This window comes from Arvicanthis niloticus, chromosome 9 (genome assembly GCF_011762505.2).
Source record: "Arvicanthis niloticus isolate mArvNil1 chromosome 9, mArvNil1.pat.X, whole genome shotgun sequence".
NCBI lineage: Eukaryota > Metazoa > Chordata > Mammalia > Rodentia > Muridae > Arvicanthis > Arvicanthis niloticus.
The window spans coordinates 60,707,013-60,823,846 of NC_047666.1; the positions used below are offsets into that span (position 1 = coordinate 60,707,013).

At 44.4% G+C, this 116,834-nt stretch overlaps 4 protein-coding genes across 8 annotated transcripts in view; 2 read left to right on the forward strand and 2 right to left on the reverse strand.

Annotated features, from left to right (window-relative positions):
* Positions 1–9,712, reverse strand: part of LOC117715326 (solute carrier family 2, facilitated glucose transporter member 3) — a 67,516-nt gene extending 57,804 nt beyond the window's left edge. Inside the window, exons 1-2 of one of the 2 annotated variants that reach the window (XM_034512090.2) lie at positions 9,306–9,449; positions 6,119–6,196 (exon numbers count right to left, since the gene is read on the reverse strand). In XM_034512090.2, coding sequence (XP_034367981.1) covers positions 6,119–6,139 — 21 coding nt within the window. In that variant the 5' untranslated portion in view covers positions 6,140–6,196; positions 9,306–9,449. Of the gene's footprint in view, positions 1–6,118; positions 6,197–9,305; positions 9,450–9,588 lie in introns of those variants that run through there. The other variant, XM_076940528.1, reaches the window with a different exon arrangement.
* Positions 9,713–25,172: 15,460 nt separating this feature from the next.
* On the forward strand, positions 25,173–48,587 carry Foxj2 (forkhead box J2). Of its 3 annotated transcripts, none has more exons than XM_034511829.2 (11): positions 25,174–26,218; positions 33,145–33,491; positions 36,410–36,484; positions 37,888–37,956; positions 38,107–38,247; positions 38,595–38,790; positions 42,974–43,369; positions 43,802–43,903; positions 44,750–44,959; positions 45,513–45,611; positions 48,266–48,587. In XM_034511829.2, exons 2-11 carry the CDS (start codon positions 33,159–33,161, stop codon positions 48,352–48,354), a joined length of 1,710 nt encoding a protein of 569 aa, XP_034367720.1. In that variant the 5' UTR covers positions 25,174–26,218; positions 33,145–33,158; the 3' UTR covers positions 48,355–48,587. The 3 variants fall into 3 exon arrangements, with proteins under 3 accessions (XP_034367722.1, XP_034367720.1, XP_034367721.1); XM_034511830.2 differs by lacking the exon at positions 25,174–26,218 and adding an exon at positions 26,284–27,887; XM_034511831.2 differs by lacking the exon at positions 36,410–36,484 and having other exon boundaries at positions 25,173–26,218.
* A 3,931-nt stretch (positions 48,588–52,518) lies between these two features.
* On the reverse strand, positions 52,519–61,883 carry C3ar1 (complement C3a receptor 1). 2 transcript variants are annotated; one of them, XM_034512105.2, is made up of 2 exons: positions 61,727–61,883; positions 52,519–56,686 (listed from the first exon to the last, which is right to left on the reverse strand). In XM_034512105.2, the coding sequence occupies exon 2, from the start codon at positions 56,676–56,678 to the stop codon at positions 55,242–55,244; it is 1,437 nt and encodes a 478-aa protein (XP_034367996.1). In that variant the 5' UTR covers positions 56,679–56,686; positions 61,727–61,883; the 3' UTR covers positions 52,519–55,241. The 2 variants fall into 2 exon arrangements, with proteins under 2 accessions (XP_034367996.1, XP_034367998.1); XM_034512107.2 differs by having other exon boundaries at positions 52,519–56,689; positions 61,727–61,882.
* A 15,808-nt stretch (positions 61,884–77,691) lies between these two features.
* On the forward strand, positions 77,692–90,621 carry Necap1 (NECAP endocytosis associated 1). The gene is made up of 8 exons (XM_034512358.2): positions 77,692–77,848; positions 83,999–84,099; positions 84,235–84,339; positions 85,077–85,158; positions 85,867–85,975; positions 86,429–86,612; positions 88,386–88,488; positions 89,004–90,621. The coding sequence occupies exons 1-8, from the start codon at positions 77,754–77,756 to the stop codon at positions 89,050–89,052; spliced, it is 828 nt and encodes a 275-aa protein (XP_034368249.1). The 5' UTR covers positions 77,692–77,753; the 3' UTR covers positions 89,053–90,621.
* Positions 90,622–116,834: the final 26,213 nt, after the last annotated feature.

Sequence of the window (116,834 nt, forward strand, 5' to 3'; positions counted from 1 at the left end):
GAGTCTGACAAATATTTATACCCCAGGACCTTTACATACTGTTTCTTTTGTATGAGTAATTTCAGATTGCCTCATGGCTGGCTCCTGGACATTCTGTTTCTGCTCAACTCCTTCCTGAAGAAGCTTTCCCCAACCGGACCACAGTATCAGAATGAGCAAACGCCCCTCCCTCCTTCCATCTTATTTGCTATATCGTGATCTTGACTTATTTTCCTTCTTAGACATTCTCATACCTTGCACTGGGATGTAAATCTGTGAAGGCAGTTCCAGGCATCAGTAGTGTCTGTCACACAAATGAATGAAAAAAAAAATGGAAAGAAAGAAAACCAAACCAAAACATAAAAACAAACAAAAAGGCACATGAAAACAGTTCAGTGAATAACAAATGAGCCCTTGAAAGAAATGAGTCTAGAGAAAAAATTATTTAGTATCCTCTCACTGGTTTTATTAGAGAAAACCATGCCTGAATAAAAGAAAAGTATGGTCCAGGGTATGGCGGCGCACACCTTTAGTACCAGAACTTGTACCGGGAAGGTAGAGGCAGGCAGATCTCTGAGTTCAAGGCCAGTCTGGTCTACAGAGCAGTTTCAGGACAGCCAGGGCTACATAGAAAAACCCTGCCTCAAAAAAAAGAAAGAGAGAGAGAGAGAGAGAGAGAGAGAGAGAGAGAGAGAAGGAAGAAGAAGAAGAAGAAGAAGAAGAAGAAGAAGAGGAAGAGGAAGAGGAAGAGGAAGGAGGAGGAGGAGGAGGAGGAGGAGGAGGAGGAGGAGGAGGAGGAGGAGGAGGAGGAAAAAGAGGAGTAGTAGGAAAATGGCTTGGGTTATAGATTGCCTGCTCTGCAAGAAAGCTGCCTGTGGTTCAGTCCCCACCACCACATAAACCAGATGTCAGGGCTCACATCTGTGATTCCTGCACTGGGGAGAGGTAGAGGCAGAAGGATCAGAAGTTCAAAGTCATCCTCAGCTACATATATACATAGTTTGAGGCCAGTATGAGACGTATGAAACCATGTCTTAAAACAAAAATAAACAAAGAACAGGCCCACGAGATGGCTTGTTAGTTTAAACCACGTGCTTGCTGTGGTGTCTGACAGCTGAGCTCTGACCCTGAGACCCAGTGGTGGAAGGAGAGAACAGATGTCCACAGCTGTCCTCAGACCTCCACTAGTGTGCCAAGGCACATGCTCCTACACACACAATTAAATACACAAAATATGGTAGAGAATTAATACACATCCAAACAGTGGGTCTAATTCGTACCATGATTTATGCAAGTAACGTTTCTGAGTGACTTCACCTCCATGTTGTTAACCGACATAAGGAGGTATAGAGGACTGAAGAGCAAGAATGTTTGAATCTTTTCATTTTTAATTTTTCTTTCTTTCTTTCTTTCTTTCTTTCTTTCTTTTTCTTTTTCTTTCTTTCTTTTTCTTTTTCTTTTCTTTTCTTTTTTTTTTTGGTTTTTCGAGACAGGGTTTCTCTGTGTAACCCTGGCTGTCCTGGAACTCACTCTGTAGACCAGGCTGGCCTCAAACTCAGAAATCCGCCTGCCTCTGCCTCCCAAGTGCTGGGATTAAAGGTGTGCGCCACCACCGCCCGGCTAATTTTTCTAAATTAGTATTTCTTTATAAACTGAAAATCCAATCAGTGGATTTCAGGTTTTTTTTCCCTCACTATGTATTTAACACTTTTCTCTTGATATATCTTGCCCTTTATGCTAGTAAGATATTGGACAAGATTTTAGCTACTATTGGGCATAGTCAAAATGGCCTTGTCAAAAGTAAAACCGTGGCAAGTGAGACGCTCACTGTAGCCAGTGCTTGCTACTCTGTGGGTCCTTATTTCTTCCACCCTCCTCCTAACATTAGATAGGAGAGAAGAAGGATAGAAAGGAAAGGGGTGACTTTATCATTAGACTACTTCCTGCTGATTAGAGGGTTGAGTATCTTGCGGCAAATTTGATCTTCGCTGTCAGGATATCTAATTTCTTCTTGTTTCCTCTTTGTGCACGACTACTTAACAAACCTCAACCACCACCAATAACAGTAACCAACTACCAATCAACAACCCACCCCAACAACCAACAAACATCTCAACAAACCAACAAACAAGTCAACAACCAACTCCCCATTGTCTTTGGATCCTAGCATCTATGTACCCTCTGAAAAGTCCCCAGAATTCCAAATGTCACATAATTGAAGAAACTATTTGTTTCTGGCCAAATCATGTCCCTGCTAGAGGATAGGACAAAACACAGTCAGCTGCTGTCGACAATCTGAAGCAGCCCCACACCCCACACCTGGCATCAAAATGAAAACATACTTTTATAATATTTCTTTTTGGAAAGAATTATTTTATTTATATGGAAACACTGTCGCTTTCTTCAGACACACCAGAAGAGGGCATCAGATCCCATTACAGATGGTTGTGAGCTACCACGTGGTTGCTGGGAATTGAACTCAGGACCTCTGGGAGAGCAGTCAGTGCTCTAAACCACTAAGCCATCTCTCCAGCACTCTTATAATATTTCTGTGTCTTTCTTTCGTTTTAAAGATTTATTTACAGTGTTCTGCCTACATGTATGCTGGTGTACTAGAAGAGGGCACTAGGTCTCATGATAGATGGTTGTGAGTCACCATGTGGTTGCTGGGAATTGAACTCAGGACCTTTGGAAGAGCAACCAGTGCTCTTAACCTCTGAGTCATCTCTTTAGCCCCTATTTATTTCTGTGTTTTTCAAAGACACCGAAATTCCTAAATTGTCACTACAGCTCATCTGATAAAGGTTCCTGTTAGTAAACCTGTTTTTAATTACTAGTAATACCGCCAATAAACATTTTAACCTTTATTTAACCTTAATTCCTACCAAATTTCAGAGGACATTTTCTGTTAACATCTATATTACTAAAAGCTTAATAGATGTGTATTTCTTTTCAAATAAAACAAGAATTGGGAGGGCATGGTGGCACATACTAGTCATCTCAACACTGTGGACTGGGGCAGGAGGATAGTGATTTTTTGAGGCCAGCCTGAGCTATATAATGAGATCCTGTCACAAACACAAATGATGTATGCTACCCATATACAATAAGGTTGGTGTAATCAGGAAACCTAGAAATAACAAAGGGTAGCCTCTAGTTTCTTTTTCTTTTTGAGACTAGGTAGCATAAGCTAGCCTTGGACTTGCTTTTGACCCATGGTAACCTACAACTTTTGAAATGGAAAACAGAGTAGTAACCCCTTACCTCACATAGTAAAGCTCAATTATTCAATAAACAGGGCAAGGGTGAACCACGCCCAGGATCTGCAGTAGGGAGAGCTCTGTGGCCAGTTAGGGTGGGCAGAGTACAGAGCAACCATGCTTTTGGTTGGTGAAGAAAACAAACATGTTAAAAAGGAGATCTCATACTGAAAGTCAACCTCATGGAGCTGCCTTCCTGGCCTGTCTGACCTGGCACAAGCAGCTAATGGTCACTGAACACCCATTCATCTCTGTGGCACTGCCTGACCAGTCCACAAAGCACTCCTCCAGCTGGCACCAACTCCAGCTTGCTGTAGAACCCAGACTTACTCATCACCACATGCCCTGCCAGCTCTTCTGGATCTCACTGACACAGACAAACCTGGTTTCTCTCGCCAGGGGAACTGATATACTGTTTGTATCATAAATTCCAGGCACTGAGTTTTCCTTCAGCCCTTGGCTTCTCAGTTTCTGTGGCTAGATTTAGTTTTTGCTTCTCACATCCTGTACATGAGCACTGTCTGGTCATCAGGGAGCACTGGTTATAGGGTAAATTCACTTGTACAGCTGTTTCCTCCAGCTTGAGGCATTCCTTTCTGGGAGGAGAGAGAAGGCGGCAAGCTTGCCAGTAAGAGGCTGAGGAAGCCCATGAAACTTAAACTCAGAAGAGCCTCCCTGAGGAGGGTCAAGCAATTGCTGGCATGGGTGGGGGTGAGGGTGGAGGGTGGGGGGGGGTTGGGGGCTGGGGAGCTGAGTGAGGGAGCTGCTGGTAAGTTGAGGAGGGAAATCCAATCTCACCCATCCCCCATGAGCTTCTTTTGATGACGAAGCTTCTGCCTTTGAGTCATCCCTGGGAGGAGAAGTCATTCCCTATCCATACTCCGGTTAAGTTACAGTTAGATCAGACTGGAATCAATTCTTTGGTCTATCATCAGTACCCTATCTGGGGTGAATAAATAGATGCTCATGTCTTCCTAAGAAAAGTCATACAATATATTTAATAAAGGCATGACAGGAAAAAAAAAAAGGATCACTTATTTCACTTCTGTACTTTATCTACTTATTTGACTGAGATTACCCCCTATGTCCTTAGGGATTGCATGTCCCCCTAAAGACAACATGCAAATCTCTGAAGAACCGAATATAAACAAACAAACAAACAAACAAACAAAAATATAAAAATAAAGGGGAGTCTTGGAGGGACAGAGAAGGGCAAGGGATAATAGAAGGAGTGAATATTATCAAAAGATTTAATGGAAACATTATATATTTATATATATCAAATAATATATATTAGCAATGATATAAGAACGGCTGACTGATTTCCTCAGTCTGAAAAGCATACCAAAGGAGACAACTGTCTCTCTAAGGATAACCATTCACATGTTCAGGAAAAAAAATGAGGCTCTTGGATGTGGGTTAAAACAAGATACCAGAAAAAATGCAGCTTGGAGCCAGGAGGCTTCAATCCCAGCACTCAGGAGGCAGAGGCAGAGGCAGGTGGATCTCTGTGAGTTTGAGGCCAGCCTGGTCTACAGAATGAGTTCCAGGACAGCCAGGGCTAAGGAGAAAGACCCTGTCTACAAACAAACATACCAGCAAATTCCCAGAGAACAGCTTTCTGCAAAGTTCTTTGCAGAAATAATCTCGTGTTCCCTGACTTTAGGTAACCTGCACCAACCATCAGAGGGTGTTGGACCTGCCCTAAGCCATCCCAAAAGACGGAGCCTTATGTATTACCTTTTGTGGACATTTTATCACGGTGCTTTGCAAGTAACATGCCTAAGTTGCACCCCACCCCAGAGATGCTCCTGAAAGAATGGTTGTGAGTGTACACATTCATAAGGTTCTCCACTGCTTTTCATGCCTATGGTACCACGGCTTTGTTTAAGATTTCCTCAAAAAACCACATCGTGTAACCCTTAACGAGAGTTACAGATGCTGTTACAGTGCTGAACTTGAGTATTTTATCACCCTTGTTACTCTGAATAACACATACTGAAACTACAAGGTGGGCCAGCAAGGTGGCTCAGAAGGTAAAGGGACCTGCCACTATGCCAGAAGACTCCTCCTCCAGACTCCACACGGGCACCTCGGTATCCACACATGAGTGTGTGTATACACACAAACACACACAGTAATGCAATTTTTAAAAGTAAAAACCACCATGAATGGCAAATGTAATGGTGGATTGCCCAGTAGCAAGAGGCCTTGGGTTCAGTTGCCAGCACCTTCTTCCTAAAAGTCGGCATGGTGGCCTAGGACTGGATGTGGAGGCCAGAGGACCAGACAAAGTTCGAGGTCAATCTTGACTGCATAGCAACTTTGGGGCATACCTTGGATACACAAGACTCTGCCATAGATAGATAGATAGATAGATAGATAGATAGATAGATAGATAGATGATAGATAGATAGATAGATAGATGATAGATAGATAGATAGATGATAGATAGATAGATAGATAGATAGATAGATGATAGATAGATAGATAGATAATCTATAGATAGGAAGAAAGAAGGAAAGAAAGAAAGAAACAAAGAAACAAAGAAAGGCTGGATATGGTGGTGCACACCTTTAATCCCAGCATTTGGGAGGCAGAGGCAGTTGTGAGTTTAAGGCCAGCCTGGTCTACATAGGGAAGTTCTAGGATAGTCATGGCTACATAGGGAGACCTTGATCCCCAAAACCTCAAAAAGAAAAAATGTTGGAACATGTTAAGTCTCTGGCTCTATTAGCAATATTCTCACCTGTAGGCCAAACCGGTAATAGTCTTCAATTATCAAGACAAAAACCAGTTCAGGAAGGTAGTAAACACTGAGATTTCAACAGTAGCGCGGTCCGGTTTGGTGCCAATCTGACGTCAGTCTTAATACTCACCGTTTGTTTGCTGCTCTCCATGTCTCTATCGCAGCAAGACTTGGCCCTCCTTCAGATGTCTCCTCAAGGCACAGCTTCCTGCGAATTGCAGTTGGTCATTAGTTATTTCGTTATTCCTTCTATCTTTTTTTTTTTGTTTGTTTGTTTTTGTTTTTTTTTTTTTTTTTTTGTTTTTTTTTTTTTTTTTTTTTTTGGTTTTTCGAGACAGGGTTTCTCTGTATAGCCTTGGCTGTCCTGGAACTCACTCTGTAGACCAGGCTGGCCTCGAACTCAGAAATCCGCCTGCCTCTGCCTCCCAAGTGCTGGGATTAAAGGCGTGCGCCACCACCGCCCGGCTATTCCTTCTATCTAATTTAAGTTTCCTGAAAGAAGAGCCTGCGAGTTACCCCCTGGACAAATGGGCACTATGATACCAGAGATAAGTTTTCATACATTCTAATGATGTGTTAGAATAACTCAATTCTGGGATCCTTGTTCAACTGCTCGATGGAGGTGGGGGAGGCTAACAAGTGAAGGGTCTTGGGTGGAGGAAAGAAAAAAACCCTCTAGATTTTGAGTCATTACATGTCACCAACTAGCAGTTTCTTCATCTGCAAAATGGATAGGAAGTGAGTTAGGTGATCTTGCTGGCACCAATTCTGCGATTTTCTTTTTTAAAGATTAATGCTACTTTTTATGTATATGAGAGTCTGGCCTGCATGTATGTATGTATGTATGTATGTATGTATGTATGTATGTTTGCTGTATGCATATTCAGTGCCCAGGGAGGTCACAAGAAAGTGCAAAGGTGTCAGGTTTAGAACTGGAGTTATGACGGATGGTCATGAGCCACCATGTGGTGCTGGGAACTGAACCCAGGTCCTCTGCAAGAGCAGCAAGTGCTCTTAACCACTGAACCATCTCTCTACCTTCACAGATTCTGTAATCTAATACAGCTTATTTCGTCATGTAAGAGTTACAGCATTTGAAGAGCTTCGATTGAAGCCCTCAGCATACTTAGAGATGTGGCTGTGCTGTGGTTCGACCGATAGTCTATGGTGAGCATCTCTCCCTGGAGAAGCCCATACTCACTCTTAGGTGCATCTTTTTTGTTTTTTTTTCCTCTTAACCCCACTGCTTAAAAGTTATACTGAAATCTTTTAAAAACCAAGCAAACCCAGCTCTGCTTCAATAGCCTCTTGTCTTGTCTAGATGCTTCTGTAATATAGAATACTCCCATAGCATTCTGTCATGTGGCTGTTACGTTATTTATCCATTCACGTTTTGTTGGTGAACATTTGCGTTGCTGCCAGTTTTCAATGATTGCAAATACATTTAACTGTGAACAACAACAGGTTTAAAGTATTTAAAATGGCCAGAGTCCTGCTACTTCAGTCCTGCCACTGAGGATGAGTTCAAGGTCAGCCTGGTCTACATAGAGTTTCAGGCCGGCCAGGACTACACAGTGAGACTCTACTCAAAATGATGACAAAACAGAACACTGGAAAGCACGTGCCTCTTTTTACCCTCACCTTTGTTCAGAACATTTTAGTTGAGAGGCAACAGTCAGAAATCATGACTCTGCTTAGCCAGGGGTCTGCTTTCTCCACCCTCCTCCTCCTGACAGGGACAGGTGGCCTTGAAGGCCAGCTGAGACGAAGTAAGTGAAAATACTAGCTTGGCTGGAGACTTTGGCACACTGTCTCACCCTCTCCATACCCACCCCCTCCTTTGCTGAGCTGGTGTGTATGGCTGGTTATACAACCTGTCTGGCGTCAGCTTCCCAGGTGCTGTGACTGAGGGCATATGCTGCCACAGTCCGAGAGGAAGATCTCTTTGCCTTTTCTCATCTTTTGATCTCTTCCTCATCTTTCTCCTGAGAACTCCCTCTTATCTTCTGTGTCACTCTCATTTTGGAAAAGAAAAACAAGCACAGAAGAGCCCCACAGTGCCTTTTCACTTCAAATAAATATGTTTTTCTTTAAAATCGAGCTTCTGGGACTGGCAAGATGGTTCAGTGGGTACTGTAGTTCTAGGTACTCTGAAGGCTAATAATGCAAGAGGATCTACAGTTCTCATCCAGCTTGGGTTACAAGAGGGGGAGGGGTTTCAAGGTCACAGAGAGCCCCTGCCTCAAAAAAGAAACAAAGGGGGGGTGGGGTGGGGAATGTAGCTCAGGAGTGTAGCTCCTAAATGCTCGCTGCTAAGCCTGACAACCTGAATTCGATCCCTTAAACCCATAGTGAAGGAACCAAATCCTGCAAATTAAAGGGAGAAAATACACACACACACACACACACACACACACACACACACACACACACACACACACACGTGTATGTGTGTTCGGGGGTAGAGATATAGTTGAGCAGAGGAACACTAACCTAGCATGTGGTCAATCCCCAGTACTTCATGAAAAAAAATGTTAAAGCGACTAACTCACAGAATAGCTCGTCATGCTTATGTATTAAACTGGGAGAAACGGCGACCATTTTACCCAGGGCAGTTAGCCTTTCATTTTTCTCAAACACTTAGGGAGTAAGTCACTTACTTACTGAATTACCCACAAATTTGCTAAGAAAAAGCCAATTTCCCTCTGGCTTAAGACCCTAGCAGACGTCTGTCTTTCATGGCTAACACAGTTCCTTCCTCTCTGCGGTCCAGTTCCCTCTGTCTAGAGTTACTTGAGGCTCACGCTCTGTGAAGTTACTCTCAGAAAGGTCTTCTCAGACCTCTCCCTACCCCGCACTTGGCGGCAAACACACAGTTCTGTCCTGATTCCTTCATCCGTTTACATTTCCCTTGAGAAGATTTACACACCCGATAGCACAGGCCTGTAGTTCTAGGTACTCTGGAGGCCAGTGCAAGAGAATCTACAGTTCCAGTCCTGGTTTACAAGAAGGAGTTCACGGCCACAGAGAGCCCCTGTATTAAAAAGTAACAAGGAAGGGGATGTAGTTCAGTGGTGTAGCTCGACTAAGTCGGTAGTTTCCATCTTCACTTACAAAGACTTCTCCGGCTATGGGCTATGATCTATGCTCTACTCATTTGTCTAGGATATGAGGTCCAGGAGGGCGGGGCTTTTGGCCATGTGCTCGGCCGCGGGCCCTGGGACCCAGTAGGTGCTCAGTGAACACCAACAGGGGCGACTCCGAACACCCTCCACCCTCTACCCTCCACCCACCTCGACTTCCCTCCTCTCACCCACCATCCCCGCAGCTGCCCGGTGCCGAGCTCCGCCCAACCGCCCGCTTCGCAGCCCCGCTCTGCTCCGGGCGCCGCGCCAGAGTGACAGCACCGCCACCGCCACCGCCGCCTCCGCCGCCACCGTCGCAACCGTTAGCCCCGCGCCGTCGCCAGCTCGCTTTCCGTTCCGAAGGGTCCGTTGACGGAGGAAAACGTGCTTGGCGCCCGCTTGCTCGCTGCGCCCACCCTGCACGCTCCACTTACTGCGGAGGCAAGGGTCCCCTCCAGGGCGGCCTGCTCCTTACCTGGCCACCAACGGATCAGCCGCACTCTGGGGTCCCCGAACGTGTCAGCGCCCCGAGGCTTCACGTCCTGGGCCCCGCCATCCTCCGCGCCTCCCTTAAGAGGGTATTGACATTGCTGCATTAAGAGATACGGATGCCCCTCGCGCCTCTACGCCCCTAGGACGGGGCACAGAGGGCTCCGTGGAAGGAGCTGGGGAGCCCCTTCACAGCCCATGTGCTCCCCTTCCTCTCTGAAAGGACTCCGGTGCGGGTTTGGCGCTTCGGTATCATAAAGGTCTGCTACCCCGTTGCTGTGTGGGGCTGGTACTCAAGCAGACAACACCGCTAGGTTTGGGAGGCGGAAGACCAGGCTTGCAAGGACTGCCGGCCAAGTCGGCTGGCGAGATAACGTGGCTTTTGAGCAGCGTGAGGAGGAGCTGGGCTTGACAGGGTTTTTATGCAGATCAGAATTGCACCTCTCAAAGAGGGTACTGCAGTGAACAAACATGAGTGTGCAAAGGTGTGCAACTGAGTAAATCGCTAGGGAACTTCAAATTAAAGCTTTCTATGTCAGTAGGCACTCACCGGAAGGCCGAGACAAGGGACAAGGGAGAAGGGAGGGGAAAGAAAGGAATGCCAAGCCAAGCAGCAGAGAAGAATAGGACTGTCATACATTTATTGGTTTTTCAAGACAGTTTTTCTGTATAGCCCTGGCTGTCCTGGAACTCACTCTGTAGACCAGGCTGGCCTTGAACTCAGAAATCCGCCTGCCTCTGCCTCCCAAGTGCTGGGATTAAAGGCGTGCACCACCACTACCCGGCGATTTTTTTTTTTTTTTTAAAGATGGGGTCTTTATATAGCCCAGAGTGGCCCCAAACTCGCTGTGTAGTGAGCCTGCCTTTAAATTCCTGATCATCCTATAGGGTAAAAGGACCAAAGAAAAAACCACCCTGACCCTGAATTGAACCCAGGCCCAAGCAAGGGCCAAGGAAAAGAAACCCATCAATCTCCGAACAGGAAAACTCACCAATTCCAAGCTCAGGAATTGAAATCTCACCAGTCTCCACCCTAGAAAGCTCCGCCCCCACCCCACCCCCCACTCCCATAATCCCTATATAAACCTTGCTTTCTGCTCATTTCCCTGTAGCTTCACTCTGGAGCAGAGGTGTAAATCTCTTGTGTGAAGTTTGTTGTGCAGTGTAACTTTGTGGTATTCCTTGGCTTCCAATTGCCAGGGTACCTTTCAGAGCAAAATATAACACTTTTTGCTGGGGAAAACTTCCCCCTGCCAGAGCAGAGGTATAACACTTCTTTTGGGGAAACGTTTCCCCCAGCACAGGAGCAGATCTGTGACACTTCTGTAGGAGAAGCTGCAACCCTTCCTGAATAGCAGGGTTCAAGTATGGTCCACCACACTTAATTTTGGTTTTGCCTTTAAAAAAAAAAATTATTCTCTCTCCCCCCGCCCCTCTGTCTGTCTGTCTCTGTCTCCCCTCCTTCCCCCCTGCTCCTCCTCCCCATTCTCTGGAAGAGCATCGAGAGCTTTGAACAGCTGAGCCATTTCTCCAGCCCCGGTTTTGGCTTTTTTTTTTTTTTTTTTTTTTTTTTTTTTTTTTTGGACTGGGTCTCACTCTGTACCACAGACTAGCTTTGAACTAATGCTGGCCTCAGACTCAGAACCACCACATGTAGTTCGTACATTGTTAATGGCTATGTAGATGGATAAATGGGACTCCCCACAACCCCCTCCCTGGAAATGTTTGGAAAACTGGCAATATTTATCAAAACAACATAGGTCTACATTTTATCACTCAGTGATTCTGTCTCATGTATATTCAACAGAGATAAATTCAAGAAATAGGTGTTATAAGGTCCTTGGCTTTTTTGTTTTGTTTTTGGAAGTAGGGTTTCTCTGTGTATCCTTAGACCAGGCTGGCCTCAAACTCAGAGATCCGCCTGCCTCTACCTCCCTTGTGCTGGGATTAAAGTCGTGTGCCACCACTGCCTGGCTCTTGACTCTTCTCTATTACCACATTTATGAGGAGGTATGTGTGAAGGCCGGAAGACATCTTGTGGGAGTTGGTTTCCTCCTCTCACCATGTGGGTTGAGGGTACTGAACTGGGTCAGGCAGGGCAGAAGGTGCCTTTTCCTGCTGAGCCATCTCACAGCCTTGGTTCTTGAAAGAACTGAGTTAAGAGACACAGTTCAAGGAGAAGTTAACCTAGCAAAGCAAGCAGGCGCGCCAATGAGAGATGAGGGGGGCTGCCACTAAGAACCGATGAAGAGACTGGAGAACTGGTGGCATCATGGTGGATACTGCATCATGGCTTCTTTTATGGAGGAAGGCCTGGAAGGAGAAGAGAGGGGAAACTGTGGTAGGGACGTAGAGTAAATGAGTTTTAAAAATTTCTATGAATATGACATAAGTGGCATGTTCACCAGGCTAAGGTATCAATCACCCTTTGGGGTACTTCCCTCACAGTCCCCTAAGAAAGGCCACAAAGCAGGGGGAGTCAAAACTTCAGTATAAACAGCAGTATGAGGCTGAGGTCTGGGAGGATAGTACACACGTGTTTGAACGCGCTCTGGGATCTTAGTCTTTGGTATGGCAGGAACAGCCCATCTGCAGCCTGAGAATTAACCACAGAGGGCATTGTGATCATCAGGAACCCGGCTTCCAAGGTACTGCCGTGGCTTTCTTGCTTACCTTATATCTAACCTCTTTTTGAGACTTCAAGGTCCACCCATGACTGATCCTACGGTGCTTTGTCAGTTGAGACATTCTGTTGTCATCATTATTAATAGTTTTTCAAGATGGGGTTTCTCTGTAACAAGCCCTGGCTGTCCTAGAATTCACTTTGTAGACCAGGCTGGCCTCTAATAGAGATCCACCTGCCTCTGCCTCCCAAGTGCTGGGATCAAAGGCATGTGCCACCATGCCTTTTGTTTTTTTTCCCCTTCCCTTCTCCCTCTTGCTCCAGCCTGTTTGCTCTGGCCTGCTCCCTCTGGCCTGCTCCCTCCGGCCCAGCCCCCTCGCTCCAGCCCAAAGGTTTTTATTATATGTAAGTACACTGTAGCTGTCTTCACACACCCCATAAGAAGGCATCAGATCTCATTACGAATAGTTGTGAGCCACCATGTGGTTGCTGGAATTTGAACTCATGACCTCTGGAAGAACAATCAGTGCTCTTAAACCGCTGAGCCATCTCACCAGCCCTGCCTTTGTTATTTTTTAAAAATTGAACCTTTATCATGAAAACTGGGGCTAGCTAGCATTTTGAAGTTTATGCTTTAAGGTTATTTTTAATTATGTGTATGAGTGTCTAAGTGGGTATGGTTATCTTCAATGGAGAGAGGTGTCATCAGATCATCCTGGAGCTGGACCCAAAGTCAGTGGTGAGCTGACATTCCTGGGTGTTGGAGCTACATTCCAATCCCCTGGAAGAGCAGGATGTACTCTGTTGAGGGTACTGTGCACTGTGTGTTCAGATTCTGATTTCCATGCCCAGTCAGATGGGCGATGGTGTGGTCAAGCATCTCCAATCTCAATGTTATGTAAAAATTGTTTTCCACTCCCCCCATTGGTTAATAAACAGATGATCAGCCAATTAGCTGGGCAGAGTAGAATAAGGTGTGATTTCCGATTCCAGTTGGGTGGGTGGGTGGGCATCCCAGGGAGACTAGAGAGAGTAGAATAGAGGAGGAGAGACCATGTGAGTGGACCAGAAAGACTCACCATGAAGTCTCAGTGAGAGAGCAGCCATAAAGACACACATAGACTAGATCGAGTCAAGGCAAGACCAGAAGGTAAGTAATAGTATTTGGCTGGGTAGTGGCAGCCTACTTGGGTTAGAATAGCTCAGATTCTGCCCAGGTTAAGGCTTGCAGCTTGTTAATAAAAACACCAGGTTTCTGTGTCTTTATTTGGGAGCTAACACAGGCTAGAGTGGGCATAGAAATATGCACTGCAATTATTTGGGAGCAAAGAGGGCATAAGCCAGCTTCCTCCCCTAAGAACTACACTTACAGTCTTCTTAAATGCTGAGCCATCTCTCCAGCCCTTCTGTTTCTAGACAGAGTTTCTCTGTGTAGCCCTGGCTGTCCCAAAACTCACTCTGTAGACCAGGCTGGCCTCAAACTCAGAGATCCAACTGCTTTTGCCTTCCAAGTGCTAGGATTAAAAGCATGCACCATCATTGCCCGGCCCTAATTTTTTTTAAAAAAAGATTTATATGTGTTTACTTCCCTGCATGTACATGTACCATATATATGTCTAGTGTCCAAGAAGGCCAGAAGAGAGTGTCAAGACCTTGTACTAGACTCATAGCTAGTTGCCGCCACGAACCAGTCCTCTGCAAGAGCAGCAAGTGCTCTCGACCTCCGAGTCATCTCTGCAGCCCCCTAATTATTTTTGAGGTAAGATCTCTCATATAGAAAGATGTGGCTGGCCAGGAACTCTATGTAGATCAGGCTATCCTCAAACTCAGAGATCCGCCTGCCTCTGCCTCCTAAGTGCTGAGATTAAAAGCGTGTGCCACTACATCTGGTTCCCCTAATTTTTCTTTTTTCCCTTTTTCTTTTTAAAATTACATTTATATGTGTGTGAATGCATGAGTGCACAGGTCTCATCATATGGGTATGGCAGTGGGAGACCAATTTGCAAGAGTCACTTCTTCCCCATCACATGGGTCCTGGGGATGAAACTCAGGCTGTCAGGTTCAGTGGCAAGCACCTTCACATAAGGAGTCCTCTTATTGTTTATTTTTTAATTAGTAGACAAAAGTATGAGTTTCTTTAGGATTTTTCCATTGATTTATTCACTTTACATCCCAATCCTAGCTCCCCCCCCTTCCCAGTCGTCCCTCACACAATCCCTCCCCTAAATCCCCTTCCCCTTTCCCTCTGAGAAGGGGGAGGTCCCCCTGGGTACCAACCCACCCTGGCACTTCAAGTCAGTACAGGACTTGGTACATCCTCTCCCACTGAGCAGATAAGATAACCCAGTTAAGGGAACCACAGGCAAGTAAGATCAGGGTAAGTCTCAGTTGTGAGACGCACATAAATGTCAAGCTGTACATCTGCCACCTATGTGCAGGGGACCTAGGTCCAACCCTTGTATGCTCTTTGGTTGGTGTTCAGTCTCTAGGAGCCCCGAGGCTCCAGCTTAGTTAGCTCTCTTAGTCTTCTTGTAGAGTCCCTATTCTCTCCAAACCCTTCCCCCAACTCTTCCACAAGACTTCCTAAGCTCCGTCTAATGTTTGGCTTTGGGTCCCTGCATCTGTTTTGGTCAGCCTCTGGGTGGAGTCTTTCAGAGGATGGTTATGCTAGGCTTCTGTCTGCAAGCATAACAGAGTATCATTATTAGTGTCAGGGATTGTTCCTTGCCCATGGGATGGATCTCAAGTTGGGCCAGTCATTGGTTGGTGAACCTTAGGATATTTTCAAACACACATACTGTGTTTTGCTTATGGTCTCACTCCTCATTTATCCTTCCCTGGGCCACCTTCCACTCTCTTTGGTCTCCTTCCTGCCGGTCCCTTGTGCTTCAAAAGTGTTTTAGGGGAATTGGAGAGATGGTTCAGGTCTGATTCTCAAACACCCACATTGTGTGACTCTAACCTGTGTTTAACTCTAGCTCCAGAAGGTTTTGATAGCTTTAATATACTCTGGCCGCCATAGGCGTCTGTACTCGTGTATACTTTGGTAAAGACAGGCAGATCTCTACGAGTTCAAGGCCAGCCTGGTCTATATAGCAAGTCCTAGGTCAGCCAGGGCTGCATAGTGAGACCCTGCTTCAAAATAAATAATAAAAAGTTTTTTATTTATTTATTTATTTATTTATTTATTTATCAAGGTGAGAAAAGGCTGAATCATTAGTCAGGTTTCTCTTAATTTTAGTTCAATGAACACTCATTTTAGAATCACTACTGTAAGACACTAGTAAATGCTAAGGATACATTGAGAGATATCTCTCTGACTTTGTGGAATGCACAGATTAGGAGGTGATCTAAACATAAGGGTCATTGCTTGGGAGCAGTCTGATACGGCTAATTAAAAGAAATATTTTTATGTGTACATGTGGGTTCCTGAGTGTACTTTTGCATGAGAAACCCGAGGACATCAGAAGAGCCCCCTGGAACCGGTGTTACAGGAGACTGTGAATGGCTTCATGGGTGCTGAGAACCAAATCAGGGTCTCCTTCAAGAGCAGCGAGTGCTCTTCCCCTTCAAACCAGCTCTCCAGCACACAGTAGGGCAAACGGTTAAGGAAGTTCAGAATACTTTATCTGAAAGGAAGTTGGGGAAACACAGATGACGACTGTTGTGGCATTTCTGAGACAGAAGAAACCTACAGGCCAGCTGTGGTGGCCACGCCTATGATTCTAGCCCTTTTGAGGAAGAGGCAGGAAGTCAGGAGTTCTAGGTCATTCTTGCCTCTACGTCCCAAGAACTAGCTGTGTGACATCATTCTGCTCTCTCTTATGGTTCTTGTAGGCAGGAAGTAGGGTGATGTACTATCTCAATTTTTATAGAACTAAGGAGTGGCTCTTCATTGCCAAGTACACATGAGAGGTCAAATCTTTTAAATTCAGACTCCATTTTAGAGAACCTCATCTAAGTTTGAACTCAGGTAAACTAACAGGCCAGCTTTTTCATAACATTGTGCCTTCCATTTTTCAGGAAAGTAGCTTGAGGGGCAATCTTGCTTCAAATTGTAATGGCCTCTGGCTAGTAAGGAAAACCAAAACCCAAACCAGTAGAGACTAGATCGGTACAGTGCTTGCCTAACATGCTCGAAATCTTGTGTTTCATCCCCAGCACTTTATAAAGGAGAGGCACTGTGGTACAGGCCTGTAATTGAAGGGGGGGTGGGGGGAAGGTGGCACCTTGAAACACAGCCTCCCTTATACAAGGAAATCAGAGCCATGGGCTATGATGATACTGTTTCCACGAAAACAAATATTTTGTTTTTCCCCGGAAGACTTGGGAAGAGACCCATTTCTGAAGTTATGGCTGAATTAACCCAAGTAGTTAAGTGAGAATTTAAAAAGAGGGAGAGGGAGGGTTCATAAGATATGTAAAGCCACCTTTAAAAATAATACCCCCCCCCACACACACTTTGTCTTCTCACTTCAGCAGGGGGTCACCCCCTGTGTATTCACTGCCTGTCCCTGGACACAAGTGAGTCAAGTGCTAGCTGAGAAGTAGTAGGGAGGCAGAGGCAGGCGGATTTCTGAGTTTGAGGCCAGCCTGGTCTACAGGGTGAGTTCCAGGACAGCCAGAGATACACAGAGAAACCCTGTCTCGAGAAAAAAAAAAAAAGCAAAACAAACAAACAAACAAACAAAACCAAAGAGAGTCAAGTGCCTTCCTATGCAGAAAAGTTTCAGTGTAACGCTTTTTTCAGACTTTTTTTTTTTTTTTTGTCTAACTGCGCTGTCCTGGATCTCGCTGTGTTAGAGCTGGCTAGTCTCAAATTCAGAGACTAACCTGCCGGTGTCCCAAACTCCAGGGTTAAAGGAGTGAGTCCCCAAGCTAGGATATTTTCAGTTCTTTTCACTTTCATCCACCCCACCCCCCAAGCGTCAAATTTAATCCAGGCTTGCTTCTAACTCTCTACGTAGTTTAGGATGACTTTGAACTTCTGAACATCCTGCTTTCACTTCTTTAAATGCTGGGGCCACAGGGGGGCGCTACCACATCTAGTTTTGTCTTCATGAAGACAATCTCCAGCTCCACTCCATTTCCGTTCTCTACATGGAGATAAACCCTATGCTTTTCTTTTTTTCCATCTCATTCATCCTCGTTGGTACCGTAACTAAAAGGGAAGCCTGGGTTCATAAGTTAAGTGGTGACTATTGGGTATATTCCAGGAAGCCAGTGTACGCGCTCCCGCCTCAGGAGTAAGTAAACAGGAAACTATCGATCCCAGGCAGGAAATGACCTTTGTGAGGGCAAAGTAGATGAGCCGGTTTCCCTCGCTTTCCCTGAGTTCCCTTCCTAACTCATTTCCGGGTGTCAACCCATTTGGTCCTCCTCTACAAAAACAGCGTCGGCTGGCTCTTCACGGTCCACCCTAGAATTCCTCCCTGAGAGACCGACCAATAGGCCCCGTACCTTTACGGACATTTTTATGCCGTTTTACATCACGGCAAACCTCCACCAATCAGTAACTGGGGGAGGAGGTACCAAAATAACCTTCACTTCCTCCCCAAATGGCCACCCTTCACCGCGTCATACTTTGATGGACTACCCAGGTGGCCAATCCTCGAGCACCCCAGGGCCCAGCCCATCCTGAACTCCACCAATCAGGAAAAAGGAAAGGCAAGGTGTACCCCCGCCCACGTCCCCCCTTTTTTGGAAATGCCTTGACGTTGGGCGTCCGGTCACCAGGGAAGTTACAACTTTGTACGGTCCCTGTTGCCAGCCTCAGGGTCTATCTCCGATCCGCTTTAGTCCCCCGGCACCCACCCGATGGCCCTGCGGTCCCCGTCCTAGCCTCCTCTGCAGTGGCACGCGGGCCTATCTCCGCGCTGGACCTGCGCTCTCAGCCCGGGACGCTCGCCGACAGCCGGGGGCGCGGATCTTTCCACTCGTCGCAACTCTCCTCCGCGTTCCGGGCCGGGCTGACACCGGGGTGGGCGGAGCCAAGAGCTTGCTCCGAGCGGGGAGAGGCTGGCGCCTCTTAAGGTGGAACAGACCCAGGCTGGGCCTCCCTGGCTGTGCGATTCCCGCCTCCAACCTCGCTGCATACGCTCGCTCCCGTCTCGGTTCTCCACATAGTTTAGAAAGTAACCAGGATGTAAAACGAATGCATAAACCGAAAAAGAAAAAAAAAAGTCATGTCAAGAAGATGTAAACTACTCAGAGGACTTTTATGATTGAATGACTCATTTTTGCCTGATGAACATATACATGAATCATTTGTATGTTGGTTTAGTGACAACCCCCCAGCCTCCGTGGACGACAAATTATACTAAGGGAAGCAGAAACCTGGAGTCTGGTGGCTGTAGGCTACCCCTTGTAGTTTGCCAAGGGTTCCTAGAGGGAGCTAAAGAACAGAAGTGCTGCTATCTCAGGGCCTTTGTAAAATGGATGAAAATCTGTTGCTTTCTGGACTTGGTTGACCCAGAATTGTTCCTGTCTAAAGGAAATGCAGGGACAAAAAAACGGAGCAGAGACTGAAGAAAGGCTATCCAATGACCGGCCCAACTTGGGATCCATCCCATGCGCAGGCACCAAAAACGGGATACTATTACTGATGCCATGTTGTGCTTGCAGACAGGAGCCTAGCATGGCTATCTTCTGAAAGGTTCTACCAGCAGCTGACTGAGACAGATGCAGATACTTACAGCCAACCATTGGACTGAGGTTGGGACCCCCTATGGAAGAGTAAGAGAAAATATTGAAGGAGCTGAAGGGGATGGCAACTCCATAGGAAGACCAATAGTATTAACTACCGGGGACTCCTGGGAGCTCCTAGACTAAGTCACCAACCAAAGATCATATATGGGCTGGTCCATGGCCTGGCACATATGTAACACAGGACTGACTGCCTTGTCTGGGCACAGTGGGAGAGGATGCACCTAATCCTGTAGAGACTTGATGTCTCCAGGAAGGGGGATGCTGGGGTGTGTGTGTGAGAGGCAAAGGGGAGGGAGATGAGGTGAAGAACTCTGGGAAGAGCGACCAGGAAGGGGTGCACCATATGGAATGTGAATAAAATAATTTAATAACAATAATAAAAAAGGATGTCGTGTAAATGAAAGGTGCAGATGCTAAACAATATATACACAAAACATGATCACAAACACCTTATCTTTTTATTTTTTAAAGCTCAAAACACAAAAGTAGAGAGAATCATAATGACATCTTGCTTTTTTTTTTTTTTTTTTTGGTTTTTTTCGAGACAGGGTTTCTCTGTGTAGCCCTGGCTGTCCTGAAACTCACTCTGTAGACCAGGCTGGCCTTGAACTGACATTTGTGTGCTTCTGCCTCCTGAGTGATGGAATTAAAGGCATACACCACAACCTGACTCACTGTTTCTTTTTTCTTTTCCTTTTTCCATCCCATTCCTCCTCTCCCCTCCCCCCCCCCCCCCCCCCGTCTCCAAGGGGGCGTTCCCACCCCACCCCCATTGTTTATTTTTGCCTATTTTAAATTACGTGTATGTGTATGGATTTGTGCATGTGAGTGTAGGTGTCAGATTCTCTGGTTGTCCAGGCTAGTCTCCAATTTACTACCTACATCGTTGAGAATAATCTTGCCTCTTGCCTGTACCTCCTGAGTACTGGGGTTACTGGGGTTACAAGTATGTGTTACTATGCTCGGCTCCCTTACATATCTAAAACTGTAAGCAGTCTTGATAAGAAGCAGCATTCGATGGTGCACATGTGTCTACTGACTGCATTTGGGAGGCTGAGACAGGCAGATACCTGTGGGTTTAAGGCTAGCCTCGGCTACATAGTGAGACTCAAAAGAGATTTGAATTCTTGGTATTACCAAGTCAATATTGAAACTTTACCATTTGCCACACAGTATTTTTTCCAATTGCTCTACTTCAATCAGGATTCCCCTAAAGGCTCGCTCCTGTAGTTTACGGACATATCTCTTGATCCATGGTATTTCAGTTGGCAGTTGAGTCTTTTAAACTCCTATACTCTCTAGCCAACTCCTCTACTCTAAGGACATTACACAGATGAAGTCATGCAAGCCTTCTGAAAACTATGAAATATGCATTGCTATTCCTCTCTTCCTGATGAGGAAACTGCATAGGAAAGCAGTTACAAAAGCAGTGATAAATTTAGTTATTACGTTTCAAAGCTGATGTTTGAGTATACAAACATTATTTATCATGTTCCACGGGATATATATATATATATATATATATATATATATATATATATATATAGTCTTTAGAAGTGAACATTTGATCAGGAGTTCAAAGTCATCCTCTGCTATATAATTAAGTTCAAGGCCAGTTTAGGCTACAGGAAATTTTTTTTTTTTCAAAAGGAAGAAAAAGAAAAGGCTTGTAAAAAATGTGTCTGTGTTATGTTAATTACATATGAAGACTTGCAGGGCTTAGGGAGATGGCTCTGTGGTTAGGAGGAAGTACTGCTCTTCCAGGGGACCTGGGTTTACTAACAGCATCCAAGGAGGCTCCCAACTCTCTGTAACTCCAGCTCCAGGGAGTCCATTGCTCTCTTCTGCACTCCGAGAGCACCTGTAGGCACGAGTACCAACATATAGACACATAATAAAAAACTAAAAATAAATCTTAAGAAACAATGATACATGCCTTATCATAGAGGATGAATTCTCACATTTTAATTTTTAAAAATTTATTTATTTTTATTTTATGTGCATTGGTGTTTTCCCTGCATGTATGTCTGCATGAGGTTGTTAGACCTTGGAGTTACAGATAGTTGTAAGCTTTTATGTAGGTGCTGGGAATTGAACCCTGGGCCTCTGGAAGAGCAGCCAGTGCTCTTAACCACTGAGCCATCTTTCCAGCCTCTAATTAAAACAAAACAAAACAAAACAAAACAAAAAACAAACAAACAAAAAAAAAAACAAAGAAAAGAAAAAGATTATTGTGTGTAGAGGGGCATAGGCGCCACATATGTGGAATTAGGGGATAACTTTATGGCGTCCGTTCTCTTTCCAGGGATCAAAATTCAGGTCACCAGTCTTCCATGGCAAATGCCTTTATTCTCTGAGCCATCTCAAAGGCTCCTCATTTTCTGTTTTAACCAACATCGTCTTTACCAGAAAGTAAAGGAAGGATGAATGTGAATACCTCCTCCTGTGTTAGGTCAAACCAAACCAAACCAAACCAAGCAAACAGAAAACCAAAACTAAGCCAGACTTAGTGTTATTTTTCTCTTCCTCGTCTTCATTCTTATATTCCTTTATTAAGTGGGTAAGTGTGTTGATACGCAGGCCTCAGTGTGTGTGTGGAGGTCAGAGGACAATCTGTGGGAGTTGGTCCTCTTCTTCTACCTTATAGGTTCCAGGAATCAACTCGGGTCAACAGAACTATGGGCAAGGGCCTTTACTTGTTGAGCTGTCTCACTGGCCCCCAAACTGTAAATAATTACATAAGCAAACCCCACATAAACATGAACTATAGACAACAGCAAAAACTGAAGAAAGCAAGAATGATCTCTAAATTATTTAGTGCATTTCTATTCACACACACATACACACTCATATATACACACAAATAAATATCACATATTAAAAAATTTTTAAGCTTATATAATTATACCATTTTTTCTCTTCCCTTACCACCCTTCTGAGGCTCCCATGTGCACCCCTTCCCTCATCTCTTTCAAATTTATGGCCCATATATATTATATAATCTATATATTATATAATCTATAACACATGCACACGCGCGCGCGCGCGCGCGCGCACACACACACACACACACACACACACACACACACACAAATACAACCTGCTTCAGTCTTGGGAGGCAGAGTCTGGTAAACCACCAGTGGCTGAATGATGATATATAAAAATAAAAACAACTTAGTCATTTTATCTCCAGGATTAAATATAATTACACTTTAGTTTTTAGAGAGGTTTATTTGAGCTCACATAGAAGTAAACAAAATTATTCTTTTAAATACCAAAAAATATTCTCTTATGCAGATTACTATAACTTCTTATATATTTGCCTCATTTTGAATACTAGTTTGCTTCTATAAAATGCTAGTCTGAAATGTAAATAAAGAAAATATCCATTGAAAAATGCTACAGCCAATGTCTTGTATAGATGAAACAATATTTGAGCTTTTTATTTTTGTCATATTTTTAGAAAAAGAGATTCTAATTTTTAGTTTTCCACTTTAAAAAAGGATTTTTATTTAAAATTTTAACTACATACATGTATGTGTATGGGTCTTGCACATGAGTGCCTGCTGCCCTCAGGGGTGCAGGGTCCTTCTGGAGTTATGAGCAGGTGTAAGCACTGTACATGGGTATTGGAAACCCAGCTCTGGTCCTCTGGCAGAGTGATGTGTCTCCAGACCCTAGCCTGTCCATTTTATGTTATTTCGACCTCTGGCACCTGCCCTGCAAATATCAAATATCAGAAACACCAGCAAGGGTTGAAAAGGTAAAGAAACCCTCGACACAGACCCAGAGAACTTTACCAGGGCATTCTGACTCTGAAGCCCAGACTGTGCCTAGAATTCACTGTGTAGCTTGGGCTAGCCTCAAACTTGTGGCAATCCTTCTAGCTCAGCCTCAGGTGTGCTGGGGATTCTGGGTGTGGGCATCTCTATGGCCAGCTCCTTGGATCTGACTCAGAAAGCTTCTCACTAGCTCAGTTGGTAGACAGTTTGCCTCGGTGCTGGATGTGTAGGGCTGGGGTGATGCTCTGTAGCCAGGAACACTTGCTGTTCTTGCCAAGGAGCCCAGTTCGATTCCCAGCACCCACACAATCAGGCATTTCACAACCACCTGCAACTCCAGCTCCAGGGGATCCCACACTCTCTTCTGCCCCACAAGGACATCTGTACCTCTCATAGAGATACATAATTAAAAAAAAAAAAGCTATCTTGAAAGAAAACAAAGTCACTAACAGTAGAGTTCCTGTGCACAGGCCTGTAACCCCAGCACTTGGGCAGGTGGAGACAGAAGGTCAGAAATTTAAACTTATCTATTTATTTATTTTTATTATGTTTGAGTGTTTACCGCAAATATATATATGCACCACCTGTGTGCCTATGGAGGTCACTAGAGGGTATTTCTTCCCCTGAGACTGCTACAGATGGTTATGAGCTTGCATGTTGGTGTTGGGAATCAAACTTGGGTCTTCTGGAAGAACAGGTGTTCTGAAGTTTGAGCCAATGCTTCACCCCAGGATCAGAAATTTAAAGTCATTCTTTGCTACATAGTGAGTTTGAGTCTATCCTAGGCTATAAGACCTATTTTATAACAACGACCCCCCCCCCCCTTCCCCAACTCAATACATAGTGTAGGCTGGCCTTGAACTCCTGATCTTCCTGGTTCCTCTTCCCCAGTGTTGGGGTCATAAATACTTGCCATTGTATAGGGTTTGTGCTTTTTTGGTCCTAGGGATGGAGGCCAGGGCTTCATGCTTGCAAGGCAAGCACTCTACCAATGGAACTATAACCCTAGTCTCATATTTTCCATTTTAAAAACAGGGTCTCATGATGTAGTCTAGCTGGCCTTGAACTCAAGATCCTCCTCTATAATCACAAGTGGGTGCCACCAGGCTGGAGGAAATGAATCCTTCCACATGGACACTGGAAGTGTGGGGAGGGAAGTGGCTTTGTTGGGGGGCTCACTGCCTAGCAATTTGAGAATGACTTGTTTTCCCAGTTCAAGCCAGTGATGTGCTAGAGGTTTAGAACCACTTGGGTTCAACTCCTGATGCAAAGTAACACTGCTAATTACGCAATGGTGTGAATTACATGAACTCAGACACAAACAATATCTTCAAGCTGTAGTCACACTCTAAAAGGCGTGATAGTGCTGCGTGGAATTGCCAGAAGAATCAAATGTGATAACACACGAAAAGTGTGAAGTCTTAATGCCTGGCACGTTGTATGTGTGATGTAGTGATATGTACATAGAACTTAGTAAATGGCAGCAGGATATATTTAGCCAGAAGACAAATGACATTGTTATCTAAAGGGAGTCATCAAACTGTAATCTTTTTGAGCAATTCAAATATCAAGTGAACAATTTCTTTTGCCTCATCATTTTATAATAGAACACAGTTGGAGAAAAGTAAGCCGGAGGGTGATATACCTAAGAGTTTGTACCGGCATAACATGCCTGGAGAGGTAAGAGATAGGCTACGCTGGTTATATTTCCTGTCCCGGGACGGAGATTATTCTGTAAGAAGTAGAGGGATGTGTTGAAAGACCCGTCTATCTCCCTGTGGCACTCAGGATAACATACTCTAAAGAAATGTCACTTGATTTTAGCACAAAGGTAAAAAAGAAAAAAAAATGACATTTTATAAGCATGTCAAGGGGAATGAATAATCATGCTTTGCACCCTTTGTATACTGTACCGTTTTAAAAAGCATCTCACAAATCATTTCCTTTGGTGACTGCGACATCCATATTAGTAGGCAGGCCAGAGTACCTTCTTTAGAGACTATGCTTCCAGAAACTAGGGCCTTGCACAAGTTTGCAAGCCGAAACTAACACATCTCCCGACGTTCATTTCTCTATAGCAGACTCATTTATCTTTTTATACATCCACGATCCAATCTTTCACTGACCTCCAGGATAAGAGAAAACTTTAACTTCACGCCCGGCTCCATAACCCTTTCTAAGCTGTCTGGAAGAGAAAGAGAGGAGCCATCAAATGCGTTTCTGAGAAAACTGGAATACTTGTCTTAGGCGTAGACCACAGCACAAGGAGAGGTGTGCGTGGCGGTTAGCGTGGACGCTGGCACCGCTAGTGCCCGGGACCGAGGGCCAGCGACCCGCGGGCTGCGGGGCTCCGCGCTCCTCCTTAACCCGCGCCGGGAGGCGGCGGCCGCGGCGGCGGGAGGGGGAGGGGCGCGGAGCGCGGCGCCGAGGCCGGGGAGGAGCCGGGGCCTGCAGCGGAGCGGAGCCGAGCCCGAGCCGAGCCCCGACGCACTCCGTCCGCCTGCCGGCTCCCGGGAGCCCCGACCGACCGGAGCCTCAGAGGTGGCAGCGCGGGGAGCCCCACGCGCGAGGAAGCGCGGCGGACCGGGGACGTGACCGGGGAGGCGCTGCCGCCTGGCAGCGGGTGACGGGAGCCGGGACCGCGGCCTCCGGGACCCTGCTGCCCAGGCCGGCGGGCCGGGCGGGAGCGGGGAGTGCGAGGACCCCACCCTCGGGGCACCCAGTGCCGGGACTTGCTCCCTCTCCCTTGGGAGGGAGGACCCTCCCCACTCCCGGGACAGCCAGAAGAGATCGCCGCAGGGCACGCGCGGCTGTCCCTACCACGGTGGCTCTAGAGGAGACCCCCCGAAGTCGGGAAGGGTAGTGGGACCTGAAGGACTCGGAGTGAGACCTCCCTCACGCCTCAACGCACTGCAGACAGTTCGGGACTTTTGAGGTAGAAAGGGAGCCATGCCTGTGGAGTAGGCACCCCGCATCCCACCCGGGACTCACCGCGGAGAGGCGTCCTGACACGCACAAGCCAGGACCCTCCAGGGAACCGCCAGGAATTGGTTTAGTTTGCTGGAGAGTAGAAGACCTCGCCCCTCAACTTGCGTGCACCTAGACAGTGGACCCAGGCAGAGCCCCTCCGCTCAGATCTCCAACTGACAGAAAGAGTCCTCAGCCCCTGAAAGATCCAGTTTGGGGGGGAGGGGGATTCCCCCAAAGGGGAGGAGACAACTCCTGGCTGGGAGAGGCTCCTCCCCTCCTCCCTAGGGTAGCAGGCAGGGTGTGGGGGGTGTGCCATCTTCCCCAGGTAGGTCCTCCCTCTCCCCCTCCTCCTCCTCCGGCTCCTCTTCCTCAGGGGACTCAGTTCCCTGCTCCAGCCTGGGAGGCTCTGCCAGGCGCTGGAGGAGTCACTGAGGATGCCACCTGTCACCTGCCTCTGAAGAGGGGAATCCCTGCAACCTCAAACTTCTGTACCAGGGGGTTTCCTCCAGCGGCTGGGGGAACCTTGGAAACAGGTTAGTGCTTTCTCTTCTGGACACCAGTAGGTGTGGGGAGCTGAAATGGTGGATCTTACGGTTCATTGGAAGGGAAGAGAGAGTAATAAAGACAAACCCCTGGGGAATGTCTTCTGATGGAGCTTCTGCACTGGAACCTACATGTTGCTTCAGAGACTCTGAGAAATGGCCTTTTTAGATTTTGGAGTCCAAAGGGATGGGTCATTTGTAGTCCCTAGAGAAGTTAATGCTCTGTACTGAGAACAGATAACAGGTGTGGTTTTAGGACGCCATGGTGTTAGTAACTCAGGACACAGCACAGCTCGAATTCCACAGCACTGTCCGTCTTTGGGTCTTGTCCTCTGGTGAGTGGACCTTCAGTAAATGACCTGGGAGCATTTTATGTATTGTATTGCCCAGAGCATGCCTAAGTCGGTTTAATATTCAACAGAAGTCTTCTTCCTAGTATAGTACAATGACTGCTTGCCTGACTGGCAACCGGTCCCCGCCCACTCTATCTTGGATACCAGGAGGGAGGCCCCTTTTGACATCCTTCTTTCAGGCTGGATAGCTGCCTCTCTGTGTAAAATCCAAAGGGAACTGTGAATCCACATGTGCCTGGATGAGAAGAAACCGTCAGGGCAATGCACATTAGTGGTCTGGAGGCTTCCTAGATACCAGATCTGCCTGGCAGTTCCTCAGGAAAGATCAGCTGTATGGAGGAAGAGAGGAACTTCCTAGGTGCCTTCCACTCTTCCCTCTGTCTGCATGAGCTGACCACCAGGGAGGTCTGACTTCTGAGGAGTTTATTTTAGAGTTTCCTCCAGGAAAACACCTACTGGTCTCATCATCCCCCTTCCTGTTCTCTTGTTTAGTTCTGGATCCCAGGAACCTTGTGTTGAAAAATTTCTTCCTACTATAGGGAACCATCAAAGTCCAGAATCTTTAGAAACAGAAGGAGAAAACGTGTTAAGTAATCTTCCTGGTTGAGCCAGAGCTGCATTTGTAGCAGAGCTCTGATTTTTAACCCGAGGTCACTAGCTTAGGACTTGAACTTCCTGTCTGGTGGTTGGACCATGCTTCATCTTCTGTACGGAGCTTCCTCCCCTTGGGTATTCAGTCTCTGCCTCCCTATATGGGCCACAGGTGGATTGCCGGTATTGTCCAAGTCTCTGCCTGTCCACTTGATCTTGGAAGGTATCTGTAATGGTGATGTGTGGAACAGGACCGTAGTCCCCAGGTTCAGTGTCTGTGCTGAAGAATGCTGTACACGGTTCTCAAGGGGAACGACTGTGGCTTGGCGTCTGTGTTCTGAGTATGTCCACGGAGAAGGGTATCTTGGTGTTTTTTAGACTGTGCTTCCATCCCTTAGAATCATTTCTGGCACGCCTGTAGAAGCAGGAGACTCCCTGCCAAAACCTAGAAGAGGTGAGGGAGCAGATAACCAGTTGGGAGAAAGCCTAGCTGTCTCTCTCACTCACCAGTGGGAATTCACACGACCCCCGTCTTGGAGTCACCTAAGCAGCTTGGCAGGCCTTTCTCAGGTTGGGCTTGTTTTCTTCCAGGACTGGTAGGAAAGCTTCGTCGTGAGTGCCTCCAGCCTTAAGAAAGATGAGGATCTTTTACTTCCATGTCTAGAACGGCCTCTCCCACTTTTGAAAGAGATGCGCCAGGCAGACCATTCATTCAGGTGGCTCTACTGGGACAAGTTCTGTAACTCTCTTGCCTCTTAGTAGTCAGTGAGTGGTTGCTTGCTTTAACTGTGCTTTGGAGAATATTGTTTTCCAGACTGTGTCTTATGACTGCACCCAGATCCCCTGAAAGACAGGTGATGATATTTCCCCCTTTCCTTCATCCTCTGAGGCTTCTCGATCTTAATCAGTACTGGGCTGGTGAACTCAAGGGAAATGTTTGAAATCCTGATGTCCTGACAGCCACTGCAGGCTTGCTGTACGATCACTGAATGTCTGATGCTTTTGATGTTGCCTCTGTGATCTGCTATAATTTTTGACGTTCTCTTTTCTGGAAAGATTTATTTCTCATATATTTTATGTATATATAAGTATTTTTCTCTGAGCATATACATACCAGAGGAGGGCATCAGAACCCATGGGACTGACGTTACAGATGGATGTGAGCCACCACGTGGTTGCTGGGAATTGAACTCATGTCTTCTGGAAGAGCAGCCAGTGTCCCTAAGTGCTGAGCCATCTCTCTGGGCCCTATTTCCTTTTCATTAAAACCCTTTGGTGTTTGGCAATGAACTATAGGCTGACACCTGCATGTTACACACACTGAGGCTGACTGATAGTCCTTTTTTCCTTCATTAAAAACAAAGGTTCACTTACTAAGTGCTTTAAACATACTAAGAAATATTAGATAATCCTCACAACTCTTGTAGGAACAGTTAACCTTTATTTAAAAGAATTTTAAGCTGGGCGGTGGTGGCACACACTTTTAATCCCAGCACTTGGAGGCAGAAGCAGGTGGATCTCTGAGTTTAGGGCCAGTCTGATCTACAGAGCGAGTTCCAGGACATCTGTGTAGCCAGGGCTACATAGAGAAACCCTGTCTCAAAAAACAAAACAAAAAATTAAAAAAAAAAAAAAAAACCTCTTTAGATTGTGTGTGTGTGTGTGTGTGTGTGTGTGTGTGTGTGTGTGACAGTGTCTCACTATATAGCCATGGCTGGTCTTAAGCTTACGATTGGGCAGCTCAGGCTCAATCCTCCTTCTTCAGCCTCCCAGAGTGCTTTCATAACAAACTTGAGTCACCATACCTACCTTTTTAGAATTTCTATTTTATTTACAGAGATAAAAATAATAAGATACAGAGAAGTTAAATGACTTGTCTATCAGAGCTGAGTTGAAAGCCAGGTAGCCCGACCAATCACGAGGCTGTTAGTTTTGGCATTATGCACAGCTCAGGAAGTTCACTTCTGGATACCTGACTTGAGAACCATGTGGAGAGCAGTTACTAGCTGTTTGGGTAATAAGGGCAGTAAACTGTGCAGGTTCTCGTGGATCTCGAAGGTCCCATCCCATTGGCTGGTCATGCCCCTAGAAGACTTTGCGTTTGGTTCTGTTTTGTGTGCTGCTTTCCCGCAGCACTGTAGTCGTCCTTAGCTGTCCCGTGGATGTGATGGAGTCTGTCCTTTGGCTGCCTTTCCCAGATGCTGTGTGTTTCCTTCCAGTCTTCCAGCGTGCAGAGAAGAACGTGGCCTTACTCAGGTTCTGCCCAGGCCAGTGGCACGGGGCCCACCTGGAGAGAGAGGTCTGGGTAACTAGGTTGGCTGGCCGAGAAGTGGAGCTACCTCTTGTTTGCTTTTCTAATAATAGCCCTGGACATTAGCCTTGTGCCATTATTTTGGGGAGCGTGGAATGTGTGGCAGCCACAAGCTCATTGGCTCCATGCCTGTCCCTCCAGGGATAAAGCCCTGGTAGGGGCTATGACTTCATCTCTTTTACTGCAGGGGGAAACTGAGGCATCAAGACTTCACCAGGGAGCAAGGGATCCCTAGGGGGCATTTAACGAGTCAGTGCTGGGGTCGGGAACAGGACAGAGGAAGCTCAGTCAATCTCCACTGCCCTTTACGAATGGGGAAGTGATGGGGTAAGGACGTGGGCCAGGCTGAGGAGCTGAGTGTGCGGAGACTGGGAGGACCAGGCCCTGTGGGCTCTGTAGGTTTATGCTGAAATGTATTCTGAGCACCGAGGTTTGCATTTGGAGGGCTGCCCTGGGGAGGGGGAGGGGAGTGGAGGAAGGTTAGTGTCTAATCTCAGTGTCCTGTGGGGCGAGGGTGCAGGACAGCCAGCAAGAGGCAAGTGTGTGTGTCCTGGGTGTTTCCCTTTTAGAAAGTCCTGGTGGTTGGCACATGCCAGATGGGCTCTATCAGGCCTCTACACACTTCAAATCCACCCCCGTGTCCAGGTTCGGGTCAAGAGTATTTCAGAGGAAATAACTGAAGTTTTCTAGCTCTAAAGATGAGATTTCCTGGGGTTCTTTCGTGGGAGATAATGAAGGTTAGGGGACTGATGTCTATAGACCCAGCTATCTGGGAAGCTGATGCAGGAGGATTGCTTGAGCCCAGAGTTTGAGACAAGCATGGACAGTGCAAACACACACACACACACACACACACACACACACACAGCTGAGGACAGCGGCTGACTGACTTGGGAGCAGGGTGACACATCTTTCCAGGCGTCTTTCTTAGGGATTTGCTTGTGTATCACTGTTGATCTTAGAAAACCCACCTATGGAACTGACACTGCTCGAGATCTTCTGCTGGAGGCCGGGGTGTTTTGACACAGCAAAAAGCTAGAAGGTGTGTGGCTTCCTGGAAAGATGACGTGTCCTATTGTTTCCCAAGTTTCCATGTTCATGGTTTGGGGCAAGGTGGTGGTATTAGGTTGGAAAGGATGGCGCTGGTGAGAGAGCTAAGGCTGAATGGGTAGGCTCTCTTGGTGCCAGTTAGACATGGCCCCTTTGTTTTTTCTGCTCAAACAACTCTTGGGGTGTAGTTAAGGCTCTTGCTTCCTAGATCCTTGAGGCAAGGAAGATGTTCCCTTCAGCTTTGTAGACTAGGTGTGTTGCCGGTAGGGAGCACTGGGCCAGGTACATGTGAGCACAGGTCGATTTCAAGGGTGGAACCTGGTCAGGAGGGGAGTGAATGAGAATTCTGGCCTGTAGGGAAAGGCCAAGTGTCTGTGGAAACTACAGTGTAGGATGAGAAAGTGAGCGCCTGAAAGGTATGTCACAATGTTGGGATTAAGAGAGATGCTAGGGGTCCAGTCTGAGACAGAGTTTGGGCCGCCAACTGTGTGAGTCTGCATCCTTGCCGGTGTCTGGTCTAGTGTGGTCTGGTCCTGGGTCTTTTGGCTATGGATTGGCAGAACAGGGTACTCACCAGCATTCTAAGTTCTGAGGGGGTAGCCTTGGCTCATGCAGAGTACTGTCCTGGTGGGACTGTGCAAGAAATGTTCTCTGGAATCAGGCAGCTGTGCAGGCACAGACCTGTTAGACAGCAAGGGCTTAGGGGCTTGCCTGCTTCAGCTCCGCGGAAGTGCCAAATGGCTGGGGGGGGGGGTTCCTGTTGGGGGGGACACTAGACCCCGCCGCAATACAGATACTGTCGCCCTCCTCCACTAACTTGTCACACCTCCCCGGTGGTGAGAGCCTAGGCAGTTTGGTTGGCGGGGCTGGCAAACATCAGGCGTGGGCGGAATCTAAGCTCTAGGAGTTTGCATGGAGGTGCAGCCAGCCTGCGTGCCTGACTGGGAAGGAGGGAGGGAGGAGAAGGGCGGGGAAGGGGAGCCAGCTCTTAGCCCTACGGAGGCTATTTTTAGCCAGGCTATCTGATTGTTACCGGTGTGCACACAGCTGGGTGTCTCCCTGGCTCGGTAAAGCCCTGCAGGCCTGGGAGGTGGGAGGGCCTTGCTGCTGACTTAGTCTTCCTGGTGCTGGTGTCTGTGGGCAGGAGCCTGTTAGCGGGAGCTTTAAAGGTGTGAGGGCAGCGGTGTACTTAGGATCTGTCTCTTCTGTGTGATTTTGTGCACTGTTGGTAATGTATGCCGCGTATATGTTGTCGTCTCTGTGTGTGCATCATTGTTCACGCGTCAGTCTTGTACCTAGCTGATGCTGGTTGTCATCATTTGTTTGCTGATTTACTGTGGTGCTGGTGACTGAACTCAGGGTCTCAGGCAAGTACTCTACACTGAGTTACACTTGCAGCCCCCCTTTTGGTTTTTAATTTCTTTTAAAAAGGTTATTTATTTTACATCTATGAGTGTTTTGCCTGCATGTATGTGTATATGTATGTATGTGTAGTGTGTGTGTGTGTGTATGTGTGTGTGTGTGTGTGTGTGTGTGCGCGTGCGCGTGCTCGCGAATGCTTTAGGAGGTCAGATGAGGGAGGATATTGGATTCCCTAGAATTGGAGTGTATAGATGCCTGTGAGCCATCATGTGGGTGCTGGGAATAGAACTGGAATCCTCTGCAAGAGCAAGTAGTGCTCTAAATTGCTGAACTGTCTCTCACCCACTGATTTTACTTTTTATTTTGAGACAGGGTCTCACTAAATTGCTCAGGCTGCCTGTGATCTCACTGGGTAGCACAGGAAGATGTTGAAATTGTGATCCTGCTGCCTCAGCCTCTGGAGCGGTTGGGATTATAGACCTGTGCTTCCAGACGCAGTCACCTGTTAGAATCTGCACTTGCACCGTGTTTAATATGCTTTATGTTAGGCATGTGCGTGATAAAGAGCTGAGTGCTCGAGTTTCGTATGAAACATCTTTAAGAGTGTTAACGTGTGCTTCATTAGTGCACACTTGTGCTTGCGCTGTCTTTCTGTGTGCTATTGCTATATATAAACATACAAGTGTCACGTAATTGGAGGATAGACATTTGCTAATTTTACCTGCTGTTTAAGTACGGTTGATTTTTTTAAAAATTATTCTTATAGAGTTTAAAAATACTGTGTTGTGGGGCTATAACAAGAATTGAGGGAATAGTTCTTTTTTTTTTTTTTTTTTTTTTGTGGGGTTTGCTATCTGGGCCTTTGTGAAGGGAAAGGCTACATGGTCATATTCTCCATTAAGATGTGGGGTAAGAAGCACTCCATTGCCTGGGCAGTGGTGCATGTCTTTAATCCCAGCACTCAGGAGGCAGAGGCAGGTAGATCTCTGTGAGTTTGAGGCCAGCCTGGGTCTACAGCCCAGGACAGCCAGGGATACACATAAAAACCCTGTCTCAAATTAAAAAAAAAAAAAAAAAATTAAGAAGCACTCCATCATCTGGTGGATGATTGGTACTTGCACTCGGTCATCTCAGGAGAGGGTTATTAAATGGGAATTAAAATGGAAAGAAGCTGCTTACCGTCCACATTAGAAATAGAGTCAGTCAACAGAGGAAATTCATCTGCCTTCCTGCTTTGTCCTTCTCTGCAGAACCCAGAAGTAAGATGGCCTCTGACTTGGAGAGTAGCCTCACCTCTATAGACTGGCTGCCACAGCTGACTCTCAGAGCCACTATTGAGAAGCTTGGGAGTGCTTCTCAGGCTGGGGCTCCAGGGGGCGCCCGCAAGTGCTCCCCAGGCTCCCCCACAGATCCTAACGCCACCCTCAGCAAAGATGAGGCAGCGGTCCACCAAGATGGCAAGCCACGGTACAGCTACGCCACCCTCATCACCTATGCCATCAACTCCTCCCCAGCTAAGAAGATGACTCTCAGTGAGATTTACCGCTGGATCTGCGACAACTTCCCCTATTACAAGAATGCTGGCATCGGTTGGAAGGTAGGACTGTTTCTGAGGGCTGGGCTGATACCGAGCCTTTAGCAACCTTCTCTGCTTTTGTTTCTTCCTATAACCTAGTCTGGTTCACTCTGACTTGTCTCAGGGATACGTAAACTCAAGATCCCTTATCTTCTACCCTGCTTCTATTTACTTTAGAGTTCATGAGCTTCAGAAGCTTTACCATGGAAACACTAGTGATGCCAAGCCATTAAATATAGTTATGAAATGGCAGGATGCTGTTGTTGCCACACCCTGTTTTGTCCAGGTCCCCAAAAGGACAGTGTTTCTTGTCACTGCTCTGTCCAAGTCATTGAGCAAGGAAAGGTATGACTCCTACTTTGGTAGGAAACTCATCAAATTCTATAGTTTTCTTGCAGATAGCCATCATCTTTGATGCATTATATACTAAGAAAAAAAAAAAAGAGTAATTAGGATCTTTACCAGTAGCTGGCTCACTAGCAGGTAGTGAGGTTGTTAGGTGGAGACCATGGGAGTCCTTTTTGAAGAGGAGAAAGAAGGTTGATATTAAACTATATATTTTTTAGCCAGGTGTAGTGATGCACACTTTTAACCCTGGCACTTTGAAAGTGTAGACAGGTGGATCTCTGAGTTCAAGGCCAGTCTGGTCTACACAGCAAGTTCCAGTCCAGCCAAGGCTAAGACCCTCCCCCAACCACATCAGACCAAAGGGGAAAAAAAAACCCAAATCAAAACACACAAATAAACCACAAAGATCTGTCTGTCTGTCTGTCTGTCTGTCTATTTTGTACAATGCCACGTGTGGCTCAGGCTGGCCTGGCCTGGAACTCATGATGTAGCTGAAGCTGACCTTGAACTACCGTTCCTCTTGTCTTGCCCTCCCTACACTTGGGATGGCAGGCGTGTCAAGCCAGGCTTCCTTGCAGTCATTTGGAGCAGTCACTCATTTGCCAGCTGTTGAATAGGAATGGAGATTAAATGTGGTTTTCTCACTCTGTAAATCACCAGTTGACTTTCAAACCAGATGATGAACTGGGGCTGTTGAAAGCACTCAGTCTTCCGGTAGTAAATGTGCCCCTCTAGGCTACGGCCCTCGGTGCTTCCACACATGCGCACTGCGGCTTTCCCTGTCTCCAGATGTGGTCGTTCACCGACACATGCACATTGCACATGGCGGTTTTTCTTTTCCCCAGATGTCGTTCTGAGTGTTATTTAGAAAATGAAGGTTGTCTGTGCTTTTGTTTCACTCCTGAGGCTTGTTTTGTTTTAGTCTTTGTTGTATGTGCTTACGCGTCTGGCGTGTTAGGGTGCAAGAGCGCCGTAAGGTTGTGTGCCCCAAAACATGTGGAGGTTAGAAGACAGACAACCTTGATGTTGGTCCTTGCTTTCTACCTCGTTTGAGACAGGGTCTCTAATGTTGTTAAGAACTGTGTATAGCTGGCCTGTTGGCCTGTGAGCTTCTGGTCACTGTCTTGTGTCTGCCTCCTTTTGCTATAGGACAACACAGTGTTCTCAGTGCTTAACACTGGCATGACAGACCGTGCTACTACTCCTGCCTTTATGCAAGTTCTGGAGATGTAACTTATTCCTCACACTTGTGAGTGTTACTCACTGAGCCATCTTCCTATAAAATATGCATGCATTTTGACTTGTTTAATGTATATAGACAGTATAAAAATATTGTTCTTTTGCTTTTCGTTAGGAATTGAGAAATGAGGTAGATATGACTTTGAGGTGTTTATTTGTTGGTGTGTGTGTTTCGGATGTGTGTGCAAAAGTGAGTACATGCATACCACATGTGGCTGTGGAGGTTAAAGGACAGCCTGGGTATGGTGTTTGTCTTCCAGCTGGTTTGAGGTGGGGCCTGACTGGCTAGTGTGATCTTCCAGGGATTCTTATGTCTCTACCTCATATCTAAATCCTAAAAACTCTGGGATTACAGGTGTGGTCAGCTACACCTAGTTAATGTGGATTCTGGAGACTTGTGTTTAGGTCTTCATGCTGGGTGTCAAACTCTATACACTGAACCATCTCCCCAGCTCCTACCTAAAATTTATTATGATTAGTGTGTGTGTATGTGTCTGTCTGTCTGTCTGTCTGTCTGTGTGCACCCTGATGTGCATATGGAGGTCAGATAATAACTTAATAAGTTGATTAATTCCCTTCTATCTGCAGGTGGGTTTCAGGGACTGAGCTCAGGTACCCCAAGGCTGTGTGGCAAGCACTTTGTCCCCCCCACCCCCCAATCTTATCAGCTCGTCAGCAGCCTTCCCCCACTGCCCCCAATCTCACCATGTAGCTCTGGTTGTCCTGGGACTTACTATGTAAAACAGAATGGCTTCAATTCAAACTCACAGAGATTCAATGGCCTCTACTTCCTGGGAGCTGGGATTATTAAAGGCATGCACCACACCTGGCTTATTTCGAGACATTTCTCTTGTTATGCAGTACCGGCTGCCCTAGAACTCACTGTAGACCAGGCTGGCTCCCAACTTGTGGCCACTCTCCTGCTTGTGTCTCTTGAGTGCTGCGCTTACAGGCGTGGAGTACCATGACTGGCTATTTGTATCGTTGTTATTGTTTGTCTTTGGAGACAGAGTCTTACCATGTGGCTCTGGCTGTCCTGAACTTGCTATCACCAGGCTAGCCTCGAACTCAGAGATCCTCTTGGCCTGAGGCATTTATATACGTGTTGTCAGTTTGGTAGGAAGGCTGAAGCATGAAGTTAACTTTTCATGATCACCTGGTCACCGTCACCTCTGACTTTGGTGGTTTTCTTCCTCACCCCTCTGCTGTCTGTGCACCCGTCCCTCCAGCATACAGTGCTGAGGTGCTGCATGTGCCCCGGAACTTGACTCCTGTATGTTCTTCTGTGTCCCTTTGGGAAATACTGTGGTTTGCCCAATGCTCAGACCTAACTTGCTTCATTGCTTCCCCAGAATTCCATTCGACACAACCTTTCCCTTAACAAGTGTTTCCGGAAGGTGCCCAGACCTCGGGATGACCCCGGGAAGGTGAGCTGTTTCAGGAATCAAAGGGAGGAGGAAGGAGAGGTGACAACACTCAGAGTCCAGTGGCGGTCTAATTACCAGAAGAGGAAACCATGTTAGCTTTAAAAGCATCATTGTTTTTTCCTCAAAGGAAGAGCATGGTTGCCAAGCTGCTGGGCCTTTTTTAGAATGGGTGACTAAGGAAGACTGTGAAATCTTTTTGTTTTTAATAGGAATGTTTATGATAGAGTTGTCTTTGAGGTTGTTTTCTGTCTTTCCTTTCTCTCTCTTTCTTTCTGTCTTTCTTTCTTTTAATGCTTTGAGACAGTGTCTCACTATATCGACCTGGCTGGCCTGGAACTTAATATGTAGACTAGGCTAACTCCAACTCAGAGATTCAAGTGGTGGGATTAAAGGCATGCATCAGAATAGGTATGGTATTACACATCTTTAATCCTAGCAACCAGGAGTCAGAGACAAGTGGATTTGTGTGAGTATAAGGCCAGCCTGGTCTACATAGAGAGTTCCAGGACAGCCAGGGCCTTAGAGAGAGACTCTGTCTCAAAAAATTAAAAGACAAGACCCAAACAAATAACTAAGGCATGTACTTATGCCCAGCCTTTTTACTTTTTTGAGATAGAGTCTCACACTCTGTAGCCCAGGCTGGTGAGGCCCCCGTTCTTTTGAGAAGCACTTGTTCCTACATGTAAAATGTTGGCTTAGTCACCTTTTCTTTTTTTTTGAGACAGGGTTTTACTGTATTGCCCAGGCTGGCCTTGAACTTGCTATCTTCCTGCCTTAGACCCTCCTGAGTGCTGGATTACTGGTGTGTGCCAACATACCGTTTGCTTACTAACCTTTTGGAAGCTTTTCTATGCAAAGTCTGAGGTCTTACTTTCCAAAGGGAGAAGGGAGTGGTTTTCCCCATTTGACAGATGCTAAGGCTCAAGGTACTTTTACCTCAGGTCATAGGGGAAAGGAACGGGCTTTCTGGCCTTTCTCAGCTCTCTGACATAGTGACCATTGTTCTGCCCCTTTGGAACAGTTGAAGCTAGTGTTTGGAGTGCTCTGTGACTTTTAAGGACAGATTTACTCTGTGATCTTTGAGGACAGATTTCCTCCCCACTAGTGCTCAGCTCCCTGGACATTCTGTCTGGATGTCCAGCCCAGCTTCTTCTCTCTCCCCTCCTTCCCTTTCCTTTTTATCTTCTCTCTTGTTTGATCTCACTTTCTTCTTTCTCTCTTCTATTCTGTACTGGGGAATCCAATGCCAGGTGTTCGTTTTCCATGCTGGGCAAGCACTCTACCACTGAGTTACATTCCCCAGCCACACCCCACATTCAATATGACTGCTTTTAGAGACTTTTTACAACTGGAACTTTATAGATAACGCTTCTCTTCCCCGTGGGGTTGGGTTCCCCTTCCAGGGCTCTTATTGGACAATTGACACCTGCCCTGACATTTCCCGGAAGAGAAGACACCCTCCAGATGATGATGTAAGTTCTGTCTTCTTTGGGAGATCCCTTTCTTGGATTTTAATCATTTCTGTGGTAAATTTGGGTTAACACAAGGTGGAGCCGCGGGCATGGCTTGTGGGTGAGTGTCTCACCCCTGTAGACAGCTTTCTCTTCTTTCACAATTCTCAGCTATCCCAAGACTCCCCAGAACAAGAGGCCAGCAAAAGCCCCCGGGGAGGTGTTCCAGGGAGTGGAGAAACCTCACTGTCTCATGAGGGGACTTCTCAGATGTCACTGCAGAGCCCCTCCTCCATGGCCAACTACAGCCAGGTAGGATGCTGAGATAACACACATAGGGTGATGGTTCAGTGGGCTTAGATATCATTCTGTTCACAATTGCATATTAAGGACTTGTGGTATGCTCGGCAGATAGATTGGGAAAGAAGGAAAAAGGAAAAGAGGGAAACCCAGCCAGAAGGAAGGAGGGACACAGACATGGAGGTGCGTTAGGGAAGGGCTCACAGAGAAGAAATGAAGAGTGGTGGGTAAGGGCCAGGTCACGCTGTGTCACTGGCCAGCTGGAGAGGGGGCAAAGGACGGACCTGACCCCAGTGGCCTTTGGAGGGTTATACTGTTTCAGAAGGGACTTAGGTCACCGTTCTTACCTGTTTTTGCAGGGCCCAGGGTCTGTGGATGGTGGAGCAGTGGCAGCAGGGGCCCCAGGCCAGGAGAGCACAGAGAGTGCCCCTCCCCTCTACAACACCAACCACGACTTCAAATTCTCCTACTCAGAGATCAACTTTCAGGACCTGAGCTGGTCCTTCCGAAACCTCTACAAGTCTATGCTGGAGCGGTCTTCTGCCTCTCAGCACGGTGAGTGCAGTGGGGCAGGTGGGGGCAGCCTGCTTTTCTTTGTCTTTCCTCTTTTTCCTTGACACAGGGTCTTTCTTTGTAGCCTCTCTATATAGTCTGGAACTTTCTGGGTAGATCAGGCTGCCTTTGAACTTACAGAGATCTGCGTGTCTCCCCCTTCTGGTTGCTGGGACTAAAAGTTCCATATATTGTCAAAATAAGTGGTAACATTCTCTTCTATCTCTGTTTTCTGTCTTTTTGGTTTTTTGAGATTACACTTTTCACAGCGTGTGTGTGACTGAGTGTACGTGTGTATGTGTGTGTGTGTGTCCCCGCCCGCACGCATTCACACATGTGTGCTGCACATGCCATGGCACACAAATGGTCAGAGGACAGTTTGTGGGAGTCAATTCTCTTCTTCCACCATATAGGTCCCAGCGATCAAACGTGCATTGGGTTTGGCAGCAAATGCACTTACCCTCAATTTCTTGTTTTAATATATGAAACTGGTCACTGGTCAGAGGAAACATAAGGACTAAACTATTTGGTACGGACAGCTGATTCGGGGGCACACTAGGGTATCATCTTCAGAAAACGAGCTAGAGTATCATCCAAAGGCAGTGATTTTCCCAGCACTCTCTCCCCCAATCCTGGGGATCTGGGGATCTGACTGGGGGGGGGGGGGCTGTGTGTGTTAGCTGAGTGCTCTACCCGTGTGCTGCACCTCTAGCTTAAGGCTGTGAGTGAGTCATTCAGAGTATGACCACTAGGGGACAGTAGTGCTATCCTCTGCCCAAGAATCCTTATGCTTTATAATAAGAACAACTTACTTTTCTTTTTCAGTTAGTCACTTAGGGTGAGAGAGAATTACAGATATCCCAGGCTGGCCTTACACTTGCTCTGTAGCCAAGGATGACTTGAACTTCTGATCCTTCTCTTGTGCTGACTGCTGGGATCACAGTTGTGCTTCCCTATACCTGGTTTACTTGCTGGGGACAGAACCAGGGCTTATACAACGGGAGCATTTGCCCAGCTACAACTGAGGCTGCCAGCTGAACCTCACCTCAAGCTCCTTTTGCTCTATCCTGTTTTATTTTTTCCTTTGAGACAGGGTCTTGCTGTGTAAGCGTTATCTTTCCTGAACCTCACTAAGTAGACCAGCCTGGCCTTGAACTCGGAGTGATGTCTGTCTCTGCCTCCTGAGTGTTGGGATTAAAGCTAGTGTAGTTTTTGGGTTTTTTTGTTTTGTTTTTGTTTTTTTTTTTCGAGACAGGGTTTCTCTATATAGCGGTGGCTGTCCTGGAACTCACTCTGTAGACCAGGCTGACCTCGAACTCAGAAATTCACCTGCCTCTGCCTCCCAAGTGCTGGGACTAAAGGTATGTGCCACCACTGCCTGGCAAAGCCAGTGTATTTTTTTTTTTAAAGATTTTATTTATTTATTTTACATATATGAGTACACTGTAGTTGTCTTCAGGCAAGCCAGAAGAGGGCGTCAGCTCTAATTGCAGATGGTTGTGAGCCACCGTGTGGTTGCTGGGAATTGAACTCAGGACCTCTGGAAGAGCAGTCAGTGCTCTTAACCACTGAGCCATCTCTCTAGCCCCAGCCAGTGTATTTTTATTTGTTAGTTTTTATTATAAAATAAATATTACAAACATATACTGAAACAGACGGATAAGGACCAGCCTCTGGCCTCCGTCACTTACCTTTGTTTTGCTCAGCTTATTTTACCTGCCACTGCACTTGTTTCAAAGTGGAAATAGTTGAGTGAATTTCCCAGGCACCATGTCATTCTCTACAAATGCAGTTGCAGTGAGCATCACAAAACGCCTAGAGCCTCTCCTGTGGCTTTCTCCCACACTGTCACCGTACTTAACACAGTCAATAAACAGCACGTTCCCAACAGCAGCCAGTGTCTGCCCATTTGCAAATTTCTGCAATTATTGAGAATGACTTAGAGTCCTCATTGGGTGGCCTTCTGAGAGATGGCGTGGCTCAGCCCTCCAAAATGCCTGTGGAGTATTCTGGTTTGCTTTTTATTGCTGTGTTAACAATCATGACTGAGAGACCCTTGAGAAGAGAGAGAGGCAGGAACTGATCAGAGGCCATGGGGAATGCTGCTTACTACCGTATTATTTTTCATGGCTCGTGCGGCCTGCTTTCTCTCCTTTTCTTGAGTTTCATGGTTTCTCTATGTAGCCCTGGCTGCCCTGGAACTTGCTATGTAGATCAGGCTGGCCTTGAACTCACAGAGATCTGCTTGTCTCCACCTCCTGAGTGCTGGGATTAAAGATGTGTGCCACCATGCTGAGCTTCAGCCTGCTTTCCTAACCACCTGCCCAGGGCTGGCACTGCCCACAGAGGTCTGGGCCTTCCCATGTCAATCATTAATCCCCCACACGTCTACTGCCCAGTGTGACAGAGGCATTTTCTCGATTGAACAATTGACATGCCTTCTTTCTAGATGACCCTAACTTGTGTTGACAAAAATACTGACCACACACACACACCACACACATGTTCGATTGTACACACACACACACACACACACGCACGCACACACACACATGCACACACATGCATGTATGCTTTCACATATGCATACATTTTTGTGTGTGTATGTGTATGTGTGTGTGTGTATGTGTGTGTGTGCATGTGTGTGTGTCTGTGTCTGTCTGATTGTCTGTGTGAATGTGTAAATATATTTGCCTATAGAGGCCTGAGGTCAGTTCAAGTGTCTGTTTGGCAGTCCATTGTAGGCAGTGTGGGCTAGGCAGAGTGATGAGGGACACAGAGCCTCAGTCACATGAACTCTGCTGTCTGAGGTCTGTCATCCCAGCTGAGAGAAAACCGTGAACACTGATACCTTGTCAAGAGTTCCTCCTCCCCCAGGCCTCTTCCACCATCCCCCTTTTCTGTTTCAGTTTCTCTCTTTTCTTCTTAACAAGGTCTCTGTAGCACATGCTGCCCTCCAATTCAGAGATCCTCCTGTTTCTGCCTCCTGAGGGCTGGGCCGGCGAGATCCTCCCACCTTAGCCTCCTAAGTGCCGGGAGTGTGGGCACTGGGCTCTGTGGCCAGGAATTAATCTCTTTTTCTATGACCTAAGGGATCAGTATCTAAAATGTGGCCTAAGGTGTTAGCATTTGCTTGAGAGATTAAAACAACTCATATTGCTGATTGATTGGAGGGAGGAAACCTGGACTGTCAGAAACAAAGTAAGAAATGAGACTGTGTGAGGTGAAGGCATCGTGAGCATTTATTCAGGTTTCTGGTGATAGCCAGCTCCAGGCTTGTCCAACATTTTGACAGCATAATGTCACCCTCAGAGTTCATACATGAGAACTGTGGAGTTAAGTTACAGAAAACAAAATGTAAGAAAACACCTCGGCCCGGAGAGAAGGCTTAGAGGTTAACAATACTGACTGCTCTTCCAGAGGTCCTGAGTTCAAGTCGGAGCAATCACATGGTGGCTCACAACCATCTGTAATGGGATCTGATGCCCTCTTCTGGCATGCAGGCATATATGTAGGGAGAACATTGTATACATAATAAATAAATAAATCTTAAAAAAAAAAAAACTCATAATTTTTTAAGAGACTTAATGGTTTAGTGGTTGAGAGTCAATGATTTTGTGTTGGCTATATTCATAGCTATCCTGAGTTGCATTCATTCGGCCAGGAGCCTGCAGGTTGTACACTCATGCAGGTTAGCTCTTCCTTGCCTAGTTGGCTTGAGAGGTTAATCTGTCTGTATGGTGCTTCCCACCCAAGCCGTATTTCCTAGGTACTGAATACAAGAAGGCAGAATAGTAGAGAAGCGAGGGACAGTAGGTGGAACAGTGTCTGCCCAATAGCTGTGTTTTAGTTAGAGTTTAAGTTTTAATTTCACCTGCTATGCGAAACCTTTGAAACCGATTCCAGCCCTACATCTAACTCCCCTAAAAGTAGCATGAATTGTCACCAGTGAAATTTTAAAGTGTTTTATTAATGTTTCTGTGGTCACCAGGGGGGGCAGAGCTTTCCCCTAACTTAACTGCTCCTTCTGGTCTGTTATCTACCAGAAGGGGCACAAGGTTCTTATGGTCACAGAATGAGCCCTGACCTTTCAACTCTCCTGCCTGAGCTCTCATCCTGAAAGAAGATGTCATTTAGTGAAACCATGTAGCCCAAATCATTTGCCTGCTTCCTCTCCTCCCTGCAGGCTTCTCCTCGCTCCTGGGAGACATGCCACCTTCTAACAACTACTACATGTACCAGCAGCAGCAGCAACAGCAGCAGCAGCCACCACCGCAGCCACCACCACAGCCACCACCCCAGCAACCACAACCACAGCAGCAGCAGGCACCCACTCAGGGCCCCTCAAATGTAGGGGGTGCCCCTCCACTGCACACCCCAAGCCCTGATGGCTGTACCACACCCGGGGGAAAGCAAGCGGGAGCTGAAGGCTATGGTCCCCCCGCTGGGATGGCCATGCATCCTCCCCCACTGCAGCATGGAAGCTACCACACACATCAGCACCATCCCCACCCCCACCCTGCTCAGCAGCCAGCACAGCAGCAGGCACAGAGCCAGGCACCCATCAACAGCACTGGCTTTGGTGAGTAAGAAGGGGACAGAGAGAGCGGGGAGGAGCAGGAGTGAACTGTTTTCTCACTAGTGCGGAGGGAAGTACCATGGGTAACAAAGCTAACAGCTGGTCTTTTAGGGTCAGTCTTTTACCTTCTTACCTCATCTCAGCTAATGGAAGTTACTACATAAAGCCCTGCACTACTGAGAATTGAGGTTGGGGATTTCATTGTTCCCGGTCCATATTGGCAGATGATCTAGGATTGCTTTGCATATCTGCCTGGGGTGCATAATGGACAGGTTACGTTACCATTCCTGCGTCCTCAGTGTCCTCAGCCCTCAGTGTCCTCAGCGAGGGAGTGCCCACAGCTCTGGTGCTGACAGCTGTTAAGCTGGGTCACTGTGGGAAGCTTGCATGTGTTGACTGCTCGCCCTGTCTCACTTCCCACCTCTCTCTTCACAGCCTTTCCTCCAGACTGGTGCTCCAATATTGACTCCTTAAAGGAAAGCTTCAAAATGGTGAACCGGCTCAACTGGTCCAGCATCGAGCAGTCCCAGTTCTCAGGTTAGCGCTTTAAGGACCACTTCCGGAGGGAAGAGGGGGATGTGCTAGAACCCATGCACATGGCCAAGTGGGTTTGGGACAGAATTTCATCGCTTCTGTATGTTACATGAGAAAGATATATTATCAGTATTTTTAGAGTTGACTCAAAATATTGCTATTCAAGTATTACAATGCTTTATGCTAGTCATCTTTTGGGGGAAGTAGAAAGGCTCTTGGAAATTCAGAGACTCTGGACCACCATTTTGTAGTTTTGCTTCCTGGAAGAGAGATGATAGTGAATTTATTAAGTCATTTTGAACATTTTTGTTTACCAAGGAGATGCAAATAAAATAAGAATTAAAATAAAAATTTGGCAAGGAACAAATAGAATGGAGAGCTAAAGGCGGAGCCATAATAGAAGTGACTGTGGCCTCTGGGCGGCTGCGTTAGGACTCCCCTTAAGAGAAAAAGAGAACAGTCTCAAAGTTTGCAAGAAGCATCCCTAGTTAGAGTCAAATGAGTAGGCTTGTTTCTCGTCTGGTTTGTTTGTTTATTTATTTATTTATTTATTTATTTTAAAAGTATCAGTACAGAATCAGGTTAATATAGACAGTCCTAGAGAAAGAAATTAAAAACGGGCACATTTAATGATTCTTGTTATTATGTCACATCTCAGTAAATGCTTATAGAAGCAAAAAAGGAAAAGGTATAAGTCATTATTGTTAGTGGGTGACATTAGTGGTACGAGGTGTGAGGAGACCGAGCACCAGGGATGGGCGTGGTGAGACCATGCACTGGGGATGGGTGTGGTGTGGACTTTGGTGGCTCCGCACTCAGGGTGGCCATGGCTGGTGTCCTTATTTCTAGAGCTGATGGAGAGCCTACGGCAGGCAGAGCAAAGGAACTGGACCCTCGACCAGCATCACATCGCCAACTTGTGTGACTCCCTCAACCACTTCCTCACCCAGACTGGTCACATGCCCCCACAAGGGGCTTCCCACCGACCACCTGCCCCTTCCCGGATCACTGACTCCTGTGCCCTCACCAGTGGCAAACCAGAGCCATCCATGAGCCAAGGTACGACACAAAGTTGCCAGAGAAGTGGAGACTGAAGTAAGTGAAGGGTGAAGGGAAGGGAAAAGAGAAATGCCCAATCAGTATTCTAGGCAGTGACCTGTCTGAGTCCTGGGACCAGCTTGTTGACAGAACATCTATTGAATCAGTAAAGTCCTGCATGCGGGCCTAAAAAATTGCTGCAGAAGCAGCAGACTCAGTTCCTCTCACACCTCAATTTGGAGATCAGAATTACCTTTTAAAAAGGGAGGGGGTTTGTTAAAGAAGGTTCTTATTCTAAATTGTCCCAGTAATAACCATCACCTGAATCCCACTCAAGCCAGTGAATCTGGAGACTCGATGATCGTGTGTCTGGTTGTTCCCTTATCTTTGATCCATTCCTTCCCACCCTGAGAGCTGAGGGGTGGTAGCTTTTGCAGAACGCTTCCTGTATGCACGATCTCTAATACAAGACAAGAAGAGAGACAGATGGAGGGACAAAGAGACATGTTTTCCCTTCCTGCTTTGCTGACTACAGTAATCCCCCAGTAATGCGACTCTTGTTTTACTTTGGTAGTGAACTCTTACGGACACCCACAAGCCTCCCATCTCTACCCTGGCCCAGCGCCCATGTACCCAATCTCCACCCAAGACTCAGCAGGATACAGTCGCCCAGGTAAGAGCTGGGGAGGGTGTCTCATGGACAGACAGGCATACCCATCTCTCAGTGTCATTTTGCTTTCCTCGGGCATCTTCTGTCTGCCCTTCTGTCTGTAGCTGCTAGGATGGGTGAGGTGTCATGGTCCCCAAGACTGTAGGATGAGCTGAGCTACCCTCTAGGGAGGTGCACATAGGTGCACCTTTTATTTAAGGCACTTTTATTTGATTAAATTCACTTTGTTTGGTGGTGCTGGGAGTGGAGCCAGGACCTCACACACACTACACAGGTGTACCTCTGAGCTACACCCTTAGCTTGGGAACTGGCTTCAAATTTACCTTGTGGGGCTGGAGAGATGGGTCGGTGGTCCGGAGCACTAGCTGTTTTTCCAGAGGACCTGAGTTTCATTCCCAGTACTTACATGGTTCACGTGGCTTACAGTGGTCTATAACTCTAGTTCCAGGGATCTGACACCCTCTACTGGCCTCTGCTGCCACTCATGGATGTGATGCACAGACATACATGTAGGCAAAACACACATACACGTCCAACAAAATGATTTCTAAAGATTAAAATATCCTGCAACTACAATACTGAAAGGAAGTGAAACTATGAATGTAAGTGGAAGATAGCTGTGAGGGATATTTATGCCCAACTTTGGAACCAAGAGGGAAGATAGGCGAATGAAATGAACGCCTCACATAACAGCTTTCACCCATGGCTGTGGTCCTGTCACGTGACCACTAGCATCGGGCATCTGGGCTCAACTTACCAGTTTGTTGTTTGTTTGTTTTGGTTTTGTTTTTGTCTTTCGCAGTGTCGGGTTGAACTTAGGGTTTCTTGCATGCTGGGCAAGTTCTGTGCCACTGGGTTGCTTCCTCAGCGTGAGCAGAATTGTCTGATGGTGGGCAGGCAAAGTGCAGGGAGACACTGAGCCACTGCAGACATTGCAAAGGATCAGATCCCTCATGTTTAAATGTATTTTAGGCCGCTCACTGCTGCCATCTTCTCTGATCACAGGACTCTTCAGTTCTGAGGGTGACGCCTGTTTCTTTATCCATGCACTGCACATACGACTTTCAGTGCTGCTCATTCATATAATGTCACCTAATTAAGCTATTCTATCATTGTTAGATAGTCTTCACAAATGTAGAGTTTAATGACAGAATAGTGCTAGATCACCATGGGCTTCAGTGTGTTTCCTGAGATGTCACTGAATTAGTAGTCTGCAACAGAAAGAACTATAGGCTATAACCCTGTTGTCATCAGAGGGGTGTCATCCAGCATCTGATGGGAGCAGATGCAGAGACCCACAGCCAAACACTAGGCAGGCGGATCGGGGGAACTCTGTGAAAATGGGAAGGAAGGGGTTAGAAGCCAGAGGGGTCAAGGACACCACGAGAACACAGACCACAGAATCAACCAAGCAGGGCTCATAGAAGCTCACAGAGACTGAAGCGACAGACAGGGACTGTGTGTGGGTCTGAGGTAGGCCCTCTGCATATACCTTATGGTTGTGTAGCTTGGTATTCCTCTGGGACTCCCAACGGTGGGAAAGGGCATCTCTGACTCTTTTGCTTGTACTTGGGACTCTTTTTCTCGTACTGGGTTTCCACGTTCAGCCTTGATGTGAGGGTCTGTGCCCAGTCTTATTGTATCTTCTTAGGCCATGTTTGCTGGATGTCCCTAGGAGGACTGCTCTTTTATTTCTTCTCTTTCTCTTTGAAAGGAAACAGGAGGAGTTGATCTGGGGGAGAGGGGAGTTGGAGAGAGGGACTAGGAGGGAAGGGTAACTATAGTCAGGATGTAATGTATGAGAGAAGAATTAAAAAACACTCATACACATGAAATAAAAAATTCTTTAAAAAACTGTAGGCTGATTGAATGTAAGCTGACTGACTGGACTGTAGGCTGACTGGACTGTAGGCTGACTGACTGAACTGGAGGCTGACTGACTGGACTGTAGGCTGACTGACTGAACTGGAGGCTGACTGGACTGTAGGCTGACTGACTGAACTGGAGGCTGACTGACTGGACTGTAGGCTGACTGACTGGACTATAGGCTGACTGGACTGTAGGCTGACTGACTGAACTGGAGGCTGACTGACTGGACTGTAGGCTGACTGACTGGACTATAGGCTGACTGGACTGTAGGCTGACTGACTAAACTGGAGGCTGACTGACTGGACTGTAGGCTGACTGACTGGACTATAGGCTGACTGGACTGTAGGCTGACTGACTAAACTGGAGGCTGACTGGATGGTAGGCTAACTGGACTGTAGGCTGACTGGACTGTAGGCTGACTGACTGGACTGTAGGCTGGCTGGACTGTAGGCTGACTGACTGGACTATAGGCTGACTTACTGGACTATAGGCTGACTTACTGGACTATAGGCTGACTGACTGGACTGTAGGCTGACTGACTGGACTGTAGGCTGGCTGGACTGTAGGCTGACTGACTGGACTATAGGCTGACTGGACTGTAGGCTGACTGACTGAACTATAGGCTGACTGACTGGACTGTAGGCTGGCTGACTGTAGGCTGACTGAACCTGTGTCATCTCTGGCTTCCTTTGTGGTGTCATTGGGGCAGAAGACCCCTCACTCTCCATCCAGACTGATGGACTACTTCTCCTCCAGCTTCTTTTATGATCTGTCTTTCTTTTTGACAGCACACCACATGGTTCCCCGGCCACCTGTCCCACCTCCTGGTGCCAATGAAGAGATCACCGATGACTTCGACTGGGACTTGATCACTTAACGAATCACAGTGGACATCAGCCCAAGGCCTGGTGGTGAATTCTGGCCACAGGGGAAGAACAGTCCCCGCCTGTCCTCCCCAAATATGTATATAGATATATAGCTTCTTTCTGTTCTCTCTGTCAGAGAAGCCACCGCAAGATGCTGCCGATGATAATCCCATTTCCTCCTCCTTCTGTTTCCCTCCTAGTTCTTTTATTATTATTCTAATTATATTATTATTATTATTGGTTACATACTGCCCAGTCTGCTGCCCTCTGACCCTGGGCTTTGCCCTCTCTTTGCCCATTTGAAATCTTCAGGCCTCAACATGAGGCCGTGATAGCTGTCGAGGAAGGCTTCAAATTCTAGTTCACCTTTCTCTCTGAGAAACTCAGTGCTGATCCCACCTTTCAGTTCAGAGTTGTGATCTGTTCCTGTCTGTCTCGGGCTGGCCTGGAGAGGCCGCAGTAAGTAGAGGGGAGTGTCTAAGGCACTGCTTGGCAACCATGATGTTGCAGTTTTCCTCAATGGTGCTAATTGTGTCCTCTGAGCTTTCCCATTACACAGCCAATCTTTATTTGCTCTGGCAGTCCTCATGACAGGTGGACTTGGAGAGGTGGGTTCAGTAGAATGCCACAGAGCAGTGATGGGTATAGCCCAGGATGAGGTTGGGTGTGCACTGCCATGCCAAAGCATTCCTGGCTTCTTCCTGGCTCATGCTCTCAGGAGGTTAGCCGGTCTGCTCGGGCGTGAGGACCACTGTCCAGCATAGGTTCAGCTTCTTGGAGACAATATCATTTAAGGCATTTTGGCTTTGGCAAGGGAATTCTTTCTGAGAGTTAACTGGCTGTAATATAAACGTCCTTCCACCATTTGCTCCTTCAGCAAATACTATTTTGTCTTCCTAAAGCTGTTTGTCCAAATTATCCACCTGTCTTATTTTTTTTTTTCTCCCATTCTCTGGGATTCTCAAAAGACAAAAGGAAGCCATTCTCACTCCTAGTATCTTCATGTCATATATGTGCCGTGGAAACCTCTCTCTCTCCTGTCATAGCAGACTCATACCTGAGTACTGCTGATGGGACAGTGGGGAGATGAGGGGGAGCCTTCGTAGACGTGGGTGGGAACCTGTCACTTGTTTAACTGCACAGGGAGATGCTTCTCTTGAAGTTCCTGTCGGTGGGGTGGAAGCTTTGGATTTTGACAGGCAATGAAAATTGTAAGAGAGAAATGACTAACACAGAGACAGAGACAGGGCTTGGCGAGGGCAAGGCACACGCCTAGGCACAGTGCGGAGTCTCCGTTTACAGTGAGCGGCCATGATTTATTGCTGCAGAGGTCTTGGTGTGTTGTCGAATGTGACTTCTGAGAAGGAAGACCAGTCTCACTTCCATTTTATTTCTACTAAATCTTCTGAAACAGACAAAATGTGTATCTTCAACAGGGCCAATCTCTGTGACTTTTGTTCATATGCTTTTATTTATCCATGATTTCTAAGACACTGGGCTTCCTGTTCTCACTTCCCCTCATCGCCCCGTTTCCTTTCTTTAGAAGGGGGCTTATGTATGAGACTGGTGAAGCCCAGTGAAGCTAGTAAAGGGGCAAGATGGGCAGTTCACTAAAGAGCACTTTATTTCTTTGTAAGGAAGAAAAAGGGAGTATAAGGAAAAAAAAGTGTTCTCCAGCACAATGTGCGATGTACTGGAGAGCGTCTGGTGGGGCCGATGTATGTCGAAAGATTTCTCCCTAGGGAAAGGGGTGTCTCCCCAGAGGTGACACACACCTTTGCTCAGGCCCTCCTAGACATCTCTTGCTATTTCTTCCATTCAGGTGTATTCTGCACAGCTTCCCTTTGGTTTCCTTGAGGTCTTACCCTGCAGAGTACCACCTCCTCTCCTAAACACCTTTCCTGGTCATATCTGTCCAAGGTTGGGGAACATAGGCTGAGTTGTACTCCCAGGTGCCTCTGGCTTCTCCATGTCTTGAGAACCATTCTCCCTGGTGGGCAGCTGGAGCAGCTGCCTTGAGCTGGAGACCAGAGGGTGACTTTAGGGCCCTGAGGTTCTAGCTCTCCAGGGTCAGGCTTGCAGAATAGGGCAGTTCAAACCTGATCCCCTTTGGGCCTCAGTTTCCCATGTCATCTGTGACATGGAAAGAGAACTACTTTTATTTTGTTGGTCCGGTGTTGCTGGACATGAAGTATAGTCCTTGTTGTTGTCTTGGGTGATGTGTGCACAGTTGTAGGGGTCACTGCCTATAAGAGGAAATAGGGGAGAGAGCCTAGGAGCAGGACTAGAGGAGAAGCCATTTGTGTCGATCCACCTAGCCTAGGCTTCCTCTCCTCAACCCCATGTTTCTGGTTTGGTGAGCTCTTTATACCACCCATAATGCTTTGCATTGGTGCAGGCTGGGAAGGGGTGTATGGGCTCACAACTTGTTTGGTTTTTTGTTTTTGTTTTGTTTTTGTTTTTTTTTGCATGCTTTCTTAATAAAAAAAAAGAAAAGAAAAGAAAAGAACGTTTCTAGTTTTCATCTTATTGGCACTTCTCTCTAGTTTCTTTTTGCCTGGTTGGGAGAAGAGAAATGTGAAGCAGGGTGTTCTTGTTAGCATCCTGCTAACCCTGTCTTCGTTAGGGTCTACTGATGTGCAGACACCATGACCACAACAACTCTCACAAAGAAAATCATTGAACTGAGGCTGCCTTACGTCTCAGAGGTTCAGTCTATTATAGTCACGGCAGGAAGCATGGCAGCGTGCAGGCACACATGGTGTGGAGAAGGAGCTCAGAGTTCCTTCGTCTCGATCCTCATGCAGCAAGAAGACTGTATGTGTTTCACACAGGGCGTAGCCTAAGCATTTAGGGCTTCAAAGGCCCGCCTCTACAGTGACACACTTCCTCCAACAAGGCCACACCTCGTAACAGTGCCGCTCCCTATAGCCAAGCATCCAAACACTTGGGTGTATGGGGGCCATTTCTCTTCAAAGTACAACCCCTCATCCATCCCTACCACTGGGTTTACTTAGCTTATAAGTGATGGGAAAAAAAAGACTTAGATACATATTTAACATTTTGTGTTTAAAATTCTATTAAGTGAATTTTGTTGGAAGGTTGGTGGGTAGAACAGGCCCACCTTGTTTGCATGTTAGTTTAAAGAGTGGACACAAAGTCCCACTCCTAACCAAGAAGCTATTTGTAATTGATACCTGCTGAAAAAGGAAAAAGAATCACTTTTCTCCAATGGAGCATCACTGGGTATATTCCTATGCAACAATTTCATGATTTTTTTAGTTTTGATTTTTGTTTCTTTAATCTGTGCCTTTTGTTTTTGTATATTTTTGGCTCATTGATTTTCCTTTTTCAGTCTACGTGTCTGTTTTGATTTTTGTCTTGTTTTGCTTTTTTATTTTTTGAGAGAAAATGGAGTTGGGTTGGTAGGGAGATGAGATGATCTTGGAGGAATTAGGAGAGGAGAGAATATGGTCAAAATATATTGTCTAAAGTTTATTTCATTTTAAAAACTTTTGTTTTATATTATCTAATTTAAAAAAAAGATTCAGGATACTACACTGTAGGGGAGAGGTTGGGCCCTTACCTCAGGCCTTCTAGAGAGGAGAGTGTAGATTGGTAAAGGCACTTATCAGAGTTTTAAACTTTAAAATGAGGCGATCCAATTGTAAAGTTCCATTCAGAGCAGAATCCCAATGTAAGCGGAGCTCTTGGAAGAAATCAGTTATTTCCAGAGTTATTGTTCTTTCAGGCTTCACATTCATGTCAAGACTTTTCACTCTACTGCCCTTCACATAACTCAGGGACGGACACGCAGACACCCAGAACCTTAGAGGACCAGAAGGCTGACATTCCTGCTTGCATAGCAGATCTGCAGACAGTCACTCACCATGAGGTTCATTTGTAGTGCTCCCCTGTAGTGCTCCCCGGGTGCCAGAAAAGACCCCAGGTACTGAGATGGCTCAGTTGTTATGAATACTTTCTGCTCTTGCAGATGGCCAGGATTGGGTTCCCAACACCACATATTGATTTACAACCATCTGTAACTCCAGTTCTAAGAGATCTGACACCCTCTTCTGACCTCTATTGGCCCCGGGCATGCATGTAGTACACAGACACACATGTAGGCAAAATGCTCGTACACATAAAATGTAAGAATGAAAAGGATCTCTGAGTTTATGAGCCTTGTAGACAAAGCATTTATTCATAGTGAATATATAATCAGCTCACGCCAGAAAGGCAGAACTGCAGTCTTAGGCCTGAATTACCTCGCCGCAACAAGAAAGACCTTTTAGTGAATTGAAATTTCCACATAATAGTTTTTTATAACAGTTGTAGCCTAAGGCCTTTCTCTCAACAAATGAATAAATGTATCACAAGACTAAATTATATTCCATCTTCTGTCTTTGTAGATTAACTCATTCATCTCAGATCTGCCTATTTGTACAAACAAGCTTGACTTTTCAGTGATTTAACACATGGAAGTATACACGTAAGAATAGATTATGGTGGATTATTGCTTTTTTTTTTTTTAACTAAAGGTTGAGGGTAGTAGTATATATAATAGCTAAGATACAGAATCTGCTTAGGCATTGGTAAATAGTTGGGTAGATAATGGCAGTTGCTACACACAAGTGCATGCACGCACACATCATACACACATGTGTGCACACACACATGCATGCACACACACATGCATGCACACACAATGCAGTATTAGCCATACCAATGAGTGAAATTGTGGTATTAGCAGAAAGGATGGAACCAGAGGACATTATGTAAATGGATACAGAAGTACCACATAGTTTCATATATGAGGGCCAAAAATGTCAACCTGAGCAGGCTGGAGGAGTAGCCTAATCACCATGCATGAAGCCCTGGTGCTGATTCCCAGTACCACATAGGAATGGGCATAGTGTTCCATGCCTAAAAGTCCAGCCCATGGGAGGTGAAGGCAGGAGGATTTGAATTCCAAACTCATTTGGTTTCGTAGTGATTTTGAGGCCAGTGTGGGATTCTTAAGACCTTTTTTTCTTTTCTTTTTAAAGAAATGGACCAGTAAGTAGAGTAATGGTTAGGAAGAGCCTGGAGGTAGAAGTGTGAATGCTGTGTGCATGTGTGAACCTCATTAATATGTACAACTAATATATGTCAGTATAAAAACGAGAGGACAGAAGAAACTCTGTATGTTACTGAAATGTATTGACAGGAAAATTGTGTAGTCAGCTGGGGGTAGGGTGGTGTTCAGTTCTGATACTATAAGGAGATACCTGTGAGTCTGAGGCTATACTGTGCTACTCAGAGACCCTGGCACAAAGGTAAGCAGAACCTGACAACAAAAGGAAGAGAAAAATGGATTAGTCATGAACAGATTAAAATATGATACCAGTCAACACTGGGAAGCTGGGTGAAAATCTGAAAGTAGGTAAAGCAGATAAAATCTTCAAAACAACCTTTCCTTCATATCTACAAAGATCTAAAACGTGTAGCATAAGCACGTTTTAGGCACATCGTGGTAAATATCAGAAGACACAGCTAAAATTTTTGCAAAGGTTATCTCTTGGAAGTAGGGAGAGATGGGGACTACTGGGCACGGGAGAAACAGCCCTTTTGTATTTCATTTATTACATTTCATTATTAATTAGTTCCTTTAAAATTGGATGCATACAGTGCTTTACATTGCCATGGTCCAGACAAACATTGATTTGAAAACAAATCCCATAGAGAGTGTGCCTGATAGTTTTGGCATGTAAGATACCTAGACTCACGTTTAAAATCTTTTGATATTGCTGTCAGAGTGTGCAGTGAGCCTGGAGTGAACAATTGTGGTTCCACCCATCATTTCATTCCTCCTTTCCTTTGACATGAGTTTGGGGAGAAAGGAAAGGTATGTTTAGAATACGGTTTTATTCTATGTGAGGCACAAAGTCTAATGTAAAAAGCTGAAGAAGGTGGGGGCAGGTACATGCTTCCCACTCCTAACCCCAGCAGGAGATGGCAAGATGACCCTGTGTGGAAAACAAAAAGAAGAAATTCAGGAGCCTAAGAAGGCTCCTGGGAACCAGAGGCAAGCTGATCTTTGAGTTTGAGGCCAGCATGATCTACAGAATGAGTTTCAGGACAGCCAGGGCCACTGTCTTGAAAAACTAACCAACCAACCAATCAGCCAACCACAAAAAGCCAAACCAACCAACAAACAAAAAAATAGGACATATATGGCTATATGGACACTTAGCACACACAGGGAAGAGAACGCTCCGAGCTACAACTTCAAAAACACTCCAGGGGTAGGAAAGAGTTTATGTGTGTGTGTATCTGTGCTCACTTAGGGGTAATCCTGGACTTGGGAATTATCTCAGGACGCTTCTAGTAGGTGGCATTTGGCACCATGTTCTGTCCAAGTCTAACTCATCACTCCTTACTTTCATAGACCTTTCCTTACTATGTCTCTTTCCCACTTAAAATCACTGTCACTACCACAAAACTGTACAATAAATGAATATCTTTCACTCAGGACAGTAAGAGGAGTCTTCCGCACAAACTAGAAAATTTAGATGATGCTAAGGAAAAACAAGATTCATACTGGAAACAGATGAGAAAGTTATTCATTGCACATGGCTTAGTCAGGGATGGGAACAGACTAAACCAAATGATGTAAAACTTAGTATTGATGGAAACAGGAAGGCCTGTTAAAGCAGTGGTCCCCATGGGCCAGAGATTCTGAGTCAATGCATCGGGACGGGGCTTGAAAATTTGCATCTTTAATGTTTTCAAATAATGCTGTCAATAAGAGACTTTCCTCTGAGAGTGGCCATATTGTCTAAAGTGTCCCTCTCACATGTCATCCATCACTAGTATTCACCTGAGAACATCTGCTTAGTTCCCCAGCGCCATATCTTCAAACATCTGTACTCATGTTGTTTCTTTTTGAAGAGGCTTTGTCCTGGGTACAGCTGGTAGAATGCGTGAGCTCTTCACTGAAGGCTGCTTCCAGAATGCCCTTTATCGACTGTCTCGCTTTCTTCCTAAAGTCTTTCCCCAAGAGGGCATAAAGGAAAGGGTTGAAGCAGCTATTGGCAGATGCTAAAGCAATGGACATGTGGTCCCAGGGTATCAAAGCTTCCTCCAAGGAACTTCCTGGATCAGCAATCAGTAACAGGACTCCGACAATATGGTATGGAGTCCAGCAGATAAAAAAGACAGTGACTACCGCCATGGCCACCCGAAAGGTTTTGTTCCGAGACTTGGTGAAGTTGGCTTTTCGCATTCTGAAGACGATGAGGCTGTAACAAGTTACCATGATGAAAAACGGCACCAGGAAGCCCAACACCAATCTTGTGATGGTTATTGCCATCATAGGTGTCGACACATGATGGTCATACATGAATTGGTCAGAATAATCATCCTGGAAATCGTGGGGGTATAAATGACCACCAGAAGCAGTAGGGGACAACTCTGAGTGAGCAGAGAGAAAAGCATCAGTGTTTAATGTGGTGGATTTATGATCTTCAACAGAAAATCCACTGGGCATGGCTGCTTTGAGCACATTAGTAGGCTTTCCACCATAATGGGGCTGTTGACTTGCTGAATCTAGAGAGAATGAGTCTTCAGGAGATGTTTGGAATGTTTGTGACTGGAGGGCAGTGGTAGCTGCCCAAAGGTGATCCCTCGCTTGTAGAGAGGAAGGAGCTGACCTGTCATTTATGTGTCCAGTTAGCTGAGCAGTGGAGTTGGCGGTAGAATTGCTTTCTAGTAGATTTAGATCATATATGTAGTCCCCCCAATAGTCAGATGACCTGGAGGAACCAAAATTATAACCACATACACTGTGATTGTCTAGAACGAACAGATCACGGTAGACAAATACGGGCACACACATCACAAAGGCCACCACCCAGACACATCCACAGATGGCGAAGGCTGTTCTCACGTTCCGATGATTCTGGCACCAGATTGGCTTATGTACCATCAGACAGCGGTCCAGGCTGATGGCAGTAAGCAGGAAGACACTGGCAAACATGTTGAGGATAATGACGGATGGGATAAGTTTGCACAGGACCAAGCCATAGGGCCAGTGTCCTCGGAGAATCAGATGAGCCAGGGAGAAGGGCAAGGAAAGGCAGCAGAGGAAATCGGCCAGCGTGAGATGGAGGAACCAGACTGTGTTCACGGTCGTCTTCATCTTTACGCCAGCCACCCACAGCACCAGCCCATTGCCTGGCAGTCCCAATAAACAAGTGAGACTGAGAATGACCATGGAGGCAATGTCTTGTGGTTGAAACAGAGGCTGTGAGTGTAGGTCAGTTGAATTGGTGTCGGCAGCAAAAGACTCCATTGCTCAATCTGCTAAACGATGAAGAAAATGTTAAAGCTCATGTTAAGTTTATAAAAAATACGTACTCTTATGTGATGATGCACTCTCTCAAAGCCAGAGGCCCCCTCAAAGAGCCTCGCTTGCAATCCTTCCTCAGAATAGACACATAATGGCATTCTCTGATAGTTTCAGGTCTATAATATTGATTTAAATGTATATCTAAAAGGTAACTTTATTTGGGAGTCCTCATCAGCTTAAATGTCCTTTTTTGTTACACCTCCCTGCTTTTTTGTTGCTTGATTTTTTTTTTCAGTACACATGCTGGGTAGCACTCTGTTATCGAGATTCAGGCTTACCCTGTGGCTTTCAGCACAGGGTCTCCATATTGTCCCAGCTGTCTGACTTCCAACTGACTGTATGGTAGTACAGACTGACTTGAAGCTAGGATTCCCCCTGCCTCTGTCTTCTGAGTGCTGGCCTGACAGGCATTGCCACCAAGCATTGCAGTGATACATTCTGTTCAGTGTCTGCTGCCCAAATGAATAGATGACTGAATGAGAAAATATACAAAAACTTGTGGACGGACTCTCCCTGATCTGAATCACTAGAGGACTTTACAAAACCTTAGCACACTGACAATAGCATATAAAAGCTGAGATTTGCATAGTTATCAATCAATCAATTAATTAATTAAGTCTATATTTGCATAGTTATCAATCAATCAATCAATTAATTAATTAAGTCTATATTTGTGAGTGTGTGTGTGTGTGCGTGTGTGCACATGTGTGGTCAGAGGACTACTTTTGGGCCTCAGTTCTAGCGTGCACCCACTAGCTGGCCCTCAAGGTTCCTTTCATCCATCTTTTTTTCATGTATGTGTATATTTTAAAAACAAAATTTAATGGGTTTCAATTATAGCATGCATATTAAAAATTGATGGTGATAAAATACACATAGAGCATGAAGTCAAACTTTCTAATTAACTGTTTCAAGTGCACAGTTCAGCAGTGCTTGCCTTAGACACTTTGTATGCAACTGATTTCCAAAATGTACTTATCTAATAAAAACATATATATGTATGCATATGTACACAAATGCACACCTGTGCACACACATGTATGTATGTATGCGTGTATGCATGTATGTATGTGTGTAGGCATGTATGTATGTATGTTTTGTTTTTTAGGACAGGGTTTCTCTGTGTAGCTTTGGCTGTCCTAGAACTTGCTCTGTAGACAAGGCTGGCCCCAACCTGCCTCTGCCTCCTGAGGGCTGGGATTAATGGCATGCACCACCACTACCCAGCTGAAATTGATATTTTAGTGTGTGTGTGTGTGTGTGTATAGCATATTTTGTTTATCTAGTAATCTAACAACAGACATTGGATTGCTTTTACCTTTAGGGCATTTAAATAGTACATTCTCTGCTTTCTATTGCTGTGATAAAAACTGACTAAACCCAACTTGGACAGGAAAGGTTTATTTCCTACATATTCCAGGTCAGTGTCCAGTGAGGGAAGCCAAGGCAGGGAGAGACCTGAAGGCAGAAACCAAAGCAGAGGCTACAGAGGAATATTGTTCACTGGGTAGCATCTCATGTCTACTCACCCTGCCTTCTCATATATCCCAGGACCTGCCCAGAGAGAACAGTGGGCTGGACCATCCCACGTCAATGTTAATAAGAAAAGGATCCACTGCCTTGTCTACAAGCCAATCTGATGGAGGCACTTTCTCAACTCTGGCTTCTAGCAAGTTAGGAGAAGCCACCCAGGACGGCGGCTGTGGACTTGGCTCATAGTACTTTCTAAACTTGCTATTTCAGCTCAAGTCCCCACTTTACATTCATTTAGTTTAAGGGAGATTTAACTTAAGGAATACCAAATTTTTAATCCAATTATTTTTTCCAACCTTGGGTGCTTATTGTTCAGAACAGTCATTCAGTTTTGTTTGTTTGTTTGAGACAGGTTTTTTTTTTTCTTTTTTAAAGATTTATTTATTTATTTCATATGAGTACACTGTAGCTGTCTTCAGACACACCAGAAGAGGGCATCAGAAGCCCATTACAGATGGTCATAAGCCACCATGTGGTTGCTGGGAGTTGAACTCAGGACCTCTGGAAGAGCAGTCAGTGCTCTTAACCACTGAGCCATCTCTCCAGCCTGACACAGTTTTGTGTGTGTGTGTGTGTGTGTGTGTGTGTGTGTGTGTGTGTGTGTGTAGCCCTGGCTTTCCTGGAACTCACTCTGTAGACCAGGCTCGCCTCAGACTCGGGGATCTACCTGCCTCTGCCTCCTGAGGAGAGGCTTGAACCATGCCCAGCTTGAACAATCATTCTTAATTCTCTTCTTCATGGTTTGGGGTTATTTCATTTTCTGCTCTTATTATTCTGCTAAAATTGCATCTGGAACTCAAACCAAGCTTGGCTTCTCTATCGTCCACAGTGCAGAGCTCCGCCGTCTGTCCTCCTGGTCTGTGATATCCTCCCCTAATTCTGAGCACTCAGTCAAATGTATCCTTTCTTCCCACGTCTCATCCTTTCAGATCAATGCTGCTTTATGTTCCTAGGCTGGGCTAATGATTTCCATTTAGAAATCCGCCCCTAGAATGTCTTCTTTCTTCTCTCTACACTTTCTACCCATTAAAATACTTACTCCGCAAGGTTAAACTCGACGATTTTATCTAAAATCTTCTCTTACAATCCTTGAAGAAACGGATTCTTTGGTTTCTCACTTGTACACGCGTGTGCTGACTCGTGTATATGACTGTATAAGTGTGTGGTTGAATCTTTTCTGATATGCTCTATGAGGGGGCACATTTTATCTTAGGTAGTAATTTTTATAGTGACTCTAAACCGTGTGATGGTAAAGACAAGAACTGTTTACAAATGCCTAGTCTCTAGGACTTAGCATATGGATAGATGCTCACCCTTTTTTCTTTTCTTTTTTTTTGTTTTTTTTTTTTTTTTGTTTGTTTTTTGTTTTTTCTGAGGTGAAGCTAGATTATATACACCAGTTGGCCTCCAACTGGACATCCTCTGCCTCGGTCTACCAGATGTTGGGATTACAAGGCATGTACCACCAGGACCAGGAGAATGCTTACCTTTCGGGTTTAAATTTTTTCATTTTCAATTAAATTTTATTTATTTATTTATTTATTTATTTATTTATTGGTTTTTTGAGACAGGGTTTTTCTGTGTAGTCCTGGCTGTCCTGGAACTCACTCTCTAGACCAGGCTGGCCTCGAACTCAGAAATCCGCCTGCCTCTGCCTCCCAAGTGCTGGGATTAAAGGCGTGCGCCACCACTGCCCGGCAGCCTTCTACATTTTTATATTTTATTTTATTTTGGTTTGTTTGTTTTTAAATGTAAGCTCAGACACTTGGAAGTGATTCTGCTGAACTTAACAAAATGTGCGACAGGTCTTACGTAGTAAGCAGAAGTTAAAATAATGAGTCAACAAAATGAAAAAAGAAGAAACGATACCTACTCTCCTCCTTGTCTTTTTCAAGTCCTATCATTCCCTCATGTGAATGCCAAGAGCATGGATCTAGTGTCCCATCCCAACCTTAATGGGTTATTATCCTAAGATACTGAGAGAAAAGCACACTCAGAGACTGCTAGGAACAAAGCAACCCACAGACACCATTTCTCCTCGCTTTGCAGTTTTTGATGCTGAGATTCTGGAAATGGTGTGGCTTTTACATGACCACAGTCAGGGAGAGTCCCAGCTGCCTCACGTAATAACTCCTAGGCCACTGTTCTTTCTACTGCAGGGATCACATAACTCAGAAACTGTGGTCTCAATAATAAAAGTGGACATTAGCAACTTAAAATAATAGAAGTTGAAAGGAACAAAATTCCAATATAAGAGCAACTGAGTTCCATGCTGTGAGTTTTAGTTTAAATGTCACAGATTATCTGCCTTGAAAGTATTTGCAAGTCACGCCCTAAAAGCCATGCAGAACAAAGCCATATTTTACGTTTCCCCAAGTTTTGAGCAAAAAGAAAAGAAAAAATACCTCTATGTTTAAGATTATTAGTTATGCCAGGCAGTGGTGGCGCACGCCTTTAATCCCAGCACTTGGGAGGCAGAGGCAGGTGGATTTCTGAGTTCGAGGCCAGCCTGGTCTACAGAGTGAGTTCCAGGACAGCCAGGGCTACACAGAGAAACCCTGTCTCGGGGAGAAAAAAAAAAAAAAAAAAAATATATATATATATATATATATCAGGATTGAGTTGGCCAGAAGTAATTAAAAAGATAAATAAAATCCTGAAACTAAAATTTAAATTTATTTATGATGAGTAAAAAGTAGATTTAAGTCAAATAATAATTGTAGAATGATAGAAGCAGCTATGATAAGAAACAGTTCAAAGAATGGAAGAGAGATTTACAGAGGGCGACAGAACAAGAATCCACATATGGACATATATGCGAATACAAATAAATGTGCACACCTGTGATCAGTGATGATTGCAGAAACAAAACTAACGGAAGAAAACATGATCAGAGGTCAGGAAAACAGTCATGTTTTATGAAGGGAAATAAATGACATAAATTCATTTTTATTTTCAGAATGAAAATATTAAAAGCCAAGACAAATAGAATGTATAGTATTTACAAAAAAAAAATACAAGTAGACATGGAGATAAGACAGGAGAAATAAAAGTTAGCGAAAGAACCAGATATGATTGTGCATACTTTTTTTTTTTTTTTTCAAGACAGGGTTTCTCTGTGTAGCCCTGGCTGTCCTAGAACTCACTCTGTAGACCAGGCTGGCCTCGCATCTGCCTGCCTCTGCCTCCCAAGTGCTGGGATTGAAGGCGTGCGCCACCACTGCCCGGCTGTGCATACCTTTTAATCCCAGGAGAAGAGATATATCTTTGTGAGTTTAAGGCTAGCCAGGTCTATGTAGCGAGTTCCAGATCAGCCAAGGCTATATGTAAGACTCTCTAAAAAATAAAAATTTTAGGGAAAGAAAAGAAGGAAATAGGAGATAAGGAACTTGAAACCATTGTACATGAATAGCAGGCTAAACTAAGCACGAGCACAAGGCTTATTTATGTTTTCTTACCACGAACGCTGAGGTGGGATCCAAAGGCTCCAGGATGATCTGCCAGTCACCAACGCATCCCGTCTGGACCCGCCGGAATGCAGTCGTGAAGTGCGTTGGACAAGCTGCTGAGCACGTACTTTTCCCAGAGTAAAGGGAACTCGGGGTTGAGACTGTTATCTGACTGCACAGGAAGGGCCTTGTCATGAGTCACCTCTTAAACTTAGCTAGCATAGATAAGAGAAGCAGGACAGAGGACGGTGGGTGGAGGAGGACGATCAGGACACAGATACTTCCTGCAGGAACCTGTCGTCCTAGCTACAAGATGCGGAGAAGCAGGCAGGCAGGCAGAAATTTGAGGCTTGTCTGTGCTACCGAGTGAGATTTTTTCTTTTAAATTTACATTACCTTTATATAAGTAAGTGTGTGTGTGTGTGTGTGTGTGTGTGTGTGTGGTTGCTCACAGAGGCCAAGAGAGGATGCTAGATCTCTTGGAACTGGAACCTTATGTGGATGCTGGGAACTGAGGGGCCTCTGCAAGAGCAAGAACTGTTCTTAACCTCTGAGCCATCTCTCCAGCCCCATAGAACGAGGTGTTTAAAAGATTTATTATTTTTTTTATATGTTAGAGTCTCTCCCTCTCCCGTCTCCCCCTCCCCTCTCCCCTCCCCTCTCTTCCTTCTCCTCTCTCCCCTCTCTCCTCCCCTCTCTCCCCTGTCCCCTGTTCCCTCTCCCCCTCCCCCTCCCCTCCCTCTCTCCTCCCCTCTCTCCCCTGTTCCCTCTCCCCCTCCCCTCCCTCTCTCCTCTCCCCCTCCCCTTCCCCCTCCCCCCTCTCCTCTTCCCTCTCCCCTCTCCCCTCTCCCTTCCCCTCTCTTCCTTCTCTCTCCCCTCTCCCCTCCCCTCTCTCCCCGTCCTCTGTCCCCTCTCCCCTCTCCCCATCCCCCTCCCCTCTTCCCTCCCCTCCCCTCTTTCCCCTTTCCCCTCTCCTCTCTCCCTCCTCCCCCCTCCTCCTCCTTCTCCCCCCTCCCCCTCCCCCTCCTCTCTCCCCCTCCCCTCTCCCCTCTCCCCTCTCCTCTCTGTGTATGCCATATTTGTGCCTGGTACCCATGGAGGCCAGAAGAGGGCACGGGGGTCCCTGGAATTGGAGTATTAGATAGTTGTCAGCCACCCATTTGGTGCTGGGAACCCAAATACGCAGCCATCTTTCCAGCCTCTACAGAGTGATTTTAAGGCCACCTTGAGAAAGTTAGCAAGAGCTTATCTCAAAAAACAAAAACAAAAAAACAAACAAACAAAAAACAAAACAAGTAATGAAAGATCTAGGAATATAGGTCATTGGTGAGCACTTGTCTAGTATGTCCTAGACTCTGTTTTTAATCCCCAGGACAGGAAAAAACTATGCGTGTGGTGGGACAATCGGAGATGGCTATGATCAAGATACATTGCATGTATATGCATTTGTTTAAGAACACATTTAACAAAAAAAGATGGCAGAGTTGGGGTGGGAGGTGTAGCATAACTTTTTTGCAACCTACTTTTAATAAGGGTTCAACCTCTTCTCTAGCCCACCACCCAGAGAAAAGTTATTAGGATATGGGGGAATGGACCTGTTCAGCAAGAGTTCTTTGGGAGTGAGCTCCATCTTCTTTCTCAGCAGTTCATTCCCATGGCAAACACCAAATACTCAACAGCTGTGGACCAGTCCTCTAGTCAGGCAGATAACACACATGAACTGGCAGCTTCAACCCGGTCCTCTCCTCAGGCAGACACCAGATACAAACGCCAACTGGCCTGAGGCAAGGCCACTAAGGCTGGCCAGCTGCTCCAGGAACCTAAGTTCTTGGGGGAGTTTCTCTCAATGGCTGTGTTACAATTTGAGCTCAACAACTTTCATTTACTATATAAAGTAAATGAAGAATAGTGAGGCCGAGCAAGCCAAACCAAGGCTCTGCGCTGTCTGTGGGGCCATAATTACACTCCGTCCCCAAGCCTCCTTTCACGAGTTTGCTATATCAAAACCTTTCACCTGTGTCTGCTTCAGGACAACATTCTCTCACGTGTTTACTTTAGCAAGACATCCTTTCACCTGTGTGCCCCCAGCAAACTATCATTTGACATAACTAACTTTCCAAAGAAACCAGAAGTTTCCATTTCAGGAGGGTTTGAGGAGGAATGCTGTAAAAATACATTTAATTAATCTCAAATAGCATTGCTTTTATACTTGATACGTGGATAAAGTGTGCTATGCCAAAATGAGAATGAGTTAAGATGTGTTCTGATCTCTGTAGATTTACACACACACACACACACACACACACACACACACACACACACACACACCTACCTGGAATATAAACATTCTTTGAATATAAATGGAAACAAAATGGAATGCAATGGCTATGGATGTGTTTGCTTGTGGGAATCTCGGAAGAAAGTTCGAGAGAAGTGACTAAACAAGCTCCTGAGTGATTACAGGGCTTGTGGGGAGGGTGAGGAGGCTCTGGATGGAGGAAGCTGTGCTCCGGGCTAGGATGAGAGATAATACACCAGGCTCCTGACCCTAGCCTGCAGCCCTGGGGCTGCATTTCACCAGGTGAAGGGGAGGCCCTGCAGGCATTCCTGCAGTAAAGGTCAACCAGGCAGGTGGCCCACATCTGTAAGACAGCACGTGGGATGCTGAGGTCAGGAGGAGGTTTTAGGCAGCGGGAGCTACAAAGTGATATATATATATATATATATATATATATATATATATATATATATATAGACACACATATAAAGCTGATTTTGACAGAGGCTCCAGGTCATACTGATCAACTCTTTCAGAAAGTTCAAAGTTGTTTAACTTTGCCTCGTTTCTTTTAAGCAAATAATCTGGGATTTGTTTTGTTTTGTTTTGTTTTCGAGACAGGGTTTCTCTGTGTAGCCATGGCTGTCCTGGGACTCACTCTGTCGACCAGGCTGGCCTCGAACTCAGAAATCCACCTGCCTCTGCCTCCCAAGTGCTGGGATTAAAGGCGTGCGCCACCACCGCCTGGCATCTGGGATGTTTGAGAGACAGAAAATCTAAAAAAAAAAAAAGCACAAGAGTTGAATAATATCCATTAACTTATTTTTAGTGTTATTTTTACCTACTTAAAACAGTATGGACATATAGATACACTGAGATAATATTAAAGTATAAAGAGTTAAAAAAATGAAAACCTTTTTACTTCCTAGTCTACTTCTAATAACCATTTTTGATAAGTTAGTGTCAATCTTCTTGAATTTTTTTCTAAATACAGCAAATATATTTTTTCTTAAAAGTAGTTTTTAACAGAATGTAACATAGTTGATATGTGATTTTATGGCTCGACTGTCCACTGAACTCATCAGAACTTATCCCTGAGTCTCTGTATAGTTGCATTATTTATTTGTGTGTGTGTGTTTTCCCCTCCAATATTTGGAAACATTGAATAATGAAGGTATTAAGAAGGCATACGAAAATAGGATTACATTATGTGAATATTCATACATGTTCATATGTAGTCACATTAAATATATATTGCAGGGCTGGAAAGATGACCCAGTGGTTAAGAGCACTGACTGCTCGTCTAGAAGTCCTGAGTTAAATTCCCAGCAACCACATGGTGGCTCACAACCATCTGTAATGAGATCTGAGGCCCTCTTCTGGTATGTCTGCAGACAGCTACAGTGTACTCATATACATAAAATAAATAAATCTTAATATATATATTATATATAAATATATATTATATATTATATATATAAGAGAGAGAGAGAGAGAGAGAGAGAGAGAGAGAGAGAGAGAGAGAGAGTTTATTATCATGGTCAAACATTAAATTAGAAGGATTAAACTAAAAACTAAAGTTTCTGAACACCCAAAAAAATTTTTTAAAAAAGATTTATTTTATGCCTGGCAGTAGTGGCGCATGCCTTTAATCCCAGCACTTGGGAGGCAGAGGCAGGCGGATTTCTGAGTTCGAGGCCAGCCTGGTCTACAGAGTGAGTTCCAGGTCAGCCAAGGCTATACAGAGAAACCTTGTCTCAAAAAACCGGAAAAAAATTATTTCATTTAATATTTTTAAAATTAAATTTTATTTTTTTCTGTTTGGTAGTTTTGTCTGTATGTACATCTGTGCATTGCTCTGTACCTGGTGCCTACAGAGGTCAGAAGAGCGCATTGGATCCCCTGTAACAAGAGTTATAGACAGTTGTGAGCCACCATGTGAGTGCTGGGAATTGAACCTGGGTCTTCTGTAAGACAGGTAGCCAGTGCTATTAGCTGCTAAATCATCTCTCCAGCTCCTAGACTTTTTTTTTTTTTTTTTTTTTTTTTTTTTTTTTGAGTGTTTTTCTGTGTAGTCCTATCCTGAAATTCACTCTATAGACCAGGTTAGCCTCAACTTCAGAGATCTGACTGCCTCTGCCTGCTAAGAGTTGAGACTAAAGGTGTGCGCCACCACTGCCCTGAGATTTAGCTTAATTTTAATTGTGTGCATTTGTGCGTGTCTGTGTGAAACTGTGCTTGTGAGTGCAAGTGCCCAAGGAGGTGTCCAAAAGAGGGCACCGGATCTTTATGGAATTGGAATTACAGGTAGTTGTGAATTGGAGGACGTAGGTGCCAGGACAGGAAATCAGGTCCTCTGCAAGAGCAACGCCTGCTCGCTCGGACCTCCCCAGCGTGACCGCTCTATCTTCTAAATAAACACAAATACAAAAAGTAACATTTACATACCATACAAACACAAACATGGACTTCCACTTTGAGTCATTGTTTTCTTTTAAATTTTATTTGGGTGGTTGTATATTCAAGAGTGAATGTGCACATGTGTGTGAGGTATGTGTGTACATATGTGTGTGTGCGTGGCTGTGTGTGCCTGTGAGCGTACTTGGAGAGACTAGAGAAAAATGCTGGGTGTCAGGTGTTTGGCTTCGTAACTCTCTACTCATTCTTTTTGAGTTAGGGTCTGTCAGCGAACCTGAAGCTAGGCTGGGCATCCAGCAGGCCCCAGAATTTTATTATCGCCAGACTCTCTAGGGCTAGGATTTACAGGCACGGGCAAGGCTATGCCCAGTTTTGCATGCAGGAGCTGGGACCCAAACTCAGCTCCACAAGATTGTTTAGTAAGTGTTCTTACCTTCTCAGCCATTTCCCCAACGTCTTCCATGCTGTGGTGGTTTGAGTGTTATGTTCCCTTTACGTTCAGGGCATTTGCATACTTGGTCCCAGTTAGTGGCTGTTTGGGTAGGACGTAGGGGGCGTGGCCTTAATGAAGGAAGTAGGTCACTGGGGAGTGGGCTTTGAGCTTTCAAAAAGACTCCGTTTTGAGTAACTTTCTCCACTTGCTTTTGGTAGGTAGAGGGTTGAGCTCTCAGCTAACTACCGCCTGCTACCTCTGTTCTATCATGGATTCTAACCCTCTAGAATCATGAACCTGAAATACACTCTTTTTTTTTTTTTTTTTTTTTTTTTTTGTGTGTGTGTAAATTGCCCTGGTCATGGTGTTTTATCACAGCAATGAAAAGTGACTAAAACTCATTTCTAAATTTAAATTAAAATTTTTTCACTTATTTTCCACATCAGGCTAAACCATACTTTAAAATTTGTTCCAGGACCTGAACAGATGGCTCAACTGTTAAGAGCACTGTTTGCTATCACAAAGGACCTGGATTCAATTCCCAATGTCCATGAGGCAGCTTACAAGGCTGTTCCTATTTCAGGGGACAATGAAAATGATTTCTGAATATAATATAGTTAATAAAGATGATTCCTTAAAATTGTTTCTGGAGCAGAGACAGCTTTATTGATTTACATTTTTTTTTTAAAGAATGTGAAACAGATATTAGAGAGATGGCTTAGCTGTTAAATGCACTTGCTGCTTTTGCAGAGGACCCAGGCTCAGTTTCAAGCACCTACATGGCAACTGACAACTTTCTATAATTACTGTTCCATGGTATCTGTCGCCCTCTTCTGGCTTCCAGTAATACTTCGCACATATGACATACCTACACACATGCAGGCAAACACTCATATGCAGCAATTCAAAACAGTTTGGGAGCATCCAGCTTAATTTTCAGATAATTAAGGCAATTATTACTTTATTATTACTACTGTTAATACCAGTCTGGCTGTTACTTTGTTTCCAAGGCTGGCCATGAGCCCTCAGTAAGTAGCTGCAATTTTAAGTACATACTACCATGCTCTGTTTAAGAAACGTTGTTTCCTTTTGCTTTGAAGTAAGATCTCATGTATCTCAGGTTGGCCAGGAACTTACTATATAGCCAAGGATGGCTCAATTCCAGATCTTCTTTCCACTACTTTCCAAGTACAAGACATTACTATTTTTGTTTTTGCAGTGTTGGGGTGGAACTCAGTCTTGGGTGTGTTAGGCAAGTCTTTCACCACTGAGCCACATCCCTAGCCTCAGTAAGCAAATTGTTGAGAATGCCTTGTGAAATGTTCCTGTTTTTGATCATTTTCATGCGTCTATCTGCTTTGTGGTAAACTGTGAAGAACCCTGGGGAATTTATGATGTTTGCTTCTGTTTTCTAAGTTTTTGAATATCTAAATTTAAATTCCAGAGTGGAGACTAGATATTTTAGGGGGGGGGGGAATGAAAGTTTGAACACACACACAGAGCCACACTAATATCTTTTAGTAGTCATCAACTAACCTCACATTGTCAGTGCTAGAAGGCTGTAGTAAAGTTCATTCACCCAAAATAAAGAATTAAATTAATTATAGACTCTGTAGCCTGTTTTCTCTGATAATCAAAAACAAATATATGATAGATTTTAGTGTGAGAAGTGAGTAGATGGATTAGCTTGTATGGAGTAATCTATCTTCTAAATGAAATATAACAGTGCAAAGACCGTGGATGGCATACAGTACTGGGCCTGATTAACAAAGAGCAACATAGGAAATACATAACAGGGGCTGGAGAGATGGGTGAGTGGTTAAGAGCACTGGCTATTCTTTCAGAGGATCCAGGTTCAATTCCCAGCAACCACATGGTGTCTCACAACCTTCTGTATCTCCAGTTCTATGGGAATAGGATGCCCTCTTCTGGCCATTGAGTACCAGGCATGCACTGGCGCACAGACATACATGCATATAACACACCCATAATGTAAAATAAAATAATTTGAAGAAAATACATTATAAATGAACAAAGGTACAAAGACTAAAAAAAAAAAAAAAAAAAAAAAAAAAAAAAAAAAAAAAAATAGACTTCAGCCGGCACCTCTGTGGGTGACTACAGTAAAGTGACAGCTGGTGGCAACTGTGGGCTCCCGCAGAATTACTGCCTCTTCCAGCAGCTGGCCTATGAGCTCCCAGATTTCTGCTGACAGCAGGTGCCCCCAGCCCCCAACACAAGTTTATGCTTGCCCATTTCAGGTTTACTCGCCCCACTTTCTCCTTCCAATTTTAAAGAAGCAGCTACTGATGTTTTGAAAATACCATTTCTCCCTTCTTATTCTTTTAGACTTTGCACATCTTTTGTACCCAAGTCCTCATATTAAACACCCCTATGAAATACCCGCAGTGGTTTCAAATTATCCAGAATGGATAATGATAGATTCAGTGGATGCTTATTATGTATACCATATGATTATTAGGAATAAATTAATAAATACATGCAAATTGCTGAAACTAGCCAGCATGTAGGCACACAGTATATGCTACTTATGAATGTTAAAATTAATCAAGTAAGTTGCTTATTAATTCAAAATCATTGCCTTGCTATGTAGTCAGTAATTCATGGACCATTATTTTTCCCAAAGTTAATTGCATCCTTTTTGAAAAATCAGTGACTAATGGAGTTTAGTTGAAATCCATAACCCTTAAGGATGCAGATTAGAAAGTCAATCTCTTTCCTTCCCGAAGTGTTAACAGTTTAGTTTTCCATACGGTTATATGTTGCGACTCGTACTGCCCGGCTTGGCGGCCACTGTGTTGCAGACCATTCTGCCCCACCCTTTGGGACCAAAATGTTGAGGCCCGCTTTCTGCTGCTTTGGTCTGCGGGTCAGGGCCTAGGAAGAAACTCGAAGAATGGAGACAAGACAGGGTGTGTGATCAAGTCCAGTTGTTTATTGTCTCTCTTCATGTCTCTCTTATTGTCTCTCCTTTATTATCTCTCCTATTGTCTCCTTCTTTGAAGGAAGTCCGGGGTATTTATACACTTTGTCATGTGCCTTGCAGGTGTGGATATGACCTAAGCCTTACAGGCGTGCAGGCGTGGATAGCACGTGCGCCTTGCAGCTTTGCACTAAACAGCAAAACAAGATATGTGGGATAAACAAAATGTTTATCAGAGTGTGCTTCAGCTGTTGTAGGCTATTGAAATCAAGTCTCATGTCAGGGTATATGGCTCGAGATGGTTGCAAAGCTGATAGCCGCTGTCTGCTACAAGTCGGCTCCCAACAGTTATAGTGAAACCAAATACTAGCACAAGTTGATGAATATAATTATTCAAAAATTAAAGTAATTAAATAAGAAATTTTAGTGGTGCTGGGTGTGGTGCTGCACGACTTTAATTCTGCACTTAGGAAGCAGAGGCAGGAGGAAGAGTCCCTGTGAACTCAAGGCCAGCCTGGGCTACACAGTGAGTTCCAGGCTACATGGAGAACTTGTCTTTAAAAACGTCCCCCTGGTCTTGCTTACACAGACTCTGACCCTCCTACTCATTGTCTGCACTCAGCTGCTCTCCAAAACTGTGAAGCAAGACTCCGCGAGCCCCCAAATCCTGTGTTTTTCATGCTCCCACACCAGTACCATCTGGATGACTTTGCCGGCTCCTGCTGCCCGCTGGAGAGGGAGGCTGTCCCCTGGGATAACAGCTACACCTGCATCTGGCCTGATTCTGGGATCACTTTTCTAGGTAGTTGCTTTTGAGGAGCAGGGAGGCCCTTCATCTTAGGCTTTATTTCTCTAAACGAATCTGGATCTTCATAAGATAGCGCCTCAGGAGGCGGAGTTTTTCCACCTCCCCCCCCTCCCGCCCACACCTCTTTCTTATGTCCCCCTGCAGTGCAGGAAGTTTCTCTTCAGTTGTGCTGATCCATTCAACAATTATAGCTTCTTTCTCAGAGCCAACCTGAAACCATTATGGAACAAATTCATCCATTATCTTCAAATTCAAACTCACCCAGGTTCTCCCGGCACCGGCACCGGCACCGGCACCGGCAAAATGAAGCCAGATTCTCAGCCACAAATCTCATGAATGGCTCCTATTCTGATTCCTGATAGGGTCCTTTCCCTTCTGAAACCTCCGGAGCCAGCCCTCCACTGTCCGTGTTTCCCTTAGCGGTACTACCTTTAAAACTCCCACCACAATGACCCACTATGCTGCTTCTGGCCGTCTAGGTTTTTCTAGACCAAACACCATTCTGTATTCTAGCCACAAAACAGCTCCAGTGAATCAAGAACAACATACATTTATCACAGTTACAAACACGCTTCTTTGTTTTGGTTTCTTTTACTTTGCTTTCTCGCTGCTGTGATTAAAATAAACTCTGTCAAAATACAAGATAAAGTTCCAGGTTCCAATCCTTTGCTTCGGGAGTCATGCTGTCAGGTGCTTGAAACAGTTGCTCCTGTTCATCTGTGGTCAAGAAGCAGCAATCAGGGAATGAAAGCTTGTTGCCTTGGCCTCCCCACTGAAACTGTTCAGGATCTAAGGATCATACTCCATTTAAGACAGTTCTTCCTGGAGCAGAACACAATCAAGACAATCCCCAGAAGGCACGCCCGGAGGCCCTTCTCCAGGTGATTCTTGGTTCTGTCAAGCTGACACTAAACCATCACGCTGGACAGAAGGACAAGCCTTTAGTTCGCATAGATTGAACTGAGAACCTTGGGTGTGTTAGGCATGTGTGCTCCCACTGACCTACATCCAAGCCGTGAAAAGTAACGTTTGAGAACATTTTCACGGATTATAAAAATGCCTTATCTAGTTTGTGTTCTTGATTCATTGATACTAGACCCCCCCCCCCTTTTTTTTTTGAGACAGGTTTCTCTGTGTAGTTCTGGCTGTCCTGGAACTCACTCTATAAACCAGGCTGGCCTCGAACTCAGAAATCCGCCTGCCTCTGCCTCCCAAGTGCTGGGATTAAAGGCAAGCGTCATTACTGCCCGGCGATACTAGACTCCCTTTTAAGAAACATTTTGATGTTTTATTTGATGTACATGTATGTGTATGTATGTGCATCTGTGACACCTGTACTTGGTGCCAGAAGAGGCCAGAAGAGGGCATTGGATTCCCTGGAACTGGAATTTCTAGCAGTTGTGAGGTGCCCTTTGTGGGAGCTGGAAGTCAAACCTGGGTGCTTAGCAAGAACAGCAAGTGATCTTAATTGGAGCCATCTCTCCAGTCCCAGTATCAGGCTTTTTACTAACAGCTCCATAGCTTTTGTGGAATGAAGTTTATCTAAGACACACATTCTCTTTGTGAGGCACAGCTGAGCCTCTTCTGGTTGGCTGGTTTTATTTTTTGAAGACAGGGTTTCTCTGTGCAGCCCGGCCTGTCCTGGAACCCACTATGTAGACCAGGCTGGCCTCGAATTCTCCTACCTCTGCCTTCTGAGTGCTGGGATTAAAGGGGTCCACCCACTGGAGAGAGAGCTCAGAGTTACGAGGATCCAGGTTCTTTTCCCAGCGATCACAAACACCTATAACTTCAACTCTAGATGGTCTGACATGTTCTTCTGGTCTTTAGGACCACTTGCAGTCATCACAGACACATACTTATTTACATAATTGAAAATAAATAAGAATAGAATATTTAAAAAGATGCCAGGTGTGGTGGTATACTCCACTCTTTAACCCCAGTACTCTGGAGACGGGGTCAGGTAGACAGAGGCAGGAGAATCTCTGTGAGTTTGGGGCTACCCTGGTCTACATAGTGAGTTCCAGGACAGCCAGGCCTAGGTACCTTGTCTTAAAAAAATAAAACAAACAAATACATAAAACAGACAAACAAAAGATATGTATCACCATGACTGCCTTTAAGTTTTTTTTTTTAAATTTAAGATTATTTATTTATTTATTTATTTAATGTATGAGTATTCTGATGCCTGTACACCCACATGTCAGAAGAGGGCATAAGATACCCTCATAGATGGTCATGAGCCATCATGTGGTTGCTGGGAACTGAACTTAGGACCTCTGGAAAAAGTAGTAGGAACATTTAAAAGAATTTTCCTGACACTCAAGGCTCTGAACCACAGCCTGTAAGACTGTTCACTCAGCAAGCGTTACTCTGGAAGGATGTATTTTCTTAATGACGCACCCTCATACCGACGCCACCAGTTTCATGACATCGTAAGGAATGGTTACAGTTGGTGTGAAGAGCAAAGGCTAGGTTTAGTGCTTCACTCTTCTAATTGCAGCTAGAGCTCGCGACATGCCTCACGGTTTTGCTATGGGGATTCTTACAGGGTGAATCACTGTCTCAAACCTCCTGGGTCTGAATCATCATTTGCAGTTACCCCAGCAGAGCAAGAGGTTGTTTTTTTCCCTGAAATCATCAGGAAACAGAACCCTAACTTAAGGGTTCTCATTTTCGACTTTAAGCCAATGTCCCCAGTTGAGACAGAGTCTTTGGCTTTTCAAAGATGTGATAATGTTTTCTCCACACAGGCTAAGATGGGTTTGACCCTACATTCTGTAGGGCTTGGACTCAAGGTCATTTTGAGCCTGTGGCTGTTAGGTCCTGGTGCTGCTCTGGATGCTGAGAATAGCAAACCAATCAGTTAGAATTGCAGGCTAGGCCAGTTTAACCGGACTCAATAACTATAGCATGATATTGGTGTGTAAGGAGTCAGAGTAGCTATGTTTAGGCCAATGGCTGACACTCTCCACTGTTTAATTTAGATAACATGGAATTATGCTAGGGCTGATGACGTTTCCTACACTTATGTATTTATTAAATAGTTCATTTTTTAAATTTTAGTGTGTGTGTATGTGTGTATATGTGTATATACGTGTATGTGTGTGTATATGTGTGTGTATGTGTGTGTGAAATGACCTATGTGGGAAGGTCAAAGGAGAGCTTTCAAGAGTTGCTTCTCTCCTTCTGCCTTTTTGAGGCAGGGTCTCTCTTGTTTCTGCTGTGCTGTGAAGCACAGGGCTGGCTGGCATTGTCTGCAGCTGTCTTCTGTGAACTCAGGTCACTCGCTGGACTTGCATGGCAGGTGAGGTATCCATTCTTCCACATTGCAGGTACCGTTTTCTACTAAAAGGGTCATTGTTTTGAATTACACATCTAGTACATGTATACCATAAAGTTCCAATGCAGACATGCTTACAGAGGAGTTGAGTTTCGTTCTCGTTCCTTCTTTCAAGTGCATTTCCCAATAGGTTACAAATGTCAGCTGTGTGTCCCCTTCTAAGTTTTCTATGTGTAGCTAAGCCTATGAGTGTTGTGTTGGTTAACATGATTGCCAACTTCAGAGGATCCGACATCACCTTGGAAACAAACCCTGTACTTTTTATACTTAAGAAATAACCTTTGGCTTATTTTACATGAAAAGCTTATGTAGTGATCCTGTAACTAGCATCCTGTGTGTTGCTCAGACTGTGTAGTGCCATGTGATGAAAAATATTACTTCAAAAGTTATGAGACACGTCAGGTGTGGTGGTGCATGTCTTTAATCCTAGCACTCAGGAGGCAGAGGCAGGCAGATCTCTGTGAATTCGAGGCCAGCCTGGCCTACAGAATGAGCTCCAGGTCAGCCAGGGCTACACAGAGAAACTCTGTCTCAGAAAACAACCACCACAGAAAATTATGAGATATGAGATTCTCACCCTGGCTGCTTCACCAAGCTATGTTTTTAGACAAATAAATTGTTATGACCAATATGCAAGTCTCTTACATGTAAAATGCAAGATTTATACTAAATGACATTCAGGGCCATTTGAGCTAGGAAATATATACAAAAAATGATTCAAATCTCATAATTTTTATAATAAATAAAACAGCATCAGGTGTTGGGAAGGTTTTGCTTTCTTTTTAAAAATGATTTATTTATTTTTATTTTATGTGCTTTGGTGTTTTGCCTGCATGTGTGTCTGTGTGAGGGTGTTGGATCTTCTGGAATTGGAGTTATAGACAGCTGTGACCTACCATGTGGTGGGAATTAAACCTGGGTCTATCTGGAAGAGTAGCCAGTACTCTTAACTGTTTAGCCATCTCTCCAGCCTCAAGAGTTAGGAATATTATACCCTAATAAATACCACTGATAATGTTGTTCTGGACAAAGGTGTAAGTTAGAATTTATAAACTTATTAAAAATAACTTTTGTGTGTCGGTAAAGATGTTTGGAAATAGTAAATGAAAATGTGACTCATTTTCATGGTTACATTGTATTAAAAGTAATCACAGTTTGAAATGGGTGAGGTGACATTATTTCCAAGAAAAGTGATTTCATACTACTTGGCTAAATCACAAACACTTAGAAAATCACACATGAGAGTTTTTTTTTTTTTTTCTTCTTATTTTCAGCAGCTAATCTGAACCTGTGAGTTGTGTAGCTACTACCCTCCAGTAGTGGATAGAAGTGAGTTCCAGTCAAGGCACCAAGGTACTCTAACATTTCCCACACCGAGACAGGTGTTCACTATTTAGCCCAGGCTGGCCTTAAACTCATCAAGATCTGCTGGCCTCTGCTTCCTGGGTGCTGGGATTAAGGTCACAGCCAAGGCATTTTTTAATTATCTTGATTGAGATTGAACAAATGTCAACCAAGTTGTAATGATAATACAATAATACAAATATGTCTACAATTGACATACTAGAAATTGTGCTGAATATTAGTGATATGGGTGGGGGGCTGGGAACTCCTTTAGGGTGTCTCTCTAATAAAAGACCTCAAGGATCGACTCAGCTGGAAGCACAAGGGCAATATTATTAGTTTACGTCAGAGCAGGGAAGCTGTAGAACCTCAGCTGATGCTCAAACAGGAAGAAGAGAGGAAAGAAGGGAAAAGCCCAGCCATGCTATGTAAGCTAGGTTTCCTTCTAAGCATAGCCGTCTGTATCTCCACCTTGAGGAAACCCAGTGCCTTTCTCTGATCTCTGTGGGTACCCATAGGCAAGCACTCATACATTAAAAACAAATAAGCAAACAAACAAAACCCCGGAGGAATAAATCCCAGAGACAGTGGTATTTAAATTAGACCTCAGGACCTTACTAAAGAACGAGAAAGATATGTATTGTGGACATTCATGTTCAGAAGCAGAAGTAAATATGGGGGTGAGTATGTTTGCGCCTGTAATAGTGCTTAGGAAGCAGAAACAGTAGGAGCTCTGTGAGTTCAAGGCCAGCCTGTCCTAGAGAATGAGATGCTGCCGCAAACAAACCACCAGCAGGAAAATTAGGGTAACACAGCCGTCTAAACCAGAAAGAACACTGTGCAACCATGGTGTGTGTTTTCTGAACATATACAAGAGGTCAGTGTGCACTTTCTCATTATTTTGGTAATATCCTGTATTATGATTTTAAAATAATAAACAAACTACAGATATCATATATATCTTACATGTTTCAAGGAGTGTAAGGTTAGGGAGAGTTAACTATGTGAGACTAGAGGTCTTTAGGATGACCAAATTTGGGGAGAAAAAAAAAATACAAAACACTTAAAAAGTGAGCCAGGGGCTGGGGCCTCAGTAAGTGATTGTCAGCACTGCTGATACAGAAAGAGGAAATGAAAGAGTTCAATGTGGCATAGTAACACGACAGAGGCTTCCTTTGAGATCATAAGTTTAGAAATAGGAAGCCAGTAAAAGACCATTTTTTTCTTTTCTCCTTTTTATGTCTTCATCCAGACTGTATGTATTCTCTTTATAACATCTTGAAACGTGGTGGTGAAGTATATGATAGGAAAAAAAAAATAGTTTTGGGTTGGGGATGTAGCTAAGTTGACAGCATGCTTGCCTAGTTCTCAGGAAAACCTGGATGTGATCCAAAACACTGGAAAAAAATATGAGTGTGGTGGCACATGCCTGCAATTCCAGTACTCTGGTGGCAGGCTGATTAGAAGTTCAAAGTTATTCTCTACTATATAATGAGATGAGGGCTAGCCTGGACTACATTGAAACTCTGTCTCCAAATAAACAAACGTGAACAAACAAAAAGCTAGTGGAACCGTTAAAGGTTACACCCACTTAATATTTGGACTAGTTCTGTTAAATGCCCCTTCAAAACAGCGTTGGATCAATTTATAGTCCTGGCAATGGTAGCCAATGTCTACATCCTTACCAGCCATATCTAATTCTTCTTGATTTTAAGAATTGACTTAAATAGAGTAGAGCAATCAGCAGTATAAGTCAACCAGTTGATTGAATGCAACGATGCTGCTACTGGTGTTTCCGGGGGACAAATTAAGACCAGACTTGGTTTTTCCACTTAAAGTCTGTGCAAGCTAAAACGTTTCTAAGTTACAGTGCTTTAAGCTTACATTTGCGAGTGCACAAAGAACATATCTGTGGATAGAGATGGTTAGTACTCATTGTGTTGTGTGGCATACAGGGCTTCCCATGCTGAGGGATGTTACATAGCATTTAGCACTGTAATCAGGTCACTCTAATATGGAGAAGTCACCAACTAAACCTACAAAATTGCAAAAAATCATGGTAGCACTTAATAGATTATACATGGGACACTTAGGAGAACAGAATGAGAAAGCAGAGATTCATTTTGTTCAACCTCTGTTCTATTTTCTGTATATTCAGTGACTTCTTTTTTATTTTCTTTTTGGTTACTGTTTGAAGGTAGGTAAAAGAAAACTGGATTTTTATTTTTCCCTGGCGATCCAGCCCACTTCAAGGCCTTAGCAGGCAAGAGCGCTACCTCTGAGCCCGTCCTTGCCATCACTCAAGATGGCGAGCCAAGAGCGTCAGTGTTTCCAGATTTTAACAGGTTTTGCGCCGCCTAGAGGTTGACCTCAAAGCTGTACCCGAGCGGAAGTGACGCAGCGGAAACCGTCGGCGTCTCAGCCCGCCCCCACCCGTGCCCCGCCCCCGCGGCGCTAGCGGAGCCAAGATGGCGGCCGAGCTGGAATACGAGTCTGTGCTGTGTGTGAAGCCCGACGTCAGCGTCTACCGGATTCCGCCGCGGGCCTCCAACCGCGGTTACAGGTACGGAGCGGCATTTGCGGCCGGCGCCGCGGGTGTGTCCTTGGGCAGCACGCTCCCTCCGGCTCGCGCCGTTGCCGCGGAGCGGTCCTTTGGTTAGCTTACCACCCAGGCTGTCAGCGTCTCTGTCCACTTTTCTGTTTTGCGGGAACTCTTATTTTATTTTCTTACTGCCTTCATGCATCTTTCCACCTAATCCTCCCCGTCCCCCCCTTGGGACATCTGCTCCTCGTCATCCGCCATCCATTCATGCCTGCTCCATCTGTTACTCTCTTCTGCGACCTTTGGCTTGTAATCCTCCACGCGCGCGCATATGCACACGCACACAGCACGCTCCTCCTCCCCCACGCTTCGGATACCTCCTGACACTTGTAATCGTAGTTTTGCAGTCACTGTTTGGATGATCTATTTTAATTGACACTGTTGTCATTCTCACCAAGTGTCATCACCCACCGTTTAGGTTTTTTTTTTTTGGGGGGGGGGAGGAGGGCAGTGGGCACACGTTAAGATCTCGTTTTCCAGTGATGAGCTATTGCGTTTTTTCATTGCGTGTGTGTGTGTGTGTGTGTAAGTGTGTGTAATCCCCGCTTCCTTCCTCCCACCTTGTAGTCTTGATTATGTAGGGATTTCTGCCTTCCTACCAACGTGGTCACCTCTCCTGTAGTTTTGCCAGAGCCAATGCACCATTTTTTTTTTTTTTTTTCTCTTGAAAGGCCTGACAACCCTGTAATCCAGTGACTGAGGCTTTGAGGATGTCGTAGGATGTTACGGAGTTTAAAGAGAATTCACTGTTGAAAACTCTTGCGTCTGAGCCCTGGACACTAAATAGCTGTGTAATTTATGAGCCAATCAACCTTTTTCTTCTCCAGGCCTTAAGGTTTCTCATTTGTGAAATAGGAGAAGTAACATAAGAATACTGTGCACTTCTTATGTACCTCACAGTTTTTTTTTTTCCCCCAAAAAAGATGTATTTATTTTATATGTATGTATGTGTATGGTTGTTTTGCTTGTATGTATGAGTGTGTATGCCTTGTGCTCACAGAGGTCAGAGTAATGTTGTTAGACATCAGATCTCCTGGAACTGGAGTCACTGATGTTGGTGAACCATCATCTGGGTGCTGGCAACTGAACCCCTCCCTGTCTTCTGCAAGAGCAACAAGTGTTCTAAACTACTGAGCCATTTCCCCAACCCCTTCACAGTTTTTTTTTTTTTTTTTGAGAGTTAAATAAAAGAATGTCGCGTTACTAAAACATTATAAAAATACTAGTCTTATCCCCTTTCTGACCAGCATACCTTCATGGTTTTTCTCTTGTTGGAAAGTTTCCTTCTCCACATCTCCATTTTGCTTCCTAACCAGAGGGTCATTCATCATTAATCAGTCTTTTGGCAGAGGTAGTTCTGCCTTCAAGGAGCTGTCACTCAGACCTCACATTGACTGTGACTGAAACTCAGCATGCATCTTGATGGCAGTCTGAGGTACCATGTTAGGATTTACCTCACACCTCCCACTGCCTGACCCATTTTGGTTTAGGCCAGCTCTCTGTGGACTCCCATAGTGCTTTATGCTCATCTCTATCTCTGCTTTAATGTTTAGTCTTCTGATCTCCAGGGTAGAATGAACAGCCTGAAGTCTTGCTAAACTTTGTATCTGTAGGCACTAGAAGCACCAGCATAGTGTCTTGCACTATATATAGTAGGCATTCATCAAATGCTCACTGAAAAAAGAAATTAGAGCCCATCTTAGCAGGTAAAGTGCTTACTGTGAGGGCTGAAAAACTAGTGTTTGATCTCCTAAATCCATATAAGGGAAGAGAGCAGTAACTTTACAGATTGTCTTCTGACTGCCACATGTGTGTTATGGCATGTTGTGGCATGGCTTACACACACATACATACATGAATAATATGTTAAAAAAGAAATTGGATTATCCAACCAACCCAATCACATAAGCTAACAATAGCTGAACTGCTAAGTAAAGGGGTTAAAACTTTTGAAATGATATCAGATACATTGAAGTCTTCTGTTTTCCTTTGATATCAAGCCTCCCTCCCTCCATCTACAGTCTCTTTATTTCATAGCCTTTGTCCTCTTATCAGGTCACTACAGTGTCCCATCAAAGCAATTTCTTAATTTTTTCTCTTCCCTATGCTTATTTTGATATTATTATCCAAGGGGCATCCTGTCATTACTCACTTTTACAGTATAGTGACTGAAGTTTGACACATACATCTGATCTCTGAACTTGGGAGATGGAGGTACATGCGAATCAGGAGTGTAAGGCCATCCTTGGCTACAGGAAGCTCTGTCTTAAACTCTGAAACAAGAGCTGGACTGGAGAGATGGCTGCTCTTTGCACATTCAGTGGGAGGCTCAAAACTGCTGTAACTCCAGTTCAGGGAATCTGATGCTGTGTGGCCTTGACAATCACCTGTACATATGCACACATAAAGAGAAAACCCTCCCCCAATAACATAAATAAGTTTAACTTACTACTTCATGGGAAAGTCACTTCTTGAACTTTAATCTTCTCATCTTTGAAAATAAACATATTGATTCTTAGGATTCAAGATATAATCACCTGGTTGTCAGAAGAATAGAGTAACTCCTGGCATAGTATTTGGTTAAAGAATGTCACTTTTTTTCTCTCCCTCATTTCTTTATAAATAATTTTTTATTGCTTAGGTAAATGACAAAATGTGAGATTGGTCTCACAGTATAGCCCTGTGGCTCCAAATACTCAGAGATCTGCTTCCAACTGTTGGGACTTAATGCTTTCACCGCACACCTGGCCAATGAGGTTAGGTTATAGTGTTTGGAGACCAGCAAATCCAAGAATTCCTTAGTCTTGGTTTTAGAGAGGGTGAGGAATTAAGGATAAAGGATGAAGGAAATTGCTGGCATGCATCCATTTATTTATTGAAAATTTGTTTACTATTTAAGGACACTACATACACACAAGATAAAACGACGAGATACCTGCCCGCAAGTTGTCATCTCATTCCACATATATATCATGGCGTATTTGTACCCCGACCCCCAAAATAAATAAGCAAGCAAGCAAATGTTTTTTAAAAACAATGTTAATTCATGAGGACTTGTAGAATGTTCTAGTCTGGATCAGATTCAGGTACTTAAGAGTTTTTGAAGGCAGAACATCAAGAGAGAAGAGGTGAAAGCATTTCTCTTTCAGTCCTATTCAGAAGCTCTGCTGGGTCTGTGGGGTAAGTGGTCGGGGACTCAACTAGCACACTCAAGGACCTGGGGTTCATTCCAAACACTGCAAAGACAAAATCCTATGGGTTTTGTTAGTTTTTAACTTTGATTTTCTTTTACCTTACTATCTTGTTAAATTTTCTCATTTTATTTTTCTTCCTGTAAGTAATGGTGAATTTTTTGTTTGTTTTTGTTTTTCATTTTGCAACAAGGCCTTAATGTTGTAGCTTAGGCATGCCTCACACTCCGTATAATTCTGCTTTTAACTTCTAAAGGATTTTAGGCATGCACAGCACACTTTGAAGTCTTGAGGCTTATAAGAGGTAAACTATTAACATAATTCCCCCTTTCCTACACCCATAAAACCACATCTAAATCCAGTGTTTTATAGTCTTGGTCATAAATAATACCTTAGGTTTCATCTGAGTTCATATAAATGCAGATAACAATGGTGGGTTTGGGGTGGTTTGTAACAGTGGTGTTTATGTTAGAGATGCTTTTCCTGAGCCCTGGTTTTTCAGACTCAGCTGTCCCCTCCTCATCTTTTCTTGAAAACCTATCAGACACTTGAAATTCAGCATATTCATGAGTTCATCCTTCATCCTCCCAGAGAGTTTCCACACAGCTTTCCTTTTTCAGTTGTTGGTAGCTTGTTGCTCAGGCCTTACAAAGTTTGGAGTTCTTCTTGACCTCTCTTGCTCCTCGTTAGAGTATCCTGCTGCCTTCATCTTAGAATCTAGAGTCCACCTGGTCTTTCTGCTCCTGTGTCCTGAGCCCCCTTGTGATTCATTGTCACAGCCCTCCATCTCCTCTGTCACACAGCAGACAAAGTAACACTGTGAAATACAGGAGGACTGAGTCATAGACGTTTAAAACCTGGCCTCACCAATTTTGACTTAGCCTAAGAGCTGCTTTGAATGGCTTGTGAGGTCCTTCGTGGTCTGGCCTTCTATTGTTTCTCCCAGTTGGCTGTTTGCAGGAACAACAGCTTTCTTGTCCTCAAACCTGACCAGCAAGCATGCTTTCACCTCAGTACTTTCACACTGTGCTTAGAGCACTTTCCTCTCAGGTACCCAAAGGAAACTGCTATCTGCTCTTTTTTTTTTTTTTTTTTGTATTTTACAGCTTCCTCCTGAGCCTTTGACCAGTTTTACAGTGTCAGGCCTGGATTTCTTCCTATGGAGATCCAATCCTCACATCCAATGTAAATGCAGGTGGTTATCTTCACAACCTTTGTGCCACTCTACATTTTTGCCTAACATTCACATTCTTGGTGAGGCCTACCTTGACCCCTTTTTTTGGGGCCGTGGAACCTAGGGCTGGGTGCTTGCTAAACAAGCTTGGCCACTGAGCTTCCTTCTCGGCTTCCTGGTCACTTTTGAATCCCGTAACCCGTCCCCCACTGTCCTCCTAGATACCTTATCTGCCTCTGTATTTTTTTCTGACCTTAAACTAATAATTACGTATGTTTCCTTCTGTTGAATTGTACGCTTCCTGAGGGGAAGAATGTTTTGTTTGCTGTTATAGCCCAAGCATCTAGAATATCTAGAATAGTGTCTGCCACTTTGTCAGTCCTGTGTAAATACTGGCTGAAGTCACTGACTGATAATACTGGTTAGTGATTTCAGGAGCAGCAGATGCACTGTGCAGCAGATGCACTGTCCTCTAGGTAAGAGAGTACCGCCATAGGAGAAACTGAGTTTTTAGATTGCTGTCTGAGACGGGCTTACTATGTACAGTAGGGTGACTGAATCATAGAGGCCTGCCTGTGTCTCCCTTTTCAGTGCTGGGATTAAAGGTGTGTATCATGAAACTCAGCTTAATTTTTATTATATTTTTCTCTGATATTAGGAATTGTATGCAAGTTAAGTCTGTATCACATAACTACATCACAATTTTTAAGAAATTTGGTTTTGGGTCTTCCTTCCTGCCTATCTTGAGTCAGGGTTTTCTCTGTGTAGCCCTGGCTGCCCTGGAACTTGCTCTGTTGACCAGGCTGGCCTCAGACTCACAGAGATCCACCTCCTGAGTGCTGAGATCAAAGGTGTGCACCACCACCACCTGGCTGGCTGCTGGTTTTTATTTGTACCTACTTTGCATATCTCTGTTGGTACTTACTAAACTTGAAAGTGGCACAAAGGAAACATTGCTCGTCACCTGTACTAGACAGCATGAAACATGAGAACATGAGGCTTCAGTTTAAAGAGAGCTTGAGTTATTTCTCTTGACTATTTAGTAGGCAGAAGGAATAGCCCCTCTAGCATGGGAAAATATGGCCAGTGAAATCCCAGCATCGGGAGACAGAGGCAGAGGCAGAGGCAGAGAGGCAGAGGAGAGGCAGAGGAGAGGCAGAGGAGAGGCAGAGGAGAGGCAGAGGAGAGGCAGAGGAGAGGCAGAGGAGAGGCAGAGGAGAGGCAGAGGAGAGGCAGAGGAGAGGCAGAGAGGCAGAGAGGCAGAGGCAGAGGAGAGGCAGAGGAGAGGCAGAGGAGAGGCAGAGGAGAGGCAGAGGCGCAGGCGCAGAGGCGCAGGCGCAGGCGCAGAGGCGCAGAGGGGCAGAGGCGCAGAGGGGCAGAGGCGCAGAGGGGCAGAGGGGCAGAGGGGCAGAGGGGCAGAGGGGCAGAGGGGCAGAGGGGCAGAGGGGCAGAGGGGCAGAGGGGCAGAGGGGCAGAGAGAGGGGCAGAGAGAGGGGCAGAGAGAGGGGCAGAGAGAGGGGCAGAGAGAGGGGCAGAGAGGCAGAGGCAGAGGCAGAGGCAGAGGCAGAGGCAGAGGCAGGTGGACTTCTGAGTTCAAGGCCAGCCTTGTTTACAGAGTGAGTTTCAGGACAGCCAAGGCTACACAGAGAAACCCTGCCTTGAAAAGCTAAAACCAAACCAAACCAATACAAAAAACTGCTCATGGAATGTACCTGAGGCCTCAGGCTTTCTCTTTTCCTTTCGTAGGGCATCTGACTGGAAGCTAGACCAACCTGATTGGACTGGTCGCCTCCGAATCACTTCAAAAGGGAAGATTGCCTACATCAAACTGGAAGATAAAGTTTCAGGCAAGTGCAGCTCCTCAGGCATGTGTGGTGCATGCTGGGTAGTGTCTTTGTAAGTTAAGGGCTGCTGTGGGGAGTGCCGGTTAGCCGAGTTAGCTTTGCTGCGGCTGCTCAAAGATGTCTTTTTCTTACTGTTAGGGGAGCTCTTTGCTCAGGCTCCCGTAGAACAGTATCCTGGTATTGCTGTGGAGACTGTGACAGACTCGAGCCGCTACTTTGTCATCAGGATCCAGGATGGTACCGGTAAGAAACCCGGGCTTTGCGGTGGGATAAGGGTAGGAAAATAGGTTGTCCTCTAATAAAATTGTGTCCTCATTACGTTTCTCGTCCTTTCATAGCTTTTTCTTTCCATTTTCAATGTTACTATGATGCTATTGAAGGGAAAGAATATTTTATAGATGGAAGCTTATGCTCAATTTTGTTAAGTTAATCAAAATACTCATCTAACAAAAAGAGAGCATGTTATAGCTATGGTGGGTTCGATGGAATCGTCTTGAATCATAATTTCTAGGGCAGCATTTCTCAGCCATTTCTTCATTTAATTTTTTTAAGACAGAATCTTACTATGTAGTCCTGTCTGCTTGTAATATATGCCAGGCTGGCCTTGAACTCAGAACGTTGCTTTTGCTGGGCTTAAGGCTGGGTACCACCATGTCCTACCTCTTTGTAGTTTTTAATAGGTTGCTCACTAAGGGCAATAACTATTTCAGCATGGGTCAGGTTGTGACTGCAGCTTTTAGTGTGCTGGTTGCAGGGTGAAGCGGCCATAGGTGCTACATTCGGTGTGGCTCTGTTTCAGTGGAACTTCATTGTCAGACTCAGGCTGTCGGGAGAATTGGCCTTTCGGTTGCATGCTATCTGCTGACTGCTGGCCTGTGAGAACATTCTAAGCAGATCTTACACGTCTCGTATGACACGTAGCTCTGATAGGTGGAAGCTGTCACAGGGAACATGCTTTCTGAGATCCCTCCTCCTCACAGGGCGCAGCGCGTTTATTGGCATTGGCTTCACGGATCGGGGAGATGCCTTCGACTTTAACGTTTCCCTGCAAGATCATTTCAAGTGAGTGAAGCTTGCTCTTGGTTTTCAGGATACATAATTATGGGGTGCTGCCTGGGCGGGTGTTTCTCTCGACATGTGGTTTACTTAGTAGTCTGTTCTGTACGTCTTTCTTATCTTTGTACCTGGTCTCATCTTTCCATGCAGCCTGTAATATATTTTAGATCCTTGTGTAGTGGTTTGTGTTGATGCCTGATAACACCCATGGGGAATTTGCCCTTGCTTTTAAAATGATGGGGGAGGGCGGCCCACAGCAGCAGCAACTGTACACAGGCAGTGGTGCACCTTTCCTGTCACTTATGCAGCTGATGTGCTCTGTGCCTGCATGTGAGCTTGGCACAGCTGTAGTGACCAGCACCCGTACCACATCACCTCCTGTCTCTAGGACACTGTTGGGTCTTTATTGCTTCAGGACTCTGAAGTCTAAAGCCCAGAGATGGAACCTGCAAGGACATAGTAACTAACACAGCTCCTTTTGGGCAGTTGTCAGGCACAGGGCTGAGAACTCTTGAGAGGGATGTGTCTACCATACACTCAGTATTGCTTCTCAGTCTGAACCTTTGGATATTTTTTTCGATTTTTCTCTCATGTTTTATGGGTCCCCACTCTGTTTTCTAGAATTGCAGTTCATGAGTGAGAGATAATCAGATTTGGGTCAGACTCTGCTTCAGGTAATTGCAAACTGAGATTAAATTCTTTATTTCCCCAAAGATGGGTAAAGCAGGAAACCGAGATTTCCAAAGAATCACAGGAAATGGATAATCGTCCCAAGTTGGATTTAGGCTTCAAGGAAGGACAGACCATCAAGTTGAGTATTGGGGTAAGTGTGATTCCTTTTCTTTACAGTTTATTATATATGTATGGGTATTTTTGCCTGCATATTTGTTTGTGTATTACAGGCATTCAGTGTTCTGTGGAGGTTAGAAGAGGGTATTGAATCCTCTAGATTGGAGTTATAGATGGTTGTTAGCTGCCATGGGGGTTGGTGGGATTCAAACCTGTGTCCTCTGGATAGTAGCCAGAGCTCTTTATAAATGCTGAGCCATTTCTCCAGCTGCTACTTTCTTTTTTGAGACAAGGTATCATTGTATAACCCTGGCTGGCCTGCAACTTGCTATGTAGATCAGGCTAGCCTTGAAATCACATATCCACCCACTTCTTCCTTTAGAGTACTGTGGTTAAGGGTGTATGCTGACTGGGTATGAGGTTTATTATTATTATTTTCCTGTTATTCTCTAGGTCTGTGACATCCCTCTCTCTCTCTCTCTTGTAGAACATTACAGCCAAGAAAGGAGGTGCTTCTAAGCCCCGGGCCTCAGGGACTGGGGGCCTGAGCTTACTTCCACCTCCACCTGGAGGCAAAGTCACTATTCCCCCTCCGTCCTCCTCAGTTGCCATCAGCAACCATGTCACCCCACCACCTATTCCAAAATCTAACCATGGAGGTAACGATTCAGGTGAGTCTCATGCTTAACTTGAAAATAACTCATGTTTTAAATAGATAATCCATTTACAGAGGAGTTGTTGCTAGGAAGGTGCTTTTGGTACTGACAAGGTGATTTTGGGGAGGGATCAGAGGTTTCCTGGTGAAGTGCTATCTAGTAGGTGCTCTGACAGAAACCATGTGGTTATTTAGAAGACTGTTTCTGAGCTAGAGGGATGGCTAAAGGTAAGTACTGCTCCTCCAGAGGACGTGAGTGTGGTTCCTAGCACACACATGGGCTAAACAGCTCACCATGGCATCTGAGGGCACAGGCACTTATGTGTGTATATTCATGGGTACACACACACACACACACACACACACACGCGCACACACACACACACACACACACACACACACACATAAATAAAATAATAAAAGGTAGTGGTGGTGGCACACTCCTTTAATCCCATCACTCTGGAGGGGAATCTCTGAGTTCTAGTCTAGCCTGGTCTACAGAGTGAGTTCCAGGATGGTCAGGGCTACACAAAGAAACCCTATCTCAAAAAACAAAAAACCAAAACAACAACAACAATAAAAAGACATATTAATTAATTAATTTAAAAAAAGGATTCTTTGACGGGCAGTGGTGGCGCACGCCTTTAATCCCAGCACTTGGGAGGCAGAGGCAGGTGGATTTCTGAGTACTTTGGAGGGAGAAGCAGGAGAAGCAGCTCAGTGTCATCCTAAATGACATAACTTCCAGGCCAGCCTGAACTATTGGGGACTTGGTCTTAAATTGAGAAGAAGAAAAAGAAAAGGGAAAAGGAAAAGAAGAAGAAAAATACTGAAAGAAATCTTGTATCCTCTTTGTTCAGTATCTCTAAAAGCACCTTAGAAAACGTTCTTTGATTGTTACATTGTCTTCTGATCGCATTGGTTCCTCATCCATCTGTATGTGTGCATAGGTAGATGGCCTTCACTTTGTGCAGTTTTGCCCTGCATAGGTTCACAGACCCACTGTGACAGTCAGGCTGCAACAAGTCTGTGTCACTGTCTTTTATTTTAAAAGACTATTATTATTATTATTGTTTTGTTTTTTAGAATCAAGGTTTCCCTGTGTAGCTCTGGTTATCCTGGAACTCACTCTTTAGACCAGGTTGGCCTCAAACTCAGAGATCTGCCTGCTTCTGCCTCCTGAGTGCTGGGATTAAAGGTGTGTGTCATCACCATCTGGCTAAATTTATTATTTTTGATGTGAGTGCAAGTGCCCTTAGATGTCAAAGGTATCAGAGCCCCTGGAGCTGGAGTTACAGATGGTTGTGAGCCCCAGACTTGGAGGCTGGGAACAGAACGTGGGTCCTCTGGAAGAGCAGCACATGCTTTTAACCGTTGAGCTGTTTCTCCAGCCTCACTGTAAGAATCTTCAGTATCACCCTTTATAACCTTTTATTCCTCTGCCCCCCCACCCCCCATTTCTGGCTTGTGGCAGTCTCTTATTTTCCCTGTGTTTATATGAAGTTACTGCTTTAGGCATGTTATGTAGGTGAGGTGATGCAGTTTGTAACTTTTGGGGACCAGCTCTTTCCCTTAGTGTGAGTCTCAGTCATCCTGTATGTCAAGTGTTCTCCTTTTTACTGCTGATTATATGTACTTATTGCAGTGTTTTAACTATCGCCTACATAAGAGCATTCAGACTGTTCCATTCTGAGTGCTTAGAAATAAAGCTGCTGTGATCTTTGGTGTAGGTTTTCTTGTGAACATACGGTTAAACTCTCCTCTACTCCCCCACCCCTGCCTTGTTCAGATATCCTGTTAGATTTGGATTCTCCAGCTCCTGTCTCGACTTCAGCACCAGCTCCAGTTTCTACAAGCAATGACTTGTGGGGAGACTTCAGCACTGCATCCAGGTAATAGGCAGTGTACCCAGCAGCTCTCCCTCAGTGTGTAGAGCAGTGCTTCTCAGTCTTCCTGATGCCGTGAGGTTTTAATAGTTTCTATGTTGTGCTGATTGCCAACTATAACATTATCTCATTGCTACTTCAGAGCTGTAATTTTGCTACTGTTACGAATTGTAATATAAATATATGATATGAAGGATATCTGATACATGATTCCTGGGAAAGGGTATTCAACCCTCAAATGGGTTCCTACTCACAGGGTGAGAGCCTCTGGTATAGAGGGTGTGTATAGTCGGGGAAGCAGCTGCTGTCTAGCGGGTTTCAGTAGGAGTTCCAGGGAAAGCTGTGGGGGAGTGCTAAGACTAGCGGTGAGGAAAACTGGAGGAAGAGGCTTATGTGTACACTAGGCCTTGGGAACGGGAGTCTGGAAATTCTGGACAGCAGTTTCTTAGACTCAGAGATGAAGACTGGAATCTCACACTAACATGCTACCATGGCTTTCTGTCTCTTTCCTTGTCTTACAGCTCTGTTCCAACCCAGGCACCACAGCCGTCTAACTGGGTCCAGTTTTGAGGAGCATTGGCAGGAAGTTAAGGACACTTGAAGAATAAAAATGACCTCATGGGCACCATTCTAAGAGGGAGTTGAGGGATGGCTTCATTTCCCAGAACCCCCCCAAATCAGTGGTCAGTCTTTCCTGTAGCTTCTCTGTGCATTCAGGCTGGTGTTTTTTTTTTTTTTTTTTTTTGTTACCTCTGTGTTACTTGCTGTATAGCCAGGGGATAATCTGCTGTTTCCTGTTCATAACCAAGCAGGGGAGTAGTGAGAATTATTACACTGACTGACTTTGCAGAGGTCATAAGGCCAACTTTTTGAGTGGGAGTGACCTCTAACATATGTAAATTCTTGAACTTATTTCAGAGTCATCTCATCATTCCCTAGTTAGCAATTTCAGGAGAGACAAATGCCTTGAAACTGTCTTCTCTACTAATTTAAGACTAAAAATGGGCAGGCTGGCCCCAGACTCACAAGGTTAGGGTTTTCGTAGGGGTAGATTTGGAAAAAGCGGTGTCTCGGGTCTTTTCTATAAGGCCTCCTTCAGGCTTTTCCCATTCAGTGATCGTCCATGCTGGGTGGAGCCCCATCACCTTCTTGTGTGTTTACATGTCTTTTCCTTTGACAAGAGGGTTGTGTTGGTGGCACCTTACTGTTTTCTTGTTGAGTAGTGCAGTATCTTTGACCAGTGACTATTTCTGAGATGAAGGGGGTCAAGGGGCTGTGCTTTCCATGTGGTAGTCTACAGAAATGTTTAATTTCTTGCAGCTCCATGTAATTGCTGCATTTGAAGCATAGCATTAATTTATACTCACCCTGTGTTTGACCTGAAGAATTTTAACTTGATGTGTAGAGCAGAGAGCTGGAAGCACTTACCTCCCATTCAGTACCCATAATGCCTTGCTGCCTGGTTTTGAGCCCTTTTCATAAACATTTCATTTCAGTCCGTCTAGCACTTCCATGGAAAGCTGCTGTTGTTATGCAATGTGAAGGAGGTTAAGTCACAGCTTTCTTTACCTGTGACAGGTAGGCTTTGATACCCAGCTTAGGATATCTTAAAGCAAGTTACTGCCCCATTCCTCTCCAGTGTCTGCCCACCATTCCTTTTACAGTTGCTGTGAAGAGCATCCTGTTGAGGTTGGGGTACTGTCCGTTGTTCACTGGGCAGTGTGAGGGAGGAGTGGGAGGACTCACACCCTGCAAGCACCTGTTTTGATAGCACACTCTGGCTGAAGAGGGTCCTTTCAAACATATTCTTTCTTCTCAATATTACTCTTAGCTTTTTCTAACTTCGGGTCCATTTTTTCCCCATTGCGTCCTCCCCTTCCCAGGCAGCTCTCTTCTTGCAGAGCCATGGCAGGACATTTAAGTTCCAATATAAACACTAAGAAGGAAGTATAGAATCACTAGTGACTATTGGGAAACCTATTTTCTCAATCTTCCTCCATTTTGTGTTCTTTGTATTCTTAAGATGATAATATATTATGTATTTGAATTGCTGAAAATTGAAAATGAAGTTGAAGATATATGTATATAAGCGTATGCTGTATCGGTGCAATAATGGTAATTAAAGATATTTAAAAAGGCCTTGGTTTTTTTATCTTTTGGTTTATGTCCTGTCTCCCCTCCCAGTGGTAAGAATTAAACCCAGGGCTTTGTGCACGTTAGGAAAATGCTTTATTGCTAAATGCATTCCTAGCCCCATTTATCTTTTTAGTTTAACTGGCTCAGTACAAAAGGGCCAGCAAACAATAAAAGGACACATGCACTTGTTACTCTTTTAAGAAACTATGGCAGACACTTAACATTCAAACCCCTTCAGTATTTAAACTTAATATCCAGGGTCACTAAACTAGAGAAATACAGAAAAAGGCCTTGATGGTCATTGCATCAATGATACTTTGGATGTGGCATCAAAAGTACAGACACATTAGTAGCTTAGTTAATGGGTGTTTCTGAGCATGTGCAGAGCTGGGGTTCAGTTCCTAGCACCACGTAACATTGGGCATGATAGTACATGCTTGTGATCCTAGCACTCACAGGTGGAAGTGGGAGGACCAGCTTCTCTTGGCTTCTTAGAGACTCTGATGCCATCCCTGTCTAGATGAGAACTCATCCCTGCCCTCCAAACCAATGAAACAAAAACCAGCAAACATGGAAAGTCTATGATGTTGAACACTATGTTATGTTATAGACAACATAATTATAATGGAAAAAATTTGCAGATTACCAATAAGGGGGATAACATCCAAAAAGTATAAGGAATTCTTACCACATAAGCAAAAAAATAATCTGCCTTGAGAATGGTCCAAGGCCCTGTGGTATGTGGTTTTGAAATGATTTCAAATACCTACTTGTACCCATGTGACATGTTGGTACAGAATGTGACCCTTTCATGAGAATTACATACCATGGCCTATCAGACCTCAAATGAGAATTACACGCCATGCCCCATCAAACCACATATGAGAATTACACACCATGCCCCATCAGATCATATATGAGAATTACACACCATGCCCCTCAGACCACATGTGAGAATTACACACCATACCTCATCAGACCACATATGAGAATTACACACCATGCCCCATAAGACCACATATGAGAATTACACACACGCCCCATCAGACTACATGTGAGAATTACACACCATGCCCCATCAGACCATATATGAGTCACTTGATTCACATACTGAACTTCAGTTTTCCCAGAGATTGGGAGTTTAGGCTCCAGCCGAGCTGCTGCCTGGAGTGACGTCCTCTCAAGACTTGATAGTGTTATGCTTGTTTTGTGCTGTGTTGGATCCCCTCTGTGTTGTTAGCTTGCCCTCCTAACAGCCTCCCTCAGAAGGCTGTTCCTCAAACGTCAGCCGGACTTCACATGCACAGAGGCTTGCTTCCATCCTGGTTGAGCGGCTTAAATTTTTAAGAATTGGAATATAAACATTGGAATTGTCTCACATTTAGCCTTTGTGTTTAATGTACCTACCTCCTTTATCAAGGGTCTTCCACAATTAAGGCATTGTGAAAAAGAGAGAAAATTTTTAAAAAAATATTTTATTTACATTTCAGATGCCATCCCCTTTCCCTATTTCCCCTCCCTAGAAAACCCCTATCCCATACCCCTTTTTCCTTTTTGCTTTTATACATTTTTTAAAAATGTTAATCAAAGGCTTTATAAGTTTGGTAATGCTCAATCAGGAGTGTAACCCAATACCCAAACTAGATATATAAACTATCTTTGACTGGTGGAGACACTTGAACATCTGCCTCAATTCCCCCCTGCCCCCCACTTTCTCTCTCTTTCTCTCATCACCTAGCTTCACCCTTTCTGTTAAAATAATTTTTTTCTCTCAAAATGCAATTAGAGCATAATTATTCCTAATTGTACCAGTGAGGTACAAGATAGTCCTAATACCCAGTCCATCATTTTGTTGACTAACCAGAACCTCTGTCGTCTCTCCTAACTAAAACACTTAGGTTTGAACCTGACTTTTTTCTTGGCTTTAGAATGAATGTCAGCTGAAAACCATCCACTCAGATCTTTTCTCTCAGAGTAAATAGCCAGGATTGGCTATGAGACTATAGGTCTTCAACCCCGTCAGAAATCCAGAATGACTGAGTTAACTGAAATTATGGGAAGCACTAAGCATAGCTTCTAAAACTTAGCCAATTTGTAGGGACCACTGAACACCTGGAAAGCCCCTATACTACCGAACGTTGGAACATCAAAACTTCAGCCTTCTGGCCCAGAATCATCTGACAGACCTTAGTGATGCAGAATTATTAAGGGCTGATTACTCTGTCTAGGCAGATATAATCAGTCGACTATTCTGCAAGTGTGTCCTTTTCTGGACAGTAATTTGTAGATGGAAAGAGGCAATTCTTGCCTAGTGGCTGTCTCTGCACAACTGGAGTAACTCCAAGGATGCTCAATTTCTTCTTAGAATCCATGACAGGAAGCTGTCAGCAGCAGACAGGTCTCTAATCAAAATGAACATTAATATAGAAATATTTGTAACGTCAATTCTATGGACTTCTGACGTTTTGAAAACCAACTATCCATGTAAGGTAACCTGGACTGTTGTCTGTTAACTCCTCTCAGCTATTTCTAAATAAAATATGGAAAACACCCTAACATTAAACTCAAAGCCATGAATTTCCTATAGTCCCTTAACTCATAGGCTAACCGTCCCAAATAAGTTAAAAACGTTAAAGGACTGGGTCTAAGCCTTGTATTCCTAAATGTGTTATACAGGCACAATGCCCATGAAAGTATCAATATTCATCTCACTTTTATATCAATAAGAAGCTCATACCAATGAAAACCTTAAATTTGAAATCAAAGTAAATTTTGTACTATTTAAGAAATTATAACTTCATCTTGATATTAATTATACAGATTTCTACCAATAGGTTATGGCTATGCAATAAATCCTAGCTAATCCTCCCTGTTCCAACAAAACCACTACTTTTCCCTAGAAAGACAGCCCAATATTAACCACATTAGTCCCCAAGCCCAGGGAATAGGGGCGCTGACTCTTCTTTAACTTCTTCAAGCTGATTAAGGGCATTGAGATATTAGAAGAGGGGTGGGGGGGGGAAGAGTAAATTGATAAGCCTCTGACGCTGTGTCTTCACTGCATCCAGATGGAATTCCAGGACATCGGAGGTTTGGGCAGGTCTGCTCAGTATGCTTGATGAGTAGATACACCAAGGCTGTGTATTCTGCAATATACAATTCTCAGAACAAGTTTTAGTATAAAGAAAAAAATTTTTTTTTTCCTAGAGGGCTGACTTTTTAAAAAAGATGTTGGTTCTAACAATTTTTCTTTCCCCTCCCCCTTTAAAAATTGGTTGTAATATTTACATTTCAAATTTTATCCCCTTATCCCATTTCCACCACCACCCAGGAACCCCTTATCCCATCCCCCCTCCTTGTGCTTCTATGAGGGTGTGATTTTCCAGTTTCTATGATGCTGTTTCCATTAACATAAATTGTCTCCTAAATTTCTAAATCCTTCCCTTTGTGTTATTAAATCTCCTATTTTTCTTTTTTTGTCTTTCTTTTTTCTCCTTTTTAACCTTTTTTTCATCTTTTTAAAAAAATTGGGTATTATATTTACCTTCCTGCCACCACCCAGAGACCTCCTATCCCATCCCCCCTCCTCATGCTTCTATGAGGCTGTGCCCCCACCTACCCCCCTACTACCCACTCCCCACCCTCAGATTCCCCCCCCCCACTCTGTGTTCGTTTTTTTATGGGACCAAAAAACTCCTCTCCCACCTATGCCCAACAAGGCCATCCTCCCCTACATATACTGCTGGAGTCATGGGTCCCTCCCTATGTGCTCCCAGGCTGGTGGTTTAGACCCTGGGGGGGCTCTGGTTGTTTGGTATTGTTGCTTTCCTCCTGGGGTCACAAACCCTTTCTGCTCTTTCAGTCTTCTCTCCAAGTTCTTCATTGGGAAACCCTTGATCATATCAGTGGTTAGCTGTGAGCATCGTCCTCTGAATGTGTTAGTCTTTGGCAGACCTCTAAGGAGACAGCTATATCATATTCTTGACAGCATGCACTTCCAGCCATCCACATCAGTGTCTAGCTTAGGTGACTGTACATGGGATGAATACCCAGGTGGAATGGTCTCCAGATGGCCCCTCCTTCAGTTTCTGTCCCATGTTTTGTTTCCATATTTGCTCCCTTGAGTATTTTTGTTACTCGTTCTCAGTAGAACTGAGGCATCCCCTCTTGGTCTTCCTTCTTCATGAGCTTCATGTGGTCTGCTGGTTGAGTCTTCACTATCCCAAGCTTTTGGGTTAGCATCCGCTTAACAGTGAGTATATACCATGTGTGTTCTTTTGTGATTGGGTTAACTCGCTCAGGATGATAATTTCTAGATCCATCCATTTACCTAAAAATTTCTCGAATTCATTATTTTTAATAGCTGAGTAATACTCCATTGTGTAGATGTACCACATTTTTTGTATCTATTCCTCTGTTGAGGGACATCTGGGTTCTTTCCAGCTTCTGGCTATAATAAATGAGGCTGCTATGAACATAGTGGAGCATATGTCCTTGTTATATGTTGGAGCATCTTCTGGGTATATGCCCAGGAGTGGTACAGCTGGGTCCTCAGGTAATGTTATGTCCAATTTTCTGAGGAACCGCCAGACTGATTTCCAGAGTGGTTGTACCAGCTTGCAATCCCACCAACAATGGAGGAGTATTCCTCTTTCTCCACATCCTCACCAGCATCTACTATCACCTGAGTTTTTTATCTTAGCCATTCTGACTGGTCTGAGGTGCTATCTCAGGGTTGTTTTGATTTGCATTTCCCTGATGACTAAGGATGTGGAACACTTCTTAAGGTGCTTCTTGGCCATTCGAGTTTCCTCAGTTGAGAATTCTTTGTTTAGCTCTGTACCCCATTTTTCAATAGAGTTATTTTGTTGTTTAGTGTCTAATTTCTTGAGTTCTTTGTATATCTTGGATATTAGCCCTCTATCAGATGTAGGATTAGTTAAGATCTTTTCCCAATCTGTTGGTTGCCGTTTTGTCTTATTGACAGTGTTCTTTGCCTTACAGAAGCTTTGCAATTTTATGAGGTCCCATTTGTCAATTCTTGATCTTAGAGCATAAGTCATTGGTGTTCTGTTCAGGAAATTTTCCCCTGTGCCTAAGCATTCGAGGGTCTTCCCCACCTTCTCTTTTATTAGTTTCAGTGTATTTGGTTTTAAGTGAAGGTCTTTTATCCACTTGGATTTGAGCTTTGTACAAGGAGATATGAATGGATTGATTTGTATCCTTCTACATGTTGACCTCCAGTTGAACCAGAACCATTTGCTGAAAATGCTGTCCTTTTTCCACTGGATGGTTTTAGCTCCTTTGTCAAAGATCAAGTGATCATAGGTATGTGGGTTCATTTCTGGATCTTCAGTTCTATTCCATTGATCTTCCTGCCTGTCTCTGTACCAATACCATGCAGTTTTTATTACTATTGCCCAGTAGTATAGTTTGAGGTCAGGGATGGTGATTCCCCCAGAAGTTCTTTTGTTGCTGAGAATAGTTCTCACTATCCTGGGTTTTTTGTTGTTCCAAATAAATTTGCAAATTGCTTTTTCTATCTCTATGAAGAATTGATTTGGAATTTTGATGGGGATTTCATTGAATCTATAGATTGCTTTTGGCAAGATGGCCATTGTTACTAAATTAATCCTGCCAATCCAGGAGCATGGGAGATCTTTCCATCTTCTGAGATCTTCTATTTCTTTCTTCAGAGACTTGAAGTTCTTGTCATACAGATCTTTCACTTGCTTGGTTAGATTCACTCTGAGATATTTTATATTATTTGTGACTATTGTGAAGGGTGTCATTTCCCTAATTTCTTTCTCAGCGTGTTTATCCTTTGAATAGAGGAAGGCTACTGATTTGTTTGAGTTGATTTTAAATCCAGCCACATTGCTAAAGTTGTTTATCAGGTTTAGAAGTTCTCTGGTGGAAATTTTAGGGTCACTTAAGTATACTATCATATCATCTGCAAATAGTGAAATTTTGACTTATTCCTTTCCTATTTGTATCCCTTTGACTTCCTTTTGTTGTCTAATTGCTCTAGCTAGGACTTCCAGTACTATATTGAATAGGTAGGGTGAGAGTGGGCAGCCTTGCTTAGTCCCTGATTTTAGTGGGATTGCTTCAAGTTTCTCTCCATTTAGTTTGATGTTGACTACTGGCTTGCTGTATATTGCTTTTGCTATGTTTAGGTATGGACCTTGAATTTCTAATCTTTCCAAGACTTTTAACATGAAGGGATGTTGAATTTTGTCAAATGCTTTCTCAGCATCTAGTGAGATGATCATGTGTTTTTTTTCTTTGAGTTTATTTATGTAGTGGATTACATTGATGGATTTTGGAATATTGAACCATCCCTGCATTCCTGGGATAAAGCCTACTTGATCATGATGGATGATTGCTTTGATGTGTTGTTGGATTCAGTTTGCGAGAATTTTATTGAGTATTTTTGCATCAATATTCATAAGAGAGATTTGTCTGTAGTTCTCTTTCTTTGTTGGTTCTTTGTGGGTTTTAGGTTTGAGTGTAATTGTAGCTTCATAGAACAAATTGGGTAGTGTGCTTTTTGTTTCTATTCGATGGAATAGTTTGAAGAGAATTGGTATTAGGACTTCTTGGAAGGTCTGATAGAATTCTGTACTGAAACCATCTGGCCCCGGACTTTTTTTGGTGGGGAGATTTTTAATGACTGATTCTATTTCTTTAGGGCTTATGCGACTGTATAGATGGTTTATCTGCTCCTCGTTTAACTTTGGTACCCGGTATCTATCTAGAAAATTGTCCATTTCATCCAGATTTTCCAATTTTGTTGCATATAGGCCTCTGTAGTAGGATCTGACGATTTTTTTTAATTTCCTCTGTTTCTGTTGTTATGTCTCCCTTTTCAGTTCTGATTTTATTAATTTGAGTACTGTCTCTGCACCCTTTGGTTAGTCTGGCTAAGGGTTTGTCTATCTTGTTGATTTTCTCAAAGAACCAGCTCCTGGTTTTGTTGATATTTGTTGATAGTTCTTTTTTGTTTCAACTTGGTTGATTTCAGCCCTGAGTTTGATTATTTCCTGCCGTCTACTCCTCTTGGGTATACTAGCTTCTTTTTGATCTAATGCTGTCAGGTTTGCTGTCAAGTTGTTAGTGTATGCTCTTTCCACTTTCTTTTTGTGAGCACTTAGAGCTATGATTTTTTCCTCTTAGTACTGCTTTCATGGAGTCCCACAAGCTTTGATATGATGTGTCCTCATTTTCATTTAAATCTAAAAAGTCTTTAATTTCTTTCTTTATTTCTTCCTTGACCAAGTTATCATTGAGTAGAGCATTGTTCAGTTTCCATGTGTATGTGGGCTTTCTGTTGTTTTTGTCCATGTCAAAAATGAGTCTTAGTCTGATAGATGGTCTGATAGGGTACAAGGGATTATTTCAGTCTTTTTGTATCTGTTGAGGCCTGTTTTGTGACCAATTATATGGTCTATTTTGGAGAAGGTACCATGAGGTGCTGAGAAAAAGGTATATTCTTTTGTTTTAGGATGAAATGTTCTATAGATGTCAGTTAATTCCAATTGGTTAATAACTTCTGTTAGTTTTATTGTGTCTCAGTTTAGTGTCTGTGTCCACAATCTGTCCATAGCTGAGAGTGGGGTGTTGAAATCTCCCACTATTATTGTGTGAGGTACAATGTATGCTTTAAGCTTTAGCAAAGTTTCTTTTATGTATGTGGGTGCCCTTGCATTTGGAGCATAGATGTTCAGAATTGCAAGTTCCTCTTGGTACATTTTTTCTTGATGAATATGAAGGTGTCCTTCTTCATCTTTTTTGATTACTTTTGGATGAAAAAATGATTTTATTTTATATTAGAATAGCTACTCCAGCTTGTTTCTTGGGGCCATTTGCTTGGAAGATTGTTTTCCAACGTTTTACTCTGAGGTAGTGTCTATCTTTTTCACAAAGGTATGTTTCCTGTATGCAGCAAAATGTTGGGTCCTGTCTATGTATCCAATCTGATAGTCTATGTCTTTTTCTTGGAGAATTGAGTCCATTGATATTAAGAGCTATTAAGGAAAAATGAATGTTGTTTCCTGTTATTTTTGTTATTGGCCGTGGAGATATGTTTGTGTAGCTACCTTCTTTTAAGGCTTTTGGAAGATTACCTTCTTGTTTTTTCTAGGTTGTAGTTTCCCTCCTTGTGTTGGATTTTTCCACCAATTATTCTTTGAAGTCCTGGATTTGTGTTGAGATACTGTGTGAATTTGGATTTGTCATGGAAATTTTTGGTTTCTCCATCAATAATGATTGACAGTTTTGCTGGGTATAGTAGTCTGGGCTGGCATTTGTGTTCTCTTAGGGTCTTTATGATATCGGTCCAGGATCTTCTGGCTTTTATGGTCTCTGGTGAGAAGTCTGGTGTAATTCTTATAGGTCTGCCTTTATATGTTACTTTGCCTTTTTCCCTTACTGCTTTTAGTAGCTTCTCTTTGTTTTGTATATTTGATGTTTTGATTATTATGTGACAGGAGGTGTTTCTTTTTTGGTCTAGTCTATTTGGGGTTCTGTAGGCTTCTTGTATATTTAAGGACATCTCTTTCTTTAGGTTAGGGAAGTTTTCCTTTATAATTTTTTGAAGATATTTACTGGCCCTTTAAGTTGGGAGTCTTCACCTTCATCTATACCTATTATCCTTAGGTTTGGTCTTCTCATTGTATCCTGGATTTCCTGGATGTTTTGTGATAGTAGCTTTTTACATTTTACATTTTCTTTGATCGTTGTGTCTATGTTTCCCATGGTATCCTCTGCCCATGAGATTCTCTCTTCTATCTCTTGTATTCTGTTGGTGATGCTTGGGTCTATGACTCCTGATCCTTTTCCTAGGTTTTCTATCTCCAGGGTAGTCTCCCTTTGAGATTTCTTTATCGTTTCTACTTCCATTTTTAGATCCTGGACGTTTTTGTGTAATTCTTTCACCTGGTTTGGTTGCGTTTTCTTGCATTTATTTAAGGGCTTCTACCTGTTTACCTGCGTTCTCCTCAAATTCTTTGAGAGTGTTGTTTATGTCCTTTTTAAAGTCCTCCATCATCATCATTAGAAGTGATTTTAATTCTGAGTCCTGCTTTTCTGGTGTGATGTGGTGTTCAGGACTTGCTCTGGTGGGGGAACTGGGTTCTGGTGATGCCAGAAACTTTGGTTTCTGTTGTTTACATTCTTACACTTGCCTTTTGCCATTTGGTTAGGTGTAATGCTGCTCGAACTCACTGGTTCTGACTGGAGTCTGCCTTTCCAGTTATCTTGGTTGTGTCAGAACTCCTCAGGTCTGGATGACTCTATGATCCTGAGCTCCAGCTGCTCTGGGTACAGTGGGTCCTCTAGGATATTTCAGGATATGGAGTCTCCACAGTGGTAGATCAGCTAGGTGTTTGCTGCTCTGAATGTAGTTGCTCCTCTATGATGCTTCAGGATATGATGTCCCCTGCTCTGCAGCTCTCTGGGTCATGTCCACTCTAGGATGCCTGCAGCTCTGTAGTTTGTGACCTCCCTAGGGTGCCTCCGGACTCAGTTTCCAGAGGGGAGCAGATCGGCTGGGAGACTGCTCCAGTCACTGGTATCCGGGCCAGGGGCAGAAGGGGAGTGAGAAAAAATATTTTTATTGTATGGAAATCGATCATGACTAGTATCAGAAAGTCAAAAAGGTTAGTGAGATGACTCAGCAGGAATGTGTTTGCCGTTAAGCCTCATAAACCAATTTTGATCCTTAGAACCTGCAGCATAGGAGAGAATCCTTTCCCGTAAGTTGTTTTCTGACCACATGTATGCCGTGGACACACAATGAAAAATAACAAGGACCTGGATGAGGTTTCCTAGTGTCCGTGTCAGGCAGCTCACAGCCATCTGTAACTCCAGCTCTGGGGGATCTCATGCCTTCTGACCTCTGTAGGTAGGCATCTATCTACATGGTGCACAAGCACACATACACGTTAAATGAATCCTAAGCAAATAAATACTATGTGATCCAGGACTCTTGGCTGCTGGGTAAGTAGATTACCTACCTGAAGTTTTATAATATATATTATTTATAACTATCTAACGATGATGATTATGATGATGATTGTGTGTGTATGTGTGTAGGTCAGAAGAAAGCTTTTAGTGTGTGTGTGTGTGTGTGTGTGTGTGTGTGTGTGTGTAGGTCAGAAGAAAGCTTCAGGTCTCTCGGAGTTGGAGTTACAGGTGCCTGTGACTTGCCTGACATTGGTGCTAGGAACTCATCTCAGGTTCTGTAAAAGTTGTGAGCACTCTTAACCACTGAGCTATCTTTCTTGCCCTTTGAAAAAACCTCTACTAAAATAATACTCTTTTTGACGTGTGATGTGTGCCTCTATGTGTTGTTGGGAGTGTTCATCAGAGAAGACTTCTCACTTAAGATACCGGGTTAAGCCAACAGAAAGTGTTTTATCAGCCAGCTGGCATCCACACTGGATGTTCAGGATAAAACCACATTCTGGGTTGACAGGCTGCAGTTACCAAGAACAGTTAGCCGGAAGTGGAACTACAGAAGCTAAAAATCGAGGTTAGTACATCCAGAGACTTTCCCAGGACTATGAACTTTGAAGGGTTAAGTTTTTGTTTTTCTTTTGGCAGGTGGTGTTACCTATGTGCTGGGTTCCAAGGCCTGAATGATACTTCCATCATGGAGTCAGTTGTGTTAAGGACTGGGGGCCTATTAAGGTTGGGACCTGTTACATGTGTGAGTGTGTGCTTGTATACGAGAGCGTAGAGGCCAAAGGAAGGTTTGGGGTGCCCTGCCTTGCCACTCTCAGGCTTGTTTCTTTGAGATAGGGACTGTCAGTGAACATGGAGCATGAACACAAACAGTCCCAGCCATCCTTCTGTCTCCTTTCTTCTCCATGCTTCGGTTAGAGGTGAGTGCTTCACTTTTCTCTGTGGATGGTGGTGATTCACGTTCATGCTATACAGACAGTGAGACATGTGTTACCCACTGAGCCATGTCCCCAGCCCAGAGATGACACGATTGGAGAGAAAGCAGGTGACATTTAATTTACTTTGTTGCCTTTGTTAGTTTGTTTTTGAGACATGATCTCTATAAATAGTCTTGGCTGTTCTGAAACTCACTGTGTAGGCCAAGCTGACTGCAAATTCATAAGAGTTTGAGGATTAAAGCCTGGAGTTCCACCGTGTCCTGCTACTTGTTGCTTCTTGAAGCCTGTAATCTATATAGGCTTGTGGTCCCTCCCTCCCTCCCTCCCTCCCTCCCTCCCTCCCTCCCTCCCTCCCTCCCTCCCTCTATCTCTCCCTTCCTCCCTTCCTGCTTCCCTCCCTCCCTCATTCCCTCACTTCTTCCTTCTCTCTCCTCCTCCCTTTCCTAGTTTCCTTTTGAGAGACACAAGATGAGGACAGCACATATTTATAAAACTGAAGTGAGCTTGTTTTGTTAGTGTTTGAGCCAGAAGTAAAATGATTGTCCATTGCGGGCTCATATTTTATCTCATTAATCTAATAAAAATATCAAATTCTCAGAAGTGTTGTAAAAAGACTTTCTACTGAGTGTTTTTTTGTTTGCTTTTCAGTTTTTTTTTTTTTTTTTCCCTTGTGTGTTCTGATGCTCTGCTATAGCCGGAAAGAGATGTCATGGCAACACTTCATACGGATGTTACATCTGGCTATGTATCTGTGTGACCACTAGAGGGCATCCTCTCTCTAGCAATTGAGACAATTGTAGGACTTGTTTCTTAGACTTCCTGATTTTGATGAAGGAAACTCCAGAAAGACATGCAGATCATCTGAGGTCTTTTTGTTTGTTTATTGGTTTGTTTGTGAGTGTGAGTGAGTGTGCGTGTGTGTGTGTGTGTGTGTGTGTGTGTTAAGACAGAATCTCTCTACATATCCCTGGCTATCCTGGAACTCACTATGTAGACTAGGCTGGCCTTGAACTCACACTGACTAGCCTGCTTCTAACCCTGAGTGTGCTACCACCACTAGGCTTGTTTTGTTTTGTTTTTAGAGACAGAGTTTCTTTTTGCAGCCCTGGCTGTCCTGGAACTCAATCCGTAGACCAGGCTGGCCTTGATCTACCTGCCTCTGCCTCCCCAGTGCTGGGCTTATAGGTGTGCACCACCACTCTTGGCTGCCTGGGGCCATTTACCCCAGAGTTGGAGGCTTAAGCCGAGCCAGAGTTTGCTGAAATTGTAGAAGTAACAGATTGTTAGTCAGATTGAAAGTAAGGACCAGAATGACAGTTTTCAGATTTTATTTCTTATGTAAACATTTGATGGCAGATATGCTTATTAATGACCTTCTCTGGCTTGTCTTCTACATGTCACAGGTCATGTGTAATAGATCGCTAGTGGTCAGTAAAGACTTGTGGCCAGGATCATGGATCTGGGATGAGCTATTGCCTTTACATAAAATTTTCTCTGTCACTGGCTTCCAGACAAATTATTCAAGTTTGTCTCAGCTTCCTTGTAGGCAAGATGAGGGCAAAAGTACATCATAGAGTTACTGTGACTGTAAAGTGACCTGCATAATCAAAGAATCTGTGATTAGTTTCTGTAGGTTTCTCCACCAACTGAAATAATTGACGTGCCTGGAAGAGGGCCTGGAATGTGGAAAGCTCCATGTAAGTGCGCACCACTGCTCCTAACCGTGCAGCCCACCCCTGCCCCCGTGCGTGTGCCTGGCTGGCTGGTCTCACCCAGGCTATCATAGCAGGCAATGGGTGGTAAGTGTTAGGGCATGGCACTGTCCCGTACCTGGGATAGGTACCCTCTGGGATGTGGAGCAGAGGCACCATTGGGTAAGTTAGAAACGGAGAGAGTAAGAGGTGCTGGGGAGGAGACGAGCATAGGACGAGCGTAGGGAGACTGAGGGAACCACGAGGCCCACACTCTTCATTCTGTGATCCCATGGAGCCTCTTCTGCAGCCTTTGTATTATAATGCCTTTCAGAGAATCAGAAACCCCAAACCAAGTGCAGCCCTGCTGCCTACTCTCTTGGATCATTAGACCCTTGGTTCGGGATTAGCTAAGTGCTCCATATCTTAGAGAGATAGGGATATCACAGAGTCTCCAAGGTGTTGTATGGTTATCTTCATTTCACAGATGAGGATAGCTAAGCACAGAGAAGTAAAATGCACCTTTACCCTTGTGCCCCTAAAGTGACAGTCTGCTGTGTGGCAATGGACTCTGCCTATCATCTGTACTTGACTTTAAAAAGGAAACACCCAGACTCATCTGCATGTGACAGCCATACTGATCAGTTATGTGCGGTTCTGTTTTGTCCTCAGTGGCCTTGCATTGTCTGCTCTTTCTGACCCAAGCAACTGTGATGGTTTGATATGAAGTGTGCCCTGCAAAAAAAGGCTCCTGGGTTGAAGGCTTTGTCCCCAGCTGGTGGACCCATGAGGGCTGTGTTCTCAACAGCGGTTCGATCCACTGATGGGTTTATAATTTAGTTATGAATCGATAACAATAATTTGGGATGTATTCTCCATACCTTTAAAATGTTTTTTTGCTAACATATTAAATAATATAATAATGCATTTCATTGTGATAATTCCATACCTTGTGCATAATGTGTCTGTTCATATTCATCTCTGATACTTTTTCTCCCTCTCCTACCTCTGATGATACCTCTTCTCTGTGTGTGTGTGTGTGTGTCTGTGTGTCTGTGTGTATGTGTGTGTGTTTTAATAACCCAGTGAGTTTCTTTAGGGATGTTTACCAGTTTGTCTGTAGGAGCTTGGGTACCTTACTAGTGGCTACACTACTGGAAGAATATGAAGAATATGTCCCTCCCTCTCCCATGAACCATTAGCTGCATAAACCCTCGGGGAGAATGGTGATGGTTTGTATATACTCAGCCTAGGGGGTGGCAGGATTAGAAGGTGTGACCTTGTTGGAGTAGGTGTATCACTGTGGGTGTAGATTATAAGATTCTCATCCTAGCTTCCTGGAAGTCAGTATTCTGCTAGCAGCCTTCAGATGAAGATGTAGCACTCTCAGCTCCTCCTGCACCATGCCTGCCTGGATGCTGCCATGTTCCCGCCTTGATGATAGTGGACTGAATCTCTGAACCTGTAACTAGCCCCAATTAAATGTTGTTCTTTTAAGAGTTGCTTGGTCATGGTGTTTGTTTACAGCAGTAAAACTCTAACTAAGACAAAGGGATAAGGCCCCAGGAGTCTCTCCCCCGACCCCGTCCATGTCTATAGGCCCAGTCTTCTACAGGTGGTCCCAGTTGCTCTGATTAAGTGCAGAAGGCAGTGTCACCCCACCTGCCACACCTACTTCTCTGGCCCCCAGATTCTCCCCCGCACCATTTTCTGAGATGTTCCCTGAACCTTCGAGGGACAATATGGATGTCCTATTTACAGCTGAACATTCTGCAGCCATCATTCTTAGCACTTTGGCCAGTCTCTGCAGTTACTGCTGCCTGCTGCAAGATTTTGATGATACCTTTTATAAAACAGTTTTTGTGTGCTTGTGTGTAACTGCCCTTGTAAATATTCTTAAAGAAAATTTATGCTAAAAAGTTTTACTTTAAAATGTATAATGTTTTGAACTCTTCTCTATGCTCACATATTTGTAAACTGGTTTATTTTGCTGTGCATATATGTACATGTTTCTCTGTGTATGCATGTGTGTATGTGGGTACATACGTAGGCATGTACACATGGAGGATGGAGGCTTATGTGGGAGTGTCTCCGTCAGTCACGCTCCACCTTACTTTTGAGACAAGGTCTCATTGTACTTGGAGCTGACTGACTGGGGTAGACTGGCTACCCAGCAAGTCCCAGGAATCCTCCTGCCTCTGCCTGCCCAGCTGGAATTCCAAGTGCTCACCATCACACCTGGCTTTTCAGATGGTGCCAGATCCCAGCTCAGGTCCTCGTGCTTCTGCAGCAAACACTTCCTCTGCTGGGCAACGCCATCAGCTCTATTTAGGTTTTTAGTGCTTAGATGATTCTTTTCAAAACAGGTCCTCAGTACATGGGTGTGCTGTCATTCATTTAACCACTGCTTGTGTTGACCGTGCCAGCCACCAGCTCTCTGTGGTGTTGAGGATTGACTCCAGGGTCTCACATAGGCTAGACAAACACTCTGCTACTGAGCTATGTCCCTAGACCCATTCCCTCATTTATTTTATTTATTTTATTTTATGTGCTTTGGTGTTTTGCCTGCATATCTATGTGAAGGTGTTGGATCCCTTGGAACTGAAGTTAGAGACAGTTGTGAGCTGCCATGTGGGTGCTGGGTATTGAACCTGAATCCTCTGGAAGAACAGCCAGTGCTCGCAACAGCTGAACCGTCTCTCCAACCCCCTCTACATTTTTGATTAAAAAAAAAATTACCAAATATTTTCTTTAAGTTCCACATATAGCTAAGTGAAAACACTTAAGGAATGTATTTTCTAAGATAAACTCGATACGTAGAAAGTAAAACAGTTTGGGGCTAGAAAGAGGGCTCAGTGCTTAAGAGCATTTGTTGGTCTTACCCACTCCAGGGCTCATTTCCCAACAGCCAACACGGCAGTTCACCATTTGGGACTCCAGTTCCGGGACACGTGACTCCTTCTTCTGGCATGCATGAGGTACATGTACATACATGCAGACAAACATATACATATATATGTATTTAAATAGGGTTCCATTTTTATTTATTTTGAGACAGGGTCTTATGTATACCAGGATAGCCCAAAACTAGGTAGTCAAGGCTAACACTGAGCTCCTGATCCTGTTGCCTCTGCCTTCTGCACAATGGGATTGCAGGAGTATACTAGGTCACTCAATATATGTACTGTTGGGATTGAACTCAGTCAGACCTTTGTACATGTTAGGGAGATGCTCTACCAACTGAGCTGTATCTCCAGACCCAATTTAAATTTGATAGACTTTTGTTATATTCTGTTACATACATATACTCATTTTAAATCCCGAGAGTGGCTGTTTCTTGGCAAAACATCAAAGATATTTAATCCATACACTTAGGACAAGATGATTAAGACTTGTGATGGAAGACTAGAAGCTGTGCCAGAGTGAGTGGGTGATTATATAGTTAAGGCAGAGAAGGAATAGGGCTGTTGTTACCACGAGGCTAAGCTGCTCCCGCTGGCTCCCTGACTCACACCAGCGTTTGCTCTACATGCCAGCAAACGTTTCCACCAATGGGCCTGGGTGCCCGCCACCGCTGCTCTTTGGGCCAGGCTACCGCTCTACCGTCACCACACTGTGAATCAGTCCCAAAGGCCGCTGCCAGTGAGTTGCCTTCAAGAAAAAGCATCATTAGTGAACTTCTGCTTTAAAGGGACTCCTTGAGCTCCCGCTGCTGCTGCTGTCCGGGCACTATGCAGATGAGCGTTAATCGCCTCGACCAATGAGCTTCATGCAGGAGTGGTCCCAGGAATTTCAGATAGAACTGGGTTGGTGAAAAGTACAGAGCGAAACTGGAACACACTCAGTACAAGAGGGGGAATACCTGGAGCATGGCCAGGAAACCTGAGATTGCTAGCAGGAGAAAATGACTCCAAGGGCGAGCTGTGCGGTGGAACCCAGTACGCTGCTGGCACACAAATGTATTCAGGAGGGTGAGTCTTCTATGTAGCCAGAGCCTGCAATCGCGTAGCACTCCGCCCTTGGTCTCTTAATACATGAGCAACACTGTAATTTGCTGGGAGTCGGGGAGGGTGGATGGAGAGAGCTCTGGCTGAGAAATCCTGAGAGAGTTTTCTGTCTTCTCAGTCCTCATCTTGAAGACCACACTTACTCTCTGAACTGCTGAGACTAGTAGACCCAGCTCATTCCTTTGGATACTGATCCCAGAGGAGGGAGAATTCACATCATCTCACTGAGGGAGACATTTAGAGTAAGAGCATTGTCTTAGTCAGGGCTTCTATTCCTGCGCAAACATCATTACCAAGAAGCAAGTTGGGAAGGAAAGGGTTTATTCAGCTTACACTTCCATATGGCTGTTCATCACCAAATGAGGTCAGGACTGGGACTCAAGCAGGTCAGGAAGCAGGAGCTGATGCAGAGACCATGGAGGGATGTTACCTACTGGCTTGCTTCCCCTGGCTTGCACAGCTTGCTTTCTTATAGAATCCAAGACTGCCAGCCCAAGGATGGCACCACCCACAATGGACCCTCCCTCCTTGATCACTAATTGAGAAAATGCCTTACAGCTGGATCTCATGGATGCATTTCCTCAACTGAAGCTCCTTTCTCTGTGATAACTCCAGCTTGTGTGTCCAAGTTGACACACAAAACCAGGCAGTACGAGCATAATACTAGCTCGGCCTGGTAGCACATGCCTTAGATCCCAGCACTTGGGAAGCAAAGGCAGGGGCATCTTTGTGGAGCTCTATGAGTTCAGGTCATCCTAATCTACCTAGTGGGTTCCAGGGCAATCAGGGTTACACAAATCCTGTTGAAACCAACCCAACCCAACCCAACCCAACCCAACCCAACCCAACCCAACCCAACCCACAACCCCCTCACACTCAAGATGGACAAACAAAAAGAGCATAATACTGTCTGATTTGTTATACCCACTTGCAAACCTCCATTGCTGAAATAATTATGCTTGATCGTGTCTATTGATGATTTTTCTGACATATGTTTTCTTTTTTAAATTTATTCTTCTCTCATATATCACATCCCAACTGAACTTTCCCTTCCTTCCACTCCTCCCAGTTGTCACCCCCCTATATTTCTTCTCCCACTAGATCTACTCCTTCTCCATTTCTCTTCAAGAAAGAGCTGGCCTCTCAGGGATACCAACAGAAGACAGCATAACAAGCTACAATAAGACCAGCCACAAACCCCTCCATCAAGTCTGGATGAGGTGACCCAATAGGGGAAAAGTGTCTTAAGAGCAGGCAAAAGCATCAGAGACAACCCCACTCCCACTGTAAGGAGTCCCACAAGAATATCAAGCTGCACAAAACATAATGTCTATGGAGAAGACCTAGCTTAGATCCATACAGGGTTCGTCAGTATCTGTGAGCCCCTATGAGCCCTGTTTAGTTAATTATGTGGATGGTGTTCTCAAGGTGTCTTTAAACCCTCTGGCTCCTATAATCCTCCCTCCCTCTCTTCTATGGAGTTTCCTGAGCTCTGCCTATTGTTTGGTTATAGGTCTCTCTCTGTATCTCCTCCTATAAGGTGCTGGATGAAGGCTTTCTGGTGACACTTGAGCTAGACACTTGATCTGAGTATATCAGAATATCATTAGGATTTTGCCAGTCCTGCTTGGTCTTTCCTAGGTATCTGGACTATCCAGCCTCTGGCTCCTGGCCATCCAGGCAGTGTCAGGCATGGGCTTATTGTGGCATTGACCTCAACTTGGACCAGTCATTGATTGGTCACTCTCACAAGTTCTGTGCTAACTTTAGCCCAGCACATCTTACAGGTAGGACAGATGATAGGTTGAAGGTTTTGTGGCTGGGTTGATGTCTTAGACCCTCTATTGGAAGTCACGCCTAGTTATAGAAGATGACTCCTTCAGGTTCTGAACGTATCACCCTTCACTAGACGTCTTTTTTTTTTTTTTAAATTAGATATTTCTTTATTGACTTTTCTTTTATTTTGTTTTTTTTATTGGATATTTTATTTATTTACATTTCAAATGCCATCCTCTTTCCCCTCACTAGAACCACCTATTCCATTCCCCCTCCTCCTTTTTGCTTTATACCATTTTAATTACATGCAAGTATTAAGGTCAGTTCTAGGTTGAGGGTCTAGCAGTACAATAGATGCAAATAGTCAAGGAACAAGCAAGATGATAAACACAAATAGTCAAAGAACAAGCAAGGCAATAAACAAAATTCCATGAACATTCTGGTGATTACTGTTTCTAAGGGCTTATCAGGATGACCAAATTATCTGAGTCAACTTCCCTGTCCTAGCCCAAAGTCATTTTCATGTCTGAAGCCTACTTCCTTGTCTACTTACTTGCCTAAAATTTAGATTCCCGCCTGAAATTACTTCTTTGTTCTAGCCTAAGATTTAGATTCCTGCCTGAAATCACTTCTTTGTTCTAGCCTAATGTCAGATTCTTGTCTGAAGTCCACTTCCTTGTCCTTGGCTGTTGCGCGCACCTCTTCTGTGTCCCCTTCGCCCACGAATAAGGACACGGAGGCAGTAATCGGGCATCACTACAGACGAGGCTTTACTTCTTGTAACAGCAAAAGCGGAAAAGACCTCAAGCCCGGGAAAGGCACTGCTATATATACCCTAGAGTGGTGTGTTCACTTCTGATTGGCTGTTCACTCATCACCCCATATTACGCCCCGGGATGGGCAGTGACTTTGGCACGCCTTTTGCCTTTTGCACCTGCGCAGTCAGTTGTTTACAAGTGGGAGGACAGGATGTCCGTGCCATCTTAGCACTGCGGCTCCCAACATCTCCCCCATCTATATATTTAAGATGGAACAGCCTATTGCCTATCAAGCGCGGCACCAACTCAGTGAGGGAAAGCAGAGGCCTGATCCCCTGTGCAAAATGAGATATTGTAATGGGTTTACTTCCCATACCCATCTCGATGCCTTTTGTCGGGGAAAGGGAGCCACCACCCTGGGGCGCCACCAGGGGAGGTTTCTTGGTATCAAACCTTTGTGCAATCAGGCATACTTTCAGGAAATCTATCCACACTCGTGGAACATTCCCTGTCGAGTACCCACTCGCAAACACCTCTAAATATTCAGGTACCAGTTATTCAGGCAAGGGCTGGCTGGACTTAGACCTCTCATCGACCCAGTGCAATGGGCTGAACCCTTGGGGTGCACTGACTGAGGGTCTCAGTCATCAGCTACTTTCTTGGCCTAGATAGCCAAATTTCAGGGGGAGATGCTTGCTCCAAGACTACTAGTGCTTGGGCGATAGCGACCTTGTCACATTTTTGTTGGGCTCTGAACTTACAGACCAACCATCATGAACACTAATCCACAACATAGGGCTGCACCAAGCAGGCCTATTCCCACCCTTTAAGAAAGAGAGAAAGAAAGAAGGAAAAGGCGGAGGTAAAATCGCCAGGGGTAGCAGGGTCCACTCGAGTTCCATCAAGGCTCGAAAGCCAGATCTGCAATTGTTGTTGCACCTGGTCCAGCTCCCCAGTCCACTTTTCTTTTAAATAAGCAGAAAGATTATGGCTTTAAATAAATGTATCATTCACAAATCTCAGAGGTGTAATACCTGGATGTGGGGTTGCTGACACTCAGCTTATTTGAACCACATCCGTGAGCTGCTTCACACGGGCTTGGAGCAAATTAACTCTCTGATTGACCAGAGTCTCTTTTAAGTCTCCATAATGATGTACTGGGATGGGCACAAAGGTAGGCACATGCACAACCAAGGCTAGGTCTAGTGATCCATTCCAGCATTGTGCTAAAAAGCATGTAACATTCTTACAATCCAAGATATCAGAATTATTCTGAAAGTTGGATAACATAAAGAAAAATGAAGGGTCTACACACACCAACACCAATTGTGCAGATGTATTCCCAAAACACCTTATTAAATTTTTAATGTTATTTAAATGGCTAGAGATATTAAATCTTGTAGCCGAAACATTCTGCATTTCATGAAACATATTTAACAAGACAAAGGCAGATACACCCTTTTTTAACATTCTAAACAGTGGCTACAACACATAATTTAATTGTGTTGAAGCAGGGTAAACTCAAGAAAATACACATATGATCTAATTTAGGACTTACATCCCTTTGAAAACATCAAACAGAGGTTTAAATCCTCCTATGATAAGCTTAAGATGAGGTTTTAGCCAAATAATATCTCTTAACAACTTTTAAAAATCACTAAGAGCAGATCAAGATTAAAAGTAAACCATTTTCCTTTGCATGTACACGCACAAGCCAGAAGATGGCGTTAGATCCCCACCACAAATGGTTGTGAGTCACCATGTGGTTGCTGGGAGCTCAGCCTTTATATTTTAAATTGTAAATCTAGCCTTCTCTCTAGCCCAAAATTGTCTCAAATATTGAAAAGACACTGTCTTTGAATTCTTTCTGGAGCAAAAAGTATTTCCAAAAAATTTTTAAAGCTCGTTATATTGGAGCAATGGCTTGCAGAAAAAATTTCTTTAGAGAAATCCACTAATAAAGTATCACACAATGAATAATATACACTAAAAGATTTAACTTCTTAATTTTTTGTATTAAAGCAACAACAATATTTGTATATATAAAATGTAAAACAATTAACCATTTTCTGAAGCAATTATTTTTAACAAATATCGCTTCATGGGCTCTTAAAAATTATGAATAAATTTACTATCTGTAAACCTTTCTCCTTTACCAGAAATGTAAAGGAATAATATAAAAACATCTTTTATATCTATAAAATTTTATAAGCATTTATTAAAATGGCAGCTGGAATAGACAAGTTAGGCTGTATAAATCTTAAATTTGAACTTTATTTTGGATTAATTTAATAACCAATCTTCTTTAGTCTAATGAATATATTGGATAAAAGCCAACCTTATTCTCCAATAATTGTTACATATATATTAGAGGAATCCAAAGCATCTCATCCTCAACAATTCCAAATACAGAGGAATTAAAACAACCTGAACCATATTCTATCAGCAGGCACAGCTATACTCATGGAGGGAAGCAGGCATAATTTTAATTTCTGCAGTACAATCATAACCTTTAGCCCACAGACTGTTGTAAAATCTTTGGGTCTTAGGTTTACCCCTCCTCTCACAAGAAACAATGAGAACAAAAGACAAATTCCCTTAAGCACATTTCTAGGGCCTGGTCTAAAGACCCAGAACAAAAGGAGCTTTTAACACCTGAGCTTCTGCAGCTCAGTCCTAATTCAAATGTAAATGTAACCTCCCTCAGGCCTGTTCTCTGAGGCTTGGCTAAGCCGAATTGTGCATTCTGGCTTTAGCTTTGAACCTTAAATTTAAACTGTAAACCTTAAAAGACACATGTTGTATCTTTTCTCTATAAACATAGGCAAATCAAAAAACCAATCTTTAATGATGTAAGCAATTATTTTCTCTCAAATCAACACCAAGTGGATTACCTTTATGTTATAAAGTTTTGCTGCCACAAAACAAAGTGTAAAATCTAATGGAAAACTTGTAACATTTATGACCCAGGCTTTTGGCGGATGCGCCTGAGGCCAGGGCAACCAAGTAACTCTCAATAACTTTGAACTAGGCAGTACTTCAGCATTTGAATATACTGGCAAGAGAACAGTTTAAGATATGACTATGGCCCACAGTGGTATACTTATCACCAACTCAGAACCGTAATCTTGCAACCTAGCTTCATTCTTCACAATCTGCACCAGCCACATAGGGACCCAAATTGAATTGTTTTCACCTGTGGAATTAGCAAAAACAGCCCCCCTCCCTGGGCCACAGCAAGCTCTTAGCCAATCCTGCAGCCTCCCGTTGGCTGCACGGCCTTCAGCCGCGGCATCCTCAGAAATCATACGTTTCATCACTGGCATTGCTTGCTCTGAGCTCGCGGGACACTCCCTGTGTGTCCGCTGCTGGAAGGCAGCTTCCCAGGGCAGACTGCCTCCCTCCTCTGTCTGCCTTTCGCGGCATGCTCCCTTGCTCTGCCTTGTTGCAAGCCACTGCAGGTTGCAGAGCGCAGACGCCTCTGCAACTGGTCTGACCCAGGCCCCATCGCAGGGACTCTGTTCCCACAGCCCAAGGCGAGAAGCACGGCAGGGGACCCTTGAGCCCAAGCGAGCCGCTGGCGCCGGCCGAGGTCGGTGGGGCTGGGCTGAGTGACTTAAGATATTTCTTAGTCTTATCTCAGAACGGCTATCCTTTGCACAAGCGGCTACTTCCTCCTCTATGCTCTCCTCCTCGGAGCTGCCCAGTTCTATGGAGTCAGGCTCCTTAATGAAGTACAGGGGGGTCCTTTTGACCTCCGTTCTCTCTCCACCATCCGGTGGAGGGTCCTCAAGCTTAATGGACTCTGCAGTAGCCCTTGTTCCTTTTGAGTACTCTATCTCTCCAGGCTCTTTGGCCTGACCTCCAGGCTCTTTGGCCTGACCTCCAGGCTCCTTGGCCTGATGCCGGCTAACACTAACACTCTGGTTCCGATAGCCTGGAGCTGACCTCTCTTGAAACCTCTTGACTTGCCCTAATAGCTGAAAGCAATGCAATCAAGAAGCTAGCTATTGCTGCTGTGGCAACGGGTGAATATCCACCCGCAACGAAGGTTTCTACCCCAAGCATATCTTCCAAAGGTGTACCTCGTATCCTGTAGTTTTTTAACCCACCCCAAAACTTGGGGGGGTCTTCCGTGGTGCCTTGAAATTCCAGGGTTTCGGCTCCAGTTGTTGCGCGCACCTCTTCTGTGTCCCCTTTGCCCGCGAATAAGGACACGGAGGCAGTAATCGGGCATCACTACAGACGAGGCTTTACTTCTTGTAACAGCAAAAGCGGAAAAAGACCCCAAGCCCGGGAATGGCACTGCTATATATACCCTAGAGTGGCGTGTTCACTTCTGATTGGCTATTCACTCATCATCCCATATTACGCCCCGGGATGGGCAGTGACTTTGGCGCGCCTTTTGCCTTTTGCACCTGCGCAGTCAGTTGTTTACAAGTGGGAGGACAGGATGTCTGCGCCATCTTAGCACTGCGGCTCCCAACACTTGGCCAATGTCATATTTCTGCCAATTTCCTTGTTCTTGGCCCATGTCAGATTCTTGCCAAGCAGCCTCAAAAGCTCTTCGCCTCTCCCTCTTTTTTATTTTATAAACAAGACTGACCCTGTCTTAGGTAGTTCTGCCAAGAATGTCCTCCTTACCCATCATGGAATATAATTATCAAAAGCAATGAACTTATGTCTTAGGTTGGTAAGGCTCTGTGCAGAATCTTACCTGTCCTTGGCTTGCCAGCCTGTTAATTTAATAACTCTGTCTGGGGGGTCTATTTTCAGTTTCAAGCCATATACTTTGGCTGCCAACATGTTGATGTTGTTAAAGACAAACTTTACCATGATGGACAGGAATAAAAGTATTCCCAGGACAAAAATGGGTAGCATGATCAAGTTATATATGCCATTCTTGAAGCTTGACCAAAATAGAAATATTGACCTCAGGCCATGGGTAATTTTATCTGCAGTATCTGCCTCATCAAAGCTCAGCAAAGCAGCAATCTTTAAATTCATAATCTCACTATGCAAAGTTAAAACATCCAGAGAGGTGTTAGAATTATGCCAAATACACTGAAAATCACTACAAATCTTAGCTAGGTTCATGCTCATATATTTTAGGAAGTTTCTGCTGCACTAGGGTTTTCATGTCACCTTCTCCCCACATTTCAGTTTTCTCTCTCTCCATCCCTTCTCCACCCTCCTGATTCCCTTTTGTTGCCATCCCCACCCATCCCTGATCCACCTAAAAAATCTATTTCCCATTTCCATGGAGATCCATGTGTCTCTCCCTGTGCCCTCTTTGTACTTAGCCTCTCTAGGCCTGTGGATTATAGCATGATTATCCTTTAATTAACAGCTAATATTCGCTTATAAGTGAGTACATACCATGTTTGTCTTTGTGGGTCTGGGTTACCTCATTCAGGATGATTTTTTTCTAGTTCTTTCTATTTCCCTGCAAATTTCTTGTTGTCATTAAAAAAAAAGTAACTGAGTAATACTCCATTGTGTAAATGAGCCACATTTAAAACCATTCTTCAGTTGAGGAACATCTAGGTTGTTTCTGATTTCTGGCTTTTATGAATAAAGCTTCTGTGAACATAGTTGAGCAAGTGTCCTTGTGATAGAATGGAGCACATGCCCAAGAGTGGTAGAGCTGGATCTTGAGGTAGATCACTTCCCAATTGTCTAAGGAACTGCCATATTGATTTCCATAGCAGCTGTCCAAGTTTACATTTCCACCAGCAATGGAGGAGAATTTCTCTTGTTCCATATCCTCACCAGTTTGACCTGTCACTTGTGTCTTTGATCTTAGCTATTCTGACAGGTATAAGATGGATTATCAAAGTAGTTGTGATTTACATTTCCCTGATGGCTAAGAGTGTTGAGCATTTCTTTAAGTGTTTTTCAGCCATTAGAGATTCCTCTGTTGATAATTCTCTATTCAGACATGTACTCCATATTTTAATTGGATTGTTTGGCCTGTTGATGCCTAGTTTCTTGAGTTTTTTTTAAAAATACAGTTTGGGTAGTAACCTTCTATCAGATGTGGAGTTGGTGAAAATCTTTTCCTACTCTGCAAACTGCCATTTTGTCCTGTTGATGGTATCCTTTGCCTTACAGAAAATAAGGTAGGTGGGTAAACACCCTCATAGAAGCAGATTTCTGTATGGTTTGTGTCAGAAATTTTTTCAGATTTAACATTTTGACCATTTCTTCTGTTGTATCTTTAACACTTGTGAGTCTCTCTTCTATCTCTTGTATTATGTTGGTGATGATTGTGTCTGTGTTTCTGTTTTTTTTAACCTTGATTTTCCATTTCCAAAATTGTTTTCTTTATTGTGTCTAATACCTTTCTCAGGTCTTGAATGGTTTTATTCATTTTCTCCAACTGTTTCTTTTTTTCTTGGCTTTCATGTCTTTCATTAAGACATTTATTTATTTCCTCCAACTTTTTGTTTGTCTTTCTATTCATTTCTTCAAGGGATATATTCATCTCTTCTTTAAGAACCTCTATCATCTTCATAGAGTAGGTTTTAAGGTTATTTTCTGTGTTTCAGCTGTGTTGGAATATTCGGAGCTTGCTGTAGTAGTATAGCTAGGCTATGGTGGTGACATATTACCATTGTTGATAGTATTCTTATACTAGCATCTAGACAGCTAGGTTTGGGGTGATTATAGGTCCAGGTGTGATTTCTAAGATTGTCTTTGTTGGATTTGTGCCTTCTTCCCCCCTCCCCCTTGGTTTTGTTTCCTCTATGGTCTTCTGGCTGGAGTGGCTTGTGGTTGAGTAAAGGGTCTTCACTGGAGTTTGGGACTGTACTTCTGATGGTCAGGGTAGCCTCCATTTAATAGTGAGTTTCTGCCTGAATTGAGGGCTGGGACATGGCAGGGAGGATGGGAGAGGTGATTGGGGGTAGGGTAGGTATGTACTGTGAGAGTGGGGACAGTCTTTAGGCTGCAGCCTACCTGAATTTCTGGCAGCCAGCATTGTTGGGCCTCTTGGAGGACAGCCATGTTAGGCTCCTGTCTGTAAGCACACCATAGCATCAGTAATAGTGTTATACCTTGCAGGCTCCCCTTGAG

Bases quoted from the DNA above. Each gene is read 5' to 3' on its own strand.
- Foxj2 (XM_034511829.2), top strand. From the start codon at position 33,159: ATGGCCTCTGACTTGGAGAGTAGCCTCACCTCTATAGACTGGCTGCCA. The intron at 38,248-38,594 runs GTAGGATGCTGA...CTGTTTTTGCAG, and splicing joins CCATGGCCAACTACAGCCAG to GGCCCAGGGTCTGTGGATGG. The intron at 38,791-42,973 runs GTGAGTGCAGTG...TCCTCCCTGCAG, and splicing joins GTCTTCTGCCTCTCAGCACG to GCTTCTCCTCGCTCCTGGGA.
- C3ar1 (XM_034512105.2), bottom strand. From the start codon at position 56,678: ATGGAGTCTTTTGCTGCCGACACCAATTCAACTGACCTACACTCACAG.
- Necap1 (XM_034512358.2), top strand. From the start codon at position 77,754: ATGGCGGCCGAGCTGGAATACGAGTCTGTGCTGTGTGTGAAGCCCGAC. The intron at 84,100-84,234 runs GCAAGTGCAGCT...TCTTACTGTTAG, and splicing joins ACTGGAAGATAAAGTTTCAG to GGGAGCTCTTTGCTCAGGCT. The intron at 86,613-88,385 runs GTGAGTCTCATG...TGCCTTGTTCAG, and splicing joins CCATGGAGGTAACGATTCAG to ATATCCTGTTAGATTTGGAT.